The sequence below is a fragment of the Mus caroli genome, unplaced genomic scaffold (genome assembly GCF_978045245.1).
Source record: "Mus caroli unplaced genomic scaffold, Mus_caroli_1 scaffold_11, whole genome shotgun sequence".
In the NCBI taxonomy this organism is placed as follows: Eukaryota; Metazoa; Chordata; class Mammalia; order Rodentia; family Muridae; genus Mus; species Mus caroli.
Window position 1 is genome coordinate 47,211,121 of NW_028227266.1, and position 142,556 is coordinate 47,353,676.

At 44.9% G+C, this 142,556-nt stretch overlaps 2 protein-coding genes across 3 annotated transcripts; one reads left to right on the top strand and one right to left on the bottom strand.

The window, feature by feature from the left end:
• The first annotated feature begins 48,518 nt into the window (after positions 1-48,518).
• Drd2 (dopamine receptor D2) lies at positions 48,519-115,306 on the top strand. Its single transcript, XM_021172004.3, has 8 exons — positions 48,519-48,728; positions 102,611-102,926; positions 106,883-106,992; positions 107,891-108,027; positions 109,214-109,404; positions 110,337-110,423; positions 111,895-112,225; positions 114,047-115,306. The coding sequence occupies exons 2-8, from the start codon at positions 102,642-102,644 to the stop codon at positions 114,238-114,240; spliced, it is 1,335 nt and encodes a 444-aa protein (XP_021027663.1). The 5' UTR covers positions 48,519-48,728; positions 102,611-102,641; the 3' UTR covers positions 114,241-115,306.
• Positions 115,307-122,654: 7,348 nt separating this feature from the next.
• On the bottom strand, positions 122,655-134,082 carry Ankk1 (ankyrin repeat and kinase domain containing 1). Of its 2 annotated transcripts, none has more exons than XM_021172150.2 (8): positions 133,868-134,082; positions 128,725-129,019; positions 127,379-127,530; positions 127,037-127,086; positions 126,412-126,567; positions 125,676-125,794; positions 125,075-125,111; positions 122,655-123,862 (listed from the first exon to the last, which is right to left on the bottom strand). In XM_021172150.2, the coding sequence occupies exons 1-8, from the start codon at positions 134,050-134,052 to the stop codon at positions 122,655-122,657; spliced, it is 2,202 nt and encodes a 733-aa protein (XP_021027809.1). In that variant the 5' UTR covers positions 134,053-134,082. The 2 variants fall into 2 exon arrangements, with proteins under 2 accessions (XP_021027809.1, XP_021027808.1); XM_021172149.2 differs by having other exon boundaries at positions 122,655-123,865.
• Between the last annotated feature and the right edge of the window lie 8,474 nt (positions 134,083-142,556).

Genomic DNA, 142,556 nt, shown 5'->3' on the forward strand with positions numbered 1-142,556 from the left:
ATTATTCCGACCTTTTTCAACTACTGTGCCACAGGAAGGCAGCACCTCATATACCAAGCACCCTCAGAAGTCCTGTTTTCTCTTTTAGCAAAATCCTTTAATGTCTGTCATAGTTGAAGATGGCTGTCTTCCTATATACTGAAAGTTTTTGATGCTCATATGAAATATATAATTCATAAATTTGATTTTATGTTAGTGGCTGGTATGCAAAAATACCTTTATTTTGCAAAAACACCAAGTTTTGTATAAAGCAAACTAATCTTTTATTAATGATAATAGTTTAATTGTAAACTCTTTTGTAATTTCTAGATGCATAATTATTTTGTCAGTGAACAGTGACGGTTTTATTTCTCCATTTGTAGTCTTTGTACTTTTAATTTACTTTTCTTGCCTTAATGCACTAGACAAGATGTGCAATACAATGTTAGGCTACAGGCACTGGTATGAAACATCTGTTTCTGTTTTCTAACATTTCTCTACAGTGTTAAGAAAGCACCCCTTTCTGTTTCTTTCCAGGTAAATTATTCTTTAAAATTATCAATGAATATTGCCTTTTGTCAAGAGATAATTTCCTAAATTGTGATAATGTGTTTTTCTCCCCAGCATCTTCCCTCAATGGCTTTGTTTCAAAAAAATTATTTAACTAAAAGACAATTACAAATCCCCCACCCCTCCATTTCCTTCCTCCTGTCTCTTTCAGTTCATCCCCCAGATCTTCCCCAAATTTGTGGTATCTTTTTCTTTGAAAGTAGAATTTTTTCCTTCTTATACTATAACCTGATTATAGTTTCCCCTTTCTCCACACCTCCTAGTTCATCTCTCATCTCCTTCCATCCAGGTCTGCTCCCGTTCTGTCTCTCCTTTGAAAGCAGACAGGCTTCTAAGGAATAATATTAAAATTAAATTAAATAAAACAGAAAAGATTAGATACAGTAAACAAAAAATAACACATTGGAATTAGGCAAGACAAACAGAAGGAAAAGAACTCATGAGAAAACACAAGAATCAGAGACCCTCTTGTTCCCACACTCAGGAATCCCATGTAAACACAAACCTGGAAGCCATAGACTATATGCAGAGGACCTCTGTGCTGCTCAGCCTCTGTGAGTTCATATGAACTTTGATCACACAGATTTTCTTGGTGCCTTCCATCTTGTCTGGCTTTTATGCTCTTTCTGTCTCTTCTTTCCTGAGCCATAAGTGGGATGTGATTTGATGGAAACAGTGCAGAGAGTGAGAGACCCTGGACCGCTCAGTCCTCATTACTTTTTTGTAAAGGAAGCTAATTTGAATTTTGTTTTTAACAATTTTGAATCAGCCTTGCATTTTTGTGCTGTACTTATAGGGATCACCACAAATGGACAATAGAAGCCAATTATAAGAGTCTGTTCTCTCCTTCTACCATGTGGGTTCTAGGGATCAAATTCAGGTCATCAGGCTTCACCTGCTGAGCCATCTCAGCCCCTACCGTTGCTTCTAAAATGTTGCTTAAAATATTTTAAATTATGCTGATGAATTATGATTATGTATAATTTCCTTTCAAAAATTATTTCTGTCAACTTTGAAATCAATGTTATGATTAACTTGGAAATTCTTCTCCCCCACTCTTTTTCTTCCTCAGTATTGTTTATTTAAAGACTTATATATTTTTCCTTATAAATTGCTGGTAAACTTACTGTGTTGTCTAGTTTTATGTCAACTTAATAGGGAACCATGATTGGAAAAAATGTCCTCACCAGATTGGCCTGTGGGCAAACCTGGGGTCCATTTTTTCTTGATTGATAATTGATGTGGGAGGGCCAAGCTCGATGTGGCCAATGCCATCCCTGGGTTGGTGGTTCTAGGCAGTATAAAAAGGCACCCTGAGCAAGTTGTGAGGACTAAGCCAGTAAGCAGCATCAGTTCCTACCTCCAGGTTCCTGTCTTGGATTCCTACCTTGACTTCCCTGGATGACAAACTATAAGCAGTGAGATGTAATAAACCCTTTTCTCCCTAAGTTGCTTTTCAGTAATGGTATTTCTTTCCTCCTCCTCCTCCTCCCCCTCCTCCTCTCCCTCCCTCCTCCTCTCCCTCCTCCTCCTCCTCCCCCTCCTCCTCTCCCTCCCTCCTCCTCCCCTCCCTCCTCCTCCCCCTCCCTCCTCCTCCCCTCCCTCCTCCTCCCCCTCCCCTTCCCTCCTCCTCCTGTTCCTCCTCCTCCTTCTTCCTCATCTTCTTCTCCTTTAAATTTTTTATTTTTTAATCTTTTAAAAAAATGTATTTAATGTATGAGTGATCTGCTGCATATTCACCTGCAGGCCAGTAGAAGGCATCAGATCACACTACAGATGGTTGTGATTCACCATATGGTTGCTGGGAATTGAATTCAGGACCTCTAGAAGAGCAGTCAGTGCTCTTAACCACTGAGCTATCTCACCAGTCCCCACTTCTTCTTCTTCTTCTTCTTCTTCTTCTTCTTCTTCTTCTTCTTCTTCTTCTTCTTCTTCTTCTTCTTCTTCTTCTTCTTGTTCTTCTTCTTCTCCTTCTCCTTCTCCTTCTCCTTCTTCTTCTTCTTCTCCCTCCTTCTTCTCCCTCCTTCTTCTCCCTCCTTCTTCTCCTTCTCCTTCTTCTCCCTCCTTCTTCTCCTTCTTCTCCTCCTCCTCCTCCTTCTTGTTATCATTGCAATAGAAATGCTAAGACACCTACTAATTAGACCATCTGAATTTGACATTTTGTGGGTTTTAGTGCAAATTTATGTAATACTTAGATGAAATTATTTAACTTTCTCCTGCAATTCATTTAATTCTATCACTAAAAATGCCCACTGTTTTCTTTTTATACTATTAGAGAGGACACTACAGTGAGCTTTGTAAAAAAATACGTGTGGCTACATTCCTAGAGGCCTGCTGAAAGCAGGGACAGCCAGGCCTGCCAACATCTAGGACAACCAGGGAGGACTTTGCTACAGGTCCCTTGTCCACCAGATCACCTTAGGCACACCCAAGCAGCAGCAGACTGTACCCTGTCCCCTATGCTCCATTTATAGCCTAGAACACTGAATTCTTGGAGGCATGCAGGCAGCAGGAACATCCAATTTAGATCCATCCCTGCTAAATGCCCAGTTCTCCTGGGGTATGTCCAACAGAGGTGAAGTCCATTGTCCAGCCCACAGCTCTGCCTGCATCCCAGGATGTCTGCTGGAACCAGAAACTACCAGGTAAAACCCCTTCCCACCAGTCCCCTGCCTTTTAAGATCCCCTAAAGCACACCCAACAGCAGTAAAATGCACCCTGTCCCTTGGACTCCATTTTCCAGCCCATATCTCTGCCTGCATTTCTGGTGGCCTGCCAGCACCAGGGACATCCAAATGTCTAAAGGCCAGCCTAAGAACATAACCAACAAGAACCAGGGCAATGTGGTACCATTAGAACCCAGCTATCCTATGACAGCAAGCTTTGGATACCCTAACACAGTTGCTAGTATGAGATCTCTTCAATTTCTTTATGACATCTCAATTATGAGTATCTATGCCCCAAATGCAAGGGCATCTACATTTGTAAAAGAAATATTATTAAAACTTAGATCACACATAGAACCCTACACATTAATAGGGTTCTTGCCAGTGGAGAGGTCATTGAGACAGAAACTAAACAAAGAAAAAATGAAACTAACAGACATTATGAATCAAATGGATCTAATAGATATCTACAGAATATCTCACCCAAATGCAAAAGAATATACCTTCTTCTCAGCACCTAATAGGACCTTCTCCAAAATTGACCATGTAATCATACACAAAATAAATCTCAACAGATACAAGAAAATTGAAATAATACCTTGTATCTTATCAGACCACCATAGACTAAAGCTGGACTTCACACACACACACACACACAGAAAGAGAGAGAGATAGAGAGAGACAGAGAGAATCCAAATGAACAAAATCAGAAATGTAAAGGAGATGTAACAGCAGATTCCAAAGATTCATATACAGATTATTTTCTTGATAAAGATCACTTACGAAAGTTAAGTCAAGATTAAGTGAACAATTTTTTTTTTTTTTTTGGTTTTTCGAGACAGGGTTTCTCTGTGTAGCCCTGGCTTTCCTGGAACTCACTTTGTAGACCAGGCTGGCCTTGAACTCAGAAATCTGCCTGCCTCTGCCTCCCAAGTGCTGGGAGTAAAGGCGTGCGCCACCACGCCCGGCTTAAGTGAACAATTTAAATAGACCTATAACTCCTAAGAAAATGGAAGCAATCATTAAAAGTTGCTCTACCAAAAGAAGCCCAGGGCCAGATGATTTAAGTGCAGAATTCCAACAGACTTTCAAAGAAGAGGCAATACCAATATTCCTCAAACTATTCTAAAAAATAGAAAAAGAAAGAACATTGTCAAACTAATTCTGAGGCCACAGTCACCCTGATATCTAAACCACACAAGATTCAATAAAGAGAAATTCAGACCAATTTCCTTTATGAACATTTATTTAAAAATGCTCAATTAAATACTTGTATACTGAATCCAAGAATACATTGAAAACATTGTCTGCCATGATCAAGTAAGCTTCATCCCAGCGATGCAGAAATGGTTTGACATACGAATATTCATCAATGTAATCCATTATATAATCAGACTGAAAGAAAAAACCCTACACAATCATCTCATTATGCTGAAAAAGCCTTTGACAAAATCCAGCACCCTTTTATCATAAATGTCTTGGAGAGATCAGGGATACAAGGTCCATGCCTAAACATAATAAAAGCAATATATAGCAAGCCAATAAATAGCCAACATCAAATTAAATGGGAAGAAACTCAAAGCAATTCCATTAAAATCTGGGATGAGAGAAGGCTACACTTTCTCCGTATTTATTCAACATAATACTAGAAGTTCTAGTTAGATCAATAAGACAACTAAAGGAGACCAAGCAATACAGAGTGGAAAGGAAGAAGTTACAGTATTGCTATTTGCAGATGATATGATTGTGTACATAAGTGCACCCCTATAATTCTACCAGAGAACTCCTACAGCTGATAAACACCTTCAGCAAAGTGGCTGAATACAGGATAAACTAAACTAAACTAAACTCAACTAAACTCAACTAAACAAACAAACAGTAACAAAAAACCCGGTAGCCCTCCTTTATACAAACAATAACCTGCATAAGGAAGAAATTAGGGAAATAACACTCATGAAAATAGCCATTAATAATATAAAATATCTTGGTATAACTCTAACCAAGAAAGCAAAAGGCTTGTATGAGAATAGCTTCAAGTTTCTGAAGAAAGAAAATGAGGAAAGTATCAGAGGATGGAAAGATCTCCCATGGCCATGGATTGGTAGGACTAGCATCATAAAAATGAACATCTTGCCAAAAGCAATCTGAAGATAATGCAATCCCTATCAAAATTCCTACACAATTCTTTACAGAGCTTGAAAATATTAGTCAACTCCATATGGAAAAACAAAAAACCCAGGATAGCTACAGTAATCCTGTACAATAAAAGAACTTCTGGAGGAATTACCATCTCTGACTTCAATCTGTACTACAGAGTAATAGTAATAAAAACTACATGGTATTGCCATAAAAATAGAGTGATTGGTCAATGGAAACAAATTTATGTTCCAGAAATAAATCTACACACTTAAAGACACTTGATTTTTGACAAAAAAGTCAAAACTATACAATGGAAAAAAAGAAGGCATCTTTAACAAATGGTGCTAATCTAACTGGATGTCAGTGTAGCAGAATGCAAATAGAACCATATTTCTCATTCTGCACAAAACTCAAGTCCAAGTGGATCAAAGCCCTCAACATAAAGCTGGACACACTGTATCTGATAGGAGAGAAAGTAAGGAATAGCCTTGAATGCATAGGCACAGGAGACAAATTCCTGAACAGAACTCCAACACACCAGGCACCAAGATCAACAATTACTAAATGGGACCTCATGAAACTGAACAGCTTCTGTAAGGCAAAGGACACTGACAATAGGATGAAATGGTACCCTACAGAATGGGATAAGATCTTCACCAACCCGACATCTGACAGAGGGCTGATATCCAAAATATAGAGAGAACTCAATAAATTTGACACCAACAAACCACATAACCCAGTTAAAAAATGGAGCACAGCACTAAACAGAGAATTCTCGATAGAGAAATCTAATGACCGAGAAGCACTTAAAGAAATACTCAGCATCCTTGGTCACAAGGGAAATGCAAATCAAATCAACTCTGAGATCCCATCCTACACCCATTGGAATGGCTAAGATCCAAACCTCAACTGACAGCTCTTATGCTTGCGAGGATGTGGGGCAAGGGGAACACTCCTCCATTGCTTGTGGGAGGGCTCTCTTGTATAGCCACTCTAGAAATCAATTTGGTAATTTCTCAGAAAATTGGACATAGTTCTACCTGAAGACCTAGCTATAGTACTCCTCGGTATACATCCCTAAATACTCTACCATACCACAAGGACACTTGCTCAACTATATTCATAGCAGCTTTATTCATAATAACCAGAAACTGGAAACATCCTATATGTCTCTCAACTGAAGAATGGATAAAGAAAACATGGTGCATTTACACAATGAAATACTACTCAGCTATTAAAAAGAAATACATCATGCAATTTGCAGGCAAATGGATGGAAGTAGAAACTCTCATCCTGAGTGCGGTAACCCAGACACAGAAAGACATACATGGTATGTACTCACCTGTGCATATTAGCCATAAAGTACAGGATAACCATGCTAGAATACACAGACTCAAAGAAGCCAAGTAACAAGGAGGACCTAAGGGAGAATGCTTGAATCCCACTGAGAAGAGGAAATAAAATAGACATGGAGGAGAACTAAGTGTGGGAACTGGGTGGGTGACAGGGTAGGGAGGGAAACAGGAGTGAGGATTGGGTGTGAAGAGGATGGAAGGAGAGAGAACCAGACCAGAAAGTGGTGCAAGGGGCATCTCTGGGATAAGCTCAAAATATAGGACAAGGGAAACCTCCAGGAACCCATGAAGGTGTTCCTAGCAATAGTAGATATGGAACCTAAACCAGCCATCTCCTGTACCCAGGTTAGATTTCCAATGGCCCTCCATTGGAACCAACTCACCCACAAAACCTTCAACCCAAAATTTGTCCTGCCTACAAGATGTGCAGGGGTTAAGTTGGAGTAGAAATTGAAGCAATGAACAACTGTTAATTCTAGACCCATGTCATGAGAGAGAGCCCACCCCTGACATGATTAATGGTATTCTACCATACTTGCAGACAGAAACCTAGCGTAACTGTCCTCTGAGAAGCTTCACTCCACAGCTGATGGAAACAGCTGCAGAGACCCACAAAAGGACATTAGATGGAGCTTGGAGAACCCTGTGGAAGAGGAGGAGGAAGGATTGAAGGAGCCATGGAGGTCAAAGACACCACAATAAAACCTACAGAATCAATTAGCCTGGGCCCATAGGGGCTCACAGAGACTGAACCACCAACCATGCAATAGGGGCTCACAGAGACTGAACCACCAACCATGCAAAGAGCATGCATGAGATGGCTCTAGACCCACTACACATATAACAGATGTGCAATTTAATCTTCATGTGGGACCCCCTAACAACTGGATCAGGGGCTGTCTCTGACTCTGTTGCTTGCCTCTGGACTCTTTTCCCCTAACTGGGCTGCCTTGTCTATTTATCAATAGGAGAAGATGTATGTGGTCCTACTGCAATAAGGCAGGTTGCTATCCACTATCAGCCTCCACTTCTCTGAGGAGAAAAGGAGGGGTGATGCGATGTAAGAGGGAGGGACTGGAAGGAGAGGAGGGAAGCAGGGGAAGCTGTGATCAGGATGTAAAGTAAATAAATAAATTAATTAAAAATATACATGAGTGCTTACATGATGAGATGGTTCAGTGGTTAAGGGCATTTGCTGCTCTTGCAGAGGACCTGAGTTCAATTTCCAGCACTCACATAGCACTCACAACTGTCTATAACTCCACTCCCAGTGGATTGACACCCTCTTCTCATCTCCTTAAGTTACCAGGCACACAAGTGGAGCATATACATACAGACAGACCATTCATGCATCTATACAAATTAATAACAATTAATTTAAAATATTTATTAAAAACAGCATTGAAAAAAACTAATGTCCCATGTATTATTTATTATACGTAACATGATTTAAGAACACAGAAATCTTGCTGGGACTGGGCTGGGAGTTTCCTTCCTGCTGTCTAGACCTCACAGTACTGTGTAGGAGTACTGTCATTGATAGTTTTAATTGGCTGTGGATCCTGTGTGCAAAAATTCTGATCACCTAGGCAAGGTGTGCCCAGTGATGCTATAATGGTAACCAACCATGTTCTGATTGGATTCGAGCCCTGATGCACAGGAGATAATTCACTTCTGATTCTGTAAACCTAGTCAAAAGACCATGGCTAGGGAGACCTTAGGCTCTAGTGGGGAAGCTGCCATTATTTTGCCAAACAAAGACATGATGTGCCTACCAAGTTACCTTTTAAATAACCATGCTTAGGAACATAGAATAGAATACTTGTTTGCTTTGGTTATCAAAAATCCTTTTTTGCACTGGGCAAAAATACCTGCAGATACTCACAACTAGTTAAAGTAATTAGAAGAATGACTTTTAAATACTCAGCTATAAATGACTCACCTATATAATTTCCTCCATGGCTCAGCAAACACTTCAGAAGATGGGGCAGAAAGGACGTAAGAGCCAGAGAAAGAACAAGACGTAGTATGGAATGCTGAATTCTTGGCATGGAATGCCTGATACACTCTTGAATTCACAGAAGCTGTGATTAACTGCCTGTGCACCGTTGCAGCCATGAGTGTCTTGCCCTGGTGTGGAATGGATTTATGGGATCCAGCCCGACCTGAGAATTTATATGGTGCTAACGGTTGGTGGAGGAGAGATATTTTCTTCTGTTGTGTAGTTACTGGGAAGCCACCTAAGCTTCTGCAAGCAGATTCTTGCCCATGCTCCTGTGAGCAGCCTCTCACCAAGTTCATTAGTTCATAAAAAAGATATTAAAGGAGAAGGAGCAAGTTAGTTAGAGAAAGGGGATCAGCAAAAGTGTAAGGAGGACAAGAGAGAGAATTATCAAAGGGCAACTATGATTGAAATATATTATGTACGTGAATAAAAATGTCACAATGAAACATTTCATTGTGAATGATTTATATATGCAATGAATCAGTTTTCAAAGCATATATCTTAATAAATATTTAATTATCACACAGTCAGGAATTCGGCTGTCAGGTTCTTTCTTGGGGTCTCATAGAGTTGGCTGCTGGGCTTCAGTCATTTGAAAAGCTTGATGGAGGCCAGAGGACTCACAGTGTGGCTGGCCAGTGCATACTGCCAGTTGTAGAAGGCACCAGTTTCTCCCCAGCTTCAATTTTCAATGAGCTGCTTGGCTAACCCAGCACATACACTTCCCTCAGAATAGATGGAGAGGGGAAAGAGGAGGGGAGGGGGAAGGAGGGAGGGAAGAAGGGAAGAAGAGAAGAGGAGAGAGAGAGAGAGAGAGAGAGAGAGAGAGAGGCTGTTGCTGATTTACTGATTGGTCCATATTGACGGGAAGGAGAGAGAACGGGGCTTTACTCTTTGAAGGAACAAGAATGAAACTGTGAAGATATTTAAAACCACCAGAGCCTCTCTGCAAGTCCAATTTTAGTGGACCAATTTCTTGGCATCATCCTTCAAAAATAAGTGTCTGAAGAGAAGTTCTCAGAAGCAAACGGCATCAGCTGGGGAGTCTGTAGTGCTGGGACTCCAAGCTGTCACACACCTGCTGGCCTTGGTGGTGTCCAGTCTCCAGTGCTCTGGCTACTATCCAAGTTTAAGACTCATGTCTTAATTATGTAAATGGATAGATTATGCCATCAAGGGTTCTGGTAAGCCAATTACTAAGCAAGAAATCAATGCCAATGAAGCCAAGATTAATGAGTCCCAAGGCCACTAACATTCTGATCTTAATTAACACAGTGAGCATCTGACTTCCACAGACCACTTGGAAAGGAAGAGAGGGCCCTGTCATTGTGAGTGATTCATTGAACTCCTGTCCCTGATTTCTTTTCCAGTGGATACTAAAGCTGGAAGAATTCCTGCCATTCATCCTCCCAGTCACTGATTCTTCTGCATCTACTCGATCAGCTTTAAAAGCTCAGGTGTTGGAAGCAACTGAATGGACTATTTGTCGACAGTGGGAAGGCACGGACTTCAGCCAGAGTCTCCAATCAATTGGATGTGGCATTTGCATCAGAGGACAAACTTGGTTCAGGGTTTCACTAGGGATTCTTCTCCATCTTTGTTTTGCTGTGATGCCCCTAATGGTAGATAAGACTGAACAAGGGCTTCCTAAGCTTCCAGTCTCCTGGAGACACAAGAGCCACTCCTTCTCCATCCTCCCCTTGCAGGATCCTGAGCTCAGCCTCTCTTCCTTTATGTTTTCCCTTTAATCACAAATTGCCTGGTCTCACCTGCACTTTTGTTCCAGCCTTGGTTCAAGAATAGCCATAGGCAATCGATTTCTGCAACAATTACATAAATATTGTTGTGGACTAGGATGGGCACATCTTTAGCAAAATAATGAGTTTTCTTTTTTATGGTGCTCAGAACTGTAGCCAAATCAAGCCATAGGAGAAGCACAAGTGAATCCTGTATTCCAATTAGGTACACGGAGTTGTAGAACCAACACATCATGGCACTGCAGTTTGCAAGTCCAAGGTTGCAGGACTGACCAATCTGCCACCTTCTCCTTGCCCTCTATTTGACCTCTGTCCCCCTACTCTCATTTATATAAGGTGAGGGTGGGAAATGGTGTGGTGAGATGGCTGCAGAATAGTTACCCTGGCAGTATCTTGTCTGTTATCTCCCCTGGGAGACATATGACCAGAGACCAGTGGTGACTTTTAGTGTAGAGATTTCTGCAAAAGGCTTGATCAGCAGAAGATGATGTGTAGGACTTCAGAGACATGAACAAATACATATTTACCTTAAATAGAGTGCCAAAGGCCAAAGAAAGCACCACAGTGTATTTGGGTCACCTTCAGGAGTGTAAGTAAGGAGTAACTTCTAAGAATGTGGATGACTCAAAAGCAGTTATATCACATAAAAGCCAACCCCAGCATGGGCAATGAATCATAAAGCTGTACTTTTGGAGCTTCCTAGACAATTTGAAGATACCTCAGCCTACATCCCCTCTTCCTAGCCATTGCTGCTGCTAATATAAGCTTGGTGGTGGGTCCTTGTAAATCCTGTAACTTTCAGGAGGTCCCTGAGCCTAGTGAGTTTGTTTATTTCCTGAGTTGTATGTGCTTCTCCACTCCTTTCAGGAAGGAGCGCCTCATTTTGTGGTAATAGTCTCACAACCAGGGCCAAGGGAAGGACTGGAGGTGCCACCAACCTTTCCACGTTAATCGTTGAAGGGTAAAGAGGAAGAACCTTTCATGTGGATTGATCTAAGGTGTGAGGGATGAGAAGGGGTCAAGGCTGGGAGCTATCAGGCTGGCTGCTAGAGCAAGTGATGAGACTTCTCAGAGATGGCAGGGTCCTAGCCCATGTTGGTGGAGACCTTACATTTTTCTGAGTGGATTCTTACATGAAAGGAAAACCTGGCTGAGTAGAACATTCCTCCAATTAAGAACACTACAGTCCACATGGGGACTGGTACACCAGCACTGACCACTGACTTCCCACAGAATCAGATCTAACAAGATCAAGAGTGAAGAAGCACTCTCATAACTTCTGCTCCTCCCTGGGCTGAGGTGCCTGTTATCTCCCCATCCTTTTTCTTGCTCCCAGTCTAGAAGAGCTAGACACAAAAGAAAGAGGATGAGAGGAGTGGTAAGAGACGACACACAACTCCCACCTCTGGGTCCCTAGAGCCCCAGTCTTTCTGGGCCTTGAGATGACAGTGGGGAGGGAAGAGCTTTGAAACAAACACAAAGTTTGAGTCTGAAACTAACTAGACTGAGTTTTTAATAACTGAAAGTGACAGGAACATTCTTTTATTTTCGGCACAAAATATCAGTAAGTGATGGGAAAAGGGGAGGGGATTCAATAGAACACAGCAGAAAGCCAAGCCTGGGAAACACAAACTTTCATGTCTACACCCTACTGTGCTGAGACTCCTCTATGAACCACCAAATGCCATTCTTGTCAGGGTCCCTAGACAATGCCATGGTAAGAAGTGAATCTTGAATTTTCACCTGCATTGAGCAATGTGTAATCTTCCCCTCTGTCAGAGCAGAAGTCAGTCGGCGAGAGGCTTTGCAGGACGACAGTTGGGCCACATTTCTTGCTAGCTTTGACAAGTGAGGACCTTTGATTTAGCATTCCTTTCCCAAGGAATTTATTCACAGAATGTTGATGGAGTACTATTTATGTGTTGGCATTGTTTCCAGTAGATTGACCTTATCCAATAGGCAGATATTATCCCTTCCTTGATGGACCTTACAAATCAGTGAAAAGGAAAGACAGGGATACTACTATCCCTGAAGTTTGCTTTAAGACAGTGGTTCTAATCCTTCTTAATGCTGAGACCCTTTAATGCTTTACTACTTCATGTTGTGGTGATCATAAAATCCATTTCATTGCTACTTCACATCTGTAATTTTATTACTGTCATGAATCATACTGTAAATACTTCTGGGAAGGTTTGTTGAAGAGGTTGTGGTCCACAGACTGAGAACCACTTCCTTAAGAGGATGACGACTGAGCAATGGTGAGGAAGAGATTGCAGTAGTGGCAGAACTTTCCAAGAAGTGAGCAGAATAGGTCCTAGAACACAGAGGCAGAGAGTGTTGTGTGTTCAAGAGGAACTAGGAGGTTTGGTTTGGACACAAAGATGGTGGAGCATGGGCGGGAGGCTAAGAAATAAAGAGGAGGGAGTAGAAAGGGCAGGAAAGAATCGAGGGGATAATTCAGAATGCATGAGGGGGGTTCACTGAAGGATTATTTACTGTTATGACGTCTGAAACTTGATGATAGCTTAGATGTCAGACAGTAGATTATCACTAACAACACCAGTACAATAGAACAATGCTTGGCTATAACAACGGGATGTTGGGGTGATTTATGGACATGGAAAGATGTTCAGTGCACATTGTCAAATAAAAACTAGGATATAAAATTATATGCACACTATGCTCTAAGCTTTATTTTAGAAATTATGCCAAGATCCCAGGGAATTACATATGAAGTAGTTAACTGTGGGTATCCCAGTCTGCTTGGATCACACAAAATTTTTTTCCTTATTTTTTAATCCAGCTGTAGTTTCTCCTAAACTTTATTTGTATGCAAGTTATAAAGAAGAAGTTTCCCAGGAAGCATTAACCACTGAAACATAGGTTTAAAGTCTTGGTGCCAGGAAAATCTCTCTGTGATGCAAGAAGAAAATTACACAAAATTGAGGAAGTTGATGTAAATATAACAGACATAGACTATCTATCAACATTATGGGCTTCACTAAACTCTGAATGATCAACAAAGACTGTGTCTGTTCCCTTCCCACAAACACACCTGATGCTATGCCCTACCACACCGAGCAGTGGCTAGGCCTCAGGAAGTACCAGTTTCCCATAGGCCACTCTCATGATGGCTCTTACAAGCTTCAATGGCTTGCTCGTTTCGCTCAGATACTTCTTTGTCCACTGAGGCTTGCAAGCAGATTTAACTGATGGTTACACCAAGGCTCGTTCAAGGCTTTAGGGACACCAGTGGACTTGCAGCTTTGTCTCAGAGGTGGGTCTCTGGTCTTAGTAGTGTGACTCCATCTGGGAATTGCTTATGCATGTCTACTGTTATGAATGTACACTCCTGTCTTACAGGAACTTGAGAGGGGAAGATGATGGTGTCCTTTCTTCTGCTTGGTAACATTTCTGTGTATGTTAATATATTTTCCTTTTGTTCTAGATGTTTTTCATCAAAGTCAATTTGAGATTCAGTTATAAATTATGTGGACCTTGAGTTTAGCCTGACTTTTGGTTACAGTCTTTCATAACATTGTGAAACCTTTGCGCATCAGTCTGTCCATTATCACTATTTCTGATCCTCGGTTGCTATTGGTCCCTTTGCCATCAATTCCCTTTCTGAACAACTTTTTGGTTTATCCAACTGACACTACATCTCTGGTCCAGCTCACGTCTCATCCGTGTGAGGATTCTTCAGTGCTGCACTTTGCGTGTATCTTGATAAAATTTGCTCTGGCAAAATCCATAGACTTCCCCACAGGAGGCTTAAAGTGTGATGACATCAGTGCTGAATAATGGGATGATCTGAAATTGTCACACCTTTTCAGAACACCAGTTTCTGTTCCCTGAGCCTGGAATGGAAGATGTAGGATTACATAGAATCCTGAGAGCTTGACTTATTGACTGTATGCATTCAATAAGCATTTAAAAAGCATCCATGAAGTACCAGTTCTGCACATGACATTCTGTTAGACATGAAACAAATACCAGTTTTTACTATAGTGCTTATTTGTCAATAACACTATGCCAAGAAATTTAGCGAGGAACATCGTCTAGTGCTTCTAATGTTTAATCCATGAGAATTTTGTTACCATTTTGTCCATTAATATCATCAAATATTTACCAAATTCCTATGATAAGCCCAGTGAGGATAAAATGACCAACAAAGACCTTCTCTCACACAGCTATTCAAATAAAAACACAGAGATAAAAAGCATAGGAATGATGAGATTTGTGTTGTTAAGAGAACAATTCTTTCCCCTAAGTAGTTGGAAAGTGCAACCTAATGCCTTTTTTTTTTTGCTTGCTATGTTCTTCTATCAAACTTGGTGCCACTAGATAAAAAACATGCTCTGGCCTGTGGGTTTGGGTTTTGTATATACTCCTGAATATCCTTTTTATTCCTGTGTAGCTCTTAACATGATGTGTCTTCACAGGTTCAAATGCCCCACCAGGCTGTCAGGGATCCAACCAGTGTTCTTTTATTTGTATCCCAAAAGGTATAGGTAGTTGATAAGTATTGGTTGGATAAAGCCTGTAAAGAGCAGGTTCAAGGAAGTGGGGAACTCAATCAGACTGCAGGAAGGTGAGGCAAGAAAGACAGGTGAGTCTAGAAGACAGTAAGAAAAGACATGTCTCACCAGGGAGAACAGTGAGATGGTGGTAGGTTGATATGGCCGTGGCAGCTGCTCTTCCTTAGACACAATCTTGGCAGACAGTCCCACAGTCCCTAGAGGAGAGGAGTCTCCACTCCCAGGTGCTCTAACATGCCCAGGATCTTAGAAGCACCGGTGAGTAGAACACAACATCTCTTCCAACACCACTGGGAGTAACAGGGACAAGTAGGTTCCAGGGACGCAGGAACCATGCCAGACCAGTAGCTAAGGTTCCCTCTGGTTAGTGCTGCTCTACCTTGGGCATGATCTCTGTGGACAGTCCCAAGGTGCCCAGAGGAGAGGAGTCTCCACTCCTGGGTGCTCTAACGTGCCCAGGATCTTAGGATTCCAAAATCCCAGGATCCCAGGAGCTTGGTCACACAAGAATCTCAGGGTCTCAGAGACAGCTTAACTCCCAGGGACTCTTACACACCCAGAATCACAGGATCACAGGATCCCCGAATCACAGGATCACAGAGAAAGCCAGACTCTGAGGAGTTATGACTCAACTGGGATTACAGGAAGGATATGCTCCAATTAGATATAGTGAGGGCAGGGAGCCCTTGAGATAATCAGATGGTGGGAGGCAAGCATAAGAACAGAAGCAACAGAAACCAAGGTTACTTGGCATCATCAGAACCCAATTCTCCCACCATAGCAAGTCCTGGATACACAACCACAACAGAAAAGCAAGATATGAATCAAAAGTCACTTCTCATGATGATGATGATTGAGGACTTTAAGAAGGATATAAATAACTCCCTTAAAGAAGTACAGGAGAACACAAGTAAACAAGTAGAAACCCTTAAAGAGGAAACACAAAATCCCTTAAAGAATTACAAGAAAACACAACCAAACAGGTGAAGGAACTGAGCAAAAGCATCCAGGATCTAAAAATAGAAGTAGAAACAATAAAGAAATCACAAAGAGAGACAACTATGGAGACAGAAATCCTAGGAAAGAGATCAGGAACCATAGATGTAAGCATCACCAACAGAATACAAGAGATAGAAGAGAGAATCTCAGGTGCAGGAGATACCATAGAAAGCATTGACACAACAATCAGAGAAAATGCAAAATGCAAAATGCTCCTAACCCAAAACATCCAGGAAATGCAAGACACAATGAGAAGACCAAACCTAAGGATAATAGGTATAGAATAGAGTGAAGATTCCCAACTTAAAGGGCCAGTAAACTTCAACAAAATTAAAGAAGAAAACTTCCCTAACCTAAAGAAAGAGATGCCCATGAAAATACAGGAAGCCTATGGAACTTCAAATAGCTTGGACCAGAAAAGAAATTCCTCTCATCACATAATAATCAAAATATCAAATGCACAAAACAAACAAACAAAAAGAATATTAAAAGCAATAAGGGAAAAAGGTCAAGTAACATATAAACACAGACCTATTAGAATTACACCAGACATCTCACCAGAGACTATGAAAGCCAGAAGATCCTGGGCAGATGTCATACAGACCCTAGGAGAACACAAATGCCAGCCCTGGCTACTATAATCAGCAAAAATCCCAATTATCATAGATGGAGAAGCCACCGGTATTCCATGACAAAATCAAATTTACACAATATCTTTCCATGAATCCAGCCCTTCAAAGGTTAATAATGGGAAACCTCCAACACAAGGAGGGAAAGTATGCCCTAGAAAATGCAAGAAAGTCATCTTTCAACAAACCTAAAAGAAGATAGCCACATAAACAGAATTTCAATTCTAGCAACAAAAATAACAGCAAGCAACAATTACTTTCCTTAATATCTCTTAATATCAATGGACACAATTCTCCAATAAAAAGACATAGACTAACAGTCTGGTTAACAGGACCCAACATTTTGCTGCATACAGCAAATGCACCTCAGTGACAAAGACAAATACTACCTCAGAGTAAATGGCTGGAAAACAATTTTTCCAAGCAAATTGACCCAAGAAGCATGTTGGAGTAGCCATTCTAATATTGAATAAAATTAGTTATCAGAAAAGATAAGGAGGAACACTTCATACTCATCAAAGGTAAAATCTGCCAAGATGAACTCTCAATTCTGAACATCTATGCTCCAAATTCAAGGGCATCCACATTCATAAAAGAAACCTTACTAAAGCTCAAACACACATTGCACCACACTCAATAATAGTAGGAGACTTCAACACCCCACTCTCATCAATGGACAGATCATGGAAACAGGAACTAAACAGAAACACAGTGAAACTAACAGAAGTTATGAACAAATGGATTTAACACATATCTATAGAACATTTTATCAAAAAAAAAGGATATACCTACTTCTCAGCACCTCATGGTACCTTCTCCAAAATTGACCATATAATAGGTCACAAAACAGGCCTCAACAGATACAAAAATATTGAAGTAATCCCATGCAACCTATTAGATCACCATGGACTAAGACTGATGGTCAATAACAACATAAATATTAGAAAACCCACATACATGTGGAAGCTGAACAACACTCTGCTCAATGATAACTTGGTCAAGGAAGAAATAAAGAAAGAAATTAAAGACTTTCTAGAGTTTAGTAAAAATGAAGCCACAACATACCCAAAATTATGGGACACAATGAAAGGAGTACTAAGAGGAAAAGTCATAGCTCTGAGTGCCTCCAAAAAGATACTGTAGAGAGCATACACTAGAAGCCTGACAGAACACCTAGAAGCTCTAGAACAAAAAGAAGCAAATTCACCCAAGAGGAGTAGACAGCAAGAAATAATCAAACTAAGGGCTGAAATCAATCAAGTGGAAACAAAAAGAACTATACAAAGAATCAACAAAACCAGGAGCTGGTTCTTTGAGAAAATCTACAAAATAGACAAACCATTAGCCAGACTAACTAGAGGGCACAGAGACAGTATCCTAATTAACAAAATCAGAAATGAAAAGGGAAACATAAGAACAGAATCTGAGGAAATCCAAAAATATCATCAGATCATACTACAAAAGCCTATACCCAACAAAACTGGAAAACCTGGATGAAATGGACAAATTTCTAGACAGATACCAGGTACCAAAGCTAAATCAGGATCAGATTAACCATCTAAATAGTTCAATATCCCCTAAAGAGATAGAAATAGTCATTAATAGTCTCCCAACCAAAAAAAGCCCAGGACCAGATGGGTTTAGTGCAGAGTTCTATCAGATCTTCAAAGAAGATCTAATTCCAGTTCTTCACAAACTATTCCACAAAATACAAACAGAAGTTACTGTACCCAATTTGTTCTATGAAGCCACAATCACTCTGATACCTAAACAACACAAAGACCCAAGAAAGAAAGAAAACTTAAGACCAATTTCCCTTATGAATATTGATGCAAAAATACTCAATAAAATTCTTGCAACCTGAATCCAAAAACACATTAAAATGATTATCTATTATGATCAAGTAGGCTTTATCCCAGGGATGCAGAGATGGTTCAGCATATGGACAACCATCCATGTAATCCACTACATAAACAAACTCAAAGAAAAAACCCATATGATCATCTCATTTGTTGCTGAGAAAGCATTTGACAAATCCAACACCCCTTCATGATAAAAGTCTTGGAAAGATCAGGAATTCAAGGCCCATACCTAAACATAATAAAAGCAGTCTATAGCAAACCAGTAGCCAACATCAAACTAAATGGAGAGAAACCTGAAGCAATCCAACTAAAATCAGGGACTAGACAAGGCTGCCCACTCTCTCCCTACCTATTCAATATAGTACTTCAAGTCCCAACTATAGCAACTAGACAACAAAAGAAGATCAAAGGAATATAAATTGGAAAGGAAGAAGTCAAAATATCACTATTTGCAGATGATATGACAGTATACTTAAGTGATTCCAACAATTCCACCAGAGAACTCCTAAACCTGATAAACAACTTCAGCAAAGTGGCTGGATATAAAATTAACTCAACCAAATCAGTGCCTTTCCTCTACACAAAGGATAAACAGGCTGAGAAAGAAATTAGGGAAGCAACACCCTTCATAATAGTCACAAATAATATAAAATACCTTGGTGTGACTCTAATTAAGGAAGTGAAAGATCTGTATGGCAAGAACTTCAAGTCTCTGAAGAAAGAAATCCAAGATATCAGAAGATGGAAGATCTCCTACGCTCATGGATTGGCAGGATTAATATAGTAAAATGGCCATCGTGCCAAAAGCAATCTATAGATTCAATGCAATCCCTATCAAAATTCCAACTCAATTCTTCACATAGTTAGAAAGAGCAATTTGAAAATTCATCTGGAGTAACAAAAAAAATCTAGGATAGCAAAAACTATTCTCAACAATAAAGGAACCTCTGTTTGAATCATTATTCCTGACCACAAGCTGTACTACAGAGCACTTCTGATTTAAAAAAAAACTGCATGGTATTGGTACAGTGACAGGCAGGTAGATCAATGGAATATAATTGAAGACCCAGAAATGAACCCACACACCTATGGTCACTTGATCTTTGACAAAGGAGCTAAAACCAAGACAGCATTTTAAACAATTGGTGCTGTCTCAACTGGCGGTTAGCATGCAGAAGAATACAAGTCGATCCATTCTTACCTCCTTGTACAAAGCTCAAGTCCAAGTGGATCAAGGACCTCCACATAAAACCAGATTCACTGAAACTTGTAGAGGAGAAAGTGGGGGAAGAGCCTCGATGATATGGATACAGGGGAAAAAATTCCTGAACAGAACAGCAGTGGCTTTTGCTGTAACCTCAAGAATCAACAAGTGGGACCTCATAAAAATGCAAAGGTTCTGTAAGGCAAAGGACACTGTCAATAAGACAAAAAGGCAACCAACAGATTGGGGAAAGATCTTTACCAATCCTAAATCCAATAGAGGGCTAATATCCAATATATACAAAGAACTCAAGAAGTTAGACTCCAGAGAAATGTATAACCCTATTAAAAATGGGGTCCAGAGCTAAACAAAGAACTCTCAACTGAGGAATACCGAATGACTGAGAAGCACCTAAAATGTTCAACATCCTTAATCATCAGGGAAACACAAATCAAAACAACCCTAAGATTCTACTTCACACCAGGCATTAGCAGTGCATGCCTTTAATCCCAGCACTTGGGAGGCAGAGGCAGGTGGATTTCTGAGTTCGAGGCCAGCCTGGTCTACAGAGTGAGTTCCAGGACAGTCAGGGCTACACAGAGAAACACTGTCTTGAAAAAACCAAAAACCAAAAACCAAAACCCCAAATAAATAAATAAATAAATAAATAAATAAATAAATAAATAAAAATAAAAAATTTAAAAAAGAAAAATATTCCACCTCATACCAGTCAGAATGGCTAAGATCAAAACCTCAGGTGACAACAGATGCTGGCAGGGATGTGGAGAAAGAGGAACACTCCTCCACTGCTGGTGGGATTGCAAGCTAGAAATCAGTTTGGCGTTTGCTCAGAAGATTGGACATAGTACTACCTGAGGACCCAGCGATACTACTCCTGGGCATATATCCAGAAGATGCTCCAACATGTAATAAGGACACATGCTTCATTATGTTCATAGCAGTCTTATTTATAATAGCCAGAAGCTGGAAAGAACCCAGATGTCTCTCAACAGAGGAATGGATACAGAAAATGTGGTACATTTACTCATTGGAGTACTACTCAGCTATAAAAAACAACAAATATATGAAATTCTTAGGCAAAGGGATGGATCTGGAGGATATCATCCTGAGTGAGGTAACCCAATCACAAAAGAATACACATGATATGCACTCACTGATAAATGGATATTAGTCTAGAAGCTTAGAATATCCAAGATACAATTCACAGATCACATGAAACTCAAGAAGAAGGAAGACACAAGTGTGGATGGGGGGGGGGGAACAAAATACCCATGGAAGGAGTTACTCAGACAAAATGTGGAGCAGAGACTGAAGGAGTGACCAGCCAGAGACTCTCCCACCTGGGGATCCATCCCATATATGATCACCAAATCCAGACACTCTTGTGGATGCCAAAAAGTGCTTGCTGGCAGGAGCCTGATATGGCTATTGAAAGGCTCTTCCAGTGCCTGACAAATACAAAAGTGGATGCTCACAGTTTTCCACTTGGACTGAGTACAGGGTCCCCAATGAAGGATCTAGAGAAAGGAACCAAGGAGTTGAAGGGGTTTACAGCTCCATAGAAAGAACAACAATATGAATTAACAAGTACCCCCAGAGCTCCCAGGAACTAAACCACCGACCGAATAGTACACATGGTGGGACTCATGGCTCCAGCTACATATGTAGCAGAGGATGGCCTAGTCTATCATCAATGGGAGGAGCCTTGGTCCTGTGAAGTTTCTATGCCCCAGTGTAGGGGAATGCCAGGGCCAGGAAGTAGGAGTGGGTGGGCTGGTGAGCAAGGGGAGTGGGGAGGAGATGGGGGTTTTCAGAGAGAGAGAGAGACCAGGGAAGGCCATAACATTTGAAATGTAAATAAAGAAAAAATATATAAATAAATAAAATAAAGGCTGTGGTGGGGGCTTGAGGTGAGGTGGAATTAGACTTGTTTTGTAAGATGGGAGAGATACACATGTTCCAATGTTGATGGGGAGGGTCTGAAAGGAATAATAAGATCCCTGATACTTTATTAGTTGCAGAAGCAATAATGTCATATTATAAACTGCTTCCAATCTCAGTGGTGTATAGTAATAGTTAATATTTCTTGAGTTAGTTCGTGTGTCTCTAGGCTAGCTGTGTGGTTCTGCATTCCTCTGCAGGTCTTTGTGTATGAGTCTCTTCCACTTTCCTCAAACTCCAAAAGACACATTCTTTTCCTGGTGTTGGTGAAGGCTGAAGAAGAAGGGCCAGAAATATCTGAGGTCTTCTAAGGCCCTGGCTCAGGACCAGCACATTATCACCATTGCCCACACTGCTATCTAAATTAAGTTGCATGGAAATCTCAGTCTCAAGCACCATAAAGCAGGGGAAAAAAGTCCTCTGCCTGCAGTGAACCATAGCAAAGAGGGGGAGGAAGTAAGAATTGTGGGTTAATAATAGAGCTCGGAATGGCAAGAGAATAAAATGTTAGCAGGGAAGTAAGTAATTCAAATGATAAACCACAAAGTACAAGCTAGATGGCGAGGGAGGAAAGTGTAGGCTCTGGGCAGGATACGGGGAACAAGAGAAGGTGACCAGGGCAAAGATGAATGAGGATACAAGTGGCTGAGCAGGAATGGTGAAGTAAGAGACTGAAGGAGCTGTTGAGATGATGCCCAGATTCAGGCTGTAGTTAGAGACTTGATAGGAGATGAAGGAAGTGGAAGCTAAGGAGAATCCTGGTGGAGGCCTAGAAGTGAGCTAGGTAGTCCATGCAATGAATAGACATGCACTGAAATGACAGCTGCACCAAGGGATGCACCAAGGGAATCAAGAGGTAGGACAGAGTATCCAGTGAAGAGAGAGTGTTGCCAGGGGATCTGGGAAGAAAAGATGGGGGTGTGATCCTTCCACTCCGGGATTGTTGGCTGATATTGGGCCAAGAGGGCAAACGGAGCAGGGACAACAGACAGGTGTGTGTGTGTGTGTGTGTGTGTGTGTGTGTGTGTATACACGCATTGGGGGGAGATGGAGTGTTGTTACAAAGCCTTGTGAGTCTCATTGGCATGGAGAGGCATTCCAGGAATCTCAAGTGCTAGCTGAACAGATTCTTATTGGAAGAAAGGAAGTTGAGCCTGTAATCTTAACCGAGGCTATGTGACATTCCACAGGGAGCTAAGGTCAGAGAAGGGGAAGCCCTGTTAGTAAAGGGACTCTTCCATTTTTCAACAAGCCCAGAAGACTATTGGGAAAATGATAGATTTCAAATCTTAATTAACAGAGTTTTCCCACATGGAGGAAAGGTGCTATCCTTATCTGAGAGTGGAGGGAAGATGCCTGTGCATAATATTGGAGAGGGTAGAGGATGCTACCCTTGGTTCCTGATGGAGATCTCTGTGTTGAAGTAGGAAGAACAGACCCCAGTGTGAAGTCTGCAGGGGAAGCAACAGCCTCAAAGCGAGAGCAGAGTTGCAGTTGAGGCAAAAAAGAGTCCAGTTGATGTGTCTTCTGGAAGAGCAGCCATTGTTTACCAGAGACTTAATTCTAAAACAAACTTTGGGATGTGGTGTTGGGACAAAACAAGTACAAGGCAGTGGAAGAAAAGCATTCAGTCATGGGGCAAGACAGCAACGGTAGGAGGCATGGCTGACTCAATATGAAAAACATTCCAGGCCTCTTGAAAAGAAGGAATTTAAGGCCCACTGAGCATACAGACAATGAAATAGTTATTTCCAAGATTTTTACTACACAGGGGGAAACAACAGATTCCCTTGGAAGATAAAACTGCCCTAAATCTCTCTCTCTCTCTCTCTCTCTCTCTCTCTCTCTCTCTCTCTCTCTCTCTCACACACACACACACACACACACACACACAGACACACACACACACAGACACACACACACACACACAGACACACACACACACACACACACAAGTGTTTAATATGTACCTCCGTGAAGCTGAGGTGGGGAGTGGAAATGTACAGAGAGGGAAAGAGATGCTTTATATGAGTGAATAAACTAAGAAGCACATGGATCCACTTTTTTGTATTGATAAGTTTGCAGCTCTAATCTTCTGATGGGGCAAAGGGGAAGGTTAGCATCCCTCAATGCTAAAGTCATAGAGATCAGCTCTGTAGTCTCCAAAGCACAGCAATTACCTGCCCAGAGACCTCAGAATCTTTGCTTATGAGTTTTCGTTTCTCATTAACCTTCATAGGGCTTGCCCTGATAATTAAATCACACATATTATGTACCAGTTCATCTTCACCAATTAAGATGATAATTAGCTTTCACATTCTGCCAGGTATTTACCAAACACTCTATGAAAAGGCGCTTAATGAAACAATCACCACGTGTAATCGCATTAGCAAGGGAGGAACCTGTGGGGAGGATTTGAAAGGTCTAATAGTAGAGTGGAGAATAATGGGACTTCGAGGTAAACATAGATTCTGTAAGAGCTGCCACAGTCTCATGGCATGTGAAGAAGAACACGGGACATCTGGGCAGATGGTGCTCTGGCAGGTCATAGAAACAGGAAGCTGGTGTCCACAACAGTATAGGTTGTGGGCTTTGACATTAATAGAATGGCAGTCAACAAGTGCCACTTGATGAAGGCATGCTTGTTGTAAGGTAGTGTGCCTGGTGCTCTAGAAGCCTCATGCCAATTAGTTTATATGGAAATCTTATGAGGTAGGTGTTACCATTTGAATCCTAAATGTTTACCACAGGCACTATCCTCGAGGCTCTGGAACCTTCTGGAGGTAGGTAGAAGTAGGTCGCTAGGAGAGAAGTGTAAATGAAGGTTAAAGCCCTAGCCCTGGTCCCAGCTGCTCCTCTGCTTCCTGTCCCACCACAGTTTGAGGATCCTCCATCACATGCTTCCTCCATTATAGGCTCCAGTCGTTATGTCTTCCTCAATACTGTAGACAGAAGTTTCTCTAAAACCCTGCAAATTCTCTAACATCCTTCCGATCCCCTTCAGTCATTTGTGGTGTGTCTTTTGTTCATGATGAAAGGAAATTATAGAGTAGATACTATGCATAGCTGTGACTTCCAAATGACGGTGACTCAAAGAGGCTAAGGTGCTTGCCAAGAGTCCTGTGGATGGAAACAGCAAAACTGAGTCTTGAATGCTGATGGAGAAGAGGCATGCTCCTCCATATGGTGGGAGACTGGCGGGAAACATTTTCTGAGGACAGCAGTATCCAATACTACCATGTAACAATCTCAACAGCTTAGGCCTCAGGTGGCAAATACAGGGCACATATGTAGGCTGTCTCTCCATGGAGCTAGCCTACTCCCAGACATCTCTAGTCTATCATGAATTTTTCCCACTTGGGCCCAGATGAGGCTTACTTGCTTTTTGCCACAGCATTGCAGGTAGCCAAACAAGACTGACATTGGAGGTAAAAAACCTCTTTGCCATCACTGACTTAGAGGCCCCGTGAAAACATAGAGTCGAGCATTTGTACAAGTTTAGGATCATGCTTTTTGCTTTTCATGTGATTCTCAAAGCCATTTCGCTGTCAGCGAACTCTGAAGGACAGCCATGTCTCAATGGGATTTTTATCTGCTAATGAGGGAAACCAGAAAACCTAGAAGCAGTGGTTTCCAGAGTAGGTGGTACTCCCTTCTCTCACAGTAGCCACTAGCGAATTCAGACTTGGCTTAGAGCCAAGTGTACATTTCATAAGTTCTTAGGATCGCTTTTGTTAGAGAAAGACAGTGAATGAGCCAGTCACCCAGATTCTAGGGAAGGAACGGAAGCCGGGTGTCTGAGACTGAATGTGGCTAGATGTGTACCAAAGAGCAGTCCAGCAAAGGTGTGGAGAGAGGCCCCCTGGAATAAAAAGGTCAGCAAGTCTATTCTAGAGGACACTGAGAATTCTGAGCCAGGCCCAACCTGGATTCAAAACTCAACCTTATGTGACCTAGGCAGGAGGCCCAAGGAGCCCTGGAATAAAGACTGTGTACTAGACAAATAGAATGTGTCTTGGTTGGCCTTTTCATTATTTTCCATTTCATTATTTTTCTGTTGGGGCTCTGTTTGATTTTCCCTTCGTTTTCCACAGTTGTAAAATATCAACTTCTTTATGGATCTAAGTGGAAAAAAGAACTGCCTACAACAAAGAAGGAAGGCAAGGAGTTGTGAGTGTTGTGGAGGCCACTGGTCATCTTGAAAAGAACCATGGATCTGGAAGGCATGGGAGGACACTTGGGGCTGGGGGAGGGTACTCAGGGAAGAGCTATCAGTGGCCTTTAAGGTCTTCCTATGACTGTGACTTAGGGTTTTTTATGTATAATTAAATGAACCATTTAGCTTTAGCTCTGTCCTGGCTCATTTACTCCCTTGAGGTCTTGGGTCCTGGGGAGAAGGAAGGAAACGGCTGCTTAGAACTAGGTATCAGGGTACCAGAATTAGGGTTATGGGGATGTTAAGTTCCTTTGAGGAAAGGACTGGAGGCTTTCTTAAGCCACACCAAGTAAGTGTAAGGGAGGGGACGAATGGCTGAGAGGAAGGACATAGCATTTAGTTATTAGAAATCCCAACCACAGAGTCAGGCCTTAAGGATGCCAGGAAGGGTTCTAACCTAGCCTCATAAGAAGACTAGACCAAGTTCAAAGGGCTCTAGCTCTTCACTGGCGTGTTCCCTGCTCTGTACAGCTTCCCTTCTGTATTTATCTATTTCCCAAGCCATGGAACAATTCTCCCGCTCTACTCTCATCTCTTCCCCATCTATAATTTTAGATTGTTCTGAAATGTCACTTACTCATGGTTGTTCATGGTCCTGGACTTGTCCTGGCTTCCTTCTGAATTAACTTCTGTTCCCATCACCAACAACACAATCCTATCTATAGAATCTCATATTGTCAATTTCTGTGGAGAACACTTTTAACTGTCCAGTTTGATCGTAATTGTCTCCAGTGAAAAAAAATTTTTTTTTAAAAATCAGACCACCTCACAAATTAACTGTTCAATAATGAGAAGAGGGGTTTCTCACTGAAGTCAGCATGGCTTACCCAGCTATCTATCCAAGCTGGAGGCTCCAGGAGAGTGAGTCATCAAAACAGTTCCTCCATCCTAAGTCAACTACAGATGGTTCTGAAACTGATGACGTGGGAGCAAGAGTCCAGAATCTTCTTGAGATGGTTGAATAAGAACTGCCCCCATAAGCTTAGATATTTTAATGCTTAGTCATCAGGGAGTGACACTACTTAGAAAGAAGGTGTGGCCTTGTTGGAATAGATGTGTTCTTGTTGGAGGAAGTATGCTAATGAGGGTGGGCTAAGCCGGCTCTCTCTCCATGTTGCCCACAGATCCAGATATAGAAATCTAAGCTCCTTTCCAGCACCGTGTCTGCCTGGATTCTGTCATGCTTCCTACCACGCTGATAATGGACCAAACCTTCAAAACTGTAGGCTAGTCACTCTTAAATGTTTTCCTTTATAAGAGATACCATGGTCATGATGTCTCTTCATAACCATAGAACATTGACTAAGACATCTCTTCATACGAAAAAGAAAGAAGCAGGCAGTGCCAGTGCATTAGTCATCTGAGTCATTAGTGCATATAGTTGTCTAGGTGCTGAGACTGGATGCTGGTGGGTACCATCTTCCCAAACTTTACTTTTCACAGTGTAGGAAGAGATTATTTTTAGAGTAATAATATTCCAGGGCCATGACTTAGACTGTCTCACAGCCATGCAGCTGAACTGGATCTTCCACCTGTCCAGATTGGCTAGATTTGATCTTTGAACAGTTCTCAGAGCACAGTGCCTTTATGCCTTCATAGGGCATTCAAATTTGTGCAAAGTCCCTGTGTACAGAGAGAGAAGATGAATGATTACTACCATGTGACACAGATGGGCTTAGGACATGGATGCAGCTGGATAAAATAACCAGTAAGGAGTCTCCTCACATAAGTAAAAGGACTCAAGTGTCCTAGGCTTTAGATTAAGTTGGTGTGATAGACCTATGGTCCCTCCAAGGATGAACTCAGCCTAGCCATGAAGCACCCTTCGTAGGATTCCTTTTCAGAGAATCTGGTCCTTGCTTATGGACCACAGGGTTTGATGCTGTCCAGTATGAATAGGTTAAGTAATTCAATAGAAAGGTACAGTGACTCTGAAAACAGAGACAGTGGCATGATGATGCTCAGGCACCAAGGCTGTTGTGAGAGAAGGAGACAGATAAGAGACAGTCTGTCTAAAACATCACCATAACCTACAGGGTGCCCTCATCAATGGTGTTCCTAAAGCACTTCACTGTAGGGTTACTGGCTCCAAAGCCTTGTTCATCCCAGGCTACATGGTACTGCCAAAGGGGAGGGAGAGAGAGACTCTACATTAGCATATACTGAAGGTCTGAGTAGTGAAACCCACCCAAGGTAATCATAATGGAAGATTATTCTCCAATAAGAAGCAGAATTAGCCAAAATCAATCAATCAATCAATCAACCAACCAATTAATCAAACCAAATATACTTTTATCTCCAAATTATCTGTTTGAAAGAGCTTTTTATACTGTTGAGTGTTCCAACATTTCTAATTTTGTTTGGTTGTGTGAGGTCTTAACCTTCTTGGTTCTCACTCATATTTCTGACTAGGGTCACTGACTTTTTGATAGAAGCTCCTGTCTCTGTACCTTGATCTTCACTTCGAGCTTTCTGTTCTACCTGTCAGATCCCCAGCAGAAAACAGGCTACAGACTCAAATGGGATCATTTGGAAGGAATTTAGTAAGAAAGATTACTACAAATGTGTAGGTAGCATGTAGAAGGATCAGAAGGAATAATGTTGCTCTCTGGGGCTAGCGACAGCAGGACTCCATTGCCATTGGATGGGGTCAAGGGGGCTGACAGGAAGCAGTGACTGTCAGAGAGGAAGTTGGCAAGGGGGAGGGGTGAGAGCATGAGAGTTGGGAACAGTGGCCTCATTGATCCAGTGGAGGAGTGATACGAGCTCCAGGAGTGATTGGCTAGTATCCCAGTTAGAGTCCTGGAAGACAGTGGGCAGCATCCTTGATGCAATCAATGATGGAACATGAGGTGGAGAAAAGAGGGGGTACCAATTACAGGATATTTCTCCCCCACAGCCATCTCCAATCCAGAATTAGAGCATGCTTCAGCTGGTACCTAAATTTCCTGCCTTGAGTTTTGCTGATCTATGTCATGACTGGCAGAAATCTGGGAAGAGGGAAAGGAAATTTATATGACAATAAAGGCAGGGTAGAGGGGTAAGGGTTGTGCAGTATGGATAGCTGGCTCATCTAACTAGTAGAAGATGATGTTTGGAGGACTAAGAAAAAGGCATCAAGATTGCAAACATGGGCCTGGAGAGGTCCAGATGGAGGGGCATAGATGATCTAGCCAGTGGGTTAGGAATAACCATATGACTCTTGGGTAAGATTAATAGACTTCAGCAGATAAATTCAGCTCAATGTTCATAAGTATCTTCTGCAGCTCCATGCTAGACATTAAGAAACGGAAGAAGAAAATTCTTTTCAGAGCTGGGTATGGAGAGGCACACCTGTAAGGCACACCTGTAAGGCACACCTGTAAGGCACACCTGTAAGTGCCTACTTTCAGAAGATGGGGAAGGGGGATTGAGTTCTAGGCTAGCCTGGGATACACAGTGAGGCATTCTTTCTAACTAGAAAAAAAACCCTTTGTAATAATTTCAATACAATATGATGTATGAGAGGTTTAAGGGGTTTTTGAGGACTTGCTGGAGAGAAATATTCTAGCTCTACACCAGAGGATGAGAGTCAGGTCAAGGAAGGAGGGATAGGCAAAGCCTGAGAATTGCAGGGCTGCAGCATGGACAGGCATTGCTGTGGAGGAAAAGGAGAGGTAAAAAATAGTGAGAGATGTGGGTGAAGATGTGGCACAGGCATGCCTTCGCAGCTTGGATACCTTGCCCAAGAGCAAACAAGAAGGAGTACACACCACAGTGAGACCAACAGCCTGGTCTTGTGCATTTGTGTGATCCTCTCTCGAGGCTGGGGAAAACTGGATCTGAGGAGGCAACTGAGGACACAAATGTAACAGTACAGGCTGGTGAAAGCGAGGGACCAGGCTAGGTAAGAATGTCCGCTAGAACTGACCCCAGAGAGCCCCCAGAGAGTCCCACAGAGCCTCTTTGAGCCTCACAGCAGCAGCCGTCCTCAAAATCCATCTCACCCTGACACCTAACATGGGGCTGAGAGTCCTCCTAGCAAGGCCCATACCCTGCAGCTGCTGTTCTTCATTGCTATCTGACAGAACATCAATTGGCCCTGAACTGCTTAAGAGTCATAGATTTCAGCAGATAGTTCTGTGCTGAGGTAATTAAGGATTTCTGAAGTGCTCAGGAAACCTAGAGAGTTCTGAGGTTTCCAGCCTAAGTGGCAAAGGAATGTAGGAAGCTTAGTGAAAAGGACTAATTCTCTAGGGAAGGTCTGTGGGATGTTGGGAGGAGCTGTGAATGATGGGGAAGGATTGCTTTCTCCTTAACTGGGGAGCCTCACCTGTGAGAATGTGATACCCATGGAAATAGATAGGTGTACTCCACAGTTCCTGCTACATCACCCATTTGAGTTGGTGGATAAACCCAGCCAACTTTAGCTCAGGGCACTTGAGCGAGGATGTTCTTGGACTTCCACTGCACCATCATGTATGGTCCCCACCATGACTTACAAAAATGAATAACTGCCCTCATCTTGCAGTAAAGGAGGTTGACATTCCATCAGGTAATGTGTTCCACACCACAGAGCCAGGCCATGCCCGTGAGATTGATTAGGGAAGCACAGACTCCTGCTGTAGAAAACACCAGGTCTCCAGCTCTGAGGGGAAGACTAAAACACAGACAAGAAGCACAGACTACCGAATACAAGTCTTCTATGCTTTCCCTTCCTAGCCCAGATAGGCCAGGAGCTGAACTCCTCGTGGGGGATGAAGTGATAATGCTGAGAGCAAGCGGATCACATGTCAACAAGAGCCATCTGTATCTCTGGTGTCATCACTCTTGCCTTTTTACAGCCTTCTCGGATGCTCTGGCTTCTGTCTCTTCTTTCCTATGATGTCTAGCAACACTAATCTGCCTTTCAAAGCATGTGTAAATGGGCCTACTCTGTCTAGACATTGAACTGCAAGACCCACATTGCTAATTTTCCATCCCTACTCCCTGTCAGGAGGTCCAAACCTCTAGAGCCTCTCAAGTAGGATGTTAGAAAGCTAGCTCAGGAAAGTAAACCACAGGGTACAAAACGACAGTCCACAAATCCTCAGAGATGTTTGCTCATTAAACCAAACGGATTACTAATTGGGTAGCTTCCTTTTGGTAAATGTTTGTTGAGAGTCTATCTTATGACAGGTTCTGTGTGGACAACTGGGACAAAAGGAGACAGAAGATCCATTTTCTTAGCCAAGACAGAAAGGTAGGTACATGCATGGTGATGCAATTGATGTCTTGAAGTATTACATGTCTCCTTTAAGATTGCAATGAGATGAGGAAAGACTTTCTGGAATGTTACTGTGTTTGTGTCTTGAAAGACTTCCAGGTATTGGATATATAGATATGAGATTATCTTTCTTGTCCTGGTAACTTAAAACCTACCAAGACCCACATTAATGGAGGAGAACTTTTTCTGGTTCACAGTTTAAGGGGATACACTCCACCATGTCAGGGAAGGTATGGTGGTGGGAGTGGCTTGAGGCTGTGGTTGAAGGAGCTTGCTCCCATCTGGGCAGCTCAGGAATCAGATAAAAGAAGAATGTTCAATGGACTTCTTTCTTTTCCATTTCAATCTGAGACTCCAGCCCACCAGCTGGTGCTGCCCAGTTCAGGGTGGGTATTCTTTTTTTTTTTCTTGAGATGCCCTCACAGACACATTCAAAGATGCACCTCAATAATGCCCTAGATGCTTCCTAGTCCAATCACATTGACAATAAAAATGGGCAATCATGCAAGGTGACTGCATTTCAGGTGATGGGTACAGATGGACCTGGAAGTTATGGTTTGTTCGATTAAAAAGCAGGGAGATGCTTCTGCTGGACATAGACATAGATTGGGATTCCCATAAATCCCATGTCCTAGTTTATTCTTTGCATGGAAGGACCTGATGCCTACAATGATGACCTTCTCTTCTCCCATCATTCCTGCCCAGTCTTTAAAAGAAGGGGCCAGAAGGTGTCGGTCATTTGCCATTATTGTTTGAAGGCTCTCCTTGAAGTGTCCCCTGCCATGCAGTTCACAGTTGATTCAACCCCACTGCAGATGCACCTGACTTTGGATCTGTGAGAATGCAGGTGGCAAACCTGGGTGCCTCTGTGGAGTTTCAGGGCAGCATCTAATCTTTACCAATAGCTCCATTTCCCCTGAGCTGACCTTCCTCCCCTAATACTTGGTTTCTATAATGATAACAACAGACCTCACTCTGATGAACTTATTCACCTTTATGCTTAACCATCCCATGGCACAATAAGGAGTATAAATGGCACTAAATGTGTCAAAATAACTTTGCTTGAGTTTTTGTTTCATTATGCATATACCTTCAGCATCTAACCTGTTTAGCCTAAGCTCCCACAAATGTAAGCCAAGAGGCAATAGATCAGTGTGTCTTCTGTGTATCCCTGGCAGCTGGAGCTTAGAACCACTGGATGGCTATGTAAATAGGGAGTCTTAGCTTCTACCGTTTATATTCTGATATGGTAGATCTGGAATTAGGACACTAATTATGTATACTTTCTTAGTCTCCAGGGTTTTGTTGTTGCCTTCAACCTAATTACTGGCCTTAGGAAAATTCTAGCATAGATCCTCTTTGCTTGCCTTTCCAAATCTCATTCTCTCATTCATGGATTCATCCCCTCACAGGGAAAAGGACTGGTGAGAAGCTGGAGATAGGCAAGGTGAGCTTTTAATTCACTTCAGTAAGATTAGAATTTATCTCAGTGGCAACAGGAATGGCTCTGAAGGGTTTTACGTGGGTGATGCAATCAGATTTATATTTTAGAGCCAGCATTCTTATCCAGGGCAGAAGATGAGCTAGGGGCCTGAAACAGTCAGGAGACTGATCTGAAAATGGAAGCATGCTGGACTGGATGAAAGTGGCAGCAGTAGGCGTGGCAGGCTGGGTGATTGGTTTACTGTTAATAAAGTAGAATGAACAGGACTCTGGTGTCCCCACTACACTTTGGATGGGGGTGTGTGGTTTGGTACTGTGGTGCCTTTTGTCCCATTCCTATACTGATAATATGTGGTATGTGGCTCTTGGTGCCATTGAAAGATGCTCACGGCTCAGCTCAGCCAGTAACAGGCAGCTACTCTATGCTGCCACTGAGGAGTTCACGAACCTCAGAAGTGCAGGGAGTGTAGAATCAATTACCTATGTAGCAGAGACAACTTTTAGTGTACTAGAAGTACAGAGTGCCTGGAGGATGTCAGCTTCCAGTGCCAGCAACCATAGACATGCCATCTGGAGCCTTCACTTAGCTACAATAACTGACTTCTTGTTGGGTACTGCTCAGATGTGATTTTGCTGGAAATAAGTGTCTAAGCATTTTGTTACTGTCTGCTTTGCAAACCAGGTTCTCTAATCTCCCCTGTGACTTGGCAAGCTACAATGATATTTTCAGTGAAACTCATTTCTGCTCAAATTGCCAGGACTCTTCCCCACATCTGTGGTCCCTGATTGCACCCCAACTGTGCTGGAGGAGCAGAGAGACACAAGCACTTGGATGCTGTGGTCCTCAAAAATGGCACTGCATATCAGTGAACAGGTTGGAGGGGCAGAATCTCCTTGGCTGCTGGGTACTTTATATACTAAAACCACCCTTGTTCCTTATCTGTTCATTCTCAATAAATCAAGCTGGGATGGAACTTTTCTTCGCAGCAGAGGGCTGTCTCTGAGCTGCACAACTCCATTCAGAACCCAAATAGTTAACGGAGCCTTTTATTTGCAAGCCATTGTGAAAATTGTCCTGTTCTTGCCTGGTCTTACCTTCTAGAAGGGAAGACCTTTTATAATGTGCATGGCATCCTCCCAAGTTCATTGTTGACATCATGAGGCTACTGGAAGGTCATGGAAGCATGGATTCGAAGGGTAGTGGAAAACTTAAGCTCTAGGAAGCAGAGTGGTGAATGTCAGGGCTTTGTACTACTCTGGACATAGTACAACTTCTTTGCATCTACTTAGCAAGGTTATTTGATTTGCTTTTTAAGTATATTGACAACTGTAGTGACCACTGGCACAGAATATGCATATTTGCAATTGTGGCGACATACAAAGAGAGAGATCAGGCGTGGTGACACACACTTTTAATCCTAGCTCATAGAAGACAGCAGCAGGCAGATATCTGTGAATTTAAAGCTAGCCTTAACTTCACTTTATACACATGGGGTATATAGTGAGTTACAAAATATCCAGATCTGCACAGTGAAACCTTGTTAAAAAAAGATGGATAATGGCTTTGTGGGAGGGTGGAGGTTCTTGCGATCACAAATAAGCACTAGGGGAAAAAGGAATATTAAACACATCAGGTTGTCTCTTCAAAGGGAGAGGCATATGACCTATTTTCCTCCCAGAAGTGTTGGAGCAGACCTGATTAATAACTTGGTGACCTTTGCATCATCTGTATGGCAGATACCACCCAGATCCTCCCCCAGATCCATTAGCATGAGCTTGTTTTTTTCTCAGTCATTCTATAGAGACCATCTTTATGGAAGATGTCACATGTACTTTAGTTTTGGTGTAGTCATGTCTTAAACTTTGCTGTGCACACAAGACTGACTTAATTATCACCAGGAACATTTTCACCAAATTGTATTTAAAGACACCCCAAGTAATCTTCTCAGAGTGGTCAGATGTGAAGTCTGATACAACACCTGCTACCGAGTCATGTTGAACTGAACCACCTTCTTGACTCCTGTGGATGAGATTCTGCTGATCACAGTGTTTGCAGAGACCTCCACAACTGGTATCCAATGCGTGGGTCTCAGCCTTCAGAAAAGGTGAGAAAATGTTTCTTTCAATAGAAGCAAAGGGTAGGGTTAGGTGGGGGGGGGGGGTTGTTTGCCCTTAATCCCAGCACTCTGGAGGTAGAAGCAGGCAGATCTCTGAGTTCAAAATCAGCCTGGTCTACAGAGCTAGCTCCAAGACAGTCAGGGCTACATAGAGAAACCAGGTCTGGAAAACCCCCAAACAAAGCAAACCAACCAACCAAAACAAAACAAACCAAAACACCCCCCCAAAAAATGGAAAAAAGAAAGAGAAAAGAAGTAAGGAAGTAGAGGGTAGGAATTTGATGAGAGAGTGAAATTGCACAGGCTATCCTCAGCCCACTGAGGCAAAACATTTTATACAACCATTGAGGTATTTGTTAAGATCTGGAGGAGCAAAACATTCAGAGTGGCAGCTCTGTAACTTTGTATAAGTGACTGTAAACTTGAATCTTGTTTTCCTGAACAAGAAACTGTAGATGCTGATTATTGAAAACACATAGGAGCTAATGTAAAAAGAGCCCATGGAAAAAAAGGATAAGATCCCCATCGATTATTTGCTAAGCCGGACTACAGTAATGTATTGCTTGAACCCTCTCAGGAGGCTCATAAAATTTCACACTTTGGCAGGTCTTGGCAGAGTGGGCAGAGTGAACTTCAAGGCTGCTCCACCTCACCCATGATAACTGAGCTCGGCGCACTTTATGATTTTTCCCTCCCACATGATCTGACTTCAATTCATGGTCCTTTCATGGGGAAAAACCTAAAATAGGTCCAACTTCTGGTACAGAGACAATTGCACCTAAGAGATGGAGATCCTTCAATTAGTCTTTGGAATTCCGCTAGTTTTTGGTAATTAAAAAAATAAATATCAATGCTACTTGGTCTCAGGCACATAAATGTTACTATGCACATAATGGAGACCCCTTTCAGCCAGGGGTCACTTGCTCCTACTATGATTCCTCAAGGGTATTTCATTATTATACTTGGCCTTTTCTCAATTCCTTTACATCCTGATGTAAAGGACTTGGGATAGCCTGAGTGGTCAAGACCCCTGGCCTTCAGGAAAATGAAAAAAAAATTAGAGGCAGAAATGGCTCTTCAAACAGTAGACTGTTATTTGTTTAAATTTGGATGGCAGTTTATTGGATGGACTGAGGAGGAACCAGTCTTCCAGTCATGGTGGAGCTTTAGAGTCCTGGTTTATACATTCTCAGTGGGTATCATGAAGCTCTGAGGACCAACATACTGACCACACGTAAAAACTAGCACATGAAGGATGGACAGAGAATGGGAACTGGCCTCACCTAAGAGAAAAAGAATGTTGCAGAAGGGTTGTGAACATGGAGAGGATGTAATGGAAAGATGGCAACATTTGGGGTGAGATCCTCGAGTGTGGAATTTAGTAAATGGAAAGTTGGGGTGGGCAGACATGGAGACAGAAATGAGAGAAAGAGTTAGTAGGCTCCTTCAGCTGAGCTGCCTTGCTTTGAAAATAGAAAGTGGATAGAAAAGGGAATGCAATCCTGTGGAAACATGACAGCAATACCAAACAGCTGGTACCTCTGTCTCAAGAACAGAAGCAGAAAGAACCTGCCTAGGAGGGAAGCCAAGGACAGCCATGGCTGTCGCTGGGAAGAGACTGCTCCAGAGGGTGGGTGCAGTGAGTCGTCTGCTACTGAGACTGTAGTTGCTTTCTCTGCTGAAGGTTGGTCAAATTAGGAATCCATTCAATGGTATGCTTGCAGTATTAGCTGAGTGCATTAGCAAAATAAGGAATTTCATCTTGTCCTTTATATTGGAAGTAGAGACTTTCCCACTTTCGGCCCTTCATGAACCGAGAGTCCAAACACCACCCAGATTTCCTTGTATTTATGATTACGAAAACTTGATTTTTAAAAAAATTTTGTTTTGGTCAATATAACAAAAATTAAAAATAACAGTGTGAGCAGGTGCAAGATGGATTTTAAAAGGAAAAAGGGATGAATTTAAATAAAAAGTCTTGGAATATTTCTTTTTTTTTCAGGTTTCAGTTTTTTTATTAGATATTTTCTTTATTTACATTTCAAATGTTATCCCCTTTCCTAGCTTCCCCTCTGAAAATCCACTATCCCCTTCCACCTCCCCTTGCTCCCAAACCCACCCACTCCCATTCCTGGTCCTAGCATTCCCCTATATTGGAGCATAGAGCCTTCACAGGACCAAGGGCCTCCCCTCCCATTGATGACCGACTAGGCCATCCTCTGCTACAAATACAGCTAGAGCAACAAGTTCCACCATGTGTTTTCTTTGATTGGTGTTATAGTTCCAAGGAGCTCTGAAGGTACTGGTTAATTCATATTGATGTTCCTTCTATGGGGCTTCAGTCCCCTTCAGCTCCCTGGGGATTTCTCTAGCTCCTTGTGCTCTGTCCAATGGATGACTGTGAGCATCCACTTCTGTATTTGCCAGGCACTGGCAAAGCCTCACAGGAGACAGCTATATCAGGTTTCTGTCAGCAGGCTCTTGTTGGCATTTGCCTAGTGTCTGGGTTTGGTGGTTGTTTATGGGGTGGATCCCCAAATGGGGCAGTCTCTGGTTGGTCATTCCTTCAGGCTCTGCTTCAAACTTTGTCTCTGTAACTCCTTCCATGGGTATTTTGTTTTCCATTTTAAGAAGGAACAAAGTATCCACACTTTGGTCTTCCTTCTTCTTGAGTTTCATGTGTTTTGCAAATTGTATCTTGGGTATTCTAAATTTCTGAGCTAATATCCACTTATCAGTGAGTTCATATCTTGTGTGTTCTTTTGTGATTGGATTACCTCACTCAGGATGATATCCTCCAGATACATCCGTTTGCCCAAGAATTTCATAAATTCATTGTGTTTAATAGCTGAGTACTACTTCATTGTGTAAACGTACCATATTTTCTGTATCCATTCCTCTGTTTAGGGGCATCTGGGTTTTTTTCCAGCTTCTGACTATTATAAGTAAGGCTGCTATGAACATAGTGGAGTATGTGTCCTTATTACAAGTTGGAACATCTTCTGGGTATATGCCCAGAAGAGGTATTGCTGGATCTTCTGGTAATACCATGTCCAATTTTCTGAGGAACTACCAAATTGATTTCCAGAGTGATTGTACCAGCTTGCAATCCCACCAGCAATGGAGGAGTGTTCACCTTTCTCCACATCCTCGCCAGCATCTGCTGTCACCTGAATTTTTGATCTTAGTCATTCTGACTGGTGTGAGTTGGAATCTCAGAGTGGTTTTGATTTGCATTTCCCTGATGATTAAGGATGTTGAACATTTTTTCAGGTGCTTCTCATCCATTCAGTATTCCTCAGCTGAGAATTCTTTGTTTAGCTCTGTACCCATTTTTTAATGGGGTTATTTGATTTTCTGGAGTCCAGCTTCTTGAGTTCTTTATAAATATTGGATATTAGTTCCCTTTCAGATTTAGGATTGGTTTTTGGAATATTTCTTATGGATAATGCAATGAGCAAGGAATGCCATATAATAGTGTGCTTCTCAAATTCCCATGGAGGCTAGAAGGGGTTAAACCAAAAGAACAACTGGTAGCAGTTAGATTATTTTGAAGTTTTCACCTAAAATTATTTTAGCTGCAACCAGACAACCAGACTGTGTATAAACTGTAGTGAGAAGCAGCGCCCTCCAGCAAGTTCTTGCATGGAACGGCTCTGTTTTGGTATCATTCCTGCTTGTGTTTCATTTACACTATCAGCTAGATGTGTAATTTCATGCTTGCATGGGAAACCCCAATTGTTTCCCTGAAATTTTCCCAAAGTGGAAACTTAAGGGTTCTTTCGAGAGTCAGTTGTGTTGGATGGTGTTTTGCTGGGGCATACATGTGAAGGAGCGTTTTTTCTGAAGTGGACATGGGTGAAAGACTAAAGCAGACTCGTGAAGGAACATTTCATTGAAGCAGACACAAGAGAGAGAATGTTCTGCTAAAGCAAGGATGTGAAAAGGCGAGTGATGAAGGATTCTTTGCTAACAACATGCATGTATTGGTGCGCCTTCCATTGCATAGTTGAGCTTCATTTGTCGGGACTCTGAAGACTCATACTGATGGATGCATGTGCTGGGGCAAGATCTGTGCTGGGGCAAGGCATGTGGAGGACACGTGATGTTTGGAGGGTATAAATAGGACTTAGCAGAGTGACAGAGAGAGAGAGAGAGCTTGGCTTGTGTTGCAGCTAGCTGTGCAATTTTGTGGGTCATGTCTTTACTGATCTTCGCTTCCCTGAGAGAAGCACCGATGAGAACTTCTCCTGGTGTTCCTGTTGGTCCCTCCTGCTGACTCAAGCTGAGGCTGAGGCCTGTCTGTCTCTGCTAAGTCATGTCATCACTGTTGATAACCCTATTCTACCAAACTGGACTGCTGGTGTATCCATTAAGTGTTTGCTAGTGGATTGAGCTGTTGCTTTCTGCTAACCTATGAACTGAACTGCCGATTTCCAGACAACACAGAAGGAAGATGCTCCGAAGAATCTTTTTAATCCTGTATCCTTTCTTTTCCACTATCTCTGGTGGGTGGTGGGCTACAAGGGAGGTTAAAGCATTTAAGAACCATCATTAAAAGTAGGATTTGCAAAAATTAAAGTTAGATTTTCCCCCTCAGAATTTTCTGTGAGCATTTCTCAGGTAGTTCTGTGTATTCTTTTACCTACTAGGAAAGTCTCCTTGTATTAAAATTACTCTGAATTCTGAAGATCCCAAATCTTATGAAAATAGCCTTAGGTTTAAATCTTTAGAAATTAATGACTATTGTTCACTAAGTAGGCTTTGTTTGATTTTTTAGTTCTGTTTTTGTACTTGGTCTGACATAAATGATCAGATTCTTTCAGGGAAGAAAGTTAGAGGATGCTCACAGGAGCCTATCAGTTACTGCAGACACATTTTATACAGCCTCCCAACCTCCTAGTGCATAATTAGTAGTGGATGGTTCCCACATCTGCTTGACACCTGGAACTAGGGTGTCTATGTCTGAGGCCTTCTCTGCTGTCAGTTACCCAGAGACCTGTGCTTGGAGTTCACTATGTGTGTGCACAGTGTCTCTCCTTAGCTAGTCAGCTGTAGAGTGTGGTCCCAGGCATGGCATGGGGCCCTGGGGGCCTCTTGGAAAGTATCATTGGGTCAACTGTGGAACTTGACTTTGTCAAATAGCTCTTCATGCATTTTCTTTCTAGGACTTCCACTACAACAAAAAACTGATAATGGTCCTGATTATATTAGCACAAGAACTTAAAGGACTTTTGCAATTATGGACATATTAGTCATGTTACAGAAATCCCTTATAATCCACAAGATTAAGCTATTGTAGAATGATACCATCAAATACTTAAATGGCTGACTTTAAAAATAAGAATGGAGCATAGGCACCCACCTACATCCCCCTGTACCATGCTATATTTAGATATATTAACTTTTGTTCTTTATTTTTTACTTTTTCCCTTTAAAGGACAATGCTTTTTATGTTGCCCCAAAGCATTCTGCCCTAAAGGAGACACAACCTCAAGTATATGTTCAAAAAAAGTTCTAAAAAACCATCAGTGAAAAGGACCAATGTTCTTCTAACACTGGGGCAAGGTTATGCTTGTATTTTTCCAGAAAATGAACAAAGTTCCAGACAGTTTCCACTTGGATGCATCCAACCAGGAGAATACCCTAGAGTCCTCTGGATAGATGAAGCTCCTGAAGACAGACAGTAAACCCATCAGGAAGAGATGTTCCAAGACGAAGAATAAGCCAGTGACTTAGGAAGAAAACAAGGACACAATACTACTGACCCAAAAATGATGCTGCGTTGTTTACTGACCACGCTGCATGCCCATTCTCAGCTTGTCAATGCAGAATCCAAATGCCATTTGTCAGGAGTGATAAAAAGTATGAGTGTAATAGGAGATAGCATGATGTTTTTCCATGCTAAGGATTGTTTTTAATCCTTTGGGACCAGTTGTCTGGACAAACGATGGTTTGTAATATGTAGTCAAGTCAATGGTGGATATTTTGGTTTGACTAATCTAATTGATAAGTTCAAACATAATAAATTTTAGGAAAATTCAGTACTATTTAGAAATCTCTGATACTATATAGTTGTATCAAGACAAAAAAGGAATATTTGACATATTGCTTACTCCAGTTGTATTCTTGAATGCAGAATAGTGTTACCTGTTGCCAGTGGTTTAGAAAATAACCTCTGGCTTCATTTTGTATAGAACATCCAATGAGAACAACCCTTTTTGTATCAGAGGAGACCTGTCTATTCCTGGTCTCTTAAAAAGAAATTTATATGGCATATGAGTCACTCATATTCATTATGTACAAACAGAAAGGGACAAAAAATAGGATCCTACAACTGCATTCATAGAGCTTACCCTATATTCCTGTCAATATTTGTAAAGTCACATTAAAGCTTTCAACATACTTATAACCCACCTTATTGCAGACCTATCTCCAGTCATACCCTTTCCTCTGGTAAACACCTGCTTTTAGGGTGGAACTGTGTGTGTGTGTGTGTGTGTGTGTGTGTGTGTGAGAGAGAGAGAGAGAGAGAGAGAGAGAGAGAGAGAGAGAGAGAGAGAGAGAGAGAATGCTACTTATACTGCTCTTCCTGTGGATTATAAAGGTTTTTGTGGGATAGGCCATAGCAAAAACGATTTTGTTCAGTAAATCTTTGCAATCAATCAATAGAATTAAAAGAGATCATTTGGAATATTGTGACAATTCTCTGATATATTGTACCCTGTTATGTCTGTAGCCATAACTGCTTCTTAAAAAATAACCAATCACTTAACTGTAATCCCCAAAGCAAGACAGGAAACCAGCTGGGCAAATTTCAAACTCTGCATCCCACCAATCAAAGAAAACACATGGTGGAACTTGTGGCTCTAGCTGTACATGTTGCAGAGGATGACGTAGTCGGTCATCAATGGGAGGAGAGTTCCTAGGTCCTGTGAAGGTTCTATGCCCCAGTATAGGAGAATGCCAGGACCAGGAATAGGAGTGGATGGGTTTGGGAGCAGTGGGAGGTGGGAGGGGATAGGGGGATTTTCGGAGGGGAAACTAGGAAAGGGGATAACATTTGAAATGTAAATAAAGGAAATATCTAATAAAAAATCCAGATGTCCCTCATCAGAGGAATGGATACAGAAAATGTGGTACATTTACATAATGGAGTACTACTCAGCTATTAAAAACAATGACTTCATGAAATTCGCAGGCAAATGGATGGAACTTGAGGATATCATCCTGTGTTAGGTGACTCAGTCACAAAGGAACAAATACGGTATGTACTCACTGATAAATGGATGTTAGCCCAAAAGTTCTGAATACCTAAGATTAAATTCAAAGACCACATGAAGCCTAAGAAGAAGGAAGAACAAAACATGGATGCTTCAGTGCATTCTGGAAAAGTGAGCAACATACTTCATGTCTGATTTCAAAGTGGTCTTCAGATCTCCAACTCCTCTTATCATCTTTGTTGACTGCAACAAACTTCTTTCTCTTGGGCTGGTTCCACTCTCAGTTAGCAGTTTTCCTGAGCAGATATACCACAGCTCTGGCACCTCAAACATCTTGGGTCTCTAAGACAACTTCAACATTACAGCTTCTTGTTTTAATGTCTGGGATCCACACATGATTTTCTGAGTTCCTCCAAAAGGCTAGGGTCACTTCTCCAGCTCTGTCTTCTGTAGCACTCTAAGCTCAGGTTGATCCACTCCACTACCGCTGCTGTTCTTGGTGATTACCCCATGGCACTGGCATCTCCAATACACTGGAGTCTTCCACTGCAGCTAGGCTTCACCAAAAGGCTCTCATAGGCTCTCTTTATGGTGCCAAGCCTCAGCTCCTTTACATGACCCCTTCAGTCCTGGGCCATCAGCTGCAACTGAGGCTGCACCTTCCTGTCTTGCTTCAGGGATAACAGTTAAGTGATTGGAAGGATCTCAGGAAAGACTTGGGACATTGGACTTTTACCACTGTTGAGACTGCTACAGACTATGTGGATTTTTGAAGTTGAACTAAATGTATTTTGCATTGTGCTATGTTTAGGCATGGCTTCCACAGTCTCATATGTTTGAACAAGTCTATGGGAGCTAGGGAGTAAAATGTAGTGGTTTGAATATGTTTGGCCCAGAGAGTAGCCCTGTTTGCAGGTGTGGCCTTGGAGTAGGTGTGTCACTGTGGGTGTGGGCTTTAAGACCCTCTTCCTAGCTGCCTGGAAGTCAGTCTTTCACTAGCAGCCTTCGGATGAAGATGTTGAACTCTCTGACTGCAACATACCAGCCTGGATGCTGCCATGCTCTTGACTTCACAATAATGGACTGAACCTCTGAACCTGTAGGCCAGCCCCAATTAAATGTTGTCTATATAAGAAAAAAAAATATCCAGCCCCAGAAATGATTACTGTAATATAAAGAGAGGTTTCAAATATGACCCTTAGGTTTAGTAAAACTAGTATTAAGCAAAAAATACTAGCAGAAATTAGTCAAGAGATAGGCAAATTTATAACCACAGTTTTACAGAATAGAGTTACTATAGATTGTTGGCCAATCATAATCTTGGTTGTCAACAACTCATTAGTATGTGTTGCTTTAATGTGTTAGATTTTTCTCATACAATTGACTGTCAAATTAATTATCTGTATACATTGACAAATAAGATCTCTCAGATGATCTTTGAATGGCTGTCATGGTTAAGATGGCTTTCCCCTTCCTTGGTTCTGTTAGCTATTTGTATAATTCTCACATGCCTGCCTATATTAGACCTGCCATGCAGTTGGTGCATTCAACCGCAGCCTCTATTACAGCCATACTTTCCTTCTTTAAGAAATAAAAAGGGGGAGGTATGGGAGGCACAGAGGTTCTTATACTTCCAGATAAACATTAGGGGAACCTGAACTGTTCAACATAGAGGGCCGTCTCTTTAAAGGAAGAGACCTGTTTGCTCTCAGAAGGCCGGGAGCAAATATGGCTAACAGCCTGGTGACCTTTGTGCTATCTGTGTGGCCATGACCACTCTGGACCCACCTCCAGACCCTTGTCATGAGTTTGCTTTTGTCAGTCAATCTTTAGAACCCATATTTATGGAAGATGTCACATGTACTTTACCAAGAGTTTGGATGTAGTCAGGTCTTAAGCTCTGCTCTGCAAACAGGGTGGAGTTATCACCAGGAAACTTTTCACCAAATTGTGCTGTGCTTAAATATGTCTAAAATAAAGAGTCAAACTTAGAAGTTTGAACCAACTCCAGCTACTTAGTCATGTTGAACAGAACTAACTTCTTGCCTCCCATAAAACATTGTTCTTTTGGCCATGGTGATTGCAGAGATTCCTGCATGACTTAGTCAGTAAAGTGTTTGCTATTAAGTATGAGAACCTGAGTTATATGTCCAGAACCTACATACAACAGTTGGGAAATACCAGAGCGAAAGAGCAGAGACAAGGCAGATTTTTGCAACTTGCTGACCAGACAGACCACATCTCAGTAAATAAATAAATAAGTTCCAGGACAGTCAGGGCTATACAGAGAAACCCTGTCTCGGAAAATCAATCAATCAATCAATCAATCAATCAATCAATCACATCGTAAAAGGCTCTGAAGAATGATACCAGAGGTTGTCCTGTGACTTCAACATGAATATATACACATACATACACATGTAACCTATACATACACATGGTATGCCTTTGTTATTTTCCTATTACTCTGAGGAGACACCATGACTAAGGTAACTTAATGAAAAAAGAGTTTATTGGGGACTTTCAGTTTCAGAGGTTTAGTCTATGACCATCATGGTGGAGGGCATTGCAACAGGTGTGCATGCAGGGTACCAAAGCAGTAGCTGAGAGCTTACTCTCATCCACAAGCTGGAGTCAGAGTGGGGGTGGGGCATAGACTTTTGAAACATCAACCCCCAACCCCAACCCCAGTAATACATTGTCTCCAAAAAGGCCACACCTCCTAATCCTTCCCAAACAGTTTCACCAGCAGGGGAACAAGTATTAAAACCTATGAGGCTGTGGGAGCCATTCTCACTCAAACCTCCATCCACAGGATCAAGAGAGATAACTTCCTATAAATTCACTGTTACATAATTATACATTTGCTAATGCATTACTATGTAATTGTCCAGGTCCCTAACACGAAGTACATAATACCCTTGTGAAGTCAGCCCCACCAACCACCTCTAAACTGAAACCATGAGCCTTTCAAAAGCTCTCCATTCACCTCTGCCCCCAGTCTTTCCACCCCTGTCCCTATCTATATGAACTAGCGTCTTTAGCCATCTTATATAAGTGACATCACATAGTATCTGTCCTTTTGTGAATGACTTATTTTATTTAGCATAATGTCTTTGTGATTCATTCACATGGTGCATTCACGAGAAACTACTCCTTTAAAAGGCTGCATAATATTCCATGTATACACATTTTGTATTTTATCTATCCATGTTGATATCATCTCTCCCTTTTGGCTACTACTATTAATGTTGCTGGAGATGTCGTTTAATTTGGAGAGTGCTCACTTGGCTTCTATGCATGTAGCCCTGGGTTCCAAATGAAGTCCTACATAAGATGAGTATGGAAACAGACGTTTTGTAATCCCAGGATTTCAGGGAGAGCGGCAAGAGGATTAGCAGTCCAAAGTCTTCATCTACATTAAAACTTCAGGTATTTGAGCCCCCATGAAAAGAAAAAATACTATTTCTGTGAGCACAGACACATAAATAAGTCAACTACTTTGACAACTGCTTTCCACAAGACAAGCAAATAGACGCCATGGGTCTCTTCACTCCAGTTTGTGTGTAGGGGAACAGTTGTATAGATGAAAATTTTAAAGTGGGTCACACCTGTATTTTTATGGTTTATCATTAGAAGGATGCAAGAAACGTCAACAAATGTCCATTTCGCACTGAGGTGCAAAGCCCTATTAGAATCCGCTGGTAAGGAAATTGGTCTGTCCGGGTGACTTTCACACACAGCTGTTGAAGCTCTCTGGTAGCTGCTCTTCCATGTTGGTGAAAAACAGTGCCCTGGAGCTCTGTCCTTCTGGAGGAGCTTTCTTTTCCCTCAGGGTAGTTTGTCTCGCCCACCACCAGTCCCTTCACTAAGTTTTCCCATGGAAGGCTATGGCTATCTCAGCAATTCTAGTAACTTGGGACACTGCGCCTCTCCACGTGTGTCTGGACCACGACAGACACAATCAAGCACAGAAGGCTGAGCTCATTGCTTTGCTGCATACCCCTGACCCAAGAAGCAGACCCACCCCAGCACCTTAATCTTGGACTTCACAGAAAGTTTAGTCAATAACATGATTGCAACACTGAGAGATAGAAGAACACTAGCCTAGATCCCTTGGGAATCACACACAGAAGCAAAGTCAACAGCTCAGGCCTGTAATCCCAGCACTGGGGAGGCAGAGACAGGTGGATCACTGGCCAGTCAGGTTGGTCAAATTGATGAGCTTCCGCAGAATGAAAGACTCTGTCTTGAAAAATAAGGCGGGGAAAGATTGAGGGAGACCTTTGATGCTGACCTCTGGCATTCATAAGTACACATATGCACAGGCCCACACAAATATGTACGTTATACTTAACCCACACATCAAAGATAGAGGTAAATTAAAGATTTAAGAGACATATAGGGTAGAATATCTCAACTCCCAAGCTCTGTAACATACAATTAAGGAGTTAAGAAAAAAACCCAAACGATTGTATCTCTTTTTCCAGGAAGCATATGAGGTTAAAGGGTGTCCCGCTCCCACCTGATGTACTTGGATTGAGTCCAGTTCTGTCTGGTGGTAGGGGAGGCACTGAGTGACCTCCAGAGGGCCCTGGCAGCCAGGAATCTGGGAGCCTGGTGCAGCCATTGCTTAACCACAGATGTTCCCTGCCATCAATCACCCAGAGCATCTGTTTTCTGCACTGCTTGTTTAAAAAGCAAGGCGTTTGCTAATTGAAAACTAAAAGATCCATCCGTCTCACTCACAGCCAGCATGAAATCACTCAGCCATGCATGATGTGGGTAAAAAAGGCAGTGCAGAGGTGTAGTGTCCATTGAGGTCATTTGGCTGGCTCCTGCTTCTGCCTCCTCAACCAACAAAGCCAACCTTACCATTTAAGGGCAGCCAGAGAGCTTATTCATATATAGTTCCTTCATTGAGAATTCACCTATTATCCTCGGTGCACCCCAGAGAAATAAGCATTGCTTGGACCAATGTAAGGATATGAACAGGGAGACCCAGAGAGATTAAACCATTAAAGTAACATCTACAACTGGCAAGTGATAGAGGCAGGACACCAGATCATGTGAGAATGCATAGAGATGGTGGGTTGAGCAGGACACAATCCCTATCTAAGTGTGTTATTTCTTGGGATGAACATGTCCAGGGTACATAGGAAAACAGTGGGGAGTCAACCCTATCTGTAATGTTTGAATGCCTTAAAAGCAAATGTGAAAAGTTCTAATGTTTCTGGTAGTTCTAATACTTCCCTACCATGCCTAAAGGAGACCCACGGATAGACCATATCCAAAGACTAATGAAGAGGGACAGAGGAGGCTACATCATGTTCAGGAAGTTTCCACTCCTTTAAATGTCTCCACAGATGGCCATATCTAAGGAAAACGTGCCATGTATCAGGCCTGTTCCACTGCTCAGTCCTCGTGGCGCTTGGAAGGGCATACCTCTTCGGGCCCCAGTTTCCACCTTTACATCAAACAGTGATTAATTGAATATTAAGGTCTCTGCTTCCAGTCCTAATTTTCCAGAATTATGTGGATCAATGGAAGGAGTTTCTTCTTTGTGGCTAAGTGGCATGGCCACTTGCTGTATGCAGAGCGTCCTCTGTGCTGCTGTCCGAGGAATTCTGTGGTGCCTTCTCTTTGGGGACTTGCATTGGCCCTTCAATGCCCAGCTCCTGTGAGGTCTCCCTGTTGGTACTCCACAGCACCTGTTTTAGCTACAAGTGTTTGGAAGTCTCTACTCTGGAATGGCCCCACGCGAACAGGACCCTGTTTTTATTCCTCTGTTACCCCTGAATCTCATATAGAAGCTGGCAGAGGCAGGACAGAAGGACAGAAAAACACCAGCTGGATCCGAGAGAAAGAGGATGGAAAGGGGAGTAGGTTCCCTGGCTAGGGCTGAAGAAGATCACATTTCTCTTCCTCTCCCTTCTCCTGCTCCTCAGTGCAGAGGGCAGAGTGAGCTGGAAATCCCAGGGCATTCTTTATCATTTCCATCTTAGATCTGCTCTGCCCAGGTCTTCCTTTGGGAAAGTTCAACAGCGAAACTAACCGCTGTGATTTTCAGACGTCTGTACACGGACCCTGGATGTCTTTCCGGAAACTATTTCTTCTTTAAAGACTTGATGTACCACTGGTAGTGCTTCAGCTAGCCCTTGGCCCTGACTCCTCAAAGGAGGGGATCGACCGGCTAATGTTGTGAATGCTAGACCAGAATAGGTTTGATGGACAGGGTGTTACTTAATGAGTGTAGGGGGGACACCGGCGAGCAGTCCAGAGCACAGGTTATCCTCTACTCAAAGCCAGAAACGGATGCTGTGTCTCAGCTCTCCTGGGTTCCTTCCCCAGGCCCCGCAGTGCAGAGAGAGCTCTGGGGCCCTGGGTGGGTGGGGCCTGTCCCAGGGGCGGGGTTCCCGGGCGCCTCGTGGCCAGGGTGACCCCGCCCCCTCCTCCTGCGCGCGCGGCGCTCTGACTCCACGGAGCTGTCCAGCCTCAGTGCCGGAGCTGGTCGCCTCTCGCGCGCGGCGCCGCCTGCCCGCCTCCCCGCCTGGTCCCCGCGCTGCGCTCCCGCCCTCCCGCCCCGCCTCGCCCTGCCCCGCCGCGGCCCGTCCACTGCTCCCCGCGGGCCCGAGCCGGCCGAGCGGCTGCCCGCTGGGGATCTGAACGGCGCGGCGGGGCCGGGAGCCGAGGGACCCGCAGAGGGGACCGGCGGCCCCGGACGGCTGCCGGAGGGGCGGCCGTGCGTGGATGAGGCGGGAGCTGGAAGCCTCGAGCAGCCGGCGCCTTCTCTGGCCCCGGGCGCCCTATGGCTTGAAGGTAAGAACTGGCTGGCTGGAGCCAAAAGGAGTCTGTGGCCTCTGCACCGGTCGAAGCGTCTAGAGATGACCGGCCGGGAACAGAAGTTTGTCCAGCCACTCTAGCGCCGCCTGTCCGGGAGTACCCTTTCCACTGAGTCTCCGTCGGGGAGATTGCGTTCCAGGCGTCGGAAACCTGAAGGATGGCCATCCCCAGTCCTTCTTACTTAGCGTCCTTCGCGCTTTCCTCTCTGGGCGGGAGTCCTGATCCTGGGTAACAGTCAGGTGTAGCTGTGGCTTCAGAGGGTAGGGCATTGTCCTCCTAGTATTCAAGACTAGGACCCCAGGCGCGCACTAGAGTTTCCCACCACCCAAAAGGAAGAAGGGTTGTTTTTGACCTTTCTGTTATTGGTGCAACCAGAGACTTTTGAAAGGGCTAAAGCCAAGGTTGATGGTGAAACTGCTTCCGGGAGCGGTCTTCCATCCTTAGGCTTTCTGCTGTCCTTGGTGCTGAATCCCGTTCTCTGTCCGCTGCTCTGTCACCCAGTCCGAAAGAAAGCCGGGTATTTTAGACCCATTTTCCCCAGGGAGTGTAGGTGACAGTGGGGGCGGGAGACAGTGATAGAAGGTGACTGTCCATCTCTGGGATGGATCAAGAGCCCCACTAAGTCCATATGCGAAGAAGCTTCTCTAAGCGTCAGAGCACTTCCCTTTTTCCTTTTTTTGTGGCGGGCAGCCTGTGAGGTCCCTCTTGAGGAGCAGAGGTAAGAGAGCCGGTTGCCACCTACACAACAGGCTTTGCCATGGACACAAGGAACAGCATTGCAGCTCCCTGGGGACAGGCCCTTGTTCTCAGCCACAGGGAAACTGCTTCAGCGAGTCATCTTTTTCCTCACTGGGTACCTCACTGGGTTCTTTTCTGGGGTTCCTGAGGTTGGATGAGGTGCAATCCAGTGTGTGCAGTCCCTCTCTATGTCCTTTTGCACTCTCAACAATTTATGGATTCTGACTAGGCTGAACACCTTTGAGGTTTGGGAACTAGATGTTCAGCGTTACCCCAAACCCCGCTTCAGATGCAAATACTGTGTTTATGCCTGACCCACCCGGCCGGCCGCATTAGGGCTACTTGAGAAAGCATTCTTTTCATCTTTCCTGTGTGCTGTTGTTTGATGAGGGTGGGCAGAAAGCAGCCTACATGAGTGCAACTGATTTCAAGAGAATCAGGAGGCTGATTTTACTGGCTCCCTGCCCCCTGGCTTGGACTTTGTGGTTTCATGTTTGCAAATGCACTAAAAATCTGTTTTCTTGGGGCTTTGATAACATCTCTGAAGTCAAATGTGGAAGAGGGAAGAGATTTGAGAGGGTTAGACCCAGAAATAAGAGGAACTTCCCAGCTGTGGTCTTCTTGCTGGTTTGTGCAGCTGGGGACCAGTTCCAGGGTCTTGTATCCACTAAGGAAGTGCTCTACTAAAAATCGAGTGTTTCTCAGTTTTGGTCTCCTAAAGAATGTCCTAAGCCGGGTGTGGTGGCGCACGCCTTTAATCCCAGCACTCGGGAGGCAGAGGCAGGCGGATTTCTGAGTTCGAGGCCAGCCTGGTCTACAAAGTGAGCTCCAGGACAGCCAGGGCTATACAGAGAAACCCTGTCTCGAAAAACCAAAAAAAAAAAAAAAAAGAATGTCCTGAGTTCCATCAACCTTCCTTGCTTGGCACATGAAGATTCTGATCTGCTGGAGAGGTCCTAGGCAGTATTTCCCTAAGGGATTGCAAAGAAACCTCTGCATCTGAATCATCCAAGAAGCTGGTTAAAAATTCGTATTTCTGCCTCTTTTCCAAATAAAATGCTGAATTCGAATCTAAAGTTGAGGCCCATAACGCTATGTTTCACTGGGTGATTCATTCATACACATGCTTTAGGGAAAATAACCTCTCATGAAAACTAGGATTTCTAAGAGAATCAGTGCACATGTTTAATGGATACAAATTAAAGTCTCTCATTTAATTATCAAATGGTCTCCTAAAGTTATTCAAGTTATTGAATAAATGGTCTCCTAAAGTTATTCTTCAACTATGGGGATGGGAATGGAAGAACCATTCACCTGATTCAGTCCCTTTCTTGGGTCCAAAAGTACAACCCAATTTCCCCTCTTCCACAATTCTCCTGACTTTGATTTTTCTCATACAAATTTTGTTTTGGTCTTCCTAAGACTCACCAATATGGATGCAGATAGCCTTGTGTAAATGCTATCATTCTCTGGAGGCCAGCCTAGTGTGTGCCTCTTTCCCACCCTCTCTTGTGAGTGATGGTCCTTTCTGCTACCAACAACTGCTCTTGAAATGCCAAGACAAGATTAGTTCAGCCTAGTAGCACACCCTGCTTCCCAAGGCTGGTAGCCACTCATTCCTTCTTGGCAGTGACTTCTTAAATCTACTGTTTTGAATCTTTGTTCCATAAACTGGAAGGTTTGTGGGGATGAATCAGCCATCCGTCATCTACCTTCCAAGTCAGATTATTTCTGTTTATAACATGCAAACCTAACCTCGAGAATAATTTAGAAGAACCTCAACATGAGAGAAATTCAGCTTCTCTTCTGATACAGAGACAGAGGAGACAGAGGGGAGCTCAGAGTCACATAAAAACCCATTGCCTTAAATATTCCTGAGATCAATCTGCCGAGGCCAAATGGGTCTCATGTCACTGTTCTCTGAGAAACAAGGGTAAGGGGAAAGATGTGTGGACTCTCATGGAGATAGCTGTCTCCGTCTCCCCTGCTAATGAAAACTGCACTATGAAATTAAGAAGTATGGCTGTGAACGTAATACAGTGATTCTGTGTGTGTATTGCAAACATTCATACATACATGAGCACATGGGGTGAGTATGATGTATAATGAGACATCCTTGAGCTGACTCTATCTCTTCCAGAGATTCATAATTTTTCAGCTGATGCTCTCTACAAAACATGAGCATGAGGTGCTTTGGCACCTTCACAGGTTGTGTCGAATCCAAGCTGAGATTTTGCAAAACTTTCTTGGTAGAACCTCTCAGAGTCATGTTTTGTATCAACTGCTCCACTGTTACCTAAGATTATAAGTCTTGGAGAAAACTTAGAATATGGCCCAGTCATCCATATTCCTCTCAGATACTCTTAACAGGACTTTAGAGCCTAAGATTCTTTGGGTTCCTTGGAGGTCATCCTGGATGACCTTGTTTCCAAACAGGGCAACTGTCCCCAAATACTGAATTTCCTTTTATTATTCCCCAAAAGAGTAGTGTCAAGTTACCAAGTCCTGGACTCTCGAATTTGACTTAGTGACCAAAGCAGCTCCATCTTACCAGGTACTCTGGTCACATAGGAAATGTGTGAAACCCACAGATGCTAGAAAGTGTTTTGCTTACATGCATTTCTCACCAGAAACTCTCCTGTGCGCCTGTTTTTAGTCACTTAGCTGAACTCCAGCATCACGTTCCCTTCTTTTTATCCACAAAAAGGCATCTTATGGCCCTGGAAGGATGCCATGGCTTGTCTTTGGGCCTGTGCACTCCCACCTCCAGATTTCCATGATAATTTACTGAGAGACTGGCGATGTGAAGGCTGTTTATTTGCCAAGTCTGGGTGGTAGACTGATGTTATCACTGTACTTTTCAGTACCTCTAAGGGTGCCGGAGTCTAGTGGTAATACTCTCTGTCTCTCATTTTTCCCCATCATCTATGTAATTGAAGATTTTTCCTTATTTAAAAAATATAATAAAGTCATATTATCATATTATCTACATGCATAGGCTTGATAAATAGCTTGATTATAGTGTTAGCCTGTGATGATAAAGGAGAGAAAAAAACCAAGATCCAGACTCTCGGTTTGCAGATAAGTCCAGAGAAAGGTGAGATACTTGTCCTTTGGACAACACACATTGCCTCATTTTTGTCCCTTGGGGTAAACTCAATGGGTTAAAATCGACATCCTTGGCAGACAAGCAGCCCCTGGGAGAGAGTGCTCCATTCTTTCCCTAGGAGACACAGAGATATTCTTCAGAGGAGCCAGGGCTCCTGTTGGCTCAAGTGTACAGGGAGGAGTCAGAGATGAGTCACTGGGGCCTGGGGACTCCCTTGGATAGAAGAGGCTATATTGTTGCAATGCTTCAAACCCAGAGACCTGGAGCTTGATTGGAATGTTTCAGAGACTATAGGACAGTGTGTGTGTGTGTGTGTGTGTGTGTGTGTGTGTGTGTGTAAAGGTAAGAACAGAGGAGGATTGCTTACATGGGCTGGCAGAATAGGCTGATGTTAAGAGTACACTGAATGCATGCATTAGTTTCATGCAACATGGGTGGTTTTGTCCTAATCTTAGGTCACCTGCAAAGACTTCCTCTTTTCCCAGGGGGCCAAGAGGGAAGTTTGCTGTCTGCTCAGGTAAGAAGAGCAGGGAGGACCCCTGACTTCCCCAGAGCTCTTGAATGATGTCAGCTTGGTCCCAGAGAGAGAGAGAGAGAGAGAGAGAGAGAGAGAGAGAGAGAGAGAGAGAGAGAGAGAGAGAGAGACTTTAGCCTCCAGTGGTTCAAAGCACTGCCTATCAGCACAGAACTGCAGCCGTGGCTCCAGGGACCCTCCGCTGTAGATGTCTGGGAGAAAAAATGAGTCCTGGGGCCCCATCTATTCATCACTGAGCTCCTTTAGAACGTGCCTGCCCCCCTGTTCCCGCCTCCGCCTTGTTGTTATTGTTTGGGTCTAAGTGGCCCAGCAGGGGAAAGGCATTAGAAATGAAATTATTTCTGTTGCATACTGTATAATTGCCTCAGTTCCTTCCTGTTACCCCAGGCAGCAACATCACGAGTAGTTCCCTGGGAACCCTTGGTCTGAGAAAGAGCTTGGCTCACAAGTTCCCTTAGCATGGCTGCTTATGACAACTGGGCCTGCTCCCCAGCCCCCTTCCTCCTCATTGCTAGCCTCATCATTATAGCAGCCGACATTTAGCACTCACTTGCTGTGGGTAGGACACTGTGGTCATTGCTTGACATGACTTGTCCACTTCAACTCACCGTCCTGTAACAACTCTGGAAGTGGGTGTTCCTCTTATCCCCGAGAGAGATGAATAGCCTTAGAGAAGTAAGTGGCTCAGGCAAGGTCACACAGTTAAGGTGCAGGGTGGAGATTCAAAGCCAGACTGTGTGATGGCTAAATGCTAGGCCTGGCTGACTTATGTAAGAGGCATAAATAATGAGAAAGGGAGAAGCCTGGGGATGGGAGAGTCTTCTTTTATTTCTTTCCTGTGTGGCAGGAGGGAAAGAAAGAGAAATGGGTGTTCGTTCATGTGCTCTTGCACACATGTGCCGAGGTTGGGGGAGGATGTGGGTGTCCTGTCTTATCGCTTTCTGCCAAATTCCCTCAAAACAGTGCCTCTCACTGAAACTAGGGTTTGCCCTTTTCCGTTAGACTGGCTGGTTCCTTTACCCTCACTGCTAGGATTATAAGTATGCATGGATATGGCTGGGTTTTATATGAGCACTGAAGATATGAACTCAGGTTTTTGTGCTTGCAGAGCAAGTGCCCTTAACTACTGGGCCATCTCTTCAATCTGGACAAGTCTTCTTTAATAAGGAAAGTGCTTGTAAATTCTGCAGATGATACCAGGAAAGTAGAAGGTGTATGAACTTACTCTGTGGCATTTTTAAATTTGAGGACTACTTGAGAAGTTTTGCTTCACCCTGGATCTGAGCTCCTTTGGCTGCAGTGAGCAATGAAATCCTAGGTTAGGGAGGCAGGGGTAGAATGGAGGTCAGAGCAGTCACTCACGTCGTCTTTCAGCATGGAAGGAGGACCAAGAGACAAGGTGGGGACAGTGCTGGGGCTTGGTGGTGAGCCTTCTTTCCCACATCTGAATGACTCAATCTATTTAAGGAATGAAAAGCAAACTCCTGTTGACATTAAGGTCTGTTTGTTATTTTCTTATAATAAACACCTGGATTGAAAGGTCACTTGTATTCAAGACTCAGCTGCTTGACTACATAGACAGCAGAGGGTGGACAGACCTGAGAAGCAATCAGTAGAGGAATTTCCTGAGAGCTGCCTTTAAGAACTAACCAACTGGTATATATATATATATATATTTTTTTTTTTCCTGGTGGGAAGAGACAGGAGAGGCCTGAGTATCATTGATTGGAACATTTAACCTACACGTGAGTTTCTTCAGGTACAAAAGAAGGGAGGCAAGATGACTCCTAATATATTTGAACTCCCTCAGGATTCAACAGTACAAGAGGCTCCATTAAATGGATAGAAATATGATATTTACCTTGAAAGAAGCTAGAAGGTTTCTGGCCATATATTTTATGGATAATGTGGACCAACAGTCTGCTCCCTATTTAACCCCTTAAAACAACCTAGGATAACAGGTAAGCCTGTGACCTCATAGGCTTGGAGTCTGGTTCTAACACTGACACTTTCTTGCCATGTGATCAGAGAGGCAAACTGATTAATCTCTACCACCTTGGGGTTTTGTATGAGTGGTGATAATGTCAGTGCTAATACCAGTGATTATGACTGAAGATAACAGACTCGAGGCACTGGAAAGACCCCTGTTTAGTAATCGCTGGGTGATTGAGATAGGGTAGGGGCCATTCCTGCTGCTGGGTGATCACGATAGGGGCCACGACTGCTAACTACCTTCCTCCTGATTCAGAAGCTGATTTTACATCTCTGAAATGACGTTTCTAAACTGCCACAGAATTCAAGCTTATGCTTCTTTCTTATATTCTACATTTATCCTTACCAAAATTATTTGGCGGGCACCTGTCAGAAACTCTTACTCATTCCAAGGGAGAGGGATTTGAATAGCTTTACCACCCCTTTGAATTAGGCACAGCTGAGCTCTCATCACCCCACACAAACCAGGAGGAGGCATCCGTCTTCCTGGTGATGGCTTTCCATGGCCTCATTTACCCCCATAACATTCCAAGTCCTTCACCTGCTACCTTGTGGTTGATCCTTCCTAATTGGTAGAGACCTGTGGTGTGATGTGCACCCCGAGAAAGGCCATTTTAAGATAAGAGTTAAGGGCTCAGGAGATGCTCAGTGGGTGAGTGTTTGCTGTTCAAGCAGGAGGATCGGAGTTTGAATTCTGGCTCTCATGTAAAAAGCTAGGCATGGTCAATTGCTTTTTAAATGCCATCATTATAGGAGAGGGCAGAGACAGGAGGATGGCTCAGGTTGACTGGACACCAACCTATGTTCAGTAAGAAACTCCATCTCTAAGGAATAAGGCAGAGCACGATAAAGCAAGACCCCTGACCTCTGCACCCACACGCATGGGCATGCACACCAGCACAAACACACACACACACACACACACACACACACACACACACACACACATCAGAGTAAAACAAAATGAAACAATGCCCCTTCCTCTAAAACAAAACAAAACAACCCATAGACTTTCCATCCTCCGGGGATGTTAGTAGCAGAAGCAAATGCCATTCATGTATTGAGCAGCCCTGCCTGAGAAAGGAGTGGAATTTAATAGCTTCTGGTGCTGATGCTTTCCAACCCAGAAAGTGACTTATCTTTGTGGGCCTTTCTATGAGTCTTTGCTTAGGAAAGACTCTTGTATGTGATATAACTACAGGCACACAACATGTGCTTACTTCTTAGTGATGGGAAGAGATTTTTGGAAGGTTAGTTGCAGATCCTGTTCCCAGGTTAGCATCCTTGGCTGTTCCTGTTTTAGATTCTGAGCATCTTCAGCTCTTTCATTCATTTACAGCAGGTCTAGGACGAGAAGTACTGACAATCAGAAACTAGCATCCAAGGCAAGGATGCAGGGATCTCTGCGGTGGATCCATGCTCTGATACACAGCATTTTCTCTAGTAATACATACAGCCAAAGGCCTTCTATGACTTGATAAAAGATAATACATCTGTGGTCAGTGTTCTCTAAGGAGCTGGGGAAACCGGTAATGCCTATAAACCAACACTGCCCTCCAATTATCCCTGCAGCGTCCTTAGTGACAATCCAGCATAGCCAACCTCCAAGGTGGCCTTTAGACACCCCCCCCCAACCTCCCAGCATCCATGTCCTTGTATGATCTGTTCCTACACTGAACAGGGAACACAGGTGTGCTGATAGGACAAGGTCTAAAGGACAGAATGTGCTTTCTAAAGATAAATCTAGAAAGCTTCAACCCGGTTCTCTCTTGGACTGCTTTTCTGGAGAGAGATAGGAAATGCCATGAAGCCATGTCTGGAGCCCTCTGGAAAGGTCTACATGGCAAAGAACAGCAGTTTCAGCCATTGGGTAAACTGTCTTAGAAGGCTCTCCAGATAAGCCTTCAAGTGATAAGGGCCTTCAATTGACGATAGCCCACATCGTTGTCACTGGAACCTTTGGAAGACTTGAAGCCAGAACCTCTTACCTAAGCAGTTTACATTCATGACCCACAGACTCTATGAGGCAACATAGTTATTGTTCTAAGTTGCTAAGTTCTGGGACAATTGCTTATGCAACAATAGATAACAGAAACTCAGAAATTATTCTCTACGATTATGCCAACTTGTCTTCTGAAATTGCGAGGAGTCTGTTCACTGTCTGTTGTATAATAGTGGCTGATACGGCCTCTTTTAGGCCTCCTCAGTGGCCTCTCTGCTTGTGTTGTTCTGAATATTGGAAGCTTGTGTTTTGCACACCATGGCCCGGAGTCCCTCCACCATCATATTTCCCGACCTGCTTCTGGTTCCTATGGTCTGTCTTTCTGCATCTCTATTCTCTGGGTATCCTCTGCTATGGTAGCTATGCAACGTAAATTCTGTTTCTTATTCTGTCATCAAACTATTATTCTTGAACATCTACTGCATGCCAGGTATTCATTTTGGCTTCAACTCCATCTGTGAACACAGTAAAGATCTCAGCCTTCCTGGGATTTATACTATATTGGAAGGGGATAATGATATAAAGAGAAAATTACTGGATTTCAGGAGGTACCACGTACCCAGGAACAGAGGGAACAGATTAGGACTACAGTGATCGGGAAAGCAGAGGTGTGGAACCAGAGATAACTTTTTTGGTATTAAATAACATGTCCAGGATGGACCCTGTGGAGAGAAAGACACTTGAGGGAAAGAGTTAAAGGATGTGGAAGTGAGCTGTTCAGACGTCGAGGGAAAGACAGTGGAATCATCCGCGTTGTGCTCACTTTCAAGCATTTAAAATAATTGTCTTATTCCCTGTGAAACAATAGCGGTGATACTCAGCATTTTGGAATCCTCTTTTAATTTTCAGAACCCATCAAGCAATAATAATCTCTCTCATCTGTGAAGCACTTTCATATTTGCTGTCCTGGCGGCTGCTTGCAGTAACCCACTGTGGTCCTGGTTACGTCCTGTGTTGCAGACCAGCTCAGAGAGGTGGAGTGACATTTGCTCAGAGTCACAGAACTGGGACACTAGTCAGTGCCCTATGATGTCTCATTCGCTTGTGTTTTCAGAGTTGGGGCTGAACTTAGACCCCCAGGATGCTCAGCAAGAGCTTAACCCATAGCTACACCCCTAACCCTTCTCATAGGCCTGTCTTGTATTGGCATCTTGCCTTTCCAAAGTTGTGCATGTGTGTGTGTGTGTGTGTCTGAGTGTGTGTGTAGTGTATGCATGAGGGTGCATATGTGTGTGTTAGTGCTCACACTGCTGTGTGTGCATGTGGAGGTCAGAGGTCAACATCTGTCTTCCTCTTTCTCTTCAACTTATTTTTTTTAAGATGAAGTATCACAATGAACATAGAACTCACAGTTCCCGGTATATTGGCTGGTCAGCAAGCCCCTGGTGGGTGGTGGGTGGGTGGAGTTGGTAGGTGGGATGTGGGGTGGGATTCCACTTGTCTTACCCACCCACTCCAACACTGAAGTTACAGATATGAACTGTCATGTCTGGCTATTCTATGGGTGCTCAAAAATCTGAACTCAGGTCTTATGCTTGCATAGGAAGCACTTTACCCACTGAGCTGTCTCTCAGATCCTTAGACTGCCATCATAATGCTAATATTTTGATTGTGAATTTCTTAATTTTCCCCACTAGACTATGAGGGTTTGGAAGTGGAGAATCTGTCTCTTACTTCCATGGAAACATATAGCTGAAAGTGACACTAAGCACTTGGTAGTCACTTAAATTGTGGGATGGGTGAGGGATGGGTCAGTGAGCAACGTGTCACACTTCCTGACAGCCTCACCCTCTCTCTACCCACTTGAAGCTCAACAAAAGTCTGGCCGTGTGTGTAGTGTTCTCCATGTTAGTGCGTTAGCAGGATGCTTCACGCTTCCCCTTCATTATTCACCAGTACTAGCTAGCTGCTGTGCCTATGTTGTTTGGCTGGAAATTTTTCATAGTTGCCATAGCCTGTGGGAAGGAGAGATCCCAGGTTGTTAATGCCTGCGTCAGCCAGACAATCATGCCAAGATGAAGGTACTGAGGAGCAAGGAGACATGGACAGATAGATGTATTAGTGAAGGACACTCAGGGTGGAGCTGTACTTGGGATTTTTGGAGACACGGACAGATAGATGTATTAGTGAAGGACACTCAGGGTGGAGCTGTACTTGGGATTTTTGCAGTGCTCTCTGGGGACCCTATGTTTGAAACTGGAACTTTTGCTGTCGAGGAAGGTCAGTTCTCAGTTTGCAAGGGTACATTTAACCTGAGACTCTTCGAAAGTCATAAGATCTTGTACCTATGTTTTTTAAGTGGTGTATTGGGCTGGGGAGATGGCTCAGACAGCAAGCTGCTTGCCATTCAAGTGTAAGAATCTCAGTTAGGCTTTCCAGCATTCGTGTAAAAAGCCAGGTATAGTGAGGTACATGTATGCACAATCCCAGAGCTGTTCCACACGGCAAACAGACACACAGAGACAGAAAGCCCCAGAGCTAGCTGTCCAGCCAGTCCTGTTGAGTCAGCATGCCTCAGACTCAGCTAGAGATCAACTCAAAACTGGAGGATTAATAGAAAAAGACATCTGATGTCAACCACTGACTTCTACACACACACACACACACACACACACACACACACACACACACTCACACACACACATGTAAAGCAGGACAGGCCATCTATCTATTTATCAGTACTTAAAGCAAGTCGGAATATGAATTTGGAAGCCAGAGTGATAGAGAGGTTTTTTGTTATTTATTTTATTTTATTTTATTTTATTTTATTTTATTTTATTGGTCACTAATGACTGGTGTGATGTTGCTCAAGTTACTAGTACCTTTTTGAAATGCAGAATTTCCCATTTTCCTCATAAAATGGTTTTCTCATAAAATGATGATGACACTTCCTTGATGGGGTTCTATGCGCTGTCAATGGATCATGCATTTCAAGTGCTTGGCTTGGCACACGGCATATAGCAATCTCTGAAATGGCATTTACTGAGGCCCACAGAGATGACTTCATGCTTGCTGCTGTTACAGAGAAAACCAGGTTTGACTCACAGCACTCACATCGGGCAGTTCATTACCACCTGCATCTCCCCTTCCAGGGATCAGACATCATCTCTGGCCTCTCTGCAAAGCTGTGGCACTCACAGGGTGCACATGAACTCATCCAGGCACACACATGCACATGCACACACATACATATATACAATAATGTTTTCAAAGCATTTACTTGTATTATTCTTATACTTACTAGGATAAATGGGAATGTCCACAGGACCCTTCCTAATGTATACGCTGCATTTTATCTTCTCTTCTGGAGAAAAGAAAGTCATCATTGCAGACAAGGCCCGGAGACAAGTAGGATTTGACTCCTTTCTAGAAGAACACAGTGTTACCCAGTGTATTAGTCAGGGTTCTCTAGAGTCACAGAACTTATGGATAGTCTCTATATAGTAAAGGAATTTATTGATGACTTACAGTCTGCAGTCCAGTTCCCAACAATGGTTCAGTAGTAGCTGTGAATGGAAGTCCAAGGATCTAGAAGTTACTCAGTTCCACACGGCAAGCAGGCGAAGGAGCGAGAGCAAGACTCCCTTCTTCCAATGTCCTTATATGGTCTCCAGCAGAAGTTGTAGCCCAGATTAAAGGTGTGTTCCACCACACCTTTAATCCCAGATGACTTTGAACTCGGAGATCTCCCTGTCTTAATCTTCTGGAATCCATAGCCACTATGCCTCAAGCTCTCCATACCAAGATCCAGATCAGAAACTTCTATCTCCCAGCCTCCAGATTAGGGTCACTGGTGAGCCTTCCAACTCTGGATTGTAGTTCATTCCAAATATAGTCAAGTTGACAACCAGGAATAGCCACTACACCCAGCAAGGGAGCCCAACATGGGAACAGCACTCTCTTCTGCCACAGGCCTTTTTTCCATTCTCTCTGCAGTTAGCCTCAGGACAGGCCATGGATTATTTTATAAACACAGTGGATAAAGAGTTGAGTTTGAATTGGAGACAGTACAAAGTACGGCCAGAGGCATCACCAGAGACCACACTGTAAAACTCCAGGATTTAGGATGGAGATAGGTTTCTACCCAAAGGAAATGAAAAATAATTTTGAAGGATTGGACTTTGAGCAGGAGAATAACTCAATTGATTTGAATTGCATTTAAAAACGCAGAGGCTCCTGTGTGGGAGAAGTAATTAGAGGGGATGTACTGGCAGAAGCACAGTAAAGGATTTGCAATCATAGGACAGCGATGTAGGTGACCTGGATGAAGTGGACAGTGGAACTAGGAAGATGCTAGAGCCTGGTGACTGGTGGGCTGCAGAGGATGAAGGCAAGAGAGAAGCCAAGGATAGTTATGGGATAGCAAGGCAAAATGTGTTAAGGATGTTGATAAAAGTGTTTCAGTTCTGGGCTGGAAATCTGAATCAGTGAAAGTGGCTTTGGATACAGGAGCAAGCAGAATCAACAGGTCTCGTGGTTGATAGTTGACGGTACCGGTGGGGACAGGGAACTGGAACAAGCTAGACTTTTTGAGTGAAGGCCCTGGGATGCAGAAGCAGTTGTGGGCACAGTGTAGGGACACAGAACAGATGATCCAGGGCCCAAGGGTGCAGTCATGGGAAACACTGTCCGAATTGGAAGGTCTGAAGGTCACAGAGCTAATGCATCAAGCCATTTCAAGATAATTACACCCAGATCAATGGAAGGACTTGGAGTTAGGTGAAAACCAGTAGGCTGTGTGTCAACAGCTTCTGGGAAGCAGGGGATCAGACCAGGTATCCATGGACAGCTGTGACACAGAGGGGGTGGACATGCCATGTTGGGTGGCATGGACCTTTGAGGACCAGGGTCTTTACAAAACTGTGAGGCGGCACAGGGATTGGAATGGGTACAGAGGAAGTGATGCCCTTGGATAAAGCTGAAAGAGGTTGGCTTGCTCTGAGACATGGTCCATACCTCTGCCCTGGGTCATTTCATAACATCTTTTCCTTCATCCTCACTAGCTTGTGGATTCACTAGACCTCATTCCTCTCCCATTTGCAGAGTACAAGAGAAAGAGGAGAGAGGTGATGAGTTGGTAGAAAGACAGGGATGAGAGGTGGGAGAAATAGAGGCTAGAAGAGTGGGAAAGAGACTGGATCAGTTGTGTCCATTGCATCTCTGCACCCAGTATATCAAAACTAGTAAATCAACATGATATATCTCCATTGACCTTGCTTGCTCCATTGACCTTGAAGGCCTATCCCTGCTTCATTGACTTTGAAGGCCGATCCCTGCTCAGTCTTTTTAACTAAACCCAAGCATCAACTCTTCTAGGAAGCCTTCTCAGTGTTTCCTTTCTACATTGTCTGGCCAGCCTGGCCTGGGGTCTCTTCCTACATGTTCCTCAGCATGCAGTTAGGACTGAGAGCTACTGCACTGTAAATTGTCTACTGGCTGGCCTGTTCACATCACTTGATGGTTAAATTCCTTGAAGGTGGTAATGGGATTCTTATCACTCAAGATGAGGCATTCATCCTAATGCAAGTGACCATACTGGGATAGTGGTCTTTCCCCACAGCACATGTTCAATCCTAAGAGAGCAATGGTCTTAGGAGACCACTTAAGCTCTACAGTTGCTTCCAAAATTCTTCACACACCTAAGGCCTGCTGGGAATTCCTCCAGCAAATGGTTCAGTATGGAAAGATCTCAATATGCCAAGGGTGTAAATAGCCTTGAGGATGTAGGCCACTCTTTGTGTGTAGATGAAAACATCCTTCTCACAGAAGAAAGCAATGGGACTGGAGTCTCATAACTGCTTTGCAGATGACCATATCCTGACCCTGACTCTGGGCATGCCTTCCACCTAGGTCATTTTACCACACCAGCACCACCATGAACCTTGTAGCAAAAGACAACAACTTTTTTGTCTTTCTATTTTCCAGATTTGTCATCTATTTAGCTGCATCATCTATCTTCTGAGAAATCTAGGTATGTGAAACATTAGGCAGAACCAGGCTAGCACTTAGAAATTTGGGCCGGTTTGTGGCATCACGTCAGGACTGCAAAGCCACCAGTGTTTCCGTTATCTCAGAAAAAAAAAAAAAAAAGCACACAATGGACAGGTTGGTGTTCTGTATAGCAAGTGACACAAGAAGCTCATTGGCAGGATTGGAATGTAGCTTGATTGCTGGAGTCTCTGATTAGCATGCATGAGGACCTGAGTTTGATCCCTATCATCAAATGTAGTAGTGCATGTCTGTAATCCCAATTCATAGGAGGTAGAGAGAGGATGATAGGGGGTTCAAAGTCATCTTCAGCTACATATCAATCTCAAGGACAGCCTGGGTTATATGAGATCTTGTCTCAAAACACAAACAAAAAATATTCCACAACTAATTAGATGCTGTGTTGCATCAAGTATGGTGATGGCTCATGTCACTAGGCAGATCTTATGGACTGGGCAATAAGGAGAGGACAGGTTCCATGTTCTACACACACTCAGACATATGTAAGGCATCATTAGATGTTTACATGCATGAACAAATGAAAATTTTCAAAGACAGGGGGCTCTGGAGGTGAGGGATGGGTAGCCTGGTGCTTGACTAGTATACATGAAGTCCTGGGTTCCATTCCCAACACCACTAAAGATTGAAGAACACATGGGGAAGGAAGGTTGTACATGTAACTGGGGAGGTAAAGGACTAAGGTATCAAAAAATATCCAGAGGAGAAGGGGATCTGGGAATACTCCTGCCAAGTTCACAGTCATGTGGTCAAATGTAGGGCTGGATCAACTTGAGGGATCTATGAGTTTCATATAGCTATCATAATAAAGTACCCCAAACTGGGAAGTTTAGATAAGAGACAATTCTCTCCCAATTCTGGTGCGGTAAAAATACACTGTCAAGATATTAGCAGGGCTGCTTATCCTCTGAAGTCTCCTGGGGGAGGTGCTTCCTGTGAGCTTTCCAGCTTCTTGTGGTTGCTAACATTTCTTGGCTTGCAGAACTAACATCACTCCAGTGTCTGACCCCATCTTCATAGTTTTTCTTGTGTCTTTGTTTTGCCTCTTCCTATGGGGATACTAGACATTGATTTAGGTCCCAATCCAAGTCAACATGATTCCATCTTTGCTAAGTGAATCTACCAAGGCTCTGTCTCCAAATGAGGTCCCATTCTGAGGATCTGAGGGTGGCATAGATTTTGGAGTGATACTTTCAACCTAGTACAGATCGCTTCCTGCTTTCCTTGTTCTTGGTTCTCATAGGTATCTTTTGCATCCTCCAGGGTAAGACCACATCTCTCCAAGTCACCTGTTTGGGAACAGCTGCCCATGTGCCTAACTGAAGTCTCACCTCCCAAGTTGGAAGGCAAATAGGGACAAGAGAGAAAGCAATTACTACAACTGGGATCTGAGGCTTAAAGGGATTCACTGACCTGCTGGCATGGTGGCTAGTGTGGAGAAACAAGGTGGGAGAGTTTGGAGCAATATGGGTAGACAATCACTTAAAGGGTTCAGAAAGGAGGGGCCCATGGGACCCTGAGGTCCAGGGCATTTAATGATCCTAAGGGCTGGGTGCAAATGTTGGGATCCTTATAGTTTCAAAGAACTCAGAGATTTGGGGCTGTTCCTTTAGTATTTATTCTACAAAAATTTATTTAATGTTTTACTAGGCTTTATCTAATACACTCATTTGAAAGATGACTATACTGAGGCTCTGGTAGGCCAGGGCAATTGTCTAAGATCCAAAATTCAGCCCTTATAAATCTTAGTGTCCATTATACGAAGCCAAGCTCTTCTTCGGGCTGCAGTTTGCCAAGGGCACCTGTGACTTCTCTAGGTAACAGTATGGCCCTGTGTCTTTGCACTATTCTGGCTGTGTTTACTTCCACAAGTCATTTTATTGCTGCTTGCTCATGTGGCAGGGCTGGGGGTGGGGAGGAACAAGGAAGCTTCTGGATTCTTGTCATTGAGTTCGGCTTCACCAGGAGTGACAACGGGAAGGCATGGGACATAAACAGCCAAGGAGAAGAGAAAGAGATTCATAGAGAGATGATAGGACCAGAGAGAGTCGCATTAACTGTACATCACTGGCCAGTGTGCAAAAACATAGTGGGTAGTACTGGTGCCAGAGAGAATTGTTTTGTCAGCACTTGATTGACACTTGAGTCCAGAGAGAATGGCCTCATAGTGACAAGTGAGAGAAGGTAGAAGAGAGGATGCGTGGATGTAGTGTGGGCCATGTGGATGCAGGGTGGACCACATGGAAATTGGGTGGGCCATGTGGATGTAGGGTGGATCATGTGGATGTATGGTGGACCTTACTTCAACCCAGTGTTCAGGGCTTGAATTCTCAAAGGCTCCAACTAGGACGTGGCTTGCATCCCAAAGTCCGCATTCCCCATGGCATCTAGCTTCTCTGGCTCCCATCTCGTCTATATCCCTGAGCAGCTAGCTACCTGCCCTCTTACATCTCTCCATGCCCGGTCTCCATGGTAATGTCATAGCCACTAAGCTTATGGTTCTGGTGGAGGGGAGAGGAGAAAAGGGCAGAGGCAGGAGGGCAGGTGGCCAGCAATGCCCATGTGCTGTTTCTGCATAGTGCATCTACAATGGACCACGAGGCAGTGAGGAGCGGCAAGGACCCTGAGTATTTGTCCACCCAGAAAAACACAACTAGGGTTACTCTTCGGTAGCAAAGGGAATTTCTGTATACAGGAGGCTCTTAGAGGGCAGGTGTTTGTGTGTCTGCAGATCATCTTCCATAAATGGGAATTGCATTCGGTTCAAGGGGTACAACCCAGGTTCTGTGTGGTGCCAGAAAGCCCCTGGTGTCACTTAGTTTTCTTGTTGCTGGTATCAAATAGCTGCTGTGAAGAAACTAGAGGGAAATAGGGTTTATTTTGGTTTCTTGTTAGAGTGACACACAGTCTATCATGGTGGGGAAAGAGCGGTGGAAATCCACGTGCTGAGCCTCCTCACTGCCGCACATCTCTGCAGAACAGGAAGTAGAAAGATGAGTGCCGATACCCAGCTGCCTTTTGCCTTGTCCTTCTTTAATTCAACCCAGGAATAGCCACTGGCTGCCTTGGTCCCAGGAACAGTGTGACCAAGGTGAATTGGATGGCAGAAATAGCCGCTTGTCTGGATAGTCAGTTTGATAATGTCTCTAATGGCAGTCTCCACGTTTCTGCCCTCCAGACAGAGTCTCTGGAAAATCTAGCAGAATGGAAACAAACAAACCAAAAAAAATGGAGAAATGACAAGCAGAGGTGGGGCCCGTTGCTTATCTTCCAGACCCAAAGCTCTTAGCTGCTCTTCTGCAGGCTCTGCCTGTGTGTGCCCAGCTTGTGCTGTCTCTGGAGTCTCCTGGTTCTAGTTTCAAGTCTCCACCCTAATTGGCAAGCTGTGTGCATTAAACCTTCCTTTCCCTGCTTCCTTATGTCTACTTCTAGACATAAGGGACTTGGTTAGGTCCTTTCCAGTGCCGACAGAATTCCGTGCCTAATGGTTGCTTGTGTGCCATGTTCTTCCACCCAGAGCTGCATTAGAAGGTCCCAAACCTTGCTCATGTGTGGACAGTACTAACTGCCAGCTTGAAGGCCAGATACTTCTTACCCCCAGAGATATTCTATTCCCATTACTCTGGGTGGTTATCTATAACTTAAAACATATGTCAGGCATATATAGAGGCATCCCTCTAATCTTAGCACCCGGCAGAGGCAGCTGAATCTCTCTGTTAGTTCAAGGCCAGCCTGGTTTACACAGTGAATTGCATGCAGCCTTTCTGAGGTTGCATAGTGAGAACTTTTCTGAAAAAAAAGAAGAGAAGAGAAAAGTACGCATCTAGAGTATCAGGGAGATTGAGGCAGGCATTCTGTCTCTCATTGGGTTTCATGAGTTCCAGGTTCTAGTGAGAGACTGGGTCAAAAAACAAGGTGGATCTCAACTGAGGAATGACAATAGATTTTACACACACACACACACACACACACACACACACACACACACACGGATGAGGAGGGGGAAGGAGGGAGAGATAGGATGGGGGAGAGAGGAGGGAGGGAGGGAAAGAGAAGGGAAGGGGAGAGAGGAAGGGATGAATAGGGAGGGGGAGTTGGGAAGGGAGGGGGAAGAATGGAGAAGGGAGGAAGGGGGAGGGAGAGGGAGGAAGGGGAAGGGAGGTAGGGGAGGGAGAGGAACGAAGGGGGGAAAAGGGAAGGGGGAGGGAGAGATTGAGAAAGAATGACACTTCTCCCACCCACACTATTTTTAACTGTTGCAGTAGTCATTATTAAGAATTAGAATTATTATTTTCGTTCTTTAGGGGGGGACATTGGGAGTCTGAGACCGTATGCAACCACAGTCTAGACTATACTGGTGGTGAGAACCAAAGCTGGTGTGGACCCTGGACTTGATCCTCTCACCTGAGTCACATTAAATTCTATCACACGCCACCCCACTATTTTCCATACTCATTGCTATCTATAGTACAAAGTATATATGAGTCACCTCTTTCTTCCCTTTGCCCCATTAGCTTTCCAGCACAGGTTAGGGAAGGCCCCTTAGGACCATTTGGAGATGAAAGAAGGAACAAGTTTAAAACACAGAACATAAAAATATGTAAGTCCAGCTCACAGTAACATGTATAAGGAGAGTGGGCCGTCCTAATGTGAATTCATGGGCTCAAACATACCAAACACAATAACCGCACTTACTTTTTTAACAGCAACAATTTCTCCCCAATATCATGAGCTGTATCATGTCCTTCCAAATGAATGAAGGCTTTAATTTTGGTTGATGCTTTGGGAGGAAGCAGGACATGGTTGATGCTTAGCAGGGCATGACTGAACCCTATGACCTGTCCATCAGAAACTCTCAAGGGTTGTTGAAGCAGTTTGACATTCCCCCTACAGAAGCAGGTGGACACAACTTCTCTCTCATCTGCACTTCCCTGATGACATCTCTCTGTTGGTCCAGACCTGGCATCCCACCTCACCTACATAGGTCAGAGAACATAAAATCCAAGGAGAATGGAGACAAAGAAGAAATGACTGCATTTATAAAATGACGACTCATTGCAACAGGGATGTGTGTGTGTGTTTGTGTGTGGAACCTGCTAAATGCCCAGATTAGACCCACTTACTCAGCTGATCTGTGGCTTCAGGTAGTTGTTTTTCTAATTACAAGTCTTGTCTGTGTCACCAGCTAGCTGGGAGTCTTCGGGGAGCTAAGCTAATCGTTATTATTATTATCATCGTAATGTCTAGCCTCTCTTCGCACTGCCTTGCTGAGCTCAAGTCTTTGGTAACAGTCCCCAGTGATGATGGGGCCTGACCTTCCAGATCTCACTCGCTGTGGGGCAGCCCTTGGAGCCAGAGGTTCAGCTTCCTGGCCTTGTCTCTAATGAGTAGACAGAGGTGACAGAGCCTATGACTGGTTAGAACTGCTGCCTGCAAAGGGACCTGGATCACCATTAAGCTAGTGGCCTGGAGAGCAGCCTCAGACAGCCCATAATTTCCAAATTAGATGCTTCTGAGGTCTGGATTATTTTGTGCTGCAGACAAAGCTCTGAGGCAGCTCTGGCAGAAGCTGGCGAAGGCAGATGTAGAAATCTGACTGGGTAACTGATTTCATTTACAGTCAAACAGGCTCAACCATAGCCCATTTCATTTAGATGCAAATGGAGCTTTAGTTCCCAAAAAGACCCGGGCTGCTTTGGTCCTGCTTCTGGGAGTGACTTTGTGAGTGTGGTGTGTGATGTTTTGTGTGTGTATGTGTGTGTGTGTGTGGTTTCAGAGCTTCATTCTAGTTTCTTAGAGTCTCTAGCCTTAGAAGGAGGTATTTGCCAGGGAAACCAAGCTGGCTTAGAGCTCATTCTACTGCTGCAAGATCTCGCTTGGGGTAAGGATTGCAAATGCTAGGGATTCATCTTTAAGTTCACTACCTTGGCACAGGCAGGGATGTACAACCCAGGAAGAACACGGGACACTGCATCTGTGTGTGTGTGTGTGTGTGTGTGTGTGTGTGTGTGTGTGTGTACTCACGCTCTTTTGTATGTATACATGTATGTATGTGGGCGTGACTGCATCAGTGTGTTCGTGTGTACTCAGGCTGTGTTGCCTGAGCACAGAGCCCCAGTGATCTTCCTATCTCTACCTCTCCAGTGCTGGGATTCCAAGCATGTGCTTTCACGTGGGCTCTGGGGACTGAATTCAAGTCCTTGTGCCTTTAAAGTAAGCACTTTCTTGACTGAGCTCTCTCCTCATCCTGGCTACTTTTTTTCTTCTTTAAAAAAAAGATCTGTTTTGTTTTTTAAAGTATGCATATATGTCTGTATGGGGTTACGTATTCACGAGTGCAGTGTCTGTGGGGAACAGAAGAGGGCATCGGATCTTCTGGAGCTGGAGTTAAGAGTAGTTGTGAGCTGCCTGACATGGGTGGTGGGAACCGAACTTGGATCCTCTGCAAGAGCAGTGTGTGCTCTGAGAGGCTGGATCATGGCCATTCAGAGCCCAGCCTCTATGCACTGCTTCTTACTGTATGTGGAACAAGGTCTTCCCTTAGTTCTTTGTCTTTTTCTGTCGTTAAATGAATGAATAGTCACACAATCAGGCCACACTCTTTAGTTGACATTGTTCTTTAATAGCCCAGACGCTGGGGAAAGAGATACTCCGATGTGGCCACCAAGGCTCTCAGCGACTGAGAATGTCATGAATGAAACTCACAGACAGTCAGGATTTACACAGTCGGGATTCATATGTAGTACTGTCTTTCCAAGTGCCAACTACCTCTTTCACTGGACTGAAAGGCACAAGGAGAAGCATTTTGCAGTCTTTACATAATTTACAGGACCTGAGAAAAGGTTTGCACACAGTAGGCATAGGTGCCTATTGATAAATAAACATACGCATTCATTTTCAAAAAACCTAGCTGCAGAGCTGTTGGGATCATTTGAGATCAAACTTGTATCTCAGTAGCTCCAGTAAGAATGGCTGCCCCTCCTGTAAGAATGGTTGCCCTTCAGATGATGTGCACAGTGTCAGCCACATCCAATCAGTTACAGTTGCGGGGTGTAGGGTGGGGTGTGAATTCCACTAGAGACTAAAGTTGAGTGTGTGTGTCTTTGTGTATGCCTGCATGTGGAGGTTAGAGACCTTCCTCCATTGCTCTCTACATCTATGAAATAAGCTCTCTCACTGAACCTGGAGCTAACCAACCCAGCTGAGTTGACTGGCCACAGCTCTAGGGGTTCTCCAGTCTCTGCATGTCCAGTGCTGGGACTGTAGCCATGTGTGGCTCTGTCCAGTTGTTTACACAGGTTATGGGATGGAACCTGGATCCACCTATTTGTGTGGCAAGCAGTTTACTGAACCATTTCCCCAGCTCAGTGATGGGTCATTTAAAGTGTGTAGTTGAACAGGGCTAAGACTATCTTCACTGGGGTACATTCGTGCCTGTCATACCATTGAACACGAACTCTGCAGCTTGTGTTCTGTGCCAGTTACCCCAGTTACCCTTTCATTTTCTTCTCTGTCAGTCTGACCACTGTGGATACTTCGAATTAGTGCAATTGTAGAGAATGTCTTTTTGGGTCTTAGCATAGCGTCCTCGAGATTCATCAGTGTTGTAGCATGTGGTAGGATTTCCCTTAAAACAGTAAAGCAATGATTACTTTTAAAAATACACTAGTCTTTTAAACAAGTGTATGAAACAGTTTCATCACAGCAACTGTAACATATACGTGGCTGTATGTTCATGTTTATGTTCCGTTGAACTTTATTCTCATCTGTTCACTTCCCCCATCTTATCCCCTCCCCCACCATCTATCTCCCCTCCCATACAATTACTTTTATTGAAAGTGATAATTGCACATATTTAGGATTGCAGGATGAGGCTTTTGACACGTGTTTCATTGTAAAGTGAGCAAAGCAGGCAAATTAATGTCTGTCATTTTCCATCACTTCTTTGTGGTGAGAACAATTCAAAGCTACTCTTTCAGATACGTGAAAATACTCAGTGTTTTCCTGTTAGCGACAACCACCTTGCTGTGTAGTGGACAGCTAGAGTGTACTTCTCCCATTAGCTAGGACTCGGCGCTCTTCGGCCAGCATTCATTTCTTGATCCCTCCTCTCCCTCATGTTTTGGTAGCCACCATTCAGACTCCCTATTTTTAAGATTGTTGACAGAGTGAGGTCACTTACTGTTTATCTCTTTATGGCCATGGCATTATACAAGGAAGTGCCCTCCATATTTGTGTTATTTCAACATTTCAAACTATTACATGTCTATATCAGAAGCAAGATTGCTACATCATGTGACAAATTTTATATTTTTGATATGTATTTGTTTATTTACTTATTCAGTGTGTGTGTGTGTGTGTGTGTGTACATGTGTGTACACTCATATGTACCATGATGTATATTTGGCGGTCACAGGGCATCTTGCAGGAGTCAGTACTCTCCCTCTGCCCTGTGAGTCTAGGATAGAGTCGAACTGTCAGGCTTATCAGTAAGTACTTTTCCCTCCTAGGCCATCTTGTTGGCCCTACTTGACTTTCTTCAAATCACCCTCTTCCTTTTTTTTTTTTTTTCTAAAATGACTGTACAATACCACATTCCCTTCAACATACAAAAGTCTCTCCCTTCTCTGTCCCTTCAACCCGTTACCTTCCAGTGTTTGACAATAGCCATTCTAACAGTGTGAGGTACCATCCTGGGATTTAACTTCTTCATGATTGTTTTTGGTTTAGTTTTGGGCAAAGGGTCTCACTTCATAGACCAAGCTTGTCTGAACCAACTATACAGCTGAGACTCCTTGAACTTGTGGCAATCCTCCTGCCTTAGCTTCTTCTTAAGGGCTGATGGCAAGCATGAGAGACCATGCCTTGATCAAACCTTTTCCATTTCTTTCTAAGTTTTGCATGCCTTTCTTTGGGATGTATTGACTCAGGCCATCTCTGTTTATAAATCTGTGTATACATCTGCCTGTATATGTGTGCAGCTGCCTGTGGGGGCCAGAGGAGGGCATCAGATCCCCTGGGACTGGAATGGCAAGTGTTTGTTAGCTGCCCAGTGTGGGTGCTGGGACCTGAACTCCAGTCCTCTGCAAGAATAGCAAACACTCCTCACCACTGAGCACCACCTTCACCAGTTTTAAATGCTGTCTTGTTTTCCTGTTTCTGAAGAGTGTGGATTTCTCATGTTTGGAGTGTGAACTCCTTGGCTGATAAAGGATTTGCAAATATTCCCCCACAAAGTACAAGCTGCCCATTCATTCTTCCAACCACTTCCTTTACTCTGCAGAAGCTTTCAGCGTGATGTGATTCCGTGTGCCTAGGTTTGCTTTTGCCACCTGTTTTCTGGGGTCTCATGAAGGTGGGGTCTCACTGCCCAGTTCATATCTTGTAGTGGTCTTGTTTGTTTTTTTTTAAGTGGATTTACAGTTTTAGGTCTTAGGGTTAAATTTTAATCTGTTTTGGGTAGAATGCTAAGTAAGGGGTGATGTAAGTGTCCTAAGTGCACAATTGCTCTGCTGGTGCACAGACAATTCTCTTTGACACCACTTGCTAAAGAGCCTGTTCTGTGTAGTGACCCCTTTTGTTCAAAGTCAGCCAATAATAGCTGGGCATGTTACATTTACTCTGATAGCTCTATCTGATCAGGTAGTCTTTCCTTTAAAAAGATGTGTAATAGTCTATCTTATGGATAGCCCACATCTTCTTTGCCGTCTCTCACTGGGTCACTGGCTCCTGACATTGTGTGAGTGCATTGTTCCTTCAATTCTTTTGGATCTCTCACCAGAAACGGAATTGCTAGCGCTTACAATTCTAGTTGTCAACAAGAACCCCTTCCTGTTCATGATAGCAGCCACACCATTTCACAGTTGTCTTAGAAGGTTTGCAAGGTTCTGGTTGCTCCACATCCTTGCCAATACTTGTTCTCCCACTGGCAGTAACTGAGTGAGCGGATGTTTATACACCTGTCCTGATCAGTGAGGCTTAAATATCTTCTCATCCTTTCTGATGGTTCTGAACAGGTAGCCTCCAAGTAGACAATAAAAGAGACAGATACCGTGGGGTTGCCAGGGACCTTGGCCTAGCTTAGGAGAGCCCTGAAGCTTTATGGGAGTCTGGATAGATGTAGAGCTTTCTCTTCTTTTCCTTTTAGCAGCACAAGGTACAGGTGGTGAGCTGACTCCTCATCAAGCCACTGGGGGTCAAAGGGCGGACCGAAAGAAAAGATGGGGTTCTGGGTGGACTGAGCTCCTTAACGACTCTGAGATTTCATTGCCACATCTGTGAAATAGTTTCAATGGGAGGTGTTTTAACAGCCAACCCACCAAGAAAAAAAAAAACACTATCATGTTTGGCACTTGGCACTCTAGATGTTGTACAAACATCCTAAGTGCAGCTGCTAGCAAACTGTAGCAAACTGCCTGCCAGACACCTGGCTGGGGAGAGCAATTCGATCCCTAGTTAGCATGCCACACCCACACCTGCAAAAATGCCTTTCTTGGTGCTTGGGATGAGAGAGGCTGTTTCTCTGCCATAGCTGAGGGACTTTGTGTGACCTGCATGCTAAGAAAGGTCACCCAACTCCATGTTTGCTCAACAAATATATGCTGACCTTCTGTTAAGTACAAAGCTGTGATCTAGCGGCAGAGCATAAAGGGGGGGGGGCATGGCAAGGAGTCTGCAAGTCACGTGACCCAGCTCTGCCTTTGAGGATCCCTGCCTGGTCGGATGACCTCCAGTTAGTCATCTCATCTTGTGTTGTGTTAATCACGCCACCCTTGTTTCTCTCTTGAGCTGTGGTCTTCCTGAAGACCAGACTCTGTCTCGTTTATTTTGGTATTCACACTTGCTGGCATTTTTAAAAAGTATTCAATAGATATACCAGAAGAGGCAAACTTTACAAATCTGTAGCAGGATAATAGAAGAATAAAAGAAAAAAGAATCATGAATAGTTCTAGGTCGGTGCAACCCCCACTGCTTCAAGGAGTTTGCAGTAAAAAGAATCAGCACGTTTGCAGTAGGTTCGGTATTGCAGGCATTGATAGAACCACTCAGCACTCATCTCGCTGTACTGCAGGTGGACTTTATAATGGCGCCATCTTTATATATCCCCATTGGTGTCAGTACTGTTCTCAGTACCTTTCCTTCTTCCCACAAGGGCTGAAATGAGCAGCGGCAGCTAAGTAGGCACCCCTCAACCCTTGGTTGTTGACATTGTAAGTGGAGAGCTGAGATGCAAGCCTGCTGTTCATTGTCCCTTCATGTAAGGGGGCAGCTGCTATTCTCATTTGATAAAACTGGGGCATTAGGGGAGGGAGGGAGGGAGAGAGGGAGGGAAGGAGGAAAGGCAGAAGGATGGGAGGGAGGGAAGGAGGGAAAGAGAGGAGAGAGAGAGAGACAGACAGAGACAGAGAGAGACAGAGACAGAGACAGAGAGAGAGATTGTGATTAAGTGACTAATCTAAACCATATATACTTAACAAAATACAGAGCCAGGGTGGCACCGAGACCTAATTCCTGACCAAATAACCAGCAAAACCCAGGGTGGCCTGCAGTAGTCTAGACAGCAAGGTCTGGTTCTGAGGAAGAAAGCACAGCAATCAGGCAACCAAGGAAGCTTGAAGATGTGTGGACATTTGTACTCTGGGGAGCTTGTTCAGTTGGTTGCTGTCTCTCACCTTTCCATTTGGACACATACACACACACACACTTACACAGACACATACACACACATACACTTACACAGAGACACACACACACATACACTTACACAGACACACAGATACACAGACACACAGACACACAGACACACACACACACAGAGAGAGAGAGAGAGAGAGAGAGAGAGAGAGAGAGAGAGAGATTTACCTATGGCCCTATCCCCACTCTCAAGTATGGAGAGCAAAGGAGTAGGTCCCATCTAATGGGGTGTGGGGAGCTGAGTGACTGCTGTCTTTCCTATGTGTTTGTTTTCTAACTACCAGTACTTAAAGAAGCCACTGGCCCCAGGCTGTGCTGACAATGCTGGCCTTTCTCATTGTATGGTTGTGCAGCCTGAGACCAGAACGTGTCTCTCTCCCTCATACAAGGGCAGGCCCTACTGCGGCCCTCAGGGTGTTGATGGAAGCTGACAGAGGTCCAGGGTGCTGGGCTGCAGGGTCCAGGCGAGAGGAGAAAAAGGGAGACATGAGACTTCTTCTGCCTTCTAATCCAGCCCAGCTGAATCTTTCACAGGTATTTATCTTTTGAGTCACGTAAACTGTTAGAGTAATACTTCTCAAAAGGTTAAAAACCTTTTTCTCAAACATGTACGTGCTAAAGATTTGCATAATTCATTAGCTGGGAAGCCTGTGAGATGACAAAGCTGGCTTTATAAAGGAATACAAGAAATAACCTGTGCTGAGAGTGCCTGTAATCCTAGCACTCCAGAGGCAAAGGCAGAGGTAGAAGGACTGCCAGGAGTTCAAGGTGAACCTGCATTGCATAGTGTGTGCCAGGATAGCCTGGGTTATATAGCAAAACCTTGTCTCATAAAAATCAAAGAATGTCATGGATGAGGAGGGCTTTCTCAGGCCCCAGCTTCAGCTGAGGAGTGACTGGCAGTTAATGGCTCCTGTGGGAGAGGGGGTTCTTTTCATCAGTAGTAGAGCCACTAGGAAGAACCAACCTCATACTCACTCTTAAGCAAACATCCCTAACTAAGCTCAGGGAGTCACACACACAAAATGAACACATGAAGGTCGGAGAGGGTATTCTCTGCAGAGAAGACGAAGTTCAGAGGAAGTAGAGTGGGCAAGAGAGGGGAATGGGGGGTATGAATGTGGTCAAAATATATTTGATACACAGATGTAGTTGTCAACAGGTACATAAAATATTTTAAAACGACACAAGAAATCAAACAAGATATGTGTATATTTACATGTATACGTGGAAATAAGCTGGAACGAGATTGCTATAAAACTCAGTGTTCTATAGATTCAATACAATCACAAGGGGTTTGATTATCTTGTCTAATGTGCAGGAATCTTTCTCATGTTTTCAGGTTTTATTCTTGTTAATTCTAGCGTATTGGGCAAACCTTATGGGCAGTAAACTGTAAACACATAGAGTGTAGCTCCCTAGGTTGAAATGGCTCTTATGAAGTTTTCTTAGCAGATCTAAGAAATTTAACTGGTCCTGTGGCATGGAAGAGTGCACAAGTTCCTGGATATGTTTATCTCAGCTATGAATTCTGAAGACAGAGGAATAACTAAAGGTTGGTTTGGGGGAACGTCTGGACCCACTGGGAAAAGGATCTAACATAAAGCTAATTGACTGCATGATCATAATAAGTACGTCAGGAAACTAGAGACCCAGAGAGATGTCTTGGACCACCAGGAATTTGTGTCATTCACAGTCACTACCCAGTACATCCCCAAAGACTGGTTGCTTCTGGTTTGCAGTGTGCAGTTATTTTGTAAAGATCTGAAGTCCCTTTGAGGAAGGCTGGTAAATAGCTCACCCTGTGACTTTTGACAAGGAAGCTGTGACCGTCCTTAAGAGGACCTGGCCTCCCAAGGAATTGATAGAAAACAAGTAGTGTTTTGGTAATTTAAAGTCAGCACCTGTCCATTTGGTCTAGAACTCTTCTGCCTGCAGAGATTGAGTGAGAATTCAATAGAGCGCTTCTCCTTTTCTCTTTTAAGGATATCAGAGCCAGCAGCCAGTGCCATAGGCTGTCCTAATAACAAGGCTCTGTCATCTTTTACAGCCTGGAGACAATGCAGAGTCAGGGGGAAGTACTGTGGAGAGAGTATTGAGATGTGAGCTCTGATCTTGACTCTTCTACTAACTAGCAGAAAGATTCTGGTCCAATTAATTTGCTTCTTTGAGGACGGTTTCTTCACTTAAAGGGGTCCTTTGTGGAGAGATTTTGGAGAGTCCAGTACCTTTAATTGGGCTACTTATGTGGCTTCAGATGGAAAAAGCAAGCAGGGTGTGCACCATGGAAGAGCTCTGGTCTACAGGATACTGCTAGTCAGTTACAACCCTTTCCAAATAAAGGGATTTCAAATAGGCGCACACATTTCTGTATTCTTTGGAAGTATAGAAATTTCTCTCTGTTTTCAACTGTGGGTGACACACTTGTCTGTGAGTCTATGATATGAAGACCATTTCTGACCTTCCCTTCACTCTCACTCCAGCTTAACAGCTTGGGTCAAATATCCTAATAGCTGTCCCATGAGGGACATCATCTTGATGAGGGCATCTCTGTCACGTTTGTCACTCTGTGTGCTTGTTACTTTATGTTGCTGTGACCCCCAAACCGAACATAAACAACGTACATCAAGGAAGGATGTATTGTGGCTTATAGTTTGAGAGAGGTCTGTAAATCACAGCAGAGCTTTATCCCTGGCAAGAAGTAGAGAAAGGGAACATGGGGAAGGGCTAGGGCAAGATTTGGCTCCCAAGTGTACCACCCCCAGGAGTCCACTTCTGTTTCCTGGGACCTACATTCTACCTTCTAGCAACACCATAAAATGCCATTAAATTGTGACTCTGCCCAGTGATTAGTTCTTGATTAGGCCAGGGCCTCATCATGTAATTGTTTCTGGAAATGCCATCAAAGGAACTGCCAGAAGTGAGCTTTAATTATCTAAGTGTTTGTAAGTCCAATTGAGTTGACAATAGTATTCAGCATCATACTCCGCCAGCACAGGAATTATTCACTGAGCCCATTTCACCGAATGCTTTTGATGGCCATGGGGAAGACATTGCTCACAACTTGTTTTTGCCTCGTGTGTTGTTCCCAGCTGAAAGGAAGCTGGCAGGTCAACGCTCATGTACGCTACACAAATGCTTGGCATCTCAAAGCTGAAGGATCTCATTATGATTGGACGAGTGTAAGACTTACGTCCTGTTTGGAGTCTTGTTATTCTTGGGTTTACTCAATGGTTCCTCATTTGGCTCCATTTCACAGACTGATGATTCCCTAGCTTGACTGACAGTCACATATATATTCACATTCTCTGCTGCTAGGCCTACCCCAAAGGAAGTGTCTTATCCTCATCATAGCCCTAGACTCCCACTGGATAGGTACAGTGGCACAGTAGACAAATGTTTCCTGACTGACAGCCCAGAAGGTCCTGGGCAATCTATGCTCACTGGCTCTTCAGCGCAGGTAGGGATGGAGACCATATCATGGTAAGTTCAGTCTAGAACTGGGAGGATTAAGCCTCTGGCACAGCCATACATATTTAACCTGAGAGTCAAAGAAACAAAGGTGATTTTCTTGAAGCAAGATAGTTGGAAAGAAGGGCAGAGTTGGGGCCAGACTCAGGTGCTGGCTTTAAGCCTGGAGCTCTTTCTTCAAATCCTGCTCCTGAGCCCTCCTGTTTTGTCTTGTGCACCTCTATTGGTCCAGTGGCCTACCTACATCTTGGATGCTCCCAGAGTCTCTGTGGGGTTGTTTGTATGCAAGGTAAGTGTTCTTGCTGGAAGGCTGTCTTACATCTTCTCTGAATGTGGGTCAAGATTTCCTTTTCTTTTCCCCAAAGTCTCAAATGGGGTCAAACCTTTCTCTTTCTGGCTCTTGTCCTGGGTATGTGTAGGCTCCTATCTGTGAATCCTGTAGACTCTGACATGGGATAGGTTGAGTTTTCCAGGGTTATAAGATCCTTTCCCCAGAGGACTTCCACGCAGGTCTATGTTTACTTAGTGTTTGTTGAGCTGCCTTCTTGGCTGGGTACTAATCCTTTCTAGGCATCAAAGCCACAGACAGCTCTGCTTGAAAAGTAGAATCAAGTCTCAAGCCTGCCCTTTTAACTATGTTTTCTGGCATTCTGGATGTGTGGCGGTACTGTGCTATACCTCTGTGCTGTAGAGTATTTTTCACCTGCTTTATGATACATAGGGACCATGCTTCATCAAAGCTGTTTTTAACACTTTTACTCAGAACATTTCATCTCAGATGAAGACTGAGAGTGTAATTAAAATGATAATAACAATAACATTATTATTAATAATAATAACCATGCCAGGTACCACAACAATTACAGAACTATTTAATGGCAGTTTGTTTTCATTTATTATTATTTTAATGGAATAAACTGGTTGTCTCTTTACTTTTGTTCAGACAATTACAGAGCCTGGAAAAACTGTTGTTGCTATTCATGCACAGCATATAGTCAATGGTCTTTATATATATGCATGTATGTATATATACATATATACAGCTGTAATATGTATATATATATAATTTCATGATATATAATTTGAATGTATATAATTTGAATATATAAAATTTGTCTATATATAATTTTTGGAACTTTAGTTGTTCTGTAAATTTTGTAAAAAAAAAAAAAAGTCTCCCAGTTTACTGTGCTGGTGTTTACAAAAATTAACAGCCATATTTGTCCATGTCTTAGTTATTTTCCTATTGCTGTGATTAGACACCATGATCAAAGCAACTTATAGAAGGAAGAGTTTATTGGAGGCTTACAGTTTCACAGGGTTAGAGTCCATGACCATCATGGTATACAGCATAGCAACAGACAGGTATGGTGCTGGAGCAGTAGCTGGGAGTTTGCCTTTTATCAGAAGCACAAGACAGAGAGTTAATGGGAATAGTATTGGATTTTGAAACCTCGAAGCCAGCCTCCAGTGACACATCTCCTCCACCAAGGCCACACCTCCTAATCCTTCCCAAACAGTGCCACCAACTGGAGACCAAGTACTCAAACCTATGAAGTTATGGGAGCCATTTTCATTCTAACAAATATAGTCTTGAAACATTAAATTTAATCTCCCTTATTTGTACAGAGATAATGCACTATATTAAACATACACATTCTTATTTTTGTGAGTTTAATAGTAAAAAGTAATGTATTCTTGAATTAAAAAAAAGTCATAGGTTAGTGGCAGTCAGTTAGGAATTCTGTCCCATCATCTCATACGCACATTTAGCAGACAAGCAAATAGGAAACTGTGATGACTGCCTGAAAACACTCTCTTACTGCACTCGATGACACCATGCCACCACATCCCAACAGGGTCTTCTGACCATCTGTTTACTATAAGAAGGCCAGGCTGGTGGAACCTGCCTTGAAGTTGGTGCAAAGAACGCAGGTTAGAAACCATGGACTATCCATGTGATTAATCATTTCTCCAGGGAACTATCTGTGGAAGCAGACAGCATCCTGTTCTGAGACAGACAGCAGCATGTCTGTACCAGTGCATCAGCACTGACAGATGCTGCAGGGTTTTTAGCCTTGTTTCCAGAGGTACCTGAGTCAGCCAACACTGGAAAATTCAACCACTGAACTGATCTCAGAGGCTTATTGTGTAGGTCAGCAGCCACGTGGTTACAATAACCCCATCTTACTTTCAAGAGCATAGTGGTAGATGGGTGGGTAGCCCTGGGCCAGAAGAGACCAGAACTTTGCTGGTAAGCTTGCTCTTGCTTTTTTTCCTTCACTGTGGCTCACTAGCTGTATTACTCTGTATAGTCCTGCCTTGGATCCTCTGCTTCATCTGGAATAAGAGGGTTAGTTATATTTACCGCTTATGCCTCTTTTAGGGCTGGAGAGGCATATAGAGTGAGCAACATGGTGGTCACTGCCAGATGAACCATCTTGCTCTGTTATGGTTTCTTTGCTGTTGTCCTAATGTAAGAAAGAACCCATTTTCTCCAGCATTGGCCACTTGGGACTCTCAATCTGAGAGGAAGGGACCCATCATATTTGCAGAAATGACATACCAACCATTCCAATGACAAGGACCTGATACTTAGAAGCTAGATCCAGGCTAGCCCGAAGGGCTGTCTCATATCTAGCAGCAGAGATATGGAAGGAGTGGGAGAATAGCTGGAGCCAAAGGCCAGTAGGAGCCCAGTTAGGAAAAGGACATTAGTGAAAAACTGACAAAGTGCTCAGAAAAAATCTGTGTTCTTGTAAATGGCATTGAACAACAGTTTCTTGGTTTTGTAAAATAATACTCTTAGGGAAAGCTGGGTAAAGGGTATATGGAAGCTCTCTGAACTGCTTTCGAGACTCTCTGCAAGTCTGAAGTTACCTTCGATAAAGCACACGTATCAAGCTGGGCATGGCAGCACATGCTTATAATCCCATCACTCAGGAGGCAGTGGAAGGAGGGTCAAAGTTCAAGGCCATCCTTGACTACTTAGAGAGTGAGAGTCAGAGAGGTATCTTGAGATCCTACTATAAACAAGAAGACAGACACATGACAGACAGACAGATGCCTGCAGCTGCCCCAGAATGGTCAAGAGAGATGGACAAGTCCCCACGCAAAGGGGGAACTTCACAGCTTCTTGAATATCCAGAAACAAGATTCTCTCCACCTCCCACTTGTAGGCAAGAAGGTGGCTTTCTGTTAAGCCTCCTTAGCCTTCTCTATCCTGGAACAATTCCTCTGTTTTCCTTGCCTTACATGACCTTTGAGACTTTTGAAGGGCTGTGGTGCATGGCATTACTGGACATGGGACAGCTACTTTGAACATCTGTGGTGGAGTTGGCAGCAGGGAGCTCGGCAGGCTTGCCCTCATACGCTTTGCTTGCTTATATTTTTGTGCTGTTGGAGATATTGCTTCTGCCAAGAATCTGCCCTATGGAGAACGACAGATCCTACGCAGCTACAAGAGTGGCAGCGAGTTAATCTGTTTAGCTTGCTACATTAACCATGCCACCTTCCTTTTGCAGGAGGTGCTCACCCTCCTTGCCTCCTTTCCTGCTCACTCTGGCCAGTTTGTGCTCACAGCCATTCTAAATAAACAGACTTCTTAAGGACAAGGGGACTGACCTGTCCTCCTTAGTGCAATACTTATGGCTCTTAATCAAGTCTACAGACAGTATGGGTTCAATATGCTGTGCTGAGTCAATGGAGAGTCAGAATAGTCAGAATCAGCAGCCACCTCACTTACAGAAGTCCTCTATATCCATTACCTTTCTAATTATTGTTACAAAAATACCCCACAGGAGCAATTTAGGGAAGGAGTGTTTTATTCTGTCTCACAGTTTTAAGGATGCAGACTATTGGGGTGGGGAAGTCCCCAGCTGTAGCTGAAAGTCAGTGGATACATTGTATCCTCAGAGGGCCAGGAATGCCTTTGTGCTGTAGGTGGAGGTCACTGGATACATAGTACCCTCAGAGGACTGTGAATGCCTTTGTTAAACTTGTTTTCTCCTTTCCATCCAGTCCAGGATGCCAGCCAATGGGACGCTATTGCCGAAACATTTAAGATTGGTCTTCTCACCTCAATAACTCAATCTAGAGGTTTCTTCCAAATGACAGCAGTCTGTCGCCTAGGTGCTTCTAGATCCTGTCAATATTGCCTGTCAAGCTGGCAATATTTTTTCCCACATTTTTTAATTAAATATTTTCTTCATTTACATTTCAAATGCTATCCCAAAGGTCCCATATACCCTCCCCCTGACCTATTCCCCTACCCACTCACTCCCACTTCTTGGCCCTGGCATTCCCCTGTACTGGGGCATATAAAGTTTGCTAGAACAAGGGGGCCTCTCTTCCCAATGATGGCCGACTAGGCCATCTTCTGCTACACATGCAGCTAGAGACACAAGCTCTGGGGGTACTGATTAGTTCATATTGTGTTCCACCTATAGGGTTGCAAACCCCTTCAGCTCTTGGGTACTTTCTCTAGCTTCTATATTGGGGGCCCTGTGTTCCATCCTATAGATGACTGTGAGCATCTACTTCTGTATTTGCCAGGCACTGGCAAAGCCTCACAGGAGACAGCTATATCAGGGTCCCTTCAGCAAAATCTTGCTGGCATATGCAATAGTGTCTGTGTTTGGTGGCTGATTATGGGATGGATCCCCAGGTGGGGCAGTCTCTGGATGGTCCATCCTTTCATCTTAGCTCCAAACTTTGTCTCTGCAACTCCTTCCATGGATATTTTATTCCTTATTCTAGGGAGGAATGAAGTATCCACGCATTGGTCTTCCTTCTTGATTTTCTTGTGTTTTGGAAGTTGTATCTTGGGTATTCTAGGTTTCTGGGCTAATATCCACTTATCAGTGAGTGCATATCAAGTGACTTCTTTTGTGATTGGGTTACCTCACTCAGGATGATATCTTCCAGATACATCCATTTGCCCAAAAATTTCATAAATTTATTGTTTATAATAGCTGAGTAGTCCTCCATTGTGCAAATGTACCACATTTTCTGTATCCATTCCTCTGTTGAGGGACATCTGGGTTCTTTCCAGCTTCTAGCTATTATAAATAAGGCTGCTATGAACATAGTGGAGCATGTGTCCTTATTACCAGTTGGAACATTTTCTGGGTGTATGCTCAGGAGAGGTATTGCTGGATCTAGCAGTAGTACTATGTCCAGTTTTCTGAGGAACCACCAGATTGATTTCCAGAGTGGTTGTACCAGCTTGCAATCCCACCAGCAATGGAGGAATGTTCCTCTTTCTCCACATCCTCACCAGCATCTGCTGTCACCTGTCATTCTGACTGGTGTGAGGTAGAATCTCAGGGTTGTTTTGATTTGCATTTCCCTCATGATTAAGGATGTTGAACATTTTTTTTTCAAGTGATTCTCAGCCATTTGGTATTTCTCAGTTGAGAATTCTTTGTTTAGCTCTGTACCTCATTTTTTAATGGGGTTATTCGAATTTCTGGAGTTCAGCTTCTTGAGCTCTTTGTATATGTTGCATATTAATCCCCTATCAGATTTAGGATTGGTAAAAATTCTTTCCCAATCTGTTGGTGGCCTTTTTCTCTTATTGACAGTATCTTTTGCCCTACAGAATCTTTGCAATTTTATGAAGTGCCATTTGTCGATTCTTGATCTTATAGCACAGGCCATTGCTGTTCTGTTTAGGAATTTTCCCCCTGTGCCCAAATCTTTGAGGATTTTCCCCACTTTCTCTCTATAATTTTCAGTGTCTCTGGTTTTATGTGGAGTTCCTTGATCCAATTAGACTTGAGCTTTGTACAAGGAGATAGGAATGGATCAATTCTCATTCTTCTACATGATAACCACCAGTTGTGCCAGCACCATTTGTTGAAAATGCTGTCTTTCTTCCACTGTATGGTTTTAGCTCCCTTGTCAAAGATCAAGTGACCATAGGTGTGTGGGTTCTTTTCTGGGTCTTCAATTTTATTCCATTGATCTACCTGTCTGTTGCTATACCAGTACCATGCAGTTTTAATCACAATTGCTCCGTAGTACAGCTTTAGGTCAGACATGGTGATTCCACCAGAGGTTCTTTTATTGTTGAGAATAGTTTTTGCTATCCTAGGATTTTTGCTATTCCAGATGAATTTGCAAATTGCCCTTTCTAACTCAGTGAAGAATTGTGTTGATATTTTGATGGGGATTGCATTGAATCTGTAGATTGCTTTTGGCAGGATAGCCATTTTGACTATATTAATCCTGCCAATCCATGAGCATGGGAGATCTTTCCATCTTCTGAGATCTTCTTCAATTTCTTTCTTCAGAGACTTGAAGTTCTTGTCATACAGATCTGGCAATATTTTACTAACCATCGCACCCCTTTATTCAGTATGCTTGGTGGACTCATTGGAAAAGGCCTTTAGAGAGATGATAGATTAATCATTGCACTTTTTCTTGGAGCACTCATGAATGTGCATCTTCCAAATTATTTGAGTCCTGCCTTTATGTCTGAGACCACTCTGTGAAGCAGCATATCTTTTTTAAAAATTCCAGTATTTTAAAAGAAAAACAAATATTTAAATTTCCAAAAGTATAAATATAGATTTCAACACTTTTATAGAGTGACCTCATTCCTTTGTGACTAGTCAGGATTTTTTTTCCTTCAGCCTTTGTTGTTGTTTTTGTTTTCATCTTTTTATTTTTAGTTTTAATTAAAAAAGAATTTTATGTGCAATTTTTCTTTGTCAGAAAACTTCCCCTATTTTATTATTTTGTTTTCATGGGCCAATAACATAATTTGGTACCTGTATACCATGGTGTATGAAAGAGTGAACTGAATTAATGACAGTTGTCAAAAACAACCTTCTGGCTTGCAAAGAATTAGCATTATTGTTTGATTGGTGGAGACAGACCAGGCAGTCAGCAGCCTTGACTTTTCCTGCCTGCCGTTATTGGCATCCATCTCTCCCTTTCTAACAACATGGCACCATTCTGTGTTATGGGCTATTCAAGGTTGCTATTCCCCAAGAACTTACTGCAAATGGCTAGCTCACCCTAATCTTGTTTCCTACAGCCCTCCCAGTATTGAAATGATGGGCAGAGCTCTGAATCCTTCCAAGGACTGTGCATGATGGGCAGGGCTCTGCATCTTCTCTGGGGTTGTTCATGATGGGCAGAGCTTTGCATCTTCTAGCAATAGTGTACCTGCTGTGGCCATCCTTCTTGTTTCCTTCCCTGAAATAATGTTTGGAGAGTGATAACTAGTCCTCTGCACCAAGAGATCGGAGGTCATTGGAGACCTTCTCACAATATGGTCTTTCGTTAGCTGTTACTGAACTTCTACTCCACTCCAGCAAATCCTAGGTGCTCACATGACTAAGAATACCTATAACGTAAATTTTGCTATTGATGAGCCTAGGAGATAGAAGAGATAGACATGTGGACTTTGATACCCCAGCACCAATAACAATCATATGCTGTGATTCAGAAGGAGTGTAAGAAAATAATTCTTCCCAGGAGAGATCACAAAAGCTTCCTGGAGAAGGTAGGCTCTGATGAGCACTAAATAGATCTGGAGAGAGAAAGGAACTGGGCATTGTTCCCTCAAAGTAACCAGTTGTATTAGTGAGCATGCTCATGGGGTTGCTCCCTGGCATGGAAACTGTAGGTACTAGTGGTTGAGTGCAAATTACGTGTTATATCACCAATATCCCAGAGAGGAAGTGGAGTTCTTGGACCCTGTGCCATCCAGCAAACCTTAGCATGTGTGTTAAAGGGGATGAGGTAGCAGTCTGCAGTTGTCCCTCAGGGGTTTCCGGGCATGCAGAGTAAAGACAACAGGCAGGGGCCTGCTCTAGGTCCCTAGTAGCCTTGCCTATTGGCTGGTGCACCAGGCAGATGCAGCTCTCTGTTACATCCAAAGAAGATGGAATGTCTTATTTCAACTTGCAGTGTGCACCCCAGTTCCTGGAGAGATAAGCACTTTCTGGGCTGTTGATGTAATTAGATGATCAGTCACAGAAAATCTAAAGCGAATACGACCTTGGAGGAGGGAGGTTTAATTATTATTATTATTATTATTATCATCATCATTATTATTATATGGTGTGTGATGTCATTTCTATTATCATTAGGAAGGAAAGAGGCCCAAGGGAAATAGTCCTGAGACCAGGGTCTTGTCTCCACAGAGGGCTGGCAAGGTACACAAAATCACTGCTGTGCTCAAAAGGCAGAGTTCCCTCCAGCCTTTCCAACCCCATCCTTCTGCTGGTACCCTGTGATGGAGGGGGTGGGGTCAGAGTCATTCACACACACCCTTTGTTGTTCACCAGCTGTTCAGCTTAGTTAGCTCAAAGACATAAAACAGGATGCAGAAACTTAGATGCTTTCTGGGACCTGACAGTAAATATGAACTGGATGAAACAGTTGGCTGTAAGGTTATCAGGATTGGTAGTATCTATGACACACCCAAGAGCTTGTGTTCCCAGCCAGCCAAGACTGGGTGTCATGACAGGTGGGAGGACCTTTTGCCAAATGCTTGAGGTCTAATTTCTTCCAAGATGAGGCAATTGAAGAGAACATAAGAGGGATAAAGGGTAGAGATGGTGTCCCTCCCCTTCTCACATCCTTGGAACATCATCATAGCTCACACTCATCCCTCTCTCTGCCTTCTTCAGTCCTGCGTGTCTTATATAAAGCCGACTGCCGCTCTCTGGCTCCAGCATGTTACTGTCATGCAAGGATGTTGGGCCAGAGCCAGGTGTGGTACATTCCGCACTGAGGAGCTGGAAGCAGGGAACACCAGGAGTTCAACATTGGCAATTCAAAGCCAACTCTAGGCTACATAAGACCATGTCCAAAAATAAATGAAATAAATAAATATGCTGAACTTGGGTTCACAAAACAGCATTCTTTAAATAAGAAAAGCGAGAGATTCATATCTTTTTTTTTTCTTTTTTCTTTTGAGACAGGGTTTCTCTGTGTAGCCCTGGCTGTCCTAGAACTCACTCTGTAGACCAGGCTGGCCTCGAACTCAGAAATTCGCCTGCCTCTGCCTCCCTAGTGCTAGGATTAAAGGCATGTGCCATCATGCCCGGCGAGATTCATATCTTTTTTTTTTTTTTTTTTTTTTTTTTAGGTTTTTCGAGACAGGGTTTCTCTGTATAGCCCTGGCTGTCCTGGAACTCACTTTGTAGACCAGGCTGGCCTCGAACTCAGAAATCCGCCTGCCTCTGCCTCCCGAGTGCTGGGATTAAAGGCGTGCGCCACCACGCCCGGCTGAGATTCATATCTTAATGTGAAATCTACAAATGTTAAATATTGACAACAATTTTTTCCCACAATGCTGTGTGAGTTCAACACATTCCATGTTCAAAACTAAATGTGGCCCAAAAAGCTATCAGGTTGCACATCTGAGCCAAAGAGACTTAGCGAGCATCACCGAGTTGGTGGAGACTGACCAGGGAATAGGTCGCCTTAATTGCTGCAGCCTGCTTTAACTGATGTCATAGATGGTTCAAGGTTGCTACTGCCTGAGGGCTTATGACAAGCAGGTGACTCAGTTTCTCAGATCTACGAAGGCTGGACCTTCTTGGATACCAACTTCCTGCATTAGGGAGGGTGCAAGATTTACAGGTGAAGCTGAGGGGCATGAACTTGGTGCTCTGGTGCCTGCAAGGAGGAGTCTCCCTCCCTCCTTTGTGCCACAGCCATCAAAGCTCTCATCAAACCTGTGCCTCAGGGAGCTGTCACAGCCTCATTACTGCTAATTCATCTTCACTTAGTGCATCAAAAGACTGATTTATAAAATTGGGTGGGTGCATAGGAAGTTTGATTAGCAACATCATGTTGTTTGCCACGGGCTCTGGGAACTTAGCTCATCTGTGTCCCAGGAGCTCAAGATAAGACCCAAGCGTCTGTAATGCCTCTGAAATTCTCAGGATCACAGAACAGTTTGGCAATTCCCCTAGGAGCACATTCTCCATTTCTCCCTTACCCTGTAAGTGGGTCTCTCAGGTTCACTGTTGGCCTGTTATCAAAATAAAGGAGGAGCTTGGGAATGTGGATGGCTCCGTGGTAAACTACTTGTCTAACACCAGCAAGGCTCAACATAATTCTCAATAATAGAGGAAAATAGAAACAACACAATGTTATTCTCATGCATGGCTGTTGAGCTGGACATGGTAGTTCATGCCTGTAGTCCCAACAATCAGGAGGCTGAGAGAGGAGAATCATTGTGAGTTTGAGGCTAGGCAGAGCTACATAGGAAGTTTCAAGGCAGCTTTTGCTCACTCGTTAAGTACTTGCTGTTCTTGCAGAGGACTGAATTCCAGTTCCCAATAGCCACACTGGAAAGCTCACACCAGTCTGTAACTCCAGACTCTAGGTATCGAAAATCCTCTTTAAGCTTCCACAGGCACTTGCACATGTGTGCTATTCCGCAACAGAATCTTAAAAGAAAACAAAAAATAATACAAGACCTGACCTTGCCAGATGGCTCTGCAGATAAAGTTGCTTGCCACAAAGCTTGAAAACCTGAACTTTTGATCATCTTGCTTCTACCTCCCAAATACAGGGATTGTATTATGGACTTTGCGCATACTAAACAAGCACGCCATCATCTGAGCTTCATCCCTGACTCCCCTCTCACCTAGTGATGATAGGCGTCGTCAATGTGGAGATATTCAAAGGAAGGCCTGAACTGGAATGCCAAGAGAACACGACTTTTTTCTGTAAGACTTTCGAGTTTGCAAGTTACTTTGAGATGTTATCCTTTTATTTGATTCCTCTCCTACTCTCTGAAATTAGAAACAAGAGCACTCATTATCAAATTCTTATTGAGTATTAATTATTTAAATGAGAATTGGGGACATGGCTCATCAGGGGAACCCACTTAAATGGCTGCATATCAGACATCTCCAGTTGGGTGAACTAATTCATGGTTGATGATGCCGTTATAGATCATGGAGTCTAATGGTCCTGATTGAGCTCTCTGCTTGGCCACCTCTGCCTTCAGGGGAGGTGGGTGTCTCATCTCCCTGTGTCTTTCCAATTTACCAGAAAGGCTACAGGCCAGGTATGACTTAATTCTGTGAGATTCAGAAGGAAGGGCCAAGGTTGCTGCAAGCTGCAAGGTACACATCAAGAAAACCTTAGGGGTAACCACGAAGTACCCCAACATCTCAGGCTTTCAGCTATTAGCTGCTGGTGGGAATTTTGTAGCCTTATGGCTGAAGTCTGTAGTATGAAGAGGATTGGGAGCTATGAGGAAATCACAGGGTTCTCTCACAGCCCTTTATCCCAGGGCTTCTTGTTGCTTGTTTCTCTCTGAGATCCTCACATAGCTCAGGATCACCTGTCTCTCTGTCAGTTGTCATAGTCATCTTTATGACACTAGCTGCCAGCTACTGGATTATTGCTGGTGGAGTTACATGTTAAGTTCATTTCAGAGCAATTCCAATGAGGGAGGGATTATTGCCCAATTTTCCCGATAAGAAAACTGAAGCCCATAGCCAGGCACAGTGGCACAAGTCCTTTAATTCCAGCTCTTGCGAGGCAGAGGAAGATGGTCTCTAAGTTCAAGGCCAACCTGGTCGACAGGGTGAGTGTCAGTGCATCCTGAGCTACAGAGTAAGATCCTGTCTCAACACAACAAAAATCCAAAATAGCAATACAAATCAAAAACCCGAGGCATACAGTTCTTGGAGTGTTCAAGCTGAGACTGGGATCAAATGTGTCTCTGTGGTGAAAATAAACATGGGAGACATCAACTCCTGTTTGCTACCCTGTGCTGTGGGTCTCACTTTCTAGAAAAGTGTGAAAGACTGGAGAGGTTGGAATGAGGAAACCCTGTGCAAGGCGCCAGCCTGTAGTTGGGACAGAGTCATTGCCTCCATGTTTCCTTGGGCAAATTGTACACCTTGATGTCCTCTAAGTAAGGATCTCGCAGCCCAAGAGAACAAGTGGTCCATACCCATAGAACTGATGGGGTGTAGAGGGGCCGTGGCCCAGGGAAGGACTCACAGAGAGCCCTGATGGATGGGAGGAAGTCAGGCTGACTGGGCCTGAGGGAAGATTTCTGAGTCTGCCCAGGGAGAATGAGAGTCACCTAGGTTTTAGAATCTATTAGTCCTACCCAGAATCCCCTGGGCTCAGTACTCCCCAGAGCTCACTTATCAGAGCAGCTTGGTACCTCAGGTAGTCTGAGAATGTTGTAGTTTTGGAAATATACAGAAACTTGGATGTGGCCTTGGTCTTAGCCCTCCAGTCTCCAAAGCTGTAAGGGTTTCATCTTGCTTATTGTGGTCACCTAATGAGCTGGTGGGATCTGGGGTTGGCCCTCAGACCTGAGGCCTGGAAAACCTTCCTCCCTGGTCCATTCAGAGTCCATATCTGATATGAGGAGGAGTCTGGATTCAGGTGAAGCTGTATTGATAACTGTCACAGCGATAACCCACTCCTGGTATGTTATGTGATATGTCCTTTATTTCACCCTACAGCATGTGGCCTGTCAACTAGGGAAGTCAGGGTAGGAACTCAAGGCAGGAACTGATTCAGAGGGCCTGGAATAACTCTTTGGACAGGATTTCTCCTTGTGACTTGCTCAGCTTGCTTTCTTATAGGACCATTATTGCCTGCCCAGGAGTGGCACCACCCCCAGAGGACTGGGCCTTCCCACATCAATCATCAGTCAAGAAAATGCACCATAGACTTAACCATTGGTCAATATGGGAGGAACATTTTCTCAACTGAGGTTCCTTCCTCTCAAAGGACTCTAGCTTGTGTCAAGTTGACATAAAACTAATCATCACAATTACCCAGTCTACTGAGGTGACCTTGACCAAGCTTCTCACCCTCTCTGGGCCTGCATCTTTACTGATACCATGGGATAAACTAATACTAGAAGGCTGAAGCACAAAGCCAATGGAATGCACAGCATCTTCTATGATCCCTGGCACACAGAGGAGCTCAGGAGCTGTTGATTTGCATTTAAAATGGGAATTACACTCTGTCTCCTGCTCTGACCAGCTGAGCTACCATCCTCTATGAAAAGAGGACACGATCCATTAGTCTGAGCGCTGTGTTTTTGAGGAGGCATTTCAGATTGCAGCGTGTGCATACCAGCCTTCCTTTTTTCCAGTCCTTGAGTCCCACAGGCTCTGTCTATACTGGACAAGGCCAACAGAAAAACCAATCAGCCAGCTTGGCAGGAAAGGAAGCCAGCATCTGTAATGAGGAACTGAAAAGAGAGCTTGAGTTCTGGTGTGTACCCATCATTTTTAGTGATGGGGGTGTGCTAAGGAAATTATAAAGAGGTGATTAGGCAAACCATTTTGTTAGAGAAAATTCCAAACACACACAGAAGCAGGAGGAGCAGCAGCAGGAACGCAATGCTTACATCACCTACTTTCTTTCTTTCTTTTTATTTTTTAAGATTTATTTATTTTTATTTATATGAGTACACTGTAGCTGTCTTTAGACACACACCAGAAGAGTGCATTAAACCCCATTACAGATGGTTGTGAGCCACTATGTGGTTGTTGGGAATTGAAGTCAGGACCTCTGGAAGAGCAGTCAGTGCTCTTAACTGCTGAGCCATCTCTCCAGCCCACATCACCTACTTTCAACCTCAACTATGGCCACTTTTATCCACACAACACCTCCACTTTCATAGCATTTTCAAATAAATCTCAGACATCATGGAACTTCATCTATAAACATTTCATTGTGTATCTCCAGAACCTAAGAGTTCTTCAAAGGTTAACCTGAGTATAGCCAGGTATAATGGTACACGTCTGCCACTTCAGTATGTGAGAGGTGGAAGCAGAAAGGTCAGGAGTTCAAGGTCATCCTCAGCTATAAAGTGACCTTGAAACCAGCCTGGGCTATTTGGGACCTTGCTTCTAAAAAGAAAAACATTCAACCAGAACACCCTTGTTGCAACTAAAAATATTATTCATGACCCTAATATCAAAAATCTCCTACCAAGGTTCTCAATTGTCTCTGAAATGTCATGGACTTTGAAGAGCTGGTTTCTTTTGAGTCAGAACCCACATATGTTCACACATTGTAATGGTTTAATGGAGCACTGGAGTGGCTTCTATTCTCTGTCTTTTGTTTTGTTTGCTTGTTGCCTTGGACTTTATCTCTCTCCTTTTTTTTCTTTGCCTTGTAGCGTGTTCTGCTTTCTGGATTTTGTAGTCCCCTTTGGTGAGGCTTAGTGCCAATTGCTCTTTGAGGTCTTGAAACTAAGTTGCTATTTATTTGAGAGTCACAAAGTTCAGTCTTGCTTGGCTTATCTACTCTGCTGCAGGAGGGGTTCTTTCTCCTTTTCCTGGGACAGAAACGGCCCTCGGCCTCTCTTGCTGCATCCTAGGAATGAGAGGTTCGGGAAGAACTGCTTTCTGAATGTTCCCAGCAGCAGCAAGATAGCAAGCAATCCTGTGCTTTTTTTTCCCACTGAAACCACGGGATCCAGGCTATGCAGTCTGTGTGTGTGTTTTGTAAAGAACAGGGCTGCTTTTTCATAAAGCAAAACAAGTTTCTGCCAAATAGCCAGGACTGTTTTCCCTCTTTCTAGAGCAATAAGGCTCAGGATTTGTTTCCCTCTTGACTTTCAAGAGCGTGTTTTCTCAATTCTGTCCTGAAATTAAAGTAAAGGTCAAGGAGGCCTGTCCGAGGCGAGACTCAGCTCCGGGGAGGGGGGACGGTAGCGGGGAGAGGGGTTGGTCTGTCTGCATGGTGAGCTCAGGTGACTAGCCCAGCCCCCTTGGGGAAAAAACCAAACTCACCTCCCCAGGTCTTTTCTTGGTGGTGGGGGAGACAAATGGAGAGAAGAGGAGGGGAGGAGGAGAAGGGAGAAGAGAGGAAGGGGGAGGGGAGAAGGGAGGGAGAGAGAGATAGAAAGACAGAGAGAGACAGAGAGACAGAGGCAGAAAGAACAGCCAGTCTGTGGGATCCTTTCTGATTTAACTCAGAACAGTTTCCAGAGGCTTCACCCTCCTTTCCGTGTTCCCTTTCTCAAAGAGGGTGATCTGGGCCCCACCCCCTCCGCCTGCATCCCACCTGTCAATACACGTGAGCTGCCCCGGAGATTTGCCCCTTCCCTCGCACTGTGAAGATTTTTAATCAAAAGGCGGGCACGTGCTGAATGGTACCTCGCTTAGCACCAACTGAAGCTTTTCTCCCTGCCCCTCCCCACACTGAGTCACTCAGCTAACAGTTAATTAATGTGTGACACTTTGACAGTTTATGCAGTCTTTTTTTTTTTTTTTTTTTTTTTTACGGAGCCATCAAAATCCACAGGGATGAGACTGGGAGCCACACATGCCTGCTTCCCTTTACTGAGACTCCAGGTGCTGGCTAACTCCGATGCAGACCTCAGGCCTGCAACCAGGGCAGATGACAGAGCTCTGACATCAGTCCACTGCTGCCTGGGTCTCCTGGGGGACCAGCCACATTGCCAGGGTCACCTGGATGTCCCTGTGACACCTGGTCACCTTGAGACGAATACAAACAGGGACGTATGCCTAGGATGCAAGTCCCAGAGATGACACGCCAGCCACTTACAGCTGGGGGGACAGAAATGGCCCTTACAGTCAGACACATGCAGCTCCCTTCTCTTCCAGAAGATTCTAAGTCAGGGGTCCCTCTGTGACTTAGCAAGGAGCTGTGTGTGCTGACCCCAAACTCTTCTCCAGGTTCCACAGATAAGCTGGCTCTCAGTTCATCTCAGGAATGCTTTAGCGTTCTACTTGGCACCATTCTGAGGTGATAGCTCTGGGGACAACTTTACTTCTTCAGTGGGACACTAATGAAGAGGCTAGGAGACCCTGGGTACCCTGGCCTTCAGTAGCCCAGAGTCCAGCTATGGGCTCCTTTTCTACAGGATGCAAGTAATCTGGGATTCAGCTCCACCCCCTTCCTACCTGCATACTCCATTCCTAATACTATAACTTTGGGTGCTACAGAAGGACTCTGACAGCTAGGCCTCTGTCACTGGGGCCCAGAAAGCCAGGCAAGTTCTCAGGAGTGTAGTCCCCAAGGAGGAGGATCCAAGGGACATAACTATTACAAGGTGGGTAAGCACCAGAGCCCAGTGCCTACTGGCCTTACCCTTGCATGAGCTACTAACTCCACAGATGTCTCCTCATTTGTGAATCACCTATTGTTGCCAGACTCTGTGTAGAGAGCAGACAAGGTAGAAGCCATCCTTATAGCAAGTTGCTCGAATTTGATAAGATGCATGGATACCAAATCATTAGGCGAATAATGACCTCCTTGCATCAGTAGCTGCTGGAAGCAATGTGCTGTGATAAAAGCTTTAGGCTACTTTCCCTGGAGAAGGGCTGGGAAGACAGTCCCAGGGGTAGGGGCTGCTGGACTTTGAATGTGATAGGCCCTTGAGTTGATGTTGAACATCTGCCTCCAGGAAGGCAGGGCAGACACAACCAGAAGGTGAGAAGGCTGGAAATTCTTCTTGGCTTTCCCACACTTTTTTATTAGATATTTTCTTTATTTACATTTCAAATGCTATCCCGAAAGTTCCCTATACCCTCCTCCCGCCCTGCTCCCCTACCTACCCACTCCCACTTCTTGGCCCTGGCATTCCCCTGTACTGGGGCATATAAAGTTTGCAAGACCAAGGGGCCAATTTTCCCAATGAAGGCCGACTAGGCCATCTTCTGCTACATATGCAGCTAGAGACACAAGCTCTGGGGGTACTGGTTAGTTCATATTGTTATTCCACCTATAGGGTTGCAGACCCCTTCAGCTCCTTGGGTGCTTTCTCTAGCTCCTCCATTTGGGGCCCTGTGTTCCATCCTATAGATGATTGTGAGCAACCGCTTCTGTATTTGCCAGGCACTGGCATAGCCTCACTCGAGACAGCTATATCAGGGTCCTTTCAGCAAAATCTTGCTGGCATATGCAAAAGTGTCTGGGTTTGGTGGCTGATTATGGGATGGATCTCCGGGTGGGGTAGTCTCTGGCTGGTCTATCCTTTCGTCACACTTTTAAAGGAGGCCTTAGCAGCAAGGAATGGGCTTTGCTGCTATGTTTTGAGGCGTGAGGTTGAATGACTTATGCCAGAGGTGGGGTGGGGAGGCATCAGAAGTTGGGAGACATAACCATATGCTGTCAGCATGTAGTCTCTTCTACTTCCTCTACAGAAATCTCAGTAACCCCAAAACGGTGGGCCAGGTCATGGGAAGGAAGGCCTCTGCTAGACTAGGTATCTAAATAGTATAGACCCATTACCCCAGAGTGATGCTGAGCCTGTGGAGGGGGCTAGTTTGGAGCCCAAGAGTAACACCAACTTCCTATGGCTGTAGGTGGAAGGGTTTGTTTAGAGAGGAAGATGGCAGGCCTTTGGTTCTGTTGTCTGGGCTCCTGTGTGGAGGTGGCACATCATGTCAGGAGCCTGTGGTGGAGGAAGCTGTGCTCTCCTCACATCAGCTGGGAGGAAGAGAGAGGACAAGGAAGGGTCAGAGTTTCTGAGGGCTCACCCAGTGCTTGGAGACCTCCCACATGCTCTGCCTCCTAACATCGCCACCACCTCCCAGTAATGTCAACCTGGGGAGTAAGGCATTCATCAGTACACAGGGGGCAACCTCAGGGGAACTTCCAAGGTCCAAACCACAGAGCATCTTTCCTTCCAAATTCTTCACTCAGATGTGACTTGCTGACACCAGAGAAGGACCCAGTTTCTCAGTGTACCTAGGTTTGGGTGCTGAGAAAGATGTTCAGGGGTGAGGAGGGGGTCAGCCTGGAGATGAATGCAAACACATGCCCCAGGCCTGTCACCATCCCTTGCCATGGCTCTGAAAATCCTAACATTGCTTCATCTTTCTTTATCCTTTTCACAGACACCCTACACTCTCAGCTCAGGATTTAAGAAACCCTGCCATTCAGATAATGCTAGTGTCTCCAGTCATCATTCCAGGTTCTTGGAGTCTAGGTCTAGGGGATCTCAGTGGTGGGTACCTTTGGGGTACAAGCCTGGTAGTAAACCCCTGGAAGATGCTCCACTTAGGACTCTTAGTGTGAGGTCTTTCAACCCGCCCCGACCCCCCTCCCCCAGGCTGAAGCTGCCTCTAGGTCAAGAACGAATCACTTGATGGGAGAGCCTCGTCCCTTCCCAATCCTTGTCCCACACTGCTTTCCTGGAAAGAGTTTGTAGGCTCTAGAGAAAGAGCCATCCCTGAACCACAGCCTGGCCCTCTACCTAGAGGAGGGAGGTATTGGCTTGGGTTGCCAGGAGCCCTGAAGAAGAGCACCCTACCTACTCACTCCATTTCCAGCAAATCACTCCACCAAGCTGCTTTTGACATGTAAATGAGAAATTCTCCCCCCTCTTTACTTTTTTTTTTCATTGAAATGCTTAAAGTCTTAGAAAAGAAGAAGAAGAAAAAAATTGATGTGTTTAAGACAGCAGTGTCTCACCCGCCATCGAGCCTGATAAGGGATTGTTAAATTTTAATTAGACAATTAGATTCCTTCAAGTGCCAAACTTCAGAGGAGGCAGCACAGGAGAAGCTGAGGAAAGCACAGGAAACAGGCAGCCTGGGTTCACGAAACACCGAAGGTGCTCTTCCCCCCCACCTGCCAGCTCTGTGCTCCCTGGAACAGAGAGGAGAAGGCACAGAGGCAAGAGTCGGCCATGAAAGGGCATCATCCCCTTCCTGGACCAATCAGCTTTCCTTTGGCAACCCTTGATCACCCGCAACTCAAGTTCTTTCCCTGAGAGAACACCTTATTTCGGAGTCACCCTTCAATTGTGGTGCCTCCAAGCAACCTTTTCCAGCCCTACCTGCTTGTGAGGAGCCCTGACTATTGTTGTCAGTCTGGGAGCCTGCCTGTGTCTGATGTGTGGCTGGGAGAAGTGAGGGGACCCTCATCTCCCCTCCCTGTCCCACGCTCTGGCTCTGTGTGCTCCCAGTCTTCGACTTAGCGGTGGGTGGTCTCTATGGGATATCAGTCTAGGTTGCCTGGGGACTCAGTTCAGCACACCAACTTGTCTCTCAGCTTCTCCATGGGAAAGCTGGCTTACTTCCAAGTTCAGGAACACACAGGAAGTAGGCTTTGTGAGGCCCATGGGGCAAATGGCAGAAGCTGCTGAGGTTGGATACCCTAGCTCCATTATCTTTGTCTTGCTATTTCCATCTACCTTGGCTCCTTCCAGACATCTGCTCTAAGCTTCTGAAGAGGGCCACTATTAACACAGGCTGGAGCTAGGTTGGGTGTGTGAGGGAAACTTGACTGGGATAGGCTCTGAGCATCAAAATAGATGGTTCTGGAAGACCTTTTAGTTGACCTTGGCCTTTCTAAGCAAGGGCAGAAACAGTGAATACTGGGAACATATGAGGGGCAGATGGTTTTTGTTTCTGCTGCTTCAGTAGCCCAAGGCTTGTAGGCCACCCCCAGAAAAGGTCTGCCTAGGACCCCATCTGCCACAGGGTCAGCTGAGAAGAAAGCTCAGAGGTTCCACAGTGGACACTGATCCTTTTCTCCTAGTGAGGTGGGTGGGTGAAAGTTGTCAGCCCCTTTGGATGCTCAAGGAGATATAAGGTACTTTAGGGAGACTGACTCAGACACTCCTTCATTTGTCCATCTCAGGGTTAGAGCATGTAATTATTTCTCAGGGGACACAGTCCAGTGGCCACATCTGTGAGGCTGAGCTTTGGCCATGACCAAGTCTGCCTGTGTTGGTCTCTAAGTGCTCTCGGACTGAGAATTGTGATTTGGGAGTTTTTGTATTTTTTTTTTTTGCAGGAGGGAGGAGCCACCTACAGGGAAATGGAGGTTGGTGAGCAGTTCTTTTGCATTTTTTAAAACCCCAACAAAAAAGCTTTGTTATTACATGTGATCATTATTTATTTGAAAATTCTGATGGCCAGAAGAATAATTCACTCTGAGCAGATTTCTCAGATAAAAAAGAAAAGAACAAAAATTTTGGTTTCTCTTGGCCAATCCAGGGTCCTGGCTGCTCTGTGGTTTCTCATGTTCTGTATACAAGCCTGGGAGCAAACACTGACGTCATTTGGCCTCTTTGCAGTCAAAACCAGCTTCCCTGGATACCTGGAGGATTCCCAGCTTTCTGTTGTCCATCCCATATGGATAATCTCTGGCAAGGACATGGGTTGGAGGGGAATCCTCCAGGTACTCTCATGTTTCTTGATATTTTAGGGGTTGAACATTCTGCACAATCCAAAGGATGAAGGGAAATCGGAAGGCGATGGATGAATGAAGGAACCTGATCCTGTCAGGGTTTCTCAGGCTTTCTGAAGGTACCAGAGGGGAGGGAGCTCTGCTTTACCCGTTCTAAGATTCAATGGTCTCCCTTCCATTTCAATGTCTGATAGAGTCAGCGTGCTTTTTGTAACTGAATGCATCAAGGTCTGTGCTCGAGTTTAATGCCATTCTTCTGGTTTCTTGGTGTTGCAGAAACCAACAATGTGGTTAGTCTTACTGCAGTGGGCTATAGCAGGTGACGTGGGAAAGCAGAATCCTCTAGTCTAGCTGCAACCTTACCTTGAATGTATGTATGTCTTGAAGCCAGGACAAGCTTTATCTCATTTTGGAACATTTTCCCTTTATGCAGCATCCCCATGTGGTCTCTCTTCTGTCCCCACCACCCTGGTAACTCTTTTTATGTCCAAAGTTCCTCTTTCTATGGCACACAAGACAGCTTGGAGTGGGGTCTATGTGAGTGGCTTCATTTAAGTTAATTCCCATTTAAAGGTTCCATCTCTAACCATGTTCTGAGACTGTGGAGTTAGGGCTTTAACATATGGATTCTATAAGGCAAATGTGCGGCACACAGTGCAGCCCATTTCTGGAGCCCACATGCAACGTATATGGTGCTCATGAACTGTAGTCCTATGGGCATTTGTGAATCTAGTGGCCTGTGTTAGCCAGCACGTATCAGGGACAGAGGGTTTTCTTCCCAGGTCTATTAGCAGAGCCTTTGATTCTGTTCAGAAAACGTGGGCTTAGTACTCACTATCAGAAGACCACAGAGTAGGAAGTCAAGAAAGAACAAAACAGTGTGCTTTTGATGTGTTAACTCCCTCAGAATGAAGCAGGAGCCACACATGGTGCAGCTGTGAGAAAGCAGACACACAGATGGGGGTATTCCAGGAAAGAACCTGGAGTGGAGCATTGGGAGGCCCGAGGAGGGTGGGAGACAGTCCGGGCTAATTCCAGGAAAGAATTCTGAGTCAGTCTTTCTTTGAAGCATGTGTAGGCTCAGACTAGAGTTTCTCAGATGCTTGCCTCCTTTATAAAGTGGGGTAATACTGAAAGCTTGCAGGCAGTTGTTTTGAGGTTGAGACAGTGCATCTAAAATCATTTAGCAAACTCTCAAGCTTCTTACAAGTATATAGTTCCATCATCTTAGATCACTACGGTGTTGCAGAACCATGACTCTTGTCTGATGTAAGAACAGGTGGTAGAGAGGGGGAAAAGGGGAAGATAGGGCACTGGGGATCATGGGAGGGGACACAGGGAGATCATGGCAGATATCACTGGCCTGACCAGGAGAAGGGGCAAGGCAGCGAGAGAGGAACAGAGAGATCTGGGGTAGAGCCTGGCCTAAGAGTAAAGTCCCGTTGTTCTGGTGACTGAGAAGGGTAAGGCAGGACAAATGCTAGTCAAAGGTCTTTCTGGATTAGTGTGAGTTCAAGGCTAGCCTGAGTGACTTAGTTAGACTGTCTCTAAATACAAGAGAAAGGAAACTGGGAGGTGGCTCAGAAGTGCTGCTTAGCAGGCAGCAAACCCTTAGTTCAATCCCCAAGTGCTGAGTAAAGAAAGCAAATAGAACAGGAGTTAAGAGTTCCTCCAGACCCCAGTGCACTGCCTAGTGCTTCCTGTGTGGCTGGTTCAATAGATGCTGATTGAATAAATTAATGTCAGAAGCAACCCAGCTGCCTGATCGATATGTGCATGCAGGTATCCTGCTGTGTGCTCCAAGTGGGAAGAAGGACCCATTGGCTCTGCTGAATACAGCATCAATAAGACCTGATGCTTCGCTGCCTTTGAATTGGGAAACTGGCTACAGGATTGCATTCCTGTGTCACCCCACACTGAATCCTGAGTGGCGGTGCCGAGTAGGAGCCCTCCATCTGCGTCTTTCCCCTTTTCATCTCCAATGCCATTGACCGGTTGCTCTCAAGCCCATGTGGGTGGCAGAGCCCCTGGAGGTCACCGTGCTTTGTGTGCCTCGGAATGCCAATAAATTTCATTGCATCATGTGAGATAGGAGCACCTGTGTTGGCAGTGCTGAGACCACATCATGTGTGCATTGTTTTCACAAGCCAAGCCAAGCCTGATGCCTCCCAAGTCTGTGCCTAAGCACCCCTTCTCCATCTTCTCTGAGGGGGGGGGGGAGTCTCCCAGAGCCCTAGGGAAATTCATAAGCTGCCATAGAGCTTTCTTTCCCATTGTAACCTCCTTCCTTCTCCCGTTCCCATCTATGTAACCACCAGGCTCTGTGACACCGACTTCTAAGGTCTATGTCCACTTCTACTACTTCCAACTAGTGACAGACCTCTCTTACCTGAGATACAGTCACCTCATTCTGCTCAAGGCTCTTATCCACCCTAAGCAATCAGTGAACTTTCCAGAGCCCCAGATTTAGTGGGATCATTCTTTATTTTAAAAAATCAATTAATCTATCTATCTATCTATCTATCTATCTATCTATCTATCTATCTATCTATCTATCTATCTATCTAATCTGTCTAGTCTATCTCACCTATCTAATCTTTTTTACCTATCTAAGGTATATAAGTACACTGTCACTGACACACTAAAAGGGGCATCAGATCACATTACAGATGTTGTGAGCCATCATGTGGTTTCTGGGAATTGAACTCAGGACCACTGGAAGAGCAGCCAGTGCTGTTAACCATTGAGCCTTCTTTCTAACCTGAATGGCATCATTCTTTTACTCCTAGATTTTCATGGGTTCCCAAGCTGACAAGACCCAGTTATTTTGGCCTATGAAGGTTCCTCTGGTTTAGTTTTCCTCAGCTTCATTGCCACACCCTCTCTTTTTAGCTGAACAGAATCATTTGCTGTTGGGACTATGCTATGTTCTCCTTGGATGAAACATCTTCCAACATTTAGTTTCTCAACAGGCTCTTCCTACTTCACCTCCGGGCTGCCACAGCATGTGTTCCATGCAACCTCGTCATGTCTTGCTTAGATTCCTGTAATGGCTTCCTTCAGGTGTCCCATTTCTGCTATGGGCCTCTCCAGTCACTATGTGCTCACCATGTACTATCCTCAGATTCATCGTTCTGTGAGGCAGATCTAAATGTGTCGCAGGGTTCAATAGATGCTGACTTTGGCTCCCTGTGATTTAACCTGTACAGCTGATTTGATTCAAGTCATGCCAAGACCCTCTAGGAATCTGCTCTCTCAAGTCTCTATTATAGGCCTTGCTGCTTACTGGCTGGACCCTTCCCATAATCCCCAGCTCTCTATGTGTCTAATCCCTATATATCTCCAGTTTCAGTTGAATGTCACTTCCATCAGAAAGTCTTGCTTGATTACATAAACTAGGGTGTGTATTTCTCTGCCCAATTATTTTGTCCCTATTATCAAAAGGTTAATTGCTTGATTAATTGGCTATTGTTTTCATTCTTTCTATTACCTAGGATTGGATACAGGGCCTTCTGTATACTAGGCAAGCATACTATACAACTGAAATATACCAAAACCTCTCTTTTTAGTTTTTTTTTTCTTTTTGCGGTTTTGAGACAGCATTGGACTAAGTTGTCAAGCTGACTTTGAGTTCACTCTGTAGCTCAGGCTAGCCTTGAATTTTCTCTTCCTGTGCATCAGCATTTGGAGCAACTGGAATTACAGATGTGTGATGCTGAGCACAACAGCTAGTATTTCTTCTAGAATGTAAGTTACAAAACCATGTAGATTTTGTTTGCCTGTGTTTTTAGCCACATGTAGAATGATTAATAAATGTTAAAGCATCAAGAATTAATGAATGCTTATTTCTGTTTCTACCACAAGACTCTGGAACTCCTAACTAACTGTGCATGCGAGTGTGTTGAACAAATGAAAGAATGGATGAGTTAGCTCTTTTGAAACTTATTTATGTTATTACGCTTGAAAATGTAATTTTCATTTATTAAACCATCTGCTAGAAGAACAGAAGCTTTTCCCAACATTGGGATCGCTAGATACAGGAATAAAAAAACATTGTTTGGGGAATTCTCAACTCTACTAGCTCTTGGTTTTTCTGCAGGGAATCCTCTTCAGGAGGAAGCATGCCTTGAAAACACTCCTGCTCACTCCTTGTGTTCATTTCTCCTGGCCAGAGCCGTGCCACCCAGTGGCCCCACTGCCCCAATGGATCCACTGAACCTGTCCTGGTACGATGATGATCTGGAGAGGCAGAACTGGAGCCGGCCCTTCAATGGGTCCGAAGGGAAGGCAGAAAGGCCCCACTACAACTACTATGCCATGCTGCTCACCCTCCTCATCTTTATCATCGTCTTTGGCAATGTACTGGTGTGCATGGCTGTATCCCGAGAGAAGGCTTTGCAGACCACCACCAACTACCTGATAGTCAGCCTCGCTGTGGCCGATCTTCTGGTGGCCACACTGGTTATGCCCTGGGTCGTCTATCTGGAGGTAGGTCTTGGGCCCTGCCTTCCTCAAGAACCTTAGACTGGAGTTTGGATTCTTAAGCCACCAGCAGTTTCTGCCTGTTCTCTCAAGTGGTCTTTCCCTCATCTCTGGACTCAGTTTCTCTCTTTATGGAGCAGACAGTGATCATAATCATTGTGCTTCCTAAGTGCAGGGCCCATGGTAAGTATTCTGTACACAGAATCTTCCTATATGATCCTCACAGTAGCTCTGGGGACAGACCTGGCACTGTCACCATCTGGCAGATGATGGGCCAGCTGGTCAGAGAAAATGTATGTCTTCTCTACTCACATTGCAAAAAAAGGTCCAAGCTGGAATTCTGCCTTGCCCTGGAATTTTTTCAGAAGATTATACTAGAAGCAGGGCTAAATGGTGAGAATCCCTAAGGAGGGGACAATGCCTGTGCTCCAAGGTCTGAAACTCCCGTTGCTCTCTCCCCATTTCAGAAACAAGGGCTGCTATTCTCTGTTGTCCTTCTTTCCCCTTTCCAGTGTATTCTAGTGCCTACATCTTGGTAGAGGCAGCAATGGGCAGCCCATGCTGTAGCCCCTTCCCAGGGAGGATGATGCAGTCTTGCAAGACAGAGCCTGCTTGTCATCTCAAGCAGGAGGGTAGGCATCCCCTGCTGAAGGCCCTGTGGTGGATACATTGCAGACACTGATGGAGAAACTCAGAGAGCTGACCCTCCTCTGTTTAGTTCCTAGAACAGGAATCAGAGGCTTTGAACAGAGTCCGTCCTGACCCAAGCCATACAGGAAAGGGAAGAGCTGTTTTTTGGGGAAGTCCCAGTTTGGAGCCCTTCTCCTTGGGGAAACTCTTCAGGTCTAGCATGTAGATATGGGGAACTGGGGAATTTAAGAGGCACAAGTGAGGTGCTCTTGCTTCCTCTGCCTAGGAGCCTGGGGTGGCCTGTCCAGTGCAAAGGGCAGCCTCAAGCCTGGGTACATAGGAAGTTGATTAGTTATTCAAGATTGTTGTCATTTTGTTTCTGTTGCTGCGATTTAAAAAATACTCTGAGAACGGGAATGGGTGGGTAGGGAAGTGGGGGGCGCTATGGGGGACTTTTGGGATAGCATTGGAAATGTAATTGAGGAAAATATGTAATAAAAATATTAAAAATTAAAAAAAACAAAAAAAATACTCTGACAAAAAGTAATTTAGGGCAGAAATGGTTTATTTTGGCTCACAATTCCAAATTACAGATTGTTTAGACAAGTGAAGGCAGGAACTTTGAAGCAGCTGGTCACATCTCGTCCATAGTCAAAGGCAGATAGAAATAAAGGTGTGTGTGCTCAATGCTCAGCTTGTTCTCTCTACTCTTATACAGTCCAGAGCCATGCCTATGAAATAGAGCCACTCACACTCATGGTAGGTCTTCCTACCTCAATTAACCCATCAAAAACAAATCAAACCCAAAACCAAACCACCACTAACAACAACCACCAAAATCCTCTCAGACACTGACAAAGGCCTGCCCAGTTCTCAGGGGGACTCTTTGCAGGTGACTCTAAGATCCATCAGATTGACAACTGAAACTCACCACAACAGGCCCCCACTGCAGTTCCTCCACAACCCTCTTGTTTGTGAGGACCCTCGACTCTGTCCATCCTCTGAGCTATATGCAGAACTCTCCTCGAAGAATCACTTGATTTTCAGGCTTGGTCAGCTCATGGTTCCTTCAAAAAAGGGCCCTATGCCTCAAGCTACCACAGAACAATGACGGAGGAAATAGGATCACAAATGACCTTGTGTGCCTTGACTTTCTGCTTATAAGTTCAAAAATCCATTGAGTCACTATACAAAAAAACGTTCAGAATGGTCCATGGCTCATATTATATGACAAGGCTGATAAAGAAGAAATAAATAAAAGATAAAGAAAGGATGATTCCCCTCCCTCCCCTTCTTTTCCCTCTTCATGCACAGGCAAAGAGGCACCCCCTTTCCAGAAAGAAAGATGTTCTGTTCAGGATTATGGATATGGGGTCTGTTAGCCTCCAGCCCCCAAGTCCTCATTAGACTGCAGGATAGGACACATCCCTACAGTAACTGTCCTGGGATCTCTGGGACCCTCAGTCCTTCAAGAAGATGTCTTTTTCATCATTTTCTGCCATTGTTACAGAGGTGGAGTGGAAAGCTTCAAGAGTCAAGGTGGAGAAAGACTTTCTTGGCTCCACCCATTTCTGTTTGAATAGCTAAGGGAGCAATTCCTGAGAGAGGACAGAGAGGGAGCTCCTGCCTTCCTGGGGGTCTTCCAGGTCTCACATCCTTCATAGTGAGAGTCACTGTGAGCAGTTTGTAGAAGAAGTGCAAAGATGGTTCTGGATCATCTGTTACTTACTCAGCAGGGATCGATTGAACAGTAGCCAAGTCTCCCCCTGGGTCCGGGGCCTGGGGAATCTTGGTGCCCTGGATGAAAAAAAAAAACTGATGAACGATTAGACAATGCAGTTTGCTTGAGGCAGCAGGGATAGAGCTCCACAGGAGATTGGGACCCTGCATCCAGGCAGGAAACATTGAGAAGCTTGTGGCAAGGAGTCCTTGCTGTTCCTAACTACTTTCCAAGGTGGAAGAGAAGCAGTGCAGGGAAGACGAGGAAGAGGTCCTTGGTATTTCAGACCTGGATCCTCAGGAGCATGAAGGCAGCTTCCAGATCCCAGTCCCAGAAGGGATACCTAAGCCGTGAGCCAGATGGGCCTAGTGCTCTGCCCAGTGAGTGGTGCCTTGAAAAGAAATTCTGTCTCTTGGAAGCCCTGCTCATGCTTTACAGTCTTCAGTTCCCACAGTCCAGGAACAGACACTCATGAACCCCCAGAAGATGTATACAGGAAAACACTTGCTTTAGCCATGGCTGGCAGAGGCAACTGTATTGCCCCTTATGGAACTTGTTGGGTTTTGGAAATATTTGGTTTTGTTTCTGAGATGGGAAGAGAGGGCAGTGTTGGTGAGGATCAATATGACAGTTAGTATGGGACCCTCCTGAGCTAGAGCACACAGTGTATGCTTCCCTGCTTTAGTCCATGGATGGGCATTTTTCACTCCTCTCTCCTGTGAGTAGAATCTAAACATTTCCTATATGGTTGGGGCACACCAGACTTGCAAATTTAGGGAGCACTGGGAGGGATAACATCACCCTAGATCTGAAAGTTGCCTTCCCCCTCTTGCCAAAAATCAGCAGCAGAAAGTATAGCAACTATGGTTGTCTGTGTGGTGAATAGGTGTTAAGTAGATAAAACCAGAATTTTGGAAAACTTGCCGAGATCCTCACCCAGCCACTTTACAGATTAAGGCTCAAAGTTGAGGCACTCAGGTGAGGTGAGTCATCTTTCTCCTAACACAAAGTTCTTGCCACAAAAGTAGATCTACATGAGGCAAGGGGTACTGGCCCCAAGTCCTCATAGGATCTACTTGCTTCCCATTGCTGCTTAGCTGGTGACCTGTAAGGTCTCTATGATAGATCATAGGGAGTCAACCTGACAGGATCCTGAACTACCTAGGAGACAAACCTCTGGGCTTGTCTGTGAGGGGCTTTCCAATATTCAGTTTACCTGAAGTGGGAAGAGCTACTCTATATGTGGGCTTTGCTATTCCATGATGTTGAAGACATAGGGTGAATAAAAACAAACAAACAAACAAACAATAAACTCAAGATGAACCCATCTTTCTTTGTTCCATGTGACCAGATGCTTCACGCTTTGACCACCACGACTTTCCACCATCCTGGACAGTGTCCTATAGCTATGAGCCAAAATAATCCTGTCATTGCATTGATTTTTGTCACGTGTTTTGTTACAGAGAGGAGAAATGTGACTGGCACATGTACTTGGTTTGTCCTCCGAGATTGTTTCTATACCTCATGGGCATGGCTCTCTTGGTAGGATTGAGCCCTAGGTAAATAATCTCCACAACCATGCTTTCCACTCAAGACATTGTTTTATCTCCAGGTGGTGGGTGAGTGGAAATTCAGCAGGATTCACTGTGACATCTTTGTCACTCTGGATGTCATGATGTGCACAGCAAGCATCCTGAACCTGTGTGCCATCAGCATCGACAGGTGAGGACATCCATGTTGGGTGAGATGAACTTGGTCATTCTTGCTCAGTGCCTTACCTCTTCTCCGCATCAGGTTCTGTAGTGACTGGCTGTGTGTATGTGAACCCATGTGTGTGTGTGTGTGTGTGTGTGTGTGTGTGTGTGTGTGTGTGTCTGATGTGTTGTTTGGCTAGATAGTGCAGACTACCTAGCTCATACCTTATATGAAAGAGTTGGTTCTGACTGGAACCCAAATCCTGTTGCTCCCTATTTATATGCCCATGGGAAGATTGTAGAAATTATTTGACCCCCATGGTTCATTTTCACTGTCCCTTAAGCTACAGTGTTGAGTTAGGAATTTGGGTTCAGACACCTGGTCAAGGGGGCCCAAGCCATGTCCACTTTACTCAGCTGTACTCTTAGAGTCTTCCACTCACACACATAACATGTTGTGAGGCTTCCAGAGGACCTGCACTTCCCTCTCACAGGACTGTTGGAGGATGAGATGTTATTGAGTGAGGAATGAGTGTTTGGTAGAGGAATGTGAGGGGGGATTAATAATGCTACTGTTATCAGAGCCAACCTCAATTATTGCTAAATGAGGCTAAAGCCTTGCTCTGAGGGACAAAACTACCAGTTGTCAATAAATTCTTTAGCCTTCTGCAATCTAGTATAGTAAGGATGGTTTCAGATGTACAAAGAGCCATCAGAAAGTCTACAATCCAGGTGGAGGAAGTTAAGTAGTGAATGGCCTAGGAGTACAGAGTATCTGCTGCTCATTAAGTGTTTGAATGTGAGGACAAGGGGGAAGGTCTTAGGCAGGCTTCATAGAGCCAGGCAGACAGAGCATCTGTGGTGCATGTTGTAGAGTGAGGGGTCTGATGGCCAGCAACCCAGACTTAATATCCTTGCCTTTGCAGGTACACAGCTGTGGCCATGCCTATGCTGTATAACACACGCTACAGCTCCAAGCGCCGAGTTACTGTCATGATCGCCATTGTCTGGGTCCTGTCCTTCACCATCTCTTGCCCACTGCTCTTTGGACTCAACAACACAGGCAAGTCTGGCCATTGCCTGGGGCTCAGATGACTCTATCTCTCTGGTTTGTTTAGGACAATGAATGGCCGAGTCTTTTATACAGATATGGGTGGTTGCTCATTCCTAACTCTAAGGAGGCTGGAGGCATCACACAGATCCAACCCAACTTAGAGTTGTTTCAGATTGGGCAGGAGAAAAAAAGAGAGCCACCGGGCACATTGGGACTGGATGTGGAGAAGGGAAAATGGCTAAAGAGAAGATTTGGCCATTTTTTCAATCTAATTTAATGTGTTGGTGTAATACAGACAGCTTTACAAAGTGCACATGTGTGTATGTGCTCATGTAGGTTATTTCATTTACATCTGATAGTGGTACTTAGGGGATGAGGTTGCAACCCAGTGGGTCAGTTGATCCAAGGTCCCATTCTACCTGGAGCAAGAAAACTAGAAACAAGTAGGAGGTGAGCCAACCTCAAGCCCCTTCTTGTAGGAGGCAGTGTAAAGAGCAACTCAAACAGAAGGCAAATAGAATACTTACAGTATGGATCTGCTTCTCAGCAGAGAGACAAGAGCTATATGGGTATTTCTCTAGAGCATAGGCTACATAAAAGTCCAGGAAGTATATAATTCAGAATAAAGATGCCACAGGAATTCTCAGAAGTATGAAGAAAGCTAATTATATTTAAATTAATTCAGAGTGAATTTGATATCTACAGACATCTGGTCTACCTGGAAGGAACTGTAGGTGAACATTAAACAATAGAACACAGGTGAGTTAGTTAAATAAGTGGGTGAAGTTATTCTGTTGTCAAAATTATGGAATAGCAGAGCCTCTTCTCTTGAAAAACTAAAGTAATGGATTTCTTTTTTGAAAATACATTTTATTTGGGTCATACCCTCTGAATCATGGCTTTCCTCTGTGCGTAGAAATGGCAAAATTAATGAGCAAGTAATTAGAGAAGAGAAATGAGAAACTTGGAAGCAGTCAGTCCCAGGTTTACTTCTTGATCAACAGTTGGGGGTTTTATACTTTGATTTTTTTTTTAACTGAGCATTGATTTGCATCTACCATTTCCAGGCAACATTCCGTACATAATCTATATGATTGCTTCTGTTTTCCAACAAGAAGATAAGCATCTTCTGGTGGTGCTATAGCCTAGTGGGCCTGATGACATGTTGCCCATCTGAGTTTCTCTATTCCCCTAGACCAGAATGAGTGTATCATTGCCAACCCTGCCTTCGTGGTCTACTCCTCCATCGTCTCGTTCTACGTGCCCTTCATCGTCACCCTGCTGGTCTATATCAAAATCTACATCGTTCTCCGCAAGCGTCGGAAGCGGGTCAACACCAAGCGTAGCAGCCGAGCTTTCAGAGCCAACCTGAAGACACCACTCAAGGTCTCCAACCTCAGCCCCAACATGGGTCTCTACCTAAGCATTATCAAGAGAGCTAATACTACATATGGGTCGGGCCTGGAACATTACAGTAAGGTGGAAGTCTAGGCTGGAATAGCTTCCTGGGGTGAGATGAGGGTGTAGACCTCAGTGGAGTGACAGAATCTTTACAATGGGAAGATGGTTCCTGGTGGGAGCTAAGTAGGATTGGCCATGTGAAGATCTTTGTGGCTGTATGAAGCAATTCTTGCTTGATCTGATCCTTAGTTTCTCTATTCTTCCTCAGGTAGTTCGGCCTTTCTCATTATGGCCTCCATGTTTCCTTCCCCCTTCTTCCATCGTCTCTATACCATTCTTTGTACCTGCTATGCTCAGCTCTGCCCTCCATGTACACCCCTGCCTCCTCTTCCCCCACTTTTTTCCTCTGCTCTTTTATCATAAAATCTCTCTCTTTCACTCAGTATTCTACAATGAAGGCAGTATGTGGGTATGGAAATATCAAGAACTTATGGGTTAGATGCATCAGGTTCAAATCCTGGTCCTTTCACATTTTTAAAATTGTGTGTCCTTAGGCATGTTGGTTAGCTTCTATGAGCCTTGGTTTCCTCTTCTGTTAAGTGGGAGTCATGTGCAGTTCACAGGGTTTTCCTGAAGATTTGATGTGAGAAAGGATGTGAGCATGTGCCTAGCATGATCTTGAGTAGGTCCTCCACAAAGAACAAGCTCCTTTTGCCTCTCACCTTGCCTGCCTCTTCTCATCAGTGTACCAGCCTTCCCTCTTGCCCGACTGTCTTCTGTGGCCCACACTCCTCTAGTTGCTGAGCCTCTGACAAGAGTCTGAGTTCTCCATGGACTCCTTTGTATTGGGTTTCTATTCCCTTACCATCTCTGCTCTCCACTGTCTTGTGTGACCCATGTGCTGGCTCACTCCACAGGGCAACTGTACCCACCCTGAGGACATGAAACTCTGCACCGTTATCATGAAGTCTAATGGGAGTTTCCCAGTGAACAGGCGGAGAATGGTAAGTGTTCAGGTCAGGGACACAATGCCATCTTTCTGCCTACCCCCACCAATGGAGCCCACCATCCCTGATCCTAGAATCTCAGCTATTTTAAGGGAGAAGTGTCTCCTGGCACCCCTACTTTGCTTCAGCTGAGAGCACATTTACATTGTACACTTCTAGTAGGGAGTGAGATGCCTTAATTCTGCAGGGCACCGATACGTTGAAGCTTGTTGGGGAAATAATCTACTCATAAAACCTAGCAAACGTGACTATACAGGCTAGTTCCACTTCTCAAACACCTCCATGCTTCCTGATATCACATCAAATCCTCAGGTAACCCTGGGGAGTAATTCTTATTGGTCTTCAGCTCACAGCAGAGGTAGCCAAGGCTCAGAGTACAGGTAGCTCACCCAAGTCTAAACAGTTAGTGAAAGAGTGCATATTGGAGCCAAGATCTGTGTGACTTCTAAATCCACATCCGAGTTTTCCCATTCAGCATGCACCACCTTTTGGATAGGCAGCTTCTGAGGCTGGGAGCTGGTGGCCAGCTGTAGGGTTGGGACAGAGCAGAGCAGCTGGGGTAGACAAGAAGCATATTGTGAACATAGAACCTATAAATGCAGACTTATAGCATACTTGAGCTCTCCATGGTACTAGTTACAACCAGAGTTCAAGAAGCAGGCATTTCATTCCCCAGCTAAGTTGGGATACATAAAATCCAGCAATATGTCTCTTAGATAGGCAAGGTTCCTACAATTTGGCTGGATTCCAAGGACAGGACTCTAATGAGCTATGTGTAATATAGGTACTAAAACAGATCTCAAGTTATAATCAAGGCAGCAGCCCATTTTCACCATCTGGGCAAATAGTCTGTATTTCAGACGCTGATCCTAGATCACAAAAGGTCTGGGACAGTGGAGTCTAAAGAGGACTGGGAAGCTATGTGTGGATCCATGTTGGGGCTTCTGGGTCAGTCTACCAAGGAAGACCATATGGTGCTTCCAGATCCGCCCTATGCTTTGGAATCAAGCTAGTCAGCCCACGTATCCTTGGTGGTGCAGGTGCCTGTACTCCAGCCTGGCAGGGAGGATGGAGAACATGATTTTTATGTAGTTAGAATTAAGTTCTTGAAGGTGAAGCAAGACTGAACTTCAGTCAGGGTTTATCTTAGCAGCTGAATTGGTGTCTGGCCCTTAGCACTCACGAAGTGTCACTCAGGTTATTTAAAGAGAAGTGGATGGGTGCTAGCATCCAAGCATTTCTAGGGTATTGAGGCTTCACAGATTGCTCTGGGCAGTGGTCCAGGAGTAACTGCCGTGAGTTTGAGTGCTGTATTCAGATGGTCCCTGCCTCCCAGTGATGGCTCTCTTTGTGTTCCTGGCAGAGAAGCCATGCTGTTTGCAAGAGTGTGCAGAGGGGCAGGAGGACCGAGGAGGCTTGGTGGCTTCTGCCCAGGAATTTCATCCTAAGTTCTCTCTCTCTGCTTCAGGATGCTGCCCGCCGAGCTCAGGAGCTGGAAATGGAGATGCTGTCAAGCACCAGCCCCCCAGAGAGGACCCGGTATAGCCCCATCCCTCCCAGTCACCACCAGCTCACTCTCCCTGATCCATCCCACCACGGTCTACATAGCAACCCTGACAGTCCTGCCAAACCAGAAAAGAATGGGCATGCCAAGATTGTCAATCCCAGGATTGCCAAGTTCTTTGAGATCCAGACCATGCCCAATGGCAAAACCCGGACCTCCCTTAAGACGATGAGCCGCAGGAAGCTCTCCCAGCAGAAGGAGAAGAAAGCCACTCAGATGCTTGCCATTGTTCTTGGTGAGTAAGCTCTGGGTGATGGCCACAGCCCTGCCATGCCCAGCCCTGGCAACATCCCAGCAGGTCCTAGACTCCGCTTTGTTGACCATAGTTTGAAGGTCATGGGTTGGGTATTTCTGCAATAACAGGCCACATTCCATACATACAGTCAATATTTAGTAGAATCTCCTATTGTGTCTGCTGTACAGAAGGGCAAATCAGAATTTGTGTAGTTAACTAAGGCATAACTAAGGCAGTTTGACTCAGTGTCTGGGCTTTACTAGTCTCTGGTTAAGAAACCATAGCCTGTGTTCTAGGTATGTGCCTTCTCCTTCTGCTCTCCTATATGTAGAGTAAGTTGCCTCTCACGGTGGCTGTCATAGTCAGGATGGCACAGGGTGAGGAAAGCATCACATATGAGAGTTCTTAGACATTTTGTTACTACTACTATTGCCGAGGAATTGGAAAATATGCATTTTTCACTCAACCAAGTTCCTGTATGAAATATCGTCCCCTTGTGAAAAATCAGATAGGTATTTGAGAGGTGACTACAGATTTGCTAGGCAAGACTTTTGAATAAAGTTCTATGGGCTGGAGAGATGGCTCAGCTGGTAAAGGCACTTGCCACCACCAAACCTGACAACCTGAGTTCAATCCCTCAGTCCCAATTTCCCACAAGCAGTCCTTTGATTTCCATGTGGCTTCTCTCTCTCTCTCTCTCTCTCTCTCTCTCTCTCTCTCTCTCTCTCTCTCTCTCTCTCTCTCTCTCTCACACACACACACACACACACACACACACACACACACTAAAGAGCAATTTTTTTAACTTTTAGGCAATTGTGTAATGAAGGACACAATCTAGGAAGTAGACTGAAGGCAGTTGGGAAAGGAGGGCAGGGTGTGAGCTCTCCATTCTCATGACACTGGGACCCTATCTGATGGAAAACCTATGCTATGAGTAGGTAGGCTCTGATGCCCTCCTGTTCAGAAGCACAGGCCCAAGAGAGGTAAGGGATTATTTTCCAATACATATCTAGGGTGTGGCAGGAGGGGTTTGGAGCCAGTTCCATGTGACAGTCCACTAGTTCTGCACTTGTTACTCCAAGACGCTGCTCTGTCCTAAAACATCCCCTGTAACTACACACTGAATGTCCAACTGGAGCAAGTGATCTTGAAGCCTGCCTTTGTAAGAGTGCATGATCTCCAGGTAGGACAGACAAAGGCTATGCCTACCAACACTGAGCAGTCTTAGGAAAAGCTGGAGCAAGAGCCTTGACATTTGAGCGGTTTAGTCAGATGGGAATCAGATGTCAGCTGTGTCAGTCAAGAGCAAAGTGGTCTTGGGGACATTGTGAAGTCAACATAAAAATAGTTTCCCATTGAATTCAAGGAGCCACCATGAAAACTTCTCTTTTCCTAAATTTTATGTCCCACACTGCTGAGAACAAATTCTGTCCAGTGTCATCAGCTTGAGGATAGCATTGCCCACGATGGTGACTGGGAAGTAGTTGGTGTGCCTATTTGCAGAGACCTACTAGAGTCAGACAGCTAACATTTTCCATTCGTTTTTAAGCAGGTGGATGTCATGTCCATTGAGCCAACGAGAAAAATGAGGCTGAGGGAAATGCAGGGACCCTTCCCCACAGATGTGTGCTAAACGAAAGATATTCAGATCATAGACCAGAGCTCCCTTTGCCACAACTCTGGGGTGACCACCAGCAGTTAGCAGTCTTGGTGCCCCAAGGAAGCCTGTGACAGTGTAGATGGATGGATGGGGAGTGGGACTCACCTAGTCCAGTCTCTCCTTCACCCAGTGCCAGCCTGACCTTGCCCTCTTCCCAGGTGTGTTCATCATCTGCTGGCTGCCCTTCTTCATCACGCACATCCTGAATATACACTGTGACTGCAACATCCCACCAGTCCTCTACAGCGCCTTCACATGGCTGGGCTATGTCAACAGTGCCGTGAACCCCATCATCTATACCACCTTCAACATTGAGTTCCGCAAGGCCTTCATGAAGATCCTGCACTGCTGAGTCTGCCCCTTGCCTGCACAGCAGCTGCTTGCCGCCTCCCTGCCTAGGCAGGCCAGACCTCATCCCTGCAAGCTGTGGGCAGAAAGGCCCAGATGGACTCGGCCTTCTCTTGACCCTGCAGGCTCTGCAGTGTTAGCTTGGCTCGGTGCCCCTCTCTGCCCACACACCCTTATCCTGCCAGGGTAGGGCCAGGGAGACTGGTATCTTACCAGCTCTGGGGTTGGACCCATGGCTCAGAGCAGCTCACAGAGTGCCCCTTTCACATGCAGATCCTGTCTCCTTGGCACCAAAGAAGCAGCAGCCTTCCTTGACCTTCCTCTCAGGCATGGAAGCTAGCTCAGTAGCAGAGCACACCTTGATTGTTGGCTTGGCCTGGCCCTTGCTTGCCTATGTTGGATCAGGTAGAAGAGAAGGACTGTTCTTACTTTACAGGGACCACATAGGAAAGCAGGGAACATGCCAAGGCCTTCAGGTGACGTTAGTGTCGGGAGACACACATAAACACCAGGTAGCTCCACGGACCCCAGAGAAACTGAGGCTGAAAATCTGTTTTCCACCCCAAGTCTAGTGTGAGTCCCTACTTTTCATAGCAGTGGGTATTGCTATGTCCTCCACTGTTATAGAATCCCATGGGGTTTCTGTACCCTTTGGGGGAAAACAACTCTAATCCTCAAGGGCCCCAAGAGAGACTGTAAGGAGAAAAATAGCTGATTTCCCTCTACCCTCCAATCCACTCTGCCACTTCTTGACATACATTGGACATAGCCATTCCCCACAGCAAATGCTGGACAGCCTGGGAAGTTGAGCCTTGGACCAGTGTTGGAGCTGAAGTTGGAGGTGGTAACTTGGGGCTCTTGGGCGGGGGATGTTGATATCCTCTCTCTCCCAAGTCTCTTCTCTGCCAGTGCCTCTGCCTTAGAGGAGGCTGTGGATGGGGCTGCTGGGGCTGCTGATACCATTGGGTCTGGCCCTGAGTGAGGGTGGGGAAGCTGCAGCTTGGAGGGGTCTGGGCTCCAACTCTGTAACATCACCATACATGCACCAAACCAATAAAACCTTGACAAGAGTCATTTCCACGGGCACTTGGGTGGCCTGGAACACTGTCAACACTACCCTTAACATCTAGGTATAGCATATAGGTGACAATAATAGGGAATCCAGCTACCTCACCTTCCTGGATCATGGTTCCTCTTCAGGACTAATCTTAGCCACCAGGGCAGGGAGCGTTTCATGGTAAAGGTGGCCCCTGAGGTGTTAGGTTTGCTCATAGCTGTCTGTTCCATGTCTGGTCTCTGGCATGGGCAGTGTGAGACAGGCAAAGCCTGAGGACAGTGGCTTGAGCAGGTGTCCATCTTCTCAATCCCAGGTTCATTCACAACTCCAGGCTCTCAGGGTCCTAGGCGGGCACTGCCCCAACAACAGACAGCTGACTCCTTAAAAGTGAAGTAGAAATCAACCCAGTGAAAGAGGGATGTTCTTGGCACCTTACAATCAGGAATAATGACAAACAGGGTAGTAGCACCCACGGGCTCAGGCTCTGGGGAACTGTCAGGGCATAATTTGCATGCTAAATATAATATTTTTAGCACCAAAGTTTTGAGCACTTAACTTGCCCTGAACATTTAATTATGGACTTTGATCTTCTTGCTGAACTTGAATCTAATGCTAATCTTTGGGAAAGGCTCTTGTCCCCAGGAGCACCCTGGTGCCAGAAGGTAAGCTAAGCAGGTGCCCTAGGGTAGCTCACAGCTACCAATGACTTGGTAGCCATCTCCTGGAAAGCACTGGACCCTCATTTAATCCAGAAATCTTAGGAAACTCTGAGCTGCTGATACCCGCCCAACAATCAACCAACAAAACAGAACAAAACACCTCCCCATACACACACACACACACACACACACACACACACACACACACACACACACACACACAATATGCTGTTAGCCTAACGACGAATGGATGATCTTGACCTGGCTGGGAGATTCAAAGTTTGTCTCATTAGAAGTCTTTTGAAGGCACTCAAGTTTACCAGCAGCAAAACCAGAGAAAGAGGAAAAAGAGAAGGAGCAGGAGGAAGAGGAGGAGAAGAAGGAAGAGGGGAGAGAAAGAGAGAGAGAGAGAGAGAGAGAGAGAGAGAGAGAGAGAGAGAGAGAGAGAGAGAGAGAGAGAGAGAATGAATCCGAAAATGGGTTGGAGAGACAATCCACAGAGCAATCAGAGAAGAACCCTGTCAGAGAGAAAAGGGGAAGAGGGCAGGGCAGGGGCGGGAGGCGGGGCAGGAGAGAGTTGCCCACAATTGTCAGGAGGCTTCAAGTCTTTCTTCCAGACAGCAGATTGACAGCTAGAGTGGGCAGGGGGAGGGCTGGGCCCCACCCTCTCCCCCTTAAGCTCTTGGAAGCAAATGGATGGGAGGAAGGGGACCCAGAAACACATAGCAGAAATGGGGATCCCAGTCTCTGGCTTTCCAAAAAAGGCCCACCCTTTCTCTTGATGGGTTTGGGAAGGAAGCCTCAGAACTTTCCCTCCCCATTTCCTTCCTGGCATTTCCAGCATCCCCACCTACCGGGGAAGCCCATTCTTAGACCATCTTTGTCTCCAGAGACTGCATAGCTTCCTTTGCCTGCTGCACAGTTTTCCCTGAGCCAAACTGTTCACTGTCCTGGGAGCAAAGGTAGAGTCTGTATCGGATTTTGAAACCTGTCAGTACAGAGCAGCTTTTGGATTTGTTTCCGTGGATACCCTCCTCTTAGTCCCAGGGTGCCTTTCCAGTGCTCTGGCTTCACTTGAGGATGGTTTGTCTGGGTGACAGGCCCAGACCCCTGACCGAATCTTACGTCATCCGTTCTGTGCAGTGTAGTTAGAACTGGCTAGTGTGGGCAAGTATATATTTTACTTAGATAGAGAAAGAAAATCTGTTTGAGACTAGACCTTTAGGGTGGTAACTGGGGTCCATGCAACCAGCAATACCCTTCCCAGGAGTAGGTGGTGGAGAATGAGCACGGACAAACTTACTGCTGGCAAGAGGCTGGAGTCTGAGGGTTTCATGCTTCTGAGGGTCCTTTCCTGTAGCTATGCTACACAAAGTGAAGCCAAAGCTGGAAGAGAGAAAGTGCAGCATCTTCTAAGTGAGAAGGCATACGTGGCCCACCCCAGCTTTATGGGTGAAGCCGAGAGGAACCTCATCAAATAGATCTTAATGCCATCTTCATTCTACCAGGTGACTTTTGGGGCAGGGAGCAGAATGATGGCTGTTACTCTGTCTAGAAAACTCTGTTACTGCCAGGTGGCATCATATGGAGCTGAAATTCATTTAAAAGGCCCCATTATGTGCATGCAGAACCCCTTATGTGCATGCAGAGTCCCTTGCCTCCACCCCACCCTGTTCTGAGCTTGATCTACATTAAGCTCTGTTAGACTCCTGGAGCCTCTTGTACTATATAGTCTGCAGATTATCTTCGCCACTGTGTCTCAATGGTTACAGCCGGTGACTCAGCATGACTCCAAGGTCACAGCCCACCTCAAGGCCCAGAGAGAATCTTCCATCCCTTCCCAGAATGTGCTGGCATGGGAAATGAGGCAGCTGTGTCCTAAGGCATCATTCCCACAGGCCCCCGAAGCCTGATTATCTGTGCCTTATTCCAAGAGGAAAATTCCTCTTGTTTAGGAGAGATGGCAAGAAGCTGAAATGCTGAGTGCTTACTCACTGCCTGGACGTTTCAGAGGCTTGGTATCAGATTCAAGTGTGACAGCACCCTAAGGTCAGAAGTGCTGCTAAATGGCTTGACTGGAGCGAAGGAACTTTCAGCAGCTTGAGGTCGTAGACACTTGTGACCCAGGCAGGCTTTGGAACCAAGTCTCCTGCCTGGACCCATCCTAGCGACCTTTTTCAGCTTCCTTCTCCAGGTTGCCTCCCCTGCTACAGGCTAGCCTGGCTTGCATCTGTCATCCTTCGTACAGCATTGCACAAAATGCCCCAGCCCCCATTGCCTATAACCAGACTCAGCACTGTGGGGTAGTACGTGTGTCCTGGGCACTAAGAGGGGAGGGAAGGGGATATAAAAATGGCCAGGTTGTATATCTGAGCAAGCAACAGGGCAGACAGTAGAGGGTGTCAGTTCAGTGCCTTCAAGAGGAGTGGCCCTCTCCGACAGGGCAAGCAGAAAAGCTTCATAGGTAGAAATTAATGGGTTGGATCTAGTGGCAGAGGGGGGAATATGTAGGACTCCATCAGGCACAGATAGAGGAACTTAGCATTAGCATGAAGGGGTTGTAGTGTGATCCTGTGACTGATGATCACCATAAAGGGATGCCCCTGAACAGATGACTAGAACAGCCATCTCTGTATCCAGAAGCCCTGGGACATCCCCTGCCCTGCTGCTTTCTCTCCCCTCTCCCACAAGCTTAAAGATTGGCTTCTCTTTTTGGCTTCACTCTGTGACCTTCTGAGTGTATCTTCTTGAGGCTATAAGGTGTTTTAGCCCCTTAGAGTTTTTTTGCAGATCACTGTATGTCCACATCCAATCTGAGAAGGTCATATAAGCCAAATAGAGCTTCCCATCTGTAGATTAACTCCCTTGGCTGTGGCTTGCTAAAATGCACTGCTCCCCCTGTTTCCATATCTGGGAGGGTTTCACCACTCACTGACTCCTCAAAGCACAAGAAGCCTCCTAAGCAGAAGTTTAGAATAGGAAAGGAATTTGACTCTGTAAATGGCAAGGAAAAAGCAGGTAAGTGGAAAGGTGTTGATGAGAAGGGACAAGAGCTGGAAGACAGAAGAGAAATGAAGTGAAGGTGAGTGCTGGTGCATGCTGGGTTCATGTGTGGTCCAGTAGCATCCTCACATCTAAAAGGTTTCTACATGCAGGGGCTGGAGCATCCACAGGCCTCCCTGTCTAGGGAGAGCCTACAGCTAATAAAACATAAAATCAAGACTCTAGCCCAGGTTTGTCTGGCCACCTTTAAGTCCTGTCATAGTTTGGAATTCCAATTTCCCATCACAGCATTCAGCTTCCCCCATTGAACACAGCTCCCTGGGATCTTTAGGATGCACTGGACAATCAGACTCTATCTGGCCTCTGCTTGGAAGGGGGGGGGGGAGGCTCTTCTCATTCTCTCACAGTGAGGCAAAGCTCCAGACTCAGGATGGACATTAGATTTTCCTGACTGGAAACCCATCACACTGCCCATAGAAATAAGCTGTCCCTCCCACATTCTGGAGCTGATGGAGTACCTCGTATGCCAGCCTCTGGCCCTTCTGAGCTCCATCCAACATTTTGATCATTCAGGAGGCTCGCTCTGATCAACCCAATGCTTAGGTTGAAAATTGACTTGAGGGGGGTAAGAATGGAGAGGTCAGTGGCTGCTTCTATCCAATATGGTTACTTCAGCTTAGCAATACTAAAAACCTGATCCCTCAGCTAACTCACCATGTTTCAAGGACTCAGCCCCACAATCCGATAGAAGTAGCCTACCTACTAAGCAATGCGGATCCCCCAAATTCCTTTCCTCTTTTACAGTCCTATTTTAGGAGTTGGGGAAACCTTCAATTAATATGGAAACAAAGGGTGAGGAGCAGGTTTGTTGGATGGGGGTGGGGGGTTAGTATTCAGTTTGGGATGATTTGAATTTAAGGGTTCTCTAGGACCTTCAAGTAGAGATGCCCAGAAAGAAATCAGGGTTCCAATTTCTAGCATCCCAACTCCTAGGCACTTTAAACACAGTGGAAACCTACTAGTGACCTTCTTCAAGCAATTTCAAGGACCTCCTTTAAACACCACCAAAAATATCCCTGTATAACTGAGAAGGTAGGTGTGTCCAAATGAAGCTTAAGATGGACACTATATCTGTCTAGGGCAACTTGAGAATACAGCAGACAGCAAAGTCTTGTTGCTCAAGTCTGAGTCCAAACTATCACCTCTGTTAGTTCTTGGAGGAAGTGATTCAAAGAAGCAAGGATCTGAGGACCTCCACAAAAGGCCATGGTCATTAGAGCCAAAGTGCTCCACAGGCACAGTCCTGACCATACCTCCATGACTCCCTTGCCTTGGGTAACAAATGCCAACGCATGCCCCCAACACTTTTATTCAAGGTTTTCCTCACCCCCTCCTAATGTGATAAACCATCTTGTGCTGTGCTTCTAACCTCCCGACTCCCATTGGCTGCTCATGCTTACTTGTGTGTGAATATGCAATTCCCACCATCTCCTCTGGTTCTTCCAGGTTCCTAGACTTGGAGCTACATCAGTATTCCAGGGTTCAAGATGGGGCATACAGACATGATCCTCCCTTCCTCCTGATCATTGCTGTAGGAGACAGAACTAGGGGTATTTTCTTAATCACAGCAGGTAGCTGGCATAGAATAGGGGGATGAAGCTAGAATAGAACAGGGAGTGAGACAATTTGCTAAATGGTTCCCTGACCCCAGGAGTTTCTACTGCTTCTCCTGGGGAAGACTTTCAACCCCACCGTGCCATAGGCATTGTTCTGTTGAGAAAGGGTTCAGAGAAAGCCTTGGGTACACCCCCTGGTGGTCATCCTTAGCCCTGGCTGCCCTGAGTCACAGAGCTCACTCACATCAGGGTCTGCCCTGCAGATTCTGCTTTAATTGGTTGAGGATCTATTTAGAGAATCCTTTATTAAGAAATTCTAATGTGTAGATGAATCTGATAGCTGCTTCCTGAAGACACAACCCAGCCAAGGCCCACCTGAGACTCATCCTTGGCTGTCCCAAACTGTCTGGAGCCCAGCTGGAGCTGGTCCAGAGACCCTAGGACAGAGGAAGTAAGACTGCCAAAGTGAACTCATGCCCAATGCAGGGTGGCACATAGGGCAGCAAGTCTCCTTTGCCCTATCTTTTGCCCCATGGTGATACTAGAGTGCTGATGGGGTGGGGAGAGGAGGCAGCAGGGAGAACCTGCCCTTCTGATATCCCTCAACAGCCACTGCCTCACTGACTACTGAACCAGGTTTCCAAATACACATGGTGAATATGAGAAGCCCTGGGGTTTCCCCATCATGCCCACGACTGGTGCGTAGTCCTGGGAGTGGGTGGGCTATATGTGTTCCTAGAGAGCACATCTCTGAGCAGCTGATAATGAGGAAAAGAAGTTCCTGCTGCTGAAGCTCCACGCCAGGCCCAGGCAAACCCCTCTCACTACCAACTCCCTCCCCGCTGCCCTGTGTCCTTCCTCACATGAGTTTACACACATATTACACACACACACACACACACACACACACACACACACACATGCATTGCGCATTCATATCTCTATCTCTTCTTACCTACTCTGACCTCTCCCATGAATGAATTTACAAAGGCATCATGTACACACCTGCAGCTTCTCTTAGCTACCCTACCTCCTTTCACATAAACTGACACACAAGCATTATGTAGGCATATGGAGCACACCAGACAAATCACATATGCATGCAAACAAGTCACCCAACTCTCCTCTGCTATCCCTGCCTCTGCCCTGTGAGCTCACAGACACATGTTTTATACACGTATGATGCATCAGTTACTACACACACATGTGTTAACTACCAAGATAACCCCCTCCCAGCTCCCATGGGTACCCATCTGATCCATATCTAGTTGGAAGAATTAGATCACATGCTTTGTTTACTCCGGGGTTGGGAACCTCATATACTGGTCAGGTTATAATAGAGAAGTGTGGGGTTGGAGACATGGAACTGGCATCCCGTAGATGAGCGCATAGCTGCAGTTTGAGAACATCCTTCCCACATTCCCAAGAGAATGTATAGGATACCAGAGGCTGAGACCAGTGCCAGAAGAAGCTCTGGTCATTGTGGTGATAGGAGCGTGGCTGAGATTAACAGTGAACAGATAAGTCCTCTGTGCTCCAAGAGCATGTTCCCTGTGTAATGCAGACATTTGACTCTCCTCCCTCAGCATAAGGTAAAGCACCTAGAATACAATTTGGAGATGAGTGGAGCCATTTCTCCTTATTTTGAGTTTTTTTCTTTATTTTGAGTTTCTTGGGAAACAGGGCTCCATTATTCAAAGGAAAGCAACAAATGGTGGCAGACATCTTGAGACTAGAGATGAAGCTTATCTTGGACACATGAACTCATCTAAAGAAAAGGGAGAGCATGACTTGTCTGGAGATGAGTGTACAGGAACTAGGATCAATTTCCCAGGCAGTCAGTAGCTTCTCCAGCTCATTGGAACCCCTAGGCTTCCTTCTGTCACTTAGGACACTGGTTCCTCTCAAGGTCAAAGGGGCAGCTGGGAAGTGACCCCTAAGATGACAAGTTTCATTTTCATAAACTTCTCTCCTTCTAAGCAAAGGAACCCTGGTCTACCTAATCTTCTGTCTGGGGTTCAGGCTTAGAAACTTCCAGAATGGCTAGTGAAGGTTCCTTGTCCTGCAAGAAGGTCACTATGCTCTACTTTGGGCTGTGCAGGGCCAGCTGCTGGGGTGTGCAGCTAACTCCACCCTTGACATCCACCTGTGCAGCAGCTTTGACTAGAACTTTGAGGATGGCTGTGTTGCCCTTGAGAGCAGCCAGGTGGGCAGGTGTCCAGCCCACATTGTTGCAAGCATGGATGTCAGCACCATACTCCAGAAGGTGGGTGATGCCCAGGAAGGTTCCTTTATGCACTGCCAGATGGAGAGGAGTCCAGCCTGACTGCTCAGCAGCATTGGGGTTGGCCCCACACTGTAGCAGTGCCAGCATCACCCCCTCCTCCCCATGGAAGGCAGCCAGGTGCAGGGGAGTCCATTGCATACTTCCAAGAGCATCTAGGTCTACATGGCTCTTGGCCAACAGATGGATGATCTCCAGGTGACCCTTGTAAGTGGCTAGGTGCAGGGGTGTCCATCCCTGTTGTGTGCGTAGCTCAAGGCTGGCTCCATATCTGAGAAGCATCTTAAAGATAAGGTCCTTGCCCCTGGCTGCGGCAATGTGCAAAGGGCTGTAGCCACTGTGGTCAAGGGCATCAGGGAGTGCCCCACATTTTAGCAGGTGCTGAATGGCTCTCACTTTCCCCCTCTCCACTGCCAGGTGCAGGGGTGTCCTCAGGTTTCTCTGCTGAGCATCCAGCTCTGCTCCCTGTCCTGACAGAAGCTTGACCAAGCCAATGTGACCAAAGTAGGCTGCAATATGAAGGGGAGTCTTGCCTTCAGCCTCGTGTGGGCTGAGGTCAGCCTGACGGGAGACCAGAAGCCGTGCCACATTCTCAAAGTTGTTCTGTGCAGCCAGGTGGAGTGGGGTCCAGCCCTCATGCTCCCGTGCATTCACTAGGGCCCCGTGGTCCAGGAGCAGACGGGCAGTGTGGTCATCCCCATTCTGGGCTGCAAAATGCAGTGGGGCCCAGCCATCTTCATCTGCCAGGTTGGTATCAGCACCATGTGCCAGGAGCAGGGCACAGAGGTCAGGCTGCTGGTCCTGGGTGGCAATGAGGAGTGGCGTATAGCCAGAGGCTGTCTGGCAGTCTACATCAACCTCATGGGACAGCAGCAGCCTCACCTGTTCCAAGCTGCCTCCGGCCACTAGAAAGTGTAGGGGAGTCACCCTATTCTCATAGATATCACTTGCGACCAAGCTCTTGCTATCAGAGAGCTGTAGGATCCACTTCAAGGAGTCACTTGAAACTGCTAAGAGAAAGAGATAGATTAAAAAAAAATTATTATATCCTAACCTGTTCAGAGGTCACCTTATGCATTCCCCTGCCTCTTGGTGAAACTTTCCAGAAACAGCTTAGGCTTGAGGGTAATGGCTTTCATGGTATCCAGGATCACTGATTCTGTTAGGGCTTTGAATCTGTGGTTTTTGTTTTTTGTTTGTTTGTTTGTTTTGTTTTGTTTTGTTTTATTGCAGAGGGGGCAAGATGAACTGAGGCTGGGAGGCCTGGTTGAAAATCATAACTCCACCCATTAAGTATCCCCTGGCCTATGTTTCTCTGAGCCTCCATGTGAGGCTCTTTAAAAGGGAGGTGAACAGTGCTGGCTTACTCTCCCAGTGGGAAGACAGATTAGGTGGGTAAGAATGTTCAGAGAAGAACCTGGGAGGAAGGCAGGCTGTGGAAGTCAGAACTGCTCTAGAACTTGGGTTTGTATGCTATCAGATCTTCAGGTCTTACCACCTCCTGATCCATCTACAGGTGCCTCAGAACTGAGTAGTGTCCACTGCTAAGAACCAATCCCTACGGATTCTGATTTTTACAGGGTAGGCACTGGACACATTTTTTCCTCATCTTTTCTCTTTTTCTTTCTTTCTCTTTCTTTCTCTTTCTCTTTCTCTTTCTTCCTCTCTTCCTCTTCCTCTTCCTCTTCCTCTTCCTCCTCCTCCTCTTCCTCTTCTCCTCCTCCTCCTCCTCCTCCTCCTCCTCCCCCTCCCCCTCCCCCTCCCCCTCCCCCTCCCCCTCCCCCTCCCCTCCCCTCCCCTCCCCTCCCCTCCCCTCCCCTCCCCTCCCCTCCCCTCCCCTCCCCTCCCCTCCTCTTCTCTTCTCTTCTCTTCTCTTCTCTTCTCTTCTCTTCTCTTCTCTTCTCTTCTCTTCTCTTCTCTTCTCTTCTCTTCTCTTCTCTTCTCTTCTCTTTTCTCTTCTTTCAAATAAGTGTAACAAAAAGACAGTACTCAGAGCCAGTGTTCTATCTCTCAGGGCAGACACAGGGAGACTACTCTCTTAAGAGAACAACCATGAAGGGGAAACTGACCCAGAACTCCAAGAGTCTGGGTTTTTCTGAGCCACCCCTTATGTGTAAAGCCTGAGAGAGAGGGGGGACAAGGAAAATGAGTTAGGAGAATGGATTACATCCTTTCATCCATGTGGAGTCTTCGGTCCCTTCTCAGCACTACAGACTCACCACTGTCTGCAATCTCCTGGTTGACCTCCTTGCTGACCTGCAAAGTAATGTGCAGGGTGGATCATCAGAGATCAGCTCTGGTCCTCCCTGCCCTTCCTCCTTCCAAATTGACATCCTGCCCTTCCTGGGAGATCTTCCTATACCTCTGCCCCACCAGTACATGTACAGAAGAAATCACTAAGCAGAGGAGTTCTGAGGCTTTGCCTTCATTTAGAGACTTCAAGGTAGATCTCTGGAACCCCTGATAGTCCCTGCCAGTTCCCATATCAGAGTAGAAACAGGAGACTTGAAGAATGATGTTGACATCCAACTGTGACAGCTTAGGATAAGGTCCTTCCCAGGGACTCTGAGCCATAGCACCCATGGCCTTTAGAGAACAGTTGGGTAAATAAGGGAAGGTTTCTTCCCCTATGGATACTGGAGACTTCCAGCTAGTCTCCCTGGATTAGAAAGTATGGGCTAGCTTCGCTTATGGTTCCCACACCACCCTGAGCAATCAAGTGGCCTTTGTATATTCACTCTCAGGCTATCGAGAGACCATAGATGTCACACAGTGGCTTCCAGTATCCCCACAGTGACGCGCCTAGCCTGTCAAATCCACCTTGTGGGGCTGGCTCAGCGATGGCTTGCAAGACACCTTCCGGGTCAGGGCTTCACACCCAGGGTCTGTCACGGGGCTCTGGAACAGGGACAGTAGCATGTCTGTCTCGATGGTCACATCTGCTCCACAAGAAGTAAGGGTAGGGGAAATAGGAAACAGACAAGCTCAATGGTACTTACTACATTTCAGATATTCTGATGTTTCTCATATTCCCTTAAACACATTCCTAGGTTTATGTGCGTTTCCATTTGCCCACAATGACACTGGAAACTGAGCCCACTCTTGACATAGCTGGGGTACACTTGACAACTTGGTGACCCTCTGAAGGTAAGCCTTTTTTCACAGAAAAAGAAGGCAAGGATCTCTAAGATGTTCACCCCTCTGCGTGTTAACCCTAGAGGATCAAATAGCCTCATTCCACTCAACCTATGACTTTATAGATTCTACAGTATTGAAAGTCCCCGGAGACAGCTATAGAGCTCAGTGGCAGGACTGGGTCAGATGCTATGGTTTCTACTTGCTGACTCTACCTCCCTTAGGCACACAGAGAACACTGTCTAACAAAGTCTATCCTCAGCTGTGTAGCTCAGAGAACCTGTCTCCCAGCCCCACCCTGAAGATGTCTTATATATCATTTTGAGCTCTAATGCCAAGGGTGTCTCTGCATGTGTCTCAGGAGAAGGTTGTCTTTGTCTCTCCCCTTCTAGTTCCTGGGTAGGGAGTAGTGAGCAGATACTTAGGAAGCATGGCCTCTTCTTAGGGTCTTGGTCCCAACAGCGCTTCATCAGGTTCACCATTTGATGTACCTCCTCTGGCCACTCAGCAGAGACATCCTGCAAGGAGGGCCTCATGCCTGCAGCTACCCGGATGATAATAGTCATCATATTGAGCCCTGTAAGAGAAGGGTCAGGTAGTGTGGTCATATGACTGGCAAGTGGGTGGAAGCTGGGAGGATCCTAACAGGATAGGAATGCAGTGGGTGTCCTATACATGTTCAGTGAGTAGACAGTTGAGTCTAGGACCTAGCTGAGGCTCCAACTGAGCAGCTTTGTCACCGGTCCAGTTCTAGCAAAGACTCAAGATGATTCCTGCATCCTTTCTCTGTGCAAAGGCAGAAGAAGAGACAAACAGGCCCAGAGAAAGGCTTTGGCCTTCCACACTGTAAAGTGTAGTGGCTTGAGTGTTAATGTCTTGAAGCGAGGTCAAGGCTGATGCTTGCTCACTATTTCAGAAGTTTTAGCACTTGGGGACAGAGGGAGCAGAGTAAGGTGGAAATCCATAAGAGCTCATACTGCGGTTCACACATTGTCCTGTGTTCTCCAACCTCAACCTCCCATAGGTGTAGACCATGATCATGTTACCTGCATAGGGTTTCTTCTGAGTGAGAATCTCCCAGATGACAATTGCAAAGCTGCAGTGGGGAATATAGTAGCAGAGAGACTTAGTCTAGTATCCATGATCCCTAGCCAGGGGCACCCCACAGTCTCCTTGGTCTAGTAGCCATAATTTTTAGCCATGAGGCCCCACAGTCTCTACAATCCCAGGTAAAGTGTCTCCAGGTCCCCCTCATCTTTCCCAGGCCTGGGGTTCATCAACACTTGGAGGAACCAGGCTCAGTCCTTATTCTACCCTGCCTGTTAGCAGTAGGGATCCAGCCAGGGTAGCAACCTGCCACATGACACAGAACCCAGCTGCCCACTCACCTGTACACATCATATTCAGGCCCCGGAGCCTTGCTATTCTCCAGGAACATTTCAGGAGGGATGTAGCTGAGTGTCCCCCTCAGAGCTGATCTCTCAATGTACTGCTTCTGGGTTGACTGCTCCATCCACTTGGACAGGCCAAAATCTGAAATCTGGGAGAAAGCAGGACAGATGTCAAGGACAAGGCTGCAACAGACACCTTCTAGAAGCCATCTGTGGCCCACTTCCCACTCACTGCCACTGTCAGTATATCCTGTTTTAATATAGGACATGTGGTTTTCAACTTCACTGGCTCTCAACTCTACTGACCACTACCTAGATGATCTTGAATTGGTCATTCATGTTCACAGACCTCGGTTTTCTCATCTGTAGGCTGGGAATCTATACATCTTCAATCCTTGTTCTTCACATTTCCATGAATCCTGAAACACTCACACCAATCTGTTTATCCTCTGCTTCTAGCCTGTCAGACTGTCATCCATTAGGGAACAATGAGATCAGGTATTGAGATACCTCTGTAAATCCCATACTCTCATGATGGCTCTGTAGTCACATAGCATATACATATGCATTAAAAACATATCTCACTCATGCTTGAGACCTCTTACCTGCTGCCTCTACAACTTTGCATAAGCTGAAAAACAAGTTTTGTAGAATGCCCATATACATTGCAACTAGGGTCAGAAAATGAAGACCCAAAGGTGTAACTAGAGGATATAAGAGGCCCTGATAGGGAGATCAAGAAAGGTCTCCCCAAGGAGGTGACGATTAATTGGGCTGAGACATGATTAGGACTTTGCTAGATGAAGAGAGGGTGGGGGAAGAAAATGTACAAAGGTATCGATGGCATAAAAAATATTATTGAAGGTTTGAGCGCTGAAGCAAAAGGCCATCACCACTTACTAAAAATCTCCTTTATACACATTCCTTCCTCAGACAAAGAACATGAGGGGAAGAGGTTATTCTATCAGTTTTAGAAGTGTGGCCCAGCAGGCGGATTTCTGAGTTTGAGGCCAGCTTGGTCTACAAAGTGAGTTCCAGGACATCCATGGCTACACAGAGAAATCCTGTTTTTAAAAACAAAACAACAATAACAACAACAACAAACAAAACAAACAAACAAACAAACAAAAGAAGTGTGGCCCAGAGAGCATTGTGGACATCACAGCTCCTGTCTCCTGTCCCAAAGTTGTCTACTCATCCATCTCTGTTTCAGACTTAACCCCTGTGTTCACTATTTATTCAAACAAAGAAAAATGACTCAAGTTCTTGGCTGGTTCAATGATTGGAACATAGACAATCCTGCTATATGGAAGAGGTCTAGCGTACATCGTTAGGGCCCTCACCTTGACATGCATGTTGTTGTCCAGCAGGATGTTGCCTGGCTTAAGGTCCAGGTGGAGCAGGGGTGGCTTAATGCTGTGGAGGAAGTTCATGGCCAAGCTGGTCTCGTGGATGATGCGGAGTTTGAGTGGCCAGCAGAGGCTGTGGGTAGGTAGTGTCTTCTCCAGGGAACCACTGGCCATGAACTCCATCACAATGCCCAGGGGCTGCTTACAGACCCCATAGATGGACACGATGTGTTGAAACTTAATCTTCTCCATTTTGACTGCTTCTTCAAAGAGGCAACTCACCTCAGAGCTGTGGAGAGCCAGGAATGAGATGGAGGAAGAGGGAACAGGAATTACCAGGGCATGTGGCAAAATGCACGAATGCAGCATGCTACAAGCTAACTAGGCCCAGAGAAACCTCAGGAGCTCCCAAGATAGTGGAAGAAATGTGAGAGGCGTGTAAGAGTGTCAGCAGGCAGCCAGGCCTGGGGTTCAAGCAGTTATCCATGAAAGGGTGAGATGTTTGCAGGCTTGGGTGTCTATCTATTCTGCAGAGCCATTCACAAAACGAACACAACCTACCATTTATCCTGCCCACTTGCTTACATGTTCATCTTCCCTAGCAGCTGCTTTCAAACCCTTGGAAGACCAGAATTATGCTTCCTGATTCTATTTTAAAATAGCATCTGTTACCATTTTGATTATGAAAATAATATATGCACCTTGTAGAAAACCTAGGAGATGCAGACAGCTATAAAAAAGAGAGAGAGAGAGAGAGAGAAACCTTGCAGAGTTGGCCTTGGCAAACATTTTAGTGTGTTCTTTTATGACGTTTTTCCAGGAGTCTCTCTTTTTCTATGTTCTATCACTTGCCTGCACTGTTTTTCTCCTGAAGCACGGTCTTTAATGGAAAGTAGAGTAGTCTGTGTTATGGATGAACTATAATTAGTACTCTTTGCCTCCCCCCCACACACACACACATTGCCATGCACTGCACAATACATCTTTGTGAGAATGAACTGAAATCAGGACCGAAGGGGAAGCCCGTAAAAGACACACGGCAGGTCCTCTTGCTCATTGCACTGTGTGTGCCCACAGAACTGTAAATATGCAAATTGCAAGAGACTGGGGATTGAGGGGATAGGGATTAAGGAGGAATGACATTTTAAAAAGCTGTGTTAATGCTGCAGTGGGGTGATCCTGACACGTGCTCTCAGGGTCACCCTGGGAAACTCGTCATGGGGTCTGGCCTCTAGGAACAGCTACCACTCTCCAGACATCTGAGAAGCTGGCGACTGCAGGGCTAGCCTCCTCTATCCCTTCTCTGCTATACCAGACAGCTCTGGGGTGTTTTCACTGTCCACTCTCTCTTTCTTGGGTGTATAGAAAATAAAATAATGTCGGCCCTGAGGCAGACAAATTACTGGGACTTTAGGTAACGCTGTGCTGCCCTCACGGTTTAGTTCTTCCACTTGAGGATTCTCTGAGCCTCAGTTTGAACCTGCAGAATGGGAATAATAGTAACTGCTCCACACAGCTCCCAGCCACATCAACTTCTTTGGTAGGTTTCTGTCTCTCTGGCCTCGGCTTCCATTGCCCCAGCAGACAGTTCCAACAACTTTTCTCTTATTATGGTCATGTCCACTTTCTCCTGCATCTCTCCTGCAGTCTCTGTGCTCTCCTTCTCTGTCTCCTTGCCTAATTTAGAATGCTTGGATCTTGTGCTCATCTCAGATGCTCTACTCATCCTACCCTGTATCCTACTTTCTCTGCTCACCATCACCATCTCCAATCAGACATTTGGTGCTTTGAATCTGCACATGTCAGAAGCTTGTCTCTCAGTCTCCCCATAAGACTGTCTTCTCCTTTAGCCTTATGCATCTCAGCCAGTATGCTTCCCATCCTCCAGGCCCCATACCGGTCCTGGATTCATCTTTATCTCATTCTCACCACCAACTCCATCACTGACATTCAGCAAGTATCTGGCTACTTCTGTCCACCTCTGCCATTTACCCTTTACCTCTGAACCCAAGCCTCCTAAATGGCCTTTCTGCTGTTGCCCCAAATACTTTTAAATATTAAATGTACATAGTAGGGAATAGAGAGATGGTTTCTCAATTAAGCATGCATACTTTCTTACAGGGTATCCAAGTTCTGATTCTAGCATCCACGTGAAGTGGCTCACAATCACGTGAAACTCTAGATCCAGGTGGGTCTGGTGCCTGCTCTGATCCAGGTGGGTGGGTCTGTGCATCTGGTGGCCTTCTTCTCCCTCAGCATTGAAAACAAGGGTCTCTTAAATCCTGACAAAGGTCCTTGTAATCTCCTCACCCTCACCCCGTCAACACTCTCTGATCTCATCACTTCCTAACCCATCCCTCTCTCTCTCTCTGCCCATGTGCAGAGTGTGTTGCCACTCCAAGAACTCTGCATGTGTTGTCTCCTCTGCCAAGACACCTTCTCTCACAGAACCACATAGCCTGCTCATTCATCTGCTCCAAAGACAACTTGGGTTGTCTTAATTAGTGAGTATTTCAGAAACAAGCCTGTATAATTGGCAACACAACCTCAACTCTATTCCTTCCGACGCCCACACATGCAGATGGCCCACAGATTAATATTTCTAGATCAAATGTATTCTTAGGAGATCCCACTACTCAATTCTCCTTATTCTTAACCAGCTGAGAAAATGTCTAGTAGCCCTTACGGCTATAAATAGAAACTGTACTTGCTCAATTGCTCGTTGTTTCCTTCATTAGAATCTAAGCCCCGTGAGGGCAGGGCCTCAAACATTCAGTTTGGGTTTAGAACCTAAAACACACAGCATGTGAATATTAATTGTAGCATATGCTTACCCTTGTAAACTCTTTTTGATTGAAGGCTCTCTTTTGCTTAGCGTATGTGAACTTCCACAAACCTGGTCTTTTTTTTCTACCAAGGCCATCATTCAACAAATATCCATTTGATAATAACTATGTGCCAAACACTAGTCGGACTGAAGTTCCCATTGTCATCGAGTGACATCCTGGTGGGTCCTGTCTTCCTCTGGCATTCCAGGAAGTGTGTAGACCTCAGCAGCCTTCTTTGGTTTGCCTCCCACAGTCAACTAGCACAAGGCCATGTCACTCCTCAACACCATTCCTTTCCCTCTATCTCTACTACCAGCACTACATTCTGGGTCTCCATCATCGCTGGCCTGAAGATTTAAGTCTCTTAACAAGGACAGCATCCATTCTCCCATCTAGTCCATTCCCTAAACTGCACATCTGGTTGATTCCTGTCCACACTTGTTGAGCAGCCCGGTTGCAAACCCTTCAGTGGCTTTCCCCTGCTCCTTCACATTGTCAGTTCTAGCTGCAAGGCCTTTTTCTTATCTCTTCACACACCATGCCCCTCCTTCACAGGGCCTTTATATGTCCCATTCGTGCAAACTTTCTCCTCACCTACTTAAGTCACACTCTTTCTTCACATTTTAGCTCCAGGGTAACTTTCTCAGGGGGAGGTTTTCTGATCTCAGGCAAACCTTTGTCAGGAAGAGCTCAGAGGACTACACACGATTTGTTTCCTGCCTGTGTCACAGGAGTGCATTCAGATTGTGCTTAACATCTTTCCTCTGAGCTGCAAGATCCATAGAGTGGTAACATGTCTGCTTCACTCATTATTTCCTCCCAGGGGCCATTATTGTGCTTTGCACTTAGTAAAGAGCAATTATTCTTCATCAAGTGGATGGATGGATGGATGGATGGATGGATGGATGGATGGATGGATGGATGGATGGATGGGGGAGCTAATAAAGCAATAATCACAAAGCTCCAAAGACAGCCATCCACAATAACATCCACTAGCTACACTCAACGAATTCCTCAATACTCAATGAGTCTTAAGAGCTAGGGAAGGAAAGCTGGCTGTAGTTTTTAATCACAATCACAGACAGGCAGGTCAACACCATCCACTTTCTCATGCTATTTGTTAAAAACATATTTCCTTGTGTGCATGTGTGTGTGAATGCACATGTGTCACCATTCATGTGTGTGTGTGTGTGTGTGTGTGTGTGTGTGTGTGTAAGTCACAGGATAACTTGCAGGAGCCCATTCTCTCCTTCTACCATGTGGGTCCTGGGGGTCAAACTCAGGTCATCTAGCTTGGCAGCCAATGCCTTTATTTGCTGAGTCAGCTCACCAGCTTTCCTTGCATTCTTTATTTCAAAGACTATACATGGTTTGGATAAACCTAACATTCCAGAGCTAAGAGTCCTCTAGGCAGAGAAAAGAACTAATGCAAAAGCTTCTCTTGTGTGTGTGTGTGTGTGTGTGTGTGTGTGTGTGTGTGTGTGTGATCAAATCACAGTAAACACAATAAATAACATCTAAGTAAGCACCATTGTGTGTCCAGTTGATGCCCCAAGAGGTGCTATGGCACACATGTTTTCATACTCAGGCCTAACATCTCGGAATGTCTCATTCCTGGCTGTAAGAGGAAGCACATAGCAGGAACACACAACACACAATAAGGCCAGAGGTGCTAACAAAGAAGAGGCTGTAGCATAAACTCTGACAGCCAGGATCTAAAGCAGACAGATAGCATGGGTGATGGACTTGACTTCCCAGCAGGACTTACGTTAACTGGCAAGTGACCTGGGCTCTGCCACAGTTAATCCCCTGTGGAAGGCCAGCAGTGTGGCATCAGCTTCCTGTTGGTTTCTACTGGGGCAACGTCTAGCCTCGCAGCCCCTTTAGCCTACAGTTGGTGGCATGGAAAAAGAGAAGGTGACACATTACAGGTCACTGAGCCAAGTGTCACATTTCTTGGAAAGCTCAATGCTACCCTGAAAAGATGGAGTAAAGAGCAGTGTCCAAGCTTCATTATATATCCAGAAGGAGGCAAAGTAAGGTTGAGAGGCCAGGCCAACAAAGGAAATTTTGCAAGTCAATTCCTACTCACGGTTGACTTCTTAGGATGCCAACAAGCACGCATTGTTTGCCTATTTATTTCAGGTTCAGAGAAAGAACCTCTTCTGAGGAAATTCAGATCACAGGGCTCATTTAAAAGCACCTGGACAGTAAACCCCAACCCCAGTTTATCCCTTTCCTCTGAGCTCCCTAGGCCAAAAACTTGTTCTACCTCAGTCTCTGCTCTGTGGAAGTGGGCCATCAGCTACCTGGTGGTTTCCTTCCGGAGGCACGGGGAGCACTTGATGGCATACTGAGTCCTCCAGCGCTTGTGCCTCGCCTGGAACACCTTGCTGAAGCCACCACTGGCTACTAGGTGCCATTCTTCCTCAAAATCATCACTCTTGAAGACGGTGAGGCTGCCCAGCTGCTGCTCCAAGGGACCGACTGCCATGGGGTTCAGAAGCCTCCTGGCTCTGTGTGGCACTATATACTCCCCTGTGCTTCTGCACCTCACCTTATTCTGGCAGCAAGCTGGGTGGCTCCAAGAGCCTCTGCTTCCTGCTCTTCAGGTCTGGGAGGGTGGGAATGATGAGGTGAGCCAGTCCTCCCTCCTTCTTCTTCTGCCAAGGTGCGGAAACCCAGCCAGCCCAGAGCCCGAGGCTGCAGAAGGGAGGAAAAGACCTGGTCCTGGAAGAGGGCATGCCCCTCTCAGGTAGCTTTTTCTTCCTCAGTCCCAGCTAGCTCAGCCTAGCAGAGTTAGGGAGGGCCAGAGCTGTGCTTGCAGCTGGAAGTCAGATCACAGCAGGAGAGGCTGGCCTGGCATTGTGGCCCAATGTTAAGTGGGAGCAGGCTGATTCGTATCTTCCTGCTACCCCTCCACAGAGAACTTGAGCATGGGGCAAATGGCAGCATTTGCCTATAGCAACTATAGTGCATGTGTTCTTTAGTCATGCCGGACAATGTCTTTGGGTGAACTCTAGAAAATGTCAGCATTCCTGAGTATATGGTCACAAAGGTTGAGCACCCACGCGCCCCCTAGAGTCAGTGCAGTGACCCGGCAGTTCTGTCATAGCTGAAAGCCAATGGAGACTTTCTTTAAACCAGGACAAGTTATTTGCATAAAGGGAAGTTCCCCAGTCTGTCTCCGTTTTCCACTCTGCAAACGTGTTTCAGAAGGCTTGTTGGGCATGTTCTGACAGGCTCCAACGTCAGCTTGGATGCTGAGGGGATGACTGGTCACTGTAAAGGAATGAATGCATTCACCAAGCTAAGGCAGATGCTCCATAGTGAGGAGAAAAGGAGAAGAAGAGAGGGGAGGAGCAGGGGAGGAGAAGGGAGGGGAGAAGCAGGGGAGGAGAGAAGAGGGGAGGGGAGGGGAGGGGAGGGGAGGGGAAGGGAGGGGAGGGGAGGGGAGGGGAGGGGAGGAGATGTGTTCTACTGATCTTGAGCTCATATGGAAACAAGGCTGACCTTGAACTCATGACCCCCTTGCCTCTGTCTCCCAAGCATTGAGATTGTACCTCCAATCATTGCATCTGACCCTATAAGGAAACGTTTCTGGCCTAGGGTAAGGCAGAAGCAACAAAACAAAACAAAAACCTGTGAGGACAGACTTAAATACTATAAGCATGACTCATAAATTGAAGATTAATAAACTGAACGTTATAAAAACACCCACTCTGGGGAGGACCGCAGGAAGATGATGAGATGATAAAGTGCACACAGGGAGAGAATATTTGTGAGCTGACTCCTGGATAATCATGTCTTGCTGGTTCCTAGGAGATATAAGGATGTCTTCAAAGTTAATGGCTAACAAGCGAAATAATTTATCCAGTTAGAAAATGGAGAAGAGACTCAAGCTCATTTTGCTGGGGAAGCTACACAGATGGCAAATAAGGACCTGAGAATATGCTCAATGTCATTAGCCAATACACAAATGCTAAGTGAAGCTACAATGAGATGTCAATGTATACATAACAGAATTGTTAACATAAATATCAAGGACAAATACCCACGAGAAAGTGAACCATATAAGCATTGCTACTGAAGATAGAGACGACCAGCTACTTTGCAAGGCAGTGAGTCAGTCTCTGAGAATATATAACATATATAGGCTAAATGACCTAGCAATTGTCCTTTGGGAAAATAAACCCCAGAGAAATGAAAACCATGTTCACACAAAAACCTGCACATGACTGTGAGTTGCAGATTCCTATGGAATATCAAAAATGTCTGGAATAGCCGAGCAGGTGAAAGGTTGAACACATTGGAACGATTCTCAGAGACTGTTGCCAGGCACAACTGGAGAATTATAACAGTTTTCAAAACCATATTTAAAAGGCATATATATTGTATGTCCCCATTCACAGTCTTGAAATGACACAATTACAGGGATGGGAAACTGAGTGACAGATGTCAAAAGTGGAGAGTAGAGAAATGTGGACGCAGCTGCAAAATCTCTACGAGGAAACGGTTCCCTGTCTTGACCACATCAGAGGTGGCCCCGTCGGCAAGCAATAAAATATGTCTCATTTTCAAAGATACCAAACCCACCTGAATGTGGGTGGTACAACCCTCATTGGCTGGAGTCCTAGAATAAATAAATTAAGTAGAGAAAACAAGCTAAGCATTCATTTCTCTCTGCATCCTCCCTGGTATACAATGTGGACAGCTGCCTAACACTCCTGCTGTTAGGGCCTCTCTGTCATAATGAGCTAGATCTACCCTTAAGTCTGGAGGCCAAATAAATGCTTTTGCCAGGTGGCTTGTTATAGAGCTCAAGGCACCTAATACATATGCTGGTAGAAATGTGTCTAGTAAAACTACAGGGATGAGATCTCAAATAGAGATGGAGGAACACTTAGAACAAAGGCTCATCTTGTTATAAACCAGCAAAGAATTTACTCGGATTCTCTCTGGGTCAGAGGAGTTCGTGCAAGATCCAAAGAAGGAGCAATGAACTAGGAAATCTGGCAGAAAAACTGTCTCAGCGGCAAACATTCCTGCTGTTCCAAGCTGCTGGTGGTCACATGCAGTGATCTGTGAGCACAAAGGGGCTACTTAAGCCACCGTGTTTGGATGAACCTAGCACAAAGCCAGAGGCAGAGGTATAATGAAAAGAAAAACAGAGTAGAGAAACCTGGAAAACTCAACCCTGCCACACAAAGAGAAAATGTGTGCAAGTGTGAAGCCAAGAGATTCCTTTCTAACTGTGAGATTAGTGCAGAAGGAAGGGAGCCTGGTGTGGTTCATCAGAAACATGGTGTGTGTGTGTGTGGGGGGGGGGGGATCATGAATGGGGGCCTAAAAATGGGAATATGTGGGGGCAGCTCTGAGGTCATTTCAGAGATCTCTGAGGTTGTCTCTGGCACTCTAAGTGCAGGATGAAGCCACTGACGACCTCAGGTCCCTACTCCTTAAACCTGGCATAACATCCCTTGGTTAATTCAAACATGGCTTAAGCAGTTCCAGCCCCAGGTGTGTCATGTGACTCAAATATTGAGGTGCAAATTGTATGCTTAAGTGGCATGTATGTATGGTGGGGCTTCTGTAGGCAGTAATACAAGATTTATGGAGGCGTGGCTTTTGTCCACCTAGATCTCAAAAGATACACGCATAGACACACCGCTACAGAAGCGAACCCCTAGGAGGACCACACTGAGAAGAAATGTGGCATTTGAGCCGCTGTAGGGTCCCCAGGCCAGTCTGTGGCAGAGCTTTAGTGACTGGGCTACTGTTGAGACCTTGGGACTCTAGAGCCATCCAGAATGTAAACCCTGCATGGAAGAGCTGCAGTCATCAGATTACAACCTCAGAGGACAAAGCCCAGAAAAACCAAACCATAGAGTCCCGCTAACTCACATTTAGGGGTCCAACCCACTAAGTATCTAAAAAAGGGTGCCTTTGAAATGAAAGGTTGTCTTCCAGGTTTAAGATGTAATATCTGCTGTCTTGGGTTTGGGACTCGTCTGGGGAAGCTGTTCCCTCTTTCTACTCGCCTGTCCCTCCCCTGCATTAGGAATACTTACTCTACACCTGTTTGGCCATTGGACTTTATTTTTTAAATGTCTATGTGTTTACATGTACATGCATGTACAAGTGCTAACAGAAGCCATGATCCGGTGTCCTATAGATTTCCTGTTGTGAGCTGTTTGACACGAGTGCTGACAACCAAATTCTGGCTTCTTCGAGTGTAACAAGCTCTCTTAACCACTGAGCAATCTCTTCAGGTCCCTGCCATTGAACTTTAAAAGAGAAGTGCTTTTTTTTTTTTTAAATTGATTTTACACTCTCACAGCTGGCCTCCAGACTACCAAGCTGAGAATCGGTGAATCATTGAGCTGAAATCGCTGTGTTTTGTATTGTGAAAAAGATGAGTGTTTGCGGGCTGAGTTTCTATTGTTTATGCCCTCTGAAGCTCATATTGAGTACTGGGAAGTGGGGGCAAGGTGAGCATTAAAAGGAGATCAAGCTTTTAAGAGGGAATAATGCTACTCACAGAAACTGAATTAACCCGTGCAGGAGTGAGTGCTTGCTCTAAGGGACTTGGTAGGTTACCCTAGAAATGAGTTTTGAAAGCGGCCACGCAGAAAGCTTTGGACTCATCACTGAGATCAAAACACTTGACAGAAGCAACCTATAGCAGGAGAGGTTTATTTTGCCTCCTGCTTTCAGGGAATTCCAATGCCTCATAAGAGAAGAGACACAGTAGAGGGTATCCGTGGCTCCGTGACGGTAGGGGCACTTCGCAGTGCCCAACACAGGATGTTCAGACCAGAAAGAACAGTTTACTTTCCAAACCAGAAGGGGACCCAACCTTCAAGGCCTACTCTTCAGTGAACCACTTCTGCTAGCCTAACTAAGCCATATATCCCAAAGGCCCAAACCTCCCAAAACAGCCCCACCTACTGAGGATCATCAACTGTTCAAGTTCATGAGCCAGTGGGGGGACATTTACATTCTAACCCTGACAGCTGTTGTATCTGTTTCCTCAACGTGTGCCTGCTTGCCTTTCCGTTTCCCATCCATGTTATAACTCAGTACAAGGCCCTGACTAGATGTGCCAGCACAATCTAGTCTCCAGAACCATCAGCCAAAGTAAGTCATTATTCTTCATAAATGACTTAATCTACATTATTGGTTTATAGCAGCAGAAAATGAGCTAAAATAGCCAAAAAACACCCAAAAAGTGTGGCTTAAACATGGAAGAGGTATGGTTCCTCATGGTTTCCCATGGTTTCCCATGGTTCCCCATGATTCCCCATTGTTCCCCATGGCATTACTACCAGAACCAGGGGAATTCCCTTGTAAACAGGAGAATCAAGCCACTCATTGGTCCTGCTCCAAGGTAATAGAAGTCAAAGGTCCAGATCCAAAACAGCAAGCTGGTTGTGTGTTTTGAGTTTGTTTTGAATGAACTGGGGTCCCTGATATTTGTGTTCATGCTGGTCCCCAAACCTCTTCAGAAGCAGCCTACAGGGGGCCATCCTTTTCTAGCCACCCATACTATGGAATATTTCCCACTACCCTGCAAGGAGAATTGTCTTTTTTCAGTAACTTCAAGGATAGCACAGCAGCAGCCCTGCTATTTGAAATATATATCTGTTTCAGCACTATTCCTGCTGCAGTCCATGACCTGAATTTTGTACTATTCTATTAGTTGTGAGAAAGAAACGGAAGGGGAAACATTATTTCTTTGTTGTTGTTTTAGTGATCTGGAGACTAGATAGGCAATACAATCAGGACTACAGGACTAAACTCGAAGTATTTAAATGCGGAAAGGTGCCTAGATAAACAGTGAAGGACAAGAGGGGACCAGCTCTTCTTAGAGGTTATTAATGGCTCCTTTAAAGAGTTCCCTTCCACTTGAATGGCTAGACTCCAGGCCTTAGGTCCCCAGTTGTTCATAGGTAGCACAAAAGGACCCATGCCCTCTCAGATAGGTTTATGAGAGAGAATCTGGTAACAACCACATACATACCAGGAACTGGGCCACCAGTGGTATCTAACCGTAGCTTTGGGAGCCCCCAGGGACAACGCCAGAATGGAGAACAAAGTCCCTCTCAATCAATTGGATGAATCAACTGATGAGTTATCCAATCATTTCTGTGGGCAGGGTGAAGACAGAGTCACGGTCCTGCCCCTCAGATCACCTGACCTTACAGCAAGGTTATTTCAATTGTTTGAATGCTTGGCCCATGGGATGTGGCACTATTAGGAGGTGTGGCCTTGTTGGAATAAGTGTGGTCTTATTGGAGTAAGTGCATCCCGGTATAAGCTCTGCCAAGTGCGGATGATATCCCACTCCGAGCTGCCGGCAGAAGAGACTCTTCTAGCAGCCTTCAGATCAAGGTGTAGAACTCTTGGCTTCTCCAGAACTATGAATGCCTGACTGCTGCCATGTTTCCTGCCATGATGATAATGAACTGTACCTCAAAAACTGTAAGCCAGCCCCAATTAAATGTGCGTTCTAAGAGTTGCCTTAGTTATGGTGCCTCTTCATAGCAATGGGAAGCCTCAGTAAGACAGTTATAAAAGTCTTTTTCAGTCTATGTCCATTTCTCTTTTTCTAGACCCTAAGATTTGCCTAGACCCCTTAAGAAAGAAAAAGTATGCACCTTAGTAAATTTAACTTAGGAAACAAACAAACAGCAAACAAAAACATTTCAAAGTACATCACACTGCAGAAATTAAGAGGGTGGGAAATGTGAGTTGAAGAGAGTTTCGTGTAAAGTCGTGGAATGAGGGAGGTAGGGATGGGATGCAGCTTGGGCCAGGTGTTTAACCTTGCTGTGCCTCAGTTCTCTCATGAGTAGGGAGAGAGCAGCACCAGTCTTCACTTCATTAAAGAGAATTTATACTTGCTTAGTATTATGGTTTGCATATGCTCCGCTTAGGGAGTAGCACTATTAGAAGGCGAGGTCCTGTTGGAGAAGGTGTATCACTATGGGTGTGGGCTTTAAGACCCTCATCCTTGCTGCCTGAAGGCCAGTATTCTGCTAGCAGCCTTCAAATGAAGATAAAGAACTCTCAGCTCCTCCTGTACCATGCCTGCCTGGATGCCACCATGTTCCTGCCTTGATGATAATGGACTGAACCTCTGAACCTGTAAGCCAGCCCCTATAAAATATTTTCTTTATAAGAGCTGCCTTGGTCATGGTGTCTGTTCACAGCAGTAAAACCCTAAGACACTTGGTATTTTACCAAAAGGTGCCTGTCACTTTTGTTGTACTGGAGCTTTGCGGGTGTGTGGGATTTATAGAAGGAGAAGGTCTTTTGGAAGAGAGCAGAGGACAGCAGGTGTGGGAGGAAAGGGGACGAGTAGACTGTGTGGAAGATGAGGGAGTATTATGTATGCATGCAAACAACAGAAAGATCTTGCAGTGGGGAGGGGCACAGTGGGCAGCTGTCACTCAGCCAATAATGCCCAAGCTTCTTTCAAGTGTTGAAACATGTCAGTGAACCCCAAAGATATTGCATCTAGGGTTAAAATAGAAGATAGGCTGGCCTAAGGGGGAACCAGAACAAGACTCTAAAACTATATTTTAGGGTTTAGGGGGGCTACACTAGATGGTTTATGTGCAAAAACAACATAAAACTTTCTCAACATTTTTATGGAGAAAAATAACTTGAGGGACAATAATAGATATGCATGTTTTATATTTAACCTAAGTCTTATGAATCACAGCTCTTATATGCCGTCTGAAGACTGTATAGGCATCTGATGGTAGTTTAAGGAAAATAACTTGAGAGCTTTCTCAGTGGGGCTTGAGGAAATGCTAAATTCTCCATTATCTTATTAGTACCCAACCATCACACACACACTCCATATACATGCATATCACACACACACACACACACACACACACACACACACACACACATCAATTGTGTAAAGGTTTGAAGAGGGCACTGACAATGGCTACAAGGGACAGGGTGTTGTTGATCCTTGGAAGGGAGTTGAGAAGCTTTGTGAGGTGGCTTTTCAAGTGAACCCCAAACTTGTCTGTTTCCTTATTCCCACCTTGTTCAGAGCATCGGTGTCACTGGGTGCTAATGCCAACCTTTCCCACTCCCCTGGGGTGTTATAGGCATAGCTTGGAGTCCACATGATACCCGCTGAGGTTTCTTCTGTTTCCTGGAATAAAGAATGGGACGAGCGGCCCATTGATAGTGGTAGAAATAGAGGCACTGTATCAATGATGATGGGCAGAAGCAGGTCTGCAAATCGGGAAAGGTCAGAGGCTAAAAGCAAGGTCCTGATCCTTTATTGGTCCTTTGCATCATGCACTTTTTCTCTGCCAAACATGCTGTTTTGGGGCAGATGATATAGCAGGACTGAGAAAGTGGAGTACTGATATCTGCTCTCTGTTCCTCCTTTGCCATTCCTTTCCTCACGCGTTAATCAACTGCCTCAGCCATGCTAGCCGAGTACTCTCCCATTCAACAGCACCTTGATGCCTCTCTCTCCAGCCCCACCTCCCTGCCACACAACCTGCTCCTCACCTCATCTGAGTTTCTATAGGTCCTTCCCTTCTCCAGGCTCCTCTATATCTGAATAACACCGAGCATGGACATCCTCACCTCTAAATCCCACCTTTGAGATAGGTTCACACAGAACTCTATCCAACTCTGATCAGAACTTCTGAGAAGTGCCTGCAGGGGTTGCCCAGCAGGGGCATCTGTGGAAGTAGCTACACCAGTGTAATGAAGTAGCTCCCCTTCTTCAAAGCCTGTTGTGTGCAAAGCCCAGTGTGGAGAGCTTCATAGAAGTCACCTGAGCTAATTCTCATGACAAACCTGTGAAGTAAGCATCCTGCCCCCCTTTATGAACAAGACAGAGGGTGTGTGGGGGCTAAGCTATCTCAACAAGGCTCTCAGCTCATGAAGGGTGTAGAGCAGCTTTGAACCTGCAGTCTGACCATGGAAGGGCTACTTCCCAGGGTCTCCTGGTCT

Bases quoted from the DNA above. Each gene is read 5' to 3' on its own strand.
- Drd2 (XM_021172004.3), top strand. From the start codon at position 102,642: ATGGATCCACTGAACCTGTCCTGGTACGATGATGATCTGGAGAGGCAG. The intron at 102,927-106,882 runs GTAGGTCTTGGG...TTTTATCTCCAG, and splicing joins CCTGGGTCGTCTATCTGGAG to GTGGTGGGTGAGTGGAAATT. The intron at 106,993-107,890 runs GTGAGGACATCC...TTGCCTTTGCAG, and splicing joins TGTGCCATCAGCATCGACAG to GTACACAGCTGTGGCCATGC.
- Ankk1 (XM_021172149.2), bottom strand. From the start codon at position 134,052: ATGGCAGTCGGTCCCTTGGAGCAGCAGCTGGGCAGCCTCACCGTCTTC. The intron at 129,020-133,867 runs GTAGCTGATGGC...GGCTCTCCACAG, and splicing joins CTCCGGAAGGAAACCACCAG to CTCTGAGGTGAGTTGCCTCT. The intron at 125,795-126,411 runs GTATCTGCTCAC...CTTGTGGAGCAG, and splicing joins GAAGAGGCCATGCTTCCTAA to ATGTGACCATCGAGACAGAC.